We start from the raw sequence: 144,179 nt of genomic DNA on the forward strand, positions 1-144,179 counted from the left end.
GGAATCGCATTTTATTGTCCCTGTGCAACATTTCATAGGTTAATTTAGATAACTACTGTTTGTATTTGGTCTTTCTCCGTGTATTAATAAGTTTTTCCCCCTCAGTGTAACTCGAAACAAAATTAGTAAGTAAAAGATTCTTTAGTCCTAAATATTTGAAGAAGGATGAACAGTCTCAACTCAAGCTATCAGTGAATGAAGACTTTGTAGAGAGGGGGGGGGGAAGAGTATGGTAGACAGCTGTTGCAATTTTCTCATTGTCTTAAACCCAATTATCTGTAATAGTGTGAGTTCAACGGTCGATTATTTTAGATGTAAAGTTAAAACCTCGAGTTTCGATCGGATAAATTTTGATGAAACAGTCATTATGTTTATTGACTTTCTTCTTCATGTTTAGTTTTAGGTGTATTATTAAACTTTTCATTACATTATTAATTTTTAAGTTAAAACCCTAATAAAATAAAATAACATAAATTAATATCAAATATAAGCAAGGTGCAATGCATTTTTCATACCTGATCAGAAATGGTTATTTTAATACTTATTTTAAATGCAACAGCAACAGAATTTTTTGATGAACGTAGATTTAATTATAATTATTACTCTAAAATATCTGGCATTTATGATTAATTGGTGACTACTTGAAATCGTGTGGGGCTGCAACTTTTGAAATATACATACACCCTGTAAGTACAGTGTATATGTGTTTGGATAAAATATCAAAATTATGGTAAAAATTTAAAAAAAATTAACATGAAAAAATATTGTTTATTATCGATAAAATTATACAGTTTGGTGTAATTCAAAATTACTTAAAAATAAAATCCATTCCTTTAATTGTCATTAAAGGAACGGATTTACAATTTTTGGATATTACAATTAAATCCTTTAATTGTAATGTCCAAATATTTAAAGAGACGGAGTAAACACGATAAGCACTACGAACACTCTACTACTGGCGCAAACTGCATATAAACAACAGTCGAACTGCGCGACGGACAGTGTCGCATTACGCTAATAGCTCGCATCTCACTATGACGTGCATATGCTTGCGCGAGTAAGACATATGACACTGATGCACTGTGGTAAACACAGTGCTGCTAGCGCTCTCCTAAGTGCTGCAAGATGGATTTTTATTATTTTTTATACAAAATAAGACAATTGTATAGGATCGTTGATGATAAAATTAAATATCAGAAGCAAATATAAATAAATTAATAAATATATCGAGAAAAATTGGGAGTGCTGTAGTTCCGTTGTGCCTATGCAAGAGCCGTCCCTGGACTTGGGTATCCGAAAGGAGTTGGAGAAATAGGAGAAATACTTTTATTTTAATTTATTTCTTTTATAACGTTGTACAGTTTACAACTATGCATGAATAAAATGTTTTTCTTTCCTTCTTTTTACATGTTTTTAAAACTCCATTTCCCAAAATCAAATCAGTTGGTCAAAGGATATCGAGTTCTTTTTCTAAATTTTCATTGGTGAGAAAAGACAGGTAATTATGATCTCAACAGTTAAATATACATTGAAACCGGCGACAAGAGTGGATTTCGCTTATCACAGAAAATGCGTGATTCATAGTTTTTTTTTTTTTTTATCCCCTGCCGAGAGATTTATTCTCCAAACATTTTTCTTGTAGATAGCGTAATATGTTGCAAAAAAAAAAAAAAAAAAAAAAGAATACCTGATTCAGACAATGGCATAATAATAAAATAGTTGATAACATATACATATGGATTACTCCAAATCATAAAAAAATAAACTAAGGAAATTAAGTAAGGGATTTAATTACTCCTTTTTGGCAGTTATACGTTTGAAAAATGAACAAAAAATGAAATGAATTCTCAACAAACATCTAACATGATAAGAATTTGAAGAACTATATGATAAGCGGCAACTGTTATTTTAATTTTTTTGTACTATTTCACATATTTCGCTTCTTTATGATAACCCGATTGAAGTCCATACTTTTCAACTCACTTTATTTTCATGAAATTGAACGAGTTATCAACGGAGACATTCTTGCTTCATTCTACATTTGTAATCGAGTCATATTCAATCGATCAACTCCACGTGGATTGCCATAGATGGCTTTCCACGTGGAGTTGATCGAATATATGATCCATAGATGGCTATATATATATATATATATATATATATATATATATATATATATATATATATATATATATATATATATATATATATATATATATATAGTCCAAAGATTTCGTGGTATTAATAAAGAAATTTTTATTTGTGTGTAATGTCCGTACAAGCAGGAACATAGAAGAATAATAGGTGTATGTAAGTGTCTGTCAGTTTAGACGTGTTTCACTGATTTCCCATCACATCTCAGCGAAGAGTGATAAAGATTTTAATTTACAGCAGAGCACAACATTAAAAGAACTTAATGAGCAATGGAAGTTCATTGAAGAATGCAGTTGTGTTCTCTCTCTTTCCGATACGTGCAACCTAAACACAGAACTCTCTAGGACAGGAAGGACTTTGTGAGGAGGATGGATTGGAGGACGATGAAACGGGCTCAATCTTCGCCAAGGTGCTTATATTTTCTGAGATGACAACCACTGGAAGTGGCCGTCGAGATGCATGAAATGGACCCGGGTCAGAGAAGTGGGCGGAGTGTCGAGACGTTCGAGCTGGAGATGACTCTGGAAAACAAAAGAAAACATTATTATTATTATTTATAACTACACACAGTTAAAGCTCCAAATTTTGTCTTCGAAACTGTAGTGATATATATATATATATACAGCTCAATTCAACTACTACTATTTTAATGCATGCTAATGTAGACTGCAGCGACATTATGTGAGACTTAGCTGTGATTGTTATCCTGTCGACTGCATCACTGTAAAAATGATGTGTTGTTCTTGAAAAACACTCATGTAGTCTTCACCAATATAAATGTGTGTGTCTTAGCTGTGATAGTTGTCCAATCGACTATGAGTGGGATTAAATTTTTATACCAAAACCTAAGCGAGCAAGTTTGTTCCTTGGTGTATGCTGATGATAATGCTCTCATTTCTGTTATTTCAAAAACAATCTTATATGTCTAATAATTAAGAGAAATTGGTCTGACGCTTCTAAATACCCAAAGAAGATAATTTAATACATCTAAAATATCTTAATTAAAAGATAAATATAAATATACAAATGTTTAAATTTGTGATATATATATATATATATATATATATATATTTCTCAAACAATCCTCATGATGATCTACAGAGTCATTCAGTTTGCTGGGATAAATCCGATTTGAAAGAAAAATCGTGGAGTCCAGGGAAATCCTCCTTAATCCTGAACATTTGAACAGCAATTTGAGTTACAACATCCCTGATAGCCATACTGCAGTTGTTCAATACTGGCGTTCACGGGAATATGCAAGCACGCATGCAACAAACAATAGCGCGTTAGATAGAACAAATTGAAAAATACGTTTTCTGTGTCAATTATGTATTGCATTTTTTGCCTGTAATTCTCAGTTTTTTGTAACTTCAATTTTTATTACCGTGTTCTACCTTTAGTGGATACCTGAAGAAGGCTGAAACCAGTTGTATCATTTTCATTAAAACTTACTATTTTATCTCGGTTTAAAGTTATTAAATATTTATTTTTTAAAATGTACCATAACAACCGAGTAGAAGCTCAGGAATATATATACGTATATATTCAAACGCCAACTATCATTATGCCTGAAGAGAAAAGTTTTTAAGTGTATTCTTCCTATACTGACATATGGCTGTGAACACATGGACACTAAATGCAAAGGAAATACAAAAATTAAGAACAGCACAATTTAGTATGGAAAGAAGTATGCTTGGTATCACAAGATTGGATCACAAAAGGAACACATGGATAAGAAATCAAACCAAAGTCTCTGACATCATAGCAAGAGTGAAACATCTGAAGTGGGCAATGGCTGGGCATATTGCTCGAAGACAAGATCAACGAGGGACAAAAGAAGTATTGGATTGGATTCCATGAGAGGAAAAATGACCACAACGCCGACCTAAATCATGTTGGATGGATGATGATATTATCAGATATGCAGGAGTGACATGGAAAAGGAGAGCCATGGACAGAGAATTTTGGAGTAATCATGAAAAGGCCTTCATTCAGCAGTGGATCGACAATGGCTGATGATATATATATATATATATATATATATATAAATTATTTTAAATGACTGATACCGAGAGATAGAGATGACATGGTTTATTTAGAAATATACTACTAGTTTACTAGTTTCGTTGAATGGATCAACTTCTTCAGGAATCATAATCAAAGAAATATACAAAAAATAACAAAGACTTAAAAATTGCATTAACAGTACTAGTCCAAAAATACAGTAGTACATTTTGAAAACAGTAATGCGAGCTTGAGTTCCAAATAAAAGTTGACCACGTGCTGTCCGAGTGTGCCAGTATAGAACAGAGGTAATGTGTGCGTTAGAAAGTTTGAAACTTAAGGAGTTATTTATATGGGAAGAATCTAAGGCAATTTCTCCGGATTCGACAATCTTTCTTTCAAGTTCATCATAGCACACATGGATATTAGAAGTTTGTGCCCAGTCCACAATGTGTTGGCGGCCTTCATCTGAGTTAACGGAGAAAAGAACGTGGCTAGAGAGAGCGCTGGCTCTAGTCCTGTTGTAGGAAATATCTCTATGGTGTTCTTCCAAACGTAGAAGGATGGATTTAGCAGTTTAGCCGTAGTATGGCTTTCCACAATCACATAAGATCTTGTGGACTCCTGGAAACTGAATTGGAAGATGTTTCTCTTTAGGTTTACTAAGTATGGAGCGACGTTTTGGGAGCGTAGTGAAGCAAGTTCTGAAGTTAAATTTCTTGAGAATTTTAGGTAGTTTTGGTGAAAGAGAGCTGATGTAAAGCAAAGAAATAAAGGCTCTGGGGGAAGAGGGAGATCTTCAGAAGCAGTTGAGTGACGGAGAGAAAGAAATTTTTCAATCTTATTAGGAGAGAAACCATTATTGATAAAAGTTTTTTTAAGAAAAAGGAGTTCATTTTCATTTTCTGTTTCTCCTGTTGGTAAAGATTTGGCCCAGTGTGCTAAGGTAGAAATAATACCAAATTTTTGTGGAAGGTAGTGATGGGAAGAAGCATGAAGGTATCTGTCAGTATGAGTAGGCTTTCTAAAAATTGAGATTTTAATACTTTCAGAACATCTGGTAAGCTTCAGATCTAGAAAGGGGAGGAAGTCATCGGATTCCAGTTCGAAGGTAAAAGAGATTTTTTAATGAAACTTGTTTAGGTGGTCCAAAAATAAATTCAGGTTGTTGACACCGTCTTCCCAGATGAAATTTTGGTATCGTTATATAGACGATATATTCTTCATCTGAGAAGACGGTGTCAACAACCTGAATTTATTTTTGGACCGGTCTGGGTAGTGGTCGAAACCGGTCTGGGTAGTGACCCCTTGCCTTTAATGCATAGCATCATACATCTCCTCAAGGAGATGTGCTTTGCATTAAGGGTAAATATTAAGAATAGTGATCAGAGCTTATTCCACCTTTACCATGAGTTGCCTAGACTTGCACTACCTTGTGGGTCAATTAGACTCACACTATGCGCAGGCGCAAACTTGACTTATATTTGTCTGTTTGCTTAATTGGAAAATGGAGTAAAACCAGGTTTAAAATAGCTTGGTATCTTCAACATATATTATACCCAAGTAAAAAACTCTCTACATATATATATACATATTCATATATATATACATATTTGTTAAAGATACTAAGCTATTTTAAAACTGGTTTTACTCCATTTCCCGAGTAAGCAAACAGACAAACAAGTCAAGTTTGCGCCTGCAAGTGTAGCTGATCCTACACGTAGCGCAAGACCAAGGCAACTCATGGTAAAAGTAGAATAAGCCCTGATCACTAATCTTAATATTTACCCTTAATGCAAAGCGCATCTCCTGGAGGAGATATATGATGTTTTGTATTAAAGGCAAGGGGGCCACTACCGACCGGTTTCGACCTTTATTGAAGTGTATTTAAGTAAAGACCTCTCTAAAAATTAGGACGATCCCTAGACCACTCCATAGTGGCCGAAAGACCGTCCAACGCAGCGTCGTTCCACTCAGTGACAGGCTCACCCCATCACCGAGAAGAACTTCTCAGCGTTGGCTCTACCCAGTGGCAGGCTCACCCCACTACCAGCCAGAGCGATAATCTCAGCGGTGGCCCTACTCAGAGACAGGCAAAAAGCTATCCCCAAGCAGAGCCTCTCAAAGCCAGCCCAACCCACCAGTTTCGAACCCTATTGAGGTCTCATCAGTGGGAGCCAGGCTAGAAAAATAGAAAAATACCAAGATTTTAGTAATACAGAGCTTATAAGTATTTTACCAGAACAAGTTACCATAAGGTGTTTTAACATTAATAAATAAAAATCTCAGGAGGAGATATAAATGTAGAAAGTATTTTACCTTGGGTATAATAAAGGTTAAAGATACCAAGCTATTTTAAAATTGATTTTACTCCATTTCCCAAGTAAGCAAACAGACAAACAAATCAAGTTTGCGCCTGCAAGTGTTGAAAGTCTAGCTGATCTTACACGTAGTGCAATACCAAGACAACTCATGGTAAAAGTAGAATAAGCTCTGATCACTAATCTTAATATTTACTCTTAATGCAAAGCACATCACCTGGAGGAGATATATGATGTTTTGTATTAAAGGCAAGGGAGCCATTACCCTTGTTTGTCTGTTTACTCCATTTCCTTACTTGGGATATGGAGTAAAACCAGTTTTAAAATAGCTTGGTATCTTTAACATTTATTACACCCAAGACAAAATACTTTCTACATATATACATATACATATATACATATAAAAAAGGAAATTAAATGACTTTATACCGAGAATGACAAATTTATTAAGATACGACTAGTTTCGTTGAAATACAACTTCTTCAGGTATCATAGGCAAAGAAAAAAAAATAAAAAATAACAGACACATGAAAAAATACATTAACAGATCTAGTATAAAACACACAAGTACATTTAAAAAAGGAATGCGTGCTAGAGTTCCAACTGAAGTTGACTACGTGCGTGAGCTGGTATTAGTGCGCCAGTATTGGACAGTGGCAATGTGCGCATCAGAAATATTATAGCTAAGGCTGTTATTAATATGAGACGAATCAAGCGATATTTCTCTAGATTCAATTATTCTTCTTTCCAGTTCATCATAGCACACATGGATATTAGAGGTTTTTTGCCAGTCAACGATGTGTTGGCAGCCATCATCTGAGTTGATGGAGAAGAGAACGCAGCTAGAGAGAGCGCTCGCTCTGGTTCTGTGGTAAGAAAGGTCTCTTTGATGTTCTTCCATGCGTAAAAGGATGGATTTAGCAGTTTGACCGTAATATGGTTTGCCACAATCACACAAAATCTTATAGACTCCTGGATACTGAGTAGGAAGTTGCATTTCAACGAAACTAGTCGTATCTTAGAATTTGTCATTCTCGGTATAAAGTCATTTAATTTCCTTTTTTATATACAGTTCTACCGAGTAAATAATGAACATTAATATATATATATATATATATATATATATATATATATATATCATACATCTCCGCAAGGGAATGTGCTTTGCATTAGGGGAAAAATACTAAGGAAAGTGATCGGGGCTTAATCCACCTTTACCATGAGTTGCCTCAGTCTTGCACTACCTGCAAGAGTTGCCTCAGTCCTGCACTACGTGCAGGCGCAAACTTGACATATTTGTCTGTTTGCTTACTTGGGAAATAGGATTAAAAAACAAGTTTATATAAAATTACTTGGTATCTTGAATATATACAGTATATACTGCTCAAGACAATTACGGGATATTTTAGTTTCTGTCGGAGAATTATAAATTTCTGCGAATAATTATAACTATTGGATACTTTATACATGAATAAATATTTCTTACTTGTGGATAGGATATAAGTGATAAGATATTGTTTAAATAATATTACAAATTTAACAAATTATACATTTTAGCGTGAAATAATTTTAACAAGAATAGCCAAAAACACTTTTGTTAATTTTTAATAGGACGTATGGTCAAAATGTACCACTGTTTTGGCTTAAGCCAAAACAGCGCTAATGATTGCATGGACCAGATAAGATGATCAAACAGTTCTTGTGGGGAAATATCAAACAGATATTTCCCCATTCTTCTGTGAGAGCAATTTCGAGCTCTTGAAGTGATCGTGGTGGTACCGGTCAAGCAGAAACGTGCCTACCTAAAGCATCCTCGGAATGTTTCGATTGGATTACAATCCGGTGAACAGGCAGGCCAGCTTATTCGTTCAATACCTTCTTCCTCAAACCAATCTTGTGCCAAATTTGCACGGTGTGGACGAGCATTGTCATCCATAAAAATGAATTCTTAGCCAATTGCAGCAGCATATGGACGAGCTATAGGTTACAAAATCTCATCCCGATACCTTTGGGCTGTTAAGGAATCGTTTCTGATAAAATAGAGATCAATATGGCCACCTATACTTATTCCAGTCCATACCATCAAACTCTCACCTTGATGTTGGGGTCTTTCACGAACAAACTGTGGATTATTTCTTGTTCTATTTTTACTTACGCTATATCCAGATACGTCGGTTATCTGGTTGCTGACTGAACCTGGACTCGTCACTAAAACATACACGAGACCAATCCTCATTTGTCCAATTGTGGTGTTCTTCCTGTGCCCAAATTCTTCGGGCTCTTTTGTGATTTGCAGTAAGTGGAATGCAAACCATTGGTTTTCGAGCATATAAACCTATGGCATGAAGACGATTTCGAACATTTCCCGTCTCCAGAAAGCGATTTCAGAGTCGCGAAATTACTCTTTGAGATACACGATACGCTTGAGCAACAACTTGCTGCATTTGACCAGCTTCTAATCGACCAATGGCTCTTCAAGCGATGGATTCAGGGATATCATGTTGCTCTGCCAGTTTTAACAAAATAATGGGTGGTGAGTGACGCAAGTTGACAATTGAAGTGATAATTATTCACTGTGGAAGTGAGCGCAACAAGCCACGCTTTTATACCCCCCCACCTGCTACTATGCCTAAGACACGTTTCGACGTCTTAACATGCTTTTGTAAGCAGTTGCGTGTTCTACATTGTTGTATATTAAGAATATTTTAAAATAAATGTGTTACATTTTAAAATTATTTTTATAACTTTATAATTTACAAGAAAACCAAAATCCCCTAATTGTAACTAATGATCATATATATATATACATGATACAAATGTACAATGTACAATTACAAATGTACCTGCTCAAGAAGTCCTCGATCTTCTTAAGAACAAATTATCAAAAAAACTCTTTGCTCTTCTTTCCCATTGCATAAAGTCAGGATACTTCAAATATGACAATAAGATCTACTTACAAAACTCAGGTCTGGCCATGGGCAGCCCGCTCTCTCCGATTCTCGCGGATATATTTCTCAACGATTTTGAAGAAAAAGCTAATAACTCCTTCCACCTTAAACCAAAATTCTGGTATCGCTATATTGATGATATTTTCCTCATCTGGGAAGATGGTGTCAACAACCTCAATTTATTTTTAGACCACCTAAACAAGTGTCATGAAAAAATCTCTTTTACCTTCGAACTGGAATCCGATGACTGCCTTCCCTTTTTAGACCTGAAACTTACCAGATGTGCTGAGAGTATTAAAATCTCAATTTTTAGAAAGCCTACTCATACTGATAGATACCTTCATGCTTCCTCCCATTACTACCCTCCCCCACAAAAATTTGGTATTATTTCCACCTTAGCTCACCGAGCCAAATCTTTATTTACAGAAGAGACAGATATTGAAAATGAACTCCTTTTTCTTAAAAAAACTTTTATTAATAATGGTTTCTCTCCTAAGAAAATTGACAAATTTCTTTCCCCCAGTCACTCAACTACTTCTGAATATCCCTCTTCCGCAGAGCCTTCATCTCTTTGCCTTACATCAGCTCTCTTTCACCAAAACTGGCAAAAATTCTCAAAAAGTTTTTAACTTCAAAACTTGCTTCACTACGTTCCCAAAACTTCGTTCAATACTTAGTAAACCTAAAGAGAAACATCTTCCAACTCAGTTTCCAGGAGTGGCCATAGTATGGCTTTCCATAATCACATAAAATCTTGTACACTCCTGGAAAGTGAGTTGGAAGATGTTTCTCTTTAGGTTTACTAACACCCTAGAGATCTCTCCTATAACAGGACTAGAGCCAGCGCTCTCTCTAGCAACGTTCTCTTTTCAGTTAACTCAGACGAAGGCCGCCAACACATTGTGAACTGGACTCAAACTTCTAACATTCATGTGTGCTATGATGAACTCGAGAGAAAGATTGTCGAATCTAGAGAAATTTCTCTAGATTCCTCTCATATCAACAACAGTCTAAGTTTCAATCTCTCTGACGCACACGTTGCCTCTGTTCGGTATTGGCGCACTCGCGACAGCGCGTAGTATAGTATAAAGGAGAAAGAGTTGCAGAAATATATATATATATATATATATTTTTTTTTTTTTTTCTGAGTTACAGAAATATATATACAGATATATATATATTTTTTTTTTTTTTTTCTGTAACTCTTTCTCCTTTCTAAATGGAACCCGCACCATCTCTCTCTCTCTTCTTCGTTCTTGTCTCCACTACAACGTAAACAAACACCTGTTAGCAGTCCAAAAGCCTCTCAATCTACGCATGCGCACGCCAGCTCCAAACAGCCGATAAATTCCATTGGTAACTTCAACAAGTGACGGTATAACATCTACCGGTACAAGGAGAGAACTAAAGAATGTGTAAAATAAACTTTCCGCTAAGAAAAAGTTTTATGATAGTTTTTTCGCTCTGTTAAAATAAAACAATGATACTTTTTTTTGATATCTGCTGGCTGAAATTTGAAAATTGTTAACTCCATGCGTTGTCTTCGCCGCCATCGCGAAACGGTGCCGGAGTTTAGCGATACAGGTAACCCTCGTATAACGCGGTACTTATACAACGCGGTTTCGATATAACGCTGTGTATAAATTGCAGTAACCCTTGTTCAACGCGGTTTCGATAAAAACACGGTCTACACATTGTAGTAACCCTTAATCTTTTAATATATATTTCATCGCGCGACTTAAAAATCAAATTTTATCTTCGTTAAATTTGCGTCTGCCAGTAACGCGCATGTAGTTATAAGTAGCGAATTTATATTAGTGGAAATACCCTTCAGCACGCATGTGCGTCAATTGTTAACCATATAAAGTGTTTATTGTTGAAAATTGTCTTCGTTTTCTGCCAGGAAAGCGCATTAAACATTTCGAGTGTGTTAATCTCAAGCTGAGCACTTTATTTTCTGGTGAGTTACATACAATATGTAATGCTTTTTTATGTAAAAATTTTATTTTTATAGTAATGGCCACTTAGAGGGCTTTTTCGATATGGTTGTAAACAAAATTAGTGAATTAATTGAAGGGGAATTAAATTTAAATGAGGAGGAACTGGTACAATTAATAGATGACGTCGAACCAAAAGGCGCGGAAAATTCTGCCGAAGATTCTGATTGTGATGAATCCGTTAAAGAATTCAGTTTAAAGAAATTAGCAGAAGGATTGGACTTGGCAAGAAAGGAAATTATTTTTACGCATAATAATCCCGCAATGGAACGCTCTGAAAAATTCACAAGACAATTGGATATTTGTTTAGCTCCATATTATGAACTTAATAAAAAAATTGTAGCATAGGGGAAAGCAAGTTCTTATTACTGACTTCTTGATAACTAAACCAGCCGAAGTATGCAATGAGAATTATTATTATTATTATTATTATTATTATTATTATTATTATTACTACTACTACTACTACGGGCGACTCCAAGGAGTCCTTAGACTCATCGAGGGAGGGCCTAAACATCATGTCCACACAACTATTCGACATTTTCACAGTATCTATCATACCTTGCCCTGAACTCTTTCACTGTCGTAGCACCCACAACAGACTCTGGCAGCTTATTCCACTCATTTACCACTCTAAAAGTAAAGAACCCAGCTCTAACACCTTTACTAACCACACTCTTGCCCAACTTCCATAGATGTCCCCTAGTCCTCCCACCACCAGTGCTGATCTCAAAAATATCTTCTGAATTAATCCTATAGAATCCCTTTAGCAATTTGAATGTCTCAATCATATCTTCCCATTTCCGCCTATCGACCAATTTCTGCAACCCACAAATCTTCCTGCAAGATTTTGACATCTTTTGCATTCATCAGCGAACAAATGAACCGTTCTTCTCAGATCCTTCCCTATATCGTTAATGAACAAATTAAACAGCAGTGGTCCAAGAACAAACCCTGCGGCACCCCACTAGTCACAGGCCGTCTTTTGGACTCTACTCCTGAATAAACTACTCTCTGATATCTCTCCATCAACCACCCACCCATCCATCTCACCAACCTTATATCCATTCCCCATATGTTGCAGTTTACGGATTAGAATTCCATGTGGTGTTCTGTCAAATGCCTTAGCAAGGTCCAGTAGAATCACTGTAAACCCATTACCCTTATCAAGTTCAGCCATCACTGTGTTATAAAACTTGTGCAAGTTACTGAGGCATGATCTACCCTTCACAAAGCTATGCTGTCCTCCATACAGTATCTCATTTTCTCATCAATCCATTCCTGTATTTTTCCCTTGACTACTTTCTCCAAGACCTTGACAACGATTCCTGATATGCCGATCGGTCGGTAATTTGTAACGGTAGTCTTGGACCGGGTCGGCGGAAGCGGGCATGCGGTGCATGCGGGCGCCGCTACGATGGGGGCGCCGCTGCCAGGGAACGGTTCATAAGTTAATTTTTAAGACACAAAATTTTTATGATAAAAACAAAAAAACTCTTAGAATGATCAATATCCGTATACACATAATCCGTATACACCGAATAAAAATTGAAAAAAAAAAATGTATATTGCCGCCTCTTTGATCAGCCGGCTGTTTACAATTTTGCAGCTAGAGCAGGCTAAATGCTTGCCTGCAGAATGTTGTGTCTACTGCAGTCTATCTAAAGTGAAACGGTGCATAGTTTTTATGCGCAGAAACGACTTTTCGTAGAAAACATTTATTGCTAGTTAGGCAGTCATATGGTACGCATCTCAGTAGGCTACTGACAGTAACGCAGTGCGGACTATTATTTCGTCTCTGTGTCGAGTTGTGTAATAATTTCTTGTGGGTATAAAATAGAAATGGAATCAAAAATTAAAAAAATTAATTATTCAAATCAAAATTAATCAAAAATTAAAAAAAAAAGTTATCCGGTGCACAAAATCATAAGCGTCATGCTGCGAAAGAAGCAGATAGTAAGAAACAAACTGGGGCTCTTAATAAATTTGTTAAAATATTAAAATATTCTGATGCAGATTGTAACCAACTCGATACATCAGAAATCAGAGTTGAAGAACCGTGCACATCATCCAGTTTGCATGAAGGTACTATTGCAACTATTGAACAAGATAATTGAACATGATTTTAGTGAAAAATACTTAGAATTTAGTCAACTACAACAAGATTTAGTTGTAGTTGACCATGAAACTAACACATTATTAGTCTCTGTGAATTTAGAAGATCCAGGTGAACGGGGAAATATTGATGAAAAATTACGAGTTGTTTTAATTGTAATGGGGCCTGTTCAAAATAAAAATATAATATATCCCAGAGATACATATGGTCGTACATTTGGCGACACGTATTATAATAGAAAAATGGAAAACGGGAGCTCGTGCCAAGAACATGGCTCATTTATTCCGAAACTTTAAATTCTGTTTTTTGCTTTTGTTGCAAACTTGTCGCACCTACTGAATCAACTGAATCACCCTCTGAGTCTTGTAGAAGGTTTATAACGATTGGAGAAATGTAACTACAACTTTACATAGACATGAGACTAGTTTAACTCACATGAAAAATTCCTAAAAATGGAAGGAACTTGATAAAAATTTAAAAACAAAACAAAACTACTATTGATTTCCAGACTCAAAGCATGTGTGAAATGGAAAAGAAACATTGGACGAGTGTTTTAGAACGCTTGATTGAAATTATAAAATTCCTTGGTAGCCGAAATTTATCTTTTCGCGGATCATCTGATAAATTATATGAAAGAAATAACGGCAATTTTTGAAAATTAGTCGAACTGTTTGAAAAGTTTGATCCCGTTATGGAAAATAATGTTGAAAGGGCACTACAACGAAACAATAGAGTGCACTATTTGAGTAAAGACAGTCAAAATGAAATATTGGAAACTTTAAGTAACGCAACGAGGGATACAATTTTATTATAAATTCGAAAATCCAAATATTATTCCATAATTTTAGACTGCACACCTGATGCAAGTAAAACAGAACAAATGACCATTATTATTCTCTTTGTTTCCTGTGACAATGGAATTGTCAAGATCAGGGAAAACGTTTTAGGTTTTCAGATATATCAGATTCCACAGGACGTGGTTTATGTGCAACAATAATGGAACAACTGGAAAAATGGAACATCCCCATTGAAGACATGCGAGGTCAAGGGTATGACAATGGGGCAAATATGAGCTCCAAAATTTGCTTTTGAACATAAATCCTCTAGCTTTTTACGTGCCATGTGCTGCTCATACTCTAAATTTAATCATTAACGATGCAGCATCAAAGTGAATGCAGATAAAATTAGTTTCTTTGCAATTATTCAAAAAATATACAATTTCTTTTCATTCTCTTACAAACGTTGGGCAATCCTTTTAAAATTCGTAAAAAATTAACATTGAAACAGCCATCAGAAACGCGATGGGAAAGAAAAATTAATGCAATCCGCCCTCTACGATATCAGTTAGGAGAAATTTACGATGCACTTTTTGAAATTTTAAATAATTAAAATTTTAATAAAGAAACAGCATGAAGCACAAACATTATGTGCTAAAATAAAGGACTACAAATTTATTTGCTCTCTTATAACTTGGTATGATTTACTTAACAGAATAAACCCTGTGAGTAAAATACTTCAAGACAAAAATATGAACATTACACTTGCTTTAGAATCTATCGAAAACTTAAAAATATTCTTACAAGAGTATCGATCAGATACGAATTTTAAAGAAGTTCTAAAAATGGCAAAATAACTGAGTGAAGAGGTGGATGGAGAACAAGAATTTAAAACTGGTACGGAAGTTCGACGACGAAAGAAGACACGACAATTTGACTACGAGCATCATGACGAAACGCCATAATCGCCAGAAGATAAATTTAGAGTGAATGTTTTATACACTTCTAGACGTTGCAATGTGTTCGTTAATAGAACGTTTTGAACAACTAAAAACATATTATGATAATTTCAATTTCTTGTATAGATTACTACAAATTAATAACGAAGATTTACGAAAAATTTGTGACGATTTAGAGATTCTCTTGAAGGACTGCGAAAACGTAAATGCAATAGAACTATATGACGAGTTATGTGCTTTCCGGGATATTTTTCGGAAGGATAATATAAATATTCAAAAGCCCTTTCGATATTCTTAATTTTATTGTGTTCAATAATTTATCTTTCCCTAACTTTTCAATTGCTGTAAGAATACTATTTACCTTAACTGTTAGTGTAGCGAGCGGTGAACGTTCCTTTTCCAAGTTGAAATTGATTAAAACCTACTTAAGAACAAGTATGTCACAAAAAAGGCTTGTTAGTTTGGCGTTAATAGCTATTGAAAATGATATATGTGCGGAATTAGACGTTAAGACCATTATTTCTAATTTTGTGAATATGAAATCAAAAACCTTAAAATTTTAATTAAAAAAAAATTTCAAGCATATTTATGTAATTTAATTTATTTTCTGTTATTCTGTAAAGATGTCATTTTTTGAATACTTATATTAAATGTTCTAATTATTTCTGAATTCTTTTCTTATTTTCTCATCTATCTTGAGTTTCTTTTATTTTCCTAAAAGATAGTTCCACTTAAAAAATTATTAAGAATATTTTACAAGTAACTTGTAAAAATTTTAGTAACTTGTAAAATGAAGAATTTTTTAAACTTTAGTTCAAATATATTTTAACTTTAATTAAAATTAATTTTAATTTTGTTAGCGATTCGGGTCGGTGAGAAGGCTATAATCCCTGTATCATTATATTCAACGATTAAAGTGAAGTGGCTTTATCAAAATTTGCTTTAACTTTTGAGAATTTTTTGAATATTCGAGTTTTTAACGATTATCCTGCCTAGTCAACACTCCCGGTTCGTTACATTTAGCGAACTAACGTGTGGCTGTTCTGTCAAAATTTATTTAAGAAATTTCAAATAATTTAAATTTTTATTATCGTAAAAGAACTACACACTCCCGGATCGTTACAGGGGCGATTAGATAGAAATTGCATGCGGGCATCAAAGACCCTAACGCCGGTTCTGGTCTTGGATCCTCCTTTATGCAGTTCTTTCCACACCTTCGGGACTAAACCATACGCGAGACTCAGATTAAACAACATGGTCAAGGGCACTAATAATTATAGAAATGATGTCCAAGAGATTTCAAGTGTGACGACATCCGGCCACTCGTAAATAAAGAACATTTACGAAATGTTAGTTTTGAAGAAAGTGACGACGATTAAAATATGCACTTTATTTTGTTTCGCCTAAAACATTTATGCATTATGGGCAATGAAGTTTACGTATATTTTTGTATTTTTATAAGTTTATACTATGTAATATTTGTTTCATAGTTTATGTTTTCTTAACTTACATGAATTACCTGAATTAAATAAATTTTTTTTTTTTTGTTGGATATGTCATTATTGTTTATATAATGTAAAAAAAAAAAAAAAAACGATTTCGGGACATAACCCTACTTTTTCTATGTGATCTGAGTCTCGCATAACGCGTCATTTCTGAGCCTAACATCCGCATTATACGAGGGTTACCTCTACTGTACAACAAACTGGAGTTTCAAATTGTTTTAGTAAGAACATTTTATGAAATGATTTATTAACATAATTCTTTATTCTGTTTGAGAAGACGAAGACAAGTGAATTTAATTATAACAGTACGTTAAATTTCGCGACATTAAAAAACTTATATTATGGTAAACGACGAAGGAAAAGAATATATACGTTTAATTATTCCAATTTATTTTAAAGATTGCTTAATAAAAGTTACCTAATATAAAGAAATAAAATGTGGTGTATATAAATGCAAGTCATCAGAAAGGACTGATTTCAACAACAAGTATTTCATTAATGAATATAAAAATTTTAAAAAAAATCTTTAACTTGGCCAAAAAATCTCTATTTCTATTTTTATTTCAATTTAATTTTATTCATTAATGAAATACTTGTTGTTGAAATCAGTCCTTTCTGATGACTTGCATTTATATACACCACATTTTATTTCTTTATATTAGGTAACTTTTATTAAGCAATCTTTAAAATAAATTGGAATAATTAAACGTATATATTCTTTTCCTTCGTCGTTTACCATAATATAAGTTTTTTAATGTCGAAATTTAACGTACTGTTATAATTAAATTCACTTGTCTTCGTCTACTCAAACAGAATAAAGAACTATGTTAATAAATCATTTCATAAAATGTTCTTACTAAAACAATTTGAAACTCCAGTTTGTAGAGTTCTTTAATAGATTGATCGACAGCTATAAATAAAAATCGCAAATCCTCATACCTGATCTGTCGTCTCTTCCGAAATTTATCCTTCACTAAGTCAATTTTTAAATTAATTAAGACTGACTAGATAGTGTCAACTTCGTTTTCTGGTAATTCAAATGTGCAGACGTGAGGAAAGTCATAAAGAAACTCCAATAATAATAATAATAATAATAATAATAATAATAATAATAATAATAATAATAATAATAATTAATAAATAAATAAAATAAATAGCTGCAAATTTCTTACCCTTAATAAGAAAATGAAAAGTTCAACCCTGGATTTGTAAATCCTTAAATTAACATTCCAGTGTTCCATTTTAAATAATAATAAAAAAATAAAAAAAAAAACTAGAAATTTTAATTGCCGGTTTCTTCTAAAAGTCTCGTAAACTATTCATATTCACTTCCTTTAAAGTTTACAACTTTATTTTTTATTTTCTAGTAAAAACAAACAGCCATTAAAACTCAACTTGTCGCATCTTCTCCCCAGTAGCAAAATCGTAGTTGTATTCGTAGATAACAGTTGATGAATTTTAAAACGCATTTCTTTCGTATATATGAGACTTCAAACATAACTATCCGCTACCGAGTTCTAAAATTCCCTATATTTTTGCAACAAATATTATCCTAGTTACGTAGTAGTCGACAACTTTTTAAACTTTTTTTTTAGCATGAAAGATTTCAAACAGAATTATCTATTATTGTTCCTCCCAAAAATGTCTATATTTTTCCACCAGTGGTATCGTAATTCTTCCTATTCGCGCATGTTCCAACAAGCATGATGCTTCCTGTTTCCGTTACTGTCAAGAAGCTAAAGCAATGAGCCGCCATTACGTGTTATCGTGAGGACGCTTTACTTAAAAACAGGAAATTGACACATTTTGATCAAAACAAGTAAAAGTTTCTTATCGTCACTACTTATAAACAAATTCAGACTTAATAGTTAATATTTCAAATTATAATTATCAGACATAAAGTTACGATATCTGTTTCTGACAACAATCTTTACATTTATTTGTTTCAAAAGGCACATTATACATAAAGCGATATAAAACAATACACAATTTATTATTGTATAAAGCAATTGCATTTTTTTTCACGATATAATCACATTAACCAAAAAAAAAATCATAATTATAAAGAAAAAATTAGCGTTCACACAATTTAAATGAAGTGATACAGATGGTCTACAATAGTAAACTGCCAACATTTTATACTCAATTTTTTTCTCACATGGAGTCAAAAACTTGAGTTTCTTCGGGAAAAAATAAAAATGAAACAATTGTAATTGCTGTATAGTTTTGCGGCAATATTTCCTCTAATTTTTACCGCCCAGTCCATGTGCACATGAAAAACATTTTGTGCTTTTTTAAGCCTCAGATTCAATGTGTGTGTGTGTGGGGGGGGGGGGGGTAGCCTGTACCATATTGTTCGTTGAGGTCGCCGTTTCAACACTTTTGTCCACTTACTTTAAAGGAATTTGCAGTTCTTTTCCGCTTTAATTCCGACTGTGACATCTTGAGGGTTTATAAAGCTGTTAATGTAATTCTCATATTAATGTTGCCCATTTTTCGTTAATTCATAACCTATAAAATTAGGAGACCTACATTAATTCGCTTAAATTCGCGTAGCTAAAAATCTATAACCATTTGCAAGAGTTCAAGTGTACTGTCGAGACCAGCCCTTTCTTAATCATTTTACCCGGGAGGAACCCTTAAGTAATTTTCAGATCTTATGGAACCCTGCATAAAAATGATTGTATCTTTATATTTATTTATGTATATATTATATATTATTTCTACAATGTTAATTTTTTTTTTTTTTTAATCACGATCTCTCGTGGAATCCCGTTTTGGAAATCCTGGTCTAGACAGTAGACACTAAACAAATTTCTGCTACTTGCTGACGTCAGCGCCAGTTCGCCCATTCGGCGTAGGCTAAAATAACTAGTTATTATTATTGCTATTATTATTATTACATGACACCTCCAGGGAGTCCAAAGACTCATCGAGGGAGGGCACCTACTCTACAGATCTCTGTCTCCAGCAATGCACGCATACTTCACCATGGCAAATGTTCCTCCAACCATTCCGGATACAATACGCAATTCCCTTATACCCTTTCATCCGAAAGAGATCAGAAAAATATTGGCCAGATTAGATACAAAAAAAAAAAAAAAAAAAAAAAAAACTGGAGAAATGCCATCAAAACCATTTCTCCAGTTGTCCTAAAGGTTTGTGCAGCGGAACTGACTCCTATCCTATGTCACCTGTATATGCTCTCTTTCTCCACTGGTATCTATCCCACAACTTGGAAATTGACCTATGTTCAACCCATTCCCAAGAAGGGGGACAAGTCACTGCCGTCCAACTACCACTCTATCTCCCTCACCTCAGTTCTGTCTAAAGCCTGGGTTCCTAACCTGTGGGCCACGACCACAAGGGGGTAGCGGCCCAATACGGTTACACTGCAATGTTCTAGGGTTGTAAGAGTGATTTCTGATAAATGAAGGAATTTGAAACTGGTTGCCGAGATGCAAGTTCAGGCAGCGTATTAAATGTTCGGTTAAATTAATAAATAAATTATATTTATATTCTGAAAAATCTATTTTTAATGCCTTTTCTTTTCTCTATTAAAAATACCTTTTTATGCAAATGTGGTTGGTGTCGCAGATTACTTGGCTATTATGAAAGGGGATTCGCAACTTGAAAAAGATTGGAAAACAGTGATCTAAACTAATGGAGCGAACCATGAATTCCCAACTCCGACACTACCTCGAAGGCACCTAGCTAATAAATGACTACCAGTATGAATTCCGACGCTGCTGATCAACAGGAGATCTACTCACATATATCATTCATCTCTGGACACATGCTATGGAGAAGATTGATGAATCCCAAGTGGTTGAAGTTGAGATCTCCAAAGCTTTTGACTACGTTTGGCACAAAGGCTTACTAAACAAACTCCTATTATTTGGTCTGCCCAAGGACTTCTGTTGGATTGTCTGGACACACACCGTGTGATGTGAATGGTTCTTTTTCCTCTCACCATTCAACTAATGCCATTGCCTCCTCAGCTTCTAAAAAACTAGGATTTTTCTTTCGCTCAATCTGCCCAGCTATTGAATAGTGCTCTCACATTTGGAGCTCCCTCAAAATGCTTGACTCAATCCAAAGAAGAGCAATTTACCAACTCATTCCTCCTCGCACTTTCGCACAGACATTTGGTTTCTGCAATTTGAGTTTTCTATAAATATTCCCATGGCAAATGTTCATCTGAAATAGCATCAATAATTCTCCCACTCGGTATTGAGTCTGTGGGAACACAGACAACTGCCGTCCAGCATCTGTTCACGGTACATTTGAAACTCACAGAACAAGTTTCTTTTCTTCCTCCTTCATTCCCACTATTACTGTAACAGTCTTCCTCCTTATGTGTTTCCCAAGGAATACCGTACACAGGCTTTTAAATCAAAGGTGAACAAGTTTCTCCTTTCCCAATCCACTACCCATACAGGGTAGGTTGATTAACCAACCTCTGAACATTAAAAAAAAGTATTAGTAAAAAAAATTAAACCTATGTTAGCCGCATGCATTCTCTGACCGGTTAGCGTGTTTTGTGGGGGTGGGGGGGGGAGAAGCCACGTGTCCATGAGCGTTTACAATTTTCAAATAACTTTTCAACAGGTTTCTCAATACGTAGTATTATTGAGAAACGCGGTGTGTGCGTGTGTGTGTGTGTGAGTGTGTGTGTGTGCACTGTTTATCACCAGTTCAAATATTTAATTACAGACAATAGCACTTGTATAAGGCATGGAAATTACAGGCACTTATATCCCCACAATCATTTTTTCAATGTTTATTCCTGATGAAGCCACCAAATGATTACAGCCTACCAATGAATGAGATCCAACTGACGTCATCAAAACTCATTTTTACTCCCATGACCAGCGGTAGAATAATCTAAGTAATCAAGCTATTTAAGAGCGTAATACAAATACTGAATAATAGTAACTGTAAAGTCTTACACTATTTGCTTATTGACACTTACCTACGCTTCCACATGGGGGTGTACCAATGCGCCTGTCACGTGCTCTCCAAAGCAAGGAACGAACAAATCCTTTCGTTCCTATGTGCACAGCATCTACACTAAGACTGCGTGGCATCTGAAACTGCCACCACTCGAACGAATTTGCCTGTGGCATACTTCGACAGTCGACTTGATACAGTTCAGTAAGAGAGTACAATTTATAAGTAATGTCTTTGCCAACTAGGTTATGGAGAAGGACTTGCAAGTAGGGACTATTTTCGAGAGTTTCTTGTAGAATATTCCGTGGCCAACACAGATATAAGGAGGGTTCTGTAGCTGTTAGTGTCACCTAAAGAGAACAAATTCACAGGAAACAGTAAGATAGAAAAATCACCAGAATACTTGTCTATCTTAATTTTTAAAAACCGACATTCCTGATAGTCAGGAGTTGCTGGTTTAACTGTTTACAAACATGGTTTTAAAGTTTTAAAAGAATTAGAAGAATAAATTTCATTCATATATGATTTGTGGCAACTGAATACTTTATGAATTACGATAACAAAATAATAGGACTGCTTTTATTACAGTACACGTAGTAACATCACGATTAAGTTATGTTTTTATATATTTTTGATACATTCGTCGTAGAAATAACACGCAGAATATTCGTAACATTGAATAAATATCAGTTATTTAGTGACACTCTTAAAAATGGTTGCAAAATTACTGAAGTACTAAACCTTGTTTATGAAGATGACGCCAGTCCAAAATGTATTTTTGAATGAGTGAAGAGCTTTTCTCTAGCCAAAAAAAAAAAAAAAAAAAAAGTTAATACTGATAAGCGATCTGAACATCCAGCAACATCACAGTGTTGCTGGATGTTCAGCAACACTGTAAATGTTGCTGAACCGTGATGTTGCTGAACAACATCACGGTGTTGTTCAGCAACATAAAAACAACGTTAGTTATTAGAATTACATTTATATAACATTATCCAAATGTTTGTAAAATTAATTTTTTGTATTAATTTGTTTTTAAAAAAATTCCGTTCATATATACAAGCTCGGACCGCTAATTTTTTGCCTTCAATTACCAAGTGATTGTATTTTTTTTTGTTATTTTTGTATATATAATAAAACAGGCAACTTGTTATTTACAAAAGATTTTAAGACACGCATCTGGTGATCCTTTTTGTTCTTTTAAAATTTCATTGGCTAAAAAAGGAAGCTGCAAGAGGCAGCTGCACATACTTAGCGTACATGGAAGACAGAATTCCCATTATTACTTCTGCTATACAATCTTTCCTTCCACATAAATCTGTGACTAATTATTATTTCTATTTCTCTTCCTATTTTTAACATGACATGATGGAATTTCTCAGTTTGCTTGGATGTACTGTAAAATATCTTAGAAAATAAATTATCGCTCCAACTACCATAAATAATCCAAAAAACAAATAAAAGTTTTAGAGAAAAGGAACACTAAAAATGTGGAATGGTACAAATGACAGTGACAAAACATTCTATAAACTGAGCTTCTTTGCCAAATGAGTCAGGCCAGACAAACGGTTTCGCAAAACCTAAGAGACAACATTATGTGCTTGAACATAAACGAGAGATTCGCTTTTCCAACAAATGTAAATCATGAATGATGAACATAATGCACATTTCTGCATTCTCGGCAATAAACGTACCATCTGCTGTGTGGTATGGCGATACCCCAATAAATTCGTTAACTCACCTTCTGAACACACTGGCTGTTTTGTCACATGCCACTACAACTTTTCTTGTCAGACCTCAGTTTAGTGTATATGCTTACTCATAAGAAAAGAAAAACTAAACAAAAGAACTACATTTTTTATGGCTTCCAGCCATAAAAATTGTTAATTTTGATGGCTTGCCAACAATGCGCTTTTTGTATAAAACAGTAAAAGTGGGCATTATCCTATTTATCATGATTAAGCTTGCATTAACCACGATAAATCAGTATAAAGAGAGTGATAATCCTGATTTTAATGGTTTCGTTATCACGCAATAATATACAGTAGTATGCAGGAAAAGTACCTCAACAGTCAGCCATTTAAAGATACATATGTGAAAGAGGCATAAGAATCGTTTATTCTCCCTCGACATTTACTGTAGGAAAAAACCAGTGCCTCACTAAACGGAACACCAACAATCACAATAAACAGAAATATATTTAAGACAATATTCACAGATGAAAATCTTTATTCCTTTGAATGGTGCAGTACAAAAACTTTTTTTTTCATTCCTCTTCTTTTTACCTTTCTTTGACATGAGCATTATAAGACTGCTCATGTCTTCTTTTACCTCACTTATAAGATACGTCGTATTTTGTCATAAAATCCATTTTGCCGTATTTTCGATTAAACACTTCTATAGATAGGAAAGACTAGCTGCAATGTTCTTCGAATATCGTTAATATCTACAGGGTGTCCCAAAATTCACGCAAGAAGTAATTTTGATAGAAAACACAGGTTTTTAATTAAAAATTGTAATTTCTTATCGATTCATAAAGTATACAGTATAGGGTTATGCATGGAATAGCATATCGGGTAAATGGCCTCCACGGCTTTGCTGGCACATACGCACTCTTTTGTCGAAATTTTCCATGAACGTTTTGCATAAATGTGGCTGAATTTCGTTGATACAGCGCTGAATTTCCTCCTTCAAGGCGTGGGTGGTCGTGGGCTTATTGGCATAAACCTTAGACTGCAAAAAACCCCAAAGAAAAAAGTCCATCGGCGTTAAGCACATGATCTGGGCGGCCAATTCTGATCACCAAAACGGGAAATTACACGACCAGGAAATGACTCATGCAGTAATTGAATTGTTTCTCAGGCTGCATGGCATGTGGCACGGTGTTGTTGAAACCACATGTGGTCCATATCCACATCTTGCAATTTAGGCACAAACAACTGGATTATCATGTAGCGATAGTGAGCACCATTAACTGTTATTGCCGTACCATCCGCATTTTCGAAGAAGAATGGGCCGATGATGCCTCCAGCCCAAAATCCGCACCAAACAGTGACACGTTGTGGATGCATTTGTTTCTCAACAATCACTCGTGAATTTTCTGAACCCCAAATGCGACAGTTTTGTCGATTAACGAAGCCATCAAGATGAAAATGAGCCTCATCGCTGAAGATGATTTTGTTCGAAAAAAAAGCATCCACTTGTTGTTGTTCCATAATCCATTCAACGAACTCTCTTCGCTGTGTGTGTGGTCAGTAGGCTTCAGTTCTTGAGTCAATTGAACTTTGTAAGCATAAAGATGCAAAGCTTTCGTGAGAATACGCTGTAGAGAGCTTCTCGAAATGCCCAATTCAAGACCACGGTGCCGAATTGATGTTCCTGGACTCTCAGCAACACTCTCATGAACTGCTTCGATGTTTTCTGTTGAACGACTTGTTGAAGGACGGCCAGAGTGTATAAGATCACTAATTGATCCAGTTTCCTTGAATTTTACGCTCACTATTCCGACCATATTTTGTACGAAAATCGCGAACTGTAGCTGCCAAACCTTCATTATTTTTAAAATATTCCTCAACAATGAAAATGCGTTGTTCTTTCGTGTAGCGCTCCATTTTTAATAACCCTGAACTGTCAGCTGTCACGCTGTCTTTTTTTTTCTCGTTGGCAACACTTTACCGCACAAATGGCGCTTAATTTAAATCTTGCGTGAATTTTGGGACACCCTTTATTATATCCCTCTCAACTTGCATAAAACAAGAATAATGTAAAATATTTTCGAATGAGTTCTTTACTGTGCTTTGAAGCTTTAAACAATAAGGTTTTCTTGTATTATATGTTATAATAAGGTCAAAAAAGTAGCCAGACTATTATTATTCCTGACACCTCCAAGGGAGTCCGAAGACTCATTGTGGGAGGACACCTATTACTATACAACTGTCTCCACCACTACATTGAACCTTTACTACCAATCATCTACATCAACGCCATCTACCGCCCACCACCACCACAACTAGTATTTTTTGTCTGTAAATTGCGTGTGTTCTGAAGGGCCGATTTGTCTATATGCGGGATGAAAAACCCGAGTTTCCGGGAGAAAAAACCTTGCTACCTCCATATGAGATCGGCTAATTCACCTTCGATTGAAACTCGTCCAGATAAAGATTCCTCCCGTCGCGACGAGAATCGAACTTAGGCCTATACCGTCGTTTTTCCAATTGCGCTACAGAGGCTCTATTGTTCCAACAGCTATGAATAATACAAAAAAAAAAAAAGTTAAAGTATTTTCGAAAGAAAAAAAAGACAACCATCCTAACTACAAGCTATGCCTATTTATTTTGGAAAATTTACATTACAAGAAAAAAAATATTATGAAGTCACCAAGAATTTGAAGAGAATAGTAATAAATGGATTCAAAACATGTCTGCCATCAAACACTCGTATGTTCTTAAATATGATGACATGACGTCTGGACATGTCGCACACGCTTACAAACACTTAAGAACAAAAATGCTTAAGAATAAGATTCTCACTTTCACGCAATGTCAAAACAGTCCAAAGATATCAACAAGGAAGTTTTAATCACAGATAAGCCACTTGGGAAAAGTATCCCATGTTTAAAGTGGTACCCAGGAATTACTGCTGCTAAGCTACACGAAATTATCCGTCTCCAACATTACCAAGTGATAATCGAACGGTAGAACATAAATTAGCTTCAAATGGGCAGATAATAGAAAAATAAAGCATAAATGTCTGTATGTGTACTTCAATCAAATGATTTAAATAAAATAACATAAAAATAAAAAAAGAAATGGCGTTGAAGAAGATTTCTTGAAACTCATCAAGACATTGTAGTGCTAAAGGGGGAACTCAGTTCCCTTTATCTCCCCCCCCAAAGGAACGGCGTTTTTTTTTTACTTTTCCAGATTTATCCGTGGCCTTTTTAATCCGAGCACCAGGTAAGAGAACATTGTCTTTCCATAGATTAAGTGCTATTCTCGACTGCAAGTATTCGCAAATAATGTAGTGAATGTACAACCTAAATGTCAAAGAGAATGAGCAATGAATTTAGATGAATGAAATGAGTCTAAGAGGTCGGGGATGAGGAAGTATCATTGCCTAAATGCTTAGTCGATATTTAATAAATCATCCAGTCTCTTTTCCAGCCTAATGATGCAAAGAATTGTAATTGTTTCTTTAAAGACCTCTTACCTGAAAGCATTTGTCGTTGTTATTTGCAGAAGACTCCCATTCAGGTGAATCAATAAATTCATTGGGAAACAAGTAATGAAGAAGAACATCTTCGCACGTGGCTTTCATTCTGGAATGGATAAAAAAAAAAGAAGTATTAAAAAAAATTAGAGCCGATGTGCTATGTACATATACAAGGCATCATTAATAGTAGGGGGTGCCACTAATAACCAAATAGGGGTAGGATAAATGGTGGGGGATGTGACACAGGAAAAGTGACGTCATTAGTTGGACACTATGAACCAAACAGGGTAGGGTAAATGGGGGGAAGTGACGTCAGTGTCATGGGTGTGTGTTGTTATCAGATGTAGATAAGTGACGTAATTTGTTAGGTGTAAATAAGTGACGTCATTGAGGTGAAGGGGAAAAGGAGGTTATTGTAGTGGGGAGGTGTGACTTCCTGTGTGTCGTGGGTGGGAGATTTGTGTGAGTGTCTTGTTTTTCTTTGTTTTCAGTGGTGGCTTATGGGTAATGGTTTTAGTATGGAATTCTGGGTGATGATTAGAGTATCGAATGTTTGGAATTTCCATTTGGGAAGCATCTGTCATTGACGTCACGTTGTGTCTTTGGTTCGCATGTGGAATTGTGAGGAATGGTTTTAGAATGGAATTCTGGGTGATGGTTAGAGATAAGATAGAGTATGGAATGTTTGGAATTTTGCTGGGGGGGCACATCTGTCTGTGACGTCACATTGTGTCTTTTGGTTCGCGTATGGCATTCTGGGTAATTGTTCACATATGGAATTGTGGGTGATGGTTAGAGATAAGATAGAATAGAGTATGGAATGCTTGGAATTTCCCTGGGAGTTCATCCGTCATGCGTTGTGTCTTTGGTTCAAGTGTGGAATTATGGATAATGGTCAGAGCGTAGAATTCTGGGATGTGGTGGTTTTGTCAGTGACATGAGATGAGCTTTTTGTTCACGTGTAGCATTATGGGTAATGATTAAAGATTGGAATCCTGGGAGGATATTTGGTCAAGTACTGGGGATCATTGTGTGTGTGTGTGTGTGTGTGTGTGATGGGTATATCCCTCATCCCCCCCATCAAACACACACACGCACACTTTTTTCTTTCATATTCACATTTTCTAAAACAATTAATTACTGGATATCACTGGTATCCCCCCTCACCCCCATCAAACACACACACACACACACACACACACACACACACACGCTTTTTTTCTTTCATGTTCACATTTTCTAAAATAATTACTGGATTTCACTGGTAATCTCCTCACTCTCCCCATCAAACACATATCTGTTAGTGATGTCACTTACCTCAAACTGATGACACAGAGGTTATCAGTTTGGGTGTCATCACTAACAGATATCCCAAATGGGGGCTCTCATCTCCCCTTGACTGAGCAGATATCTTCTGGAGGAGAGGAGGGATCAATGTAGGGAAGACTGCCATCAACCTCTCAACTACCTTTTCACCCACCACCACCTAATGTTATATTTTTTCCCTCCCAACAATTTCGGACATATGAGTGACAGAACTAGTCACTTGCTCTTACATCGAAACGCTGTTTGAGCAAGGAAGATTAGTAATACTCGATGGTGTTTTCAAAAATAAAGAGAAGGTACATTTTCTTTTCTTTTCACACATTTGTGCATGATAAAAGTTTAAAATCATGTGGCTGACAGTCGAAACTTATTTCAAAACTTTATGACCCTACTGTTCTACAGGCAAAACAAGAAAGACAGAGCTAGCAAATAATGTAATTGTGGGTTTTTTAATGGATAAAGTACAAATGAATTAAATAGTTACAATTTTGTTATATATTAGATGTATCCAACAGATTAGAAAAGAAAAATCAAAAGAAATTTGCAAGTTTGTGAAATTTCTTGCCACAACTAAGAGTTTTTTTTAAAATCCACTCAGTGAATTATTAGTCTTATTTGTTCATGCCAATCTTCAAATATTTCAAGAAACTGTATCAACTTTTTTGGGAAAAAATCAGCTACAGAAGTAGCTTGTAAGCACAAGGAATCGGATGTTAAATTAATAGCTAGAATTTAACACGAAAAGTATAGTATCAGACCTAATGTTCAGTTGAAACAATAATAAATAATTACTTTATTTTTGTTAGAAAAAATACTTAACATAATAAGGATAAATAATATAGAAAACCATTCGAGCCACAGAGATAAGCTTTGCCCTATGATATCACAATGTAAGCTAAAATCACATCAACATTATATCCACCAGCATCCAAAAACATGTCCATGAGTCATCTGCACGAATGTTACATTTTTTGAAGAAACGGTCAGGGTAAACAGTACCATAAAGAATAACAATAGAGTCGAGTGCCTTTTCAGTTACTGCAATCGTTCATCCAGTGCAGCTATCGAATTGTATTGTGGTGTTTTGTGTCTTCTAAAGTAAAATAATGGGTGAGCAACAAAAGCTTTGAAATTTTCTTTCTTCGGGAAAATAGCACGAGACAAAATTCTTCACATAGCTCTAAAAGGATGGAAACCGGTTATTATTTTAAAAGATACATATGTTGTGTTGTGGTTATCGAGAAGCACATGGGGGAGGTTGCACTGCTGATGGAGTGATATCCTAGGATACTTGCAAAAAGGAGTAGAGTACGAATTGGACATTGGAGACTATTATATTCTCAAATGCCAAGATGGTGAACTGATGATAGAGGAAACAGGAAATGGTATAAGTAAACTTTTTTCTATTATCTGTGAAGAAGCTGAACAATCTTAACTATTTTTGGAAACTGAATTACCAGCTATTCATATCATGGGAAGAATTATCGCAGCCCATTTAAATTCATTGATGATTAAATCAGACCTTCAAGACTTTATTCAATTTGATAAAGATTCTTTATTTTGGGACATTTACGAACACTATACAAAGACTGCTTGTGTATATCTGATGACAAAATAATATGAGGAATCAATAAACACGCATGATGTCATTTTCAGACTAACGCCTTATCAATTGTACGAAGCTGTGCTTCCTATGGTGTCTGATCTTAAGACTTTTACGTGACCAGTTATTTTGATGTAATGTAATCAAGAAACAGTGAGTAATGAACATTTTCTTTATCAAACTCATTTGAAAATGTTAAGAGTGTAAACTAAATCTTGTGAAATATTTCTAGGTAAGCACGTGTGAATTTTTGTGAATATACTTGTAAATAATATTTCAGCAAAATAAAATGTGCATTTGTAAACTTAAATGAACAAAGATTTGCATTGTGTATATATATATATATATATATATATATATATATATATATATATATATATATATATATATATATATATATATATATATATATATATATATATATATATATATATATATATATATATACATAACTTTATACCTTAATGTAATTCTGTTTAATTATTGTAAAAAAAGTTAACATTTCTTTAGGGAAAAGTAATCGACTTTTAAGATCTAGAAAATTACAACTATATGAAGACAATATGTATAAAAACTGGTGACAAAGAAATCTGTAAGCAGAATCATTAACACAGATCATAATACAAGAAAACGTAAATATAAAAAAATCACAACTGTGAAATTAATGCTGGGAACAGAAAAAAAGTGGGGAAAACTGATATCCTGTAATTAATTATTTTATAAATGTCAATGCTACCTATTGACATTTTTTGAGTTATCAGCAAACATTGCATCCATATACGCGAAAACCAGAACTGATAATCTCAATTAGAATGTTGGTGTCATTAGTATCAGAGAAGGACCATGCACAAACATCAAAAAGGGAGGAATATGAGTCATGATTAGACACCATTGACTTTTACACTCACTCTAAAGTTTTAAATGTTTGGAACTTTATAACATATAAATTAACAAAGTATACTACAGAGCTAATATTTATTTGAAATAATAAGAAATAACTATTTATTTGCGCTGACAAAAGAAGTTTCTAATAAGAAGACACTAACACAGAGTTCAAACCCTTGTTAGTCCCATTTCCTTTAGTTAAAACTTACTAATGCTAAAGAAAAATACAATGTTTTGAAAAAAAAAATAAATAAATAAATAAACTTTCAGCTACAGAAGTAGCTTTGAAGCACAAGGAATCGAAGGTAAAATTAATAGCCAGAAGGGACAAGTTCATCCCCACTGTTTTGCAAACAAAAGCAGTTTCTGTATGTCAATGAAGGAGATATAAAAAGTAGATTTTGAGATGCATATTTTGAATTTTTAAAGTAAAATAGAGAAAAACAACCAAGCAGATTGAAAATATATATATATATATATAAGCATATCAAAAGCCCCTAATGAGTGATGCGAGCATTCGGGTTGAGGTATTCGAAATTATGAAAACAATATGGGTGTGAATGTCAAAACTTTGAAAAGCTGATAAATTTCTTGTTTGTGATGATCATAAATATTTATTTCAAGAAATATGGTAACCCTTCTTTCAGACACTTGTAAATTTAAAGTCTTACTTTCTGTTTAGTTACAAATGCAAAAAAAATAATAACGAGTGCTAATTGCCAAGTCTTTGTGCAATCTGTCACAATACAGTGTGAAATTAACAGAAGAGGATAGCGATGACTTTCCTTTACTTTACTTTGCATGATGTCACTAAGTAGAGAACATCCACACAACCATGGGAAAACATAGCCATGAGCCATATTGTGAATGATATTAAGGAAATGGACAGAAATCTATAAGGAACAAGAATCAACTGCATTTTCAGGTTATTTACTGCAATTCGTTCTTTCAGGTTGCAGATCATCTTTTGTGTGTGTGTATCATAAAGTAAAAAAAAATGAGTGAACCCAAAACCCTTTGAAATTTTTCTTTCTTCAGGAAAATAGCAGAAGAGACAAATCTTGTGAAATATTTCTAGGTAATTACATATTTGAATTTTCATTGTGAATATACTTGTAAAAAATATTTCAGTCAAATAAATGTGTATTTGTAAACTTAAATGAACAATTAAGGTGGCATCAATGTGTTCTCCATATTTAAGAATATTTATTCTGCTTAGAATTTGTAATAAAGTTAACATTTAATTAGAAAAGTAATGAAGTTTTTAAGATCTTAAACATGACAAAGAAGAGTAAAACTGAGATTCCAGTAATTAATTATTTTAGAAAATGTGAACATAAAAAGAAAAAAAAACGTGTGTGTGTGAGAGAGATCGGGAGATGAAGGGATACCATTGTACCCAGTAATTAATTATTTTAAAAAATGTCTACGGCAATCCATTGACAAATATTTTCCCATAGTTCCACACTCGAATCAATGACCACAACACTTGACCAAATATCCTCCCAGAATTCCAATCTTTAATCATTACCCATAATGCCACCATGAACAAAAAGCTCATCGTGCATCACTGACAAACCCACCAAATCCCAGAATTTCATGCTCTGACCATTACCCATAATTCCACACTCGAACCAAAAACACAACACGTGACTTCAATGACGGATGGTCCCCAAGGGAAATTCCAAGCATTTTATACTCTATCTTACCTTATCTCTAACCATCACCCACAATTCCATTCAATTACCCAGAACAATACACAAACAATTACCCAGAGTGCCATACACGAACCAAAAGACACAATTACGTCACAAACAGATATGTCCCCCCAGTGGAATTCTGAGCATTCCATACTCTATCTTATCTCTAACCATCCCCAGAAGTCTATACTAAAACCATTACCCACAATTCTACATGCAAAACAGACACAGTGTGACGTCAATGATGGATGGTCTCCCAGCGAAATTCCTAACATTCCATACTCTAACAATCACCGAGAATTCCATGCTCTGACCATTACCCACAATTCCACACGCGAACCAAAGACACGTGATCTCAATAACGGATGCTCCCCCTCAATGACATCACTTATTTACACCTAACAAATTACATCACTTATCTACATCTGATAACAACACACACCCATGACACTGACGTCACTTCTCACCATTTACCCTACCCCTATTTGGTGATTAGTGACACTCCTACTACTATCATCGAATATTCTACGCATTTAGACTAGACTAAACACATCTGAATGGAGGCAAACGACTACTTCTTGGGGCAAGCAATAGGTTTCTTTTCCTCCAAAAACAAACTAGTTAGAGAACAAATGCACCTAAGCACACAGAACTCAAATATCAAACATAAAAGGACAATGTAAAGTTCACTTAGGCTGATTTCTGTACGTAAGTGCGAAACAAGTATTCTGCTTTATAAACTAGACTGATGGGATAAACTACTTTGAATTCTATAAAGAAAATGTACCGAGCCTTGATAAGACTTCATCTACTGTGCCCAGATTTGGTCACCTAGGTTTCTTCTTGATGGGGAGGAGGTGGAGAGGATTCAGAGGCGAGTGACCAAGATGATAGTAGGTCTATGGAATGAACCATATGAGAACAGGTTGAAGATTTGTGGGTTGCAGAAATTAGTTGATAGGCAGAAAAGGGGAGATATGATTGAGACATTCAAATTACTGAAGGGTTTCTATAAAATATCAGAGGATATTTTTCAGATCAAGACTGGTGATGGGAGAACTAGGAGACATATATGGAAGCTGGGCAAGAGTGTGGTCAGCAAGGGTGTTAGAGCTGGGTTCTTTACTTTTAGAGTGGTGAAAGAGTGGAATAAGCTGCCAGAGTCTGTTGTGGGTGCTATGACGGTGAGTGAGTTCAAGGCAAGGTATGATAGATACTGTGAGAATGTCGTATAGTTGTGTGGACATGTTTAGGGCCTCCCTCGATGAGTCTAAGGACTCCCTGGAGTCGCCCGTAATAATAATAATAATAATAATAATAATAATAATAATAAAATTGTAATTACTAATTAAACACTTTATTGGTTCATCGTAATATCGACTAATCATTTAGAACTACCATTTAATCAAACTCAACCTCACCAAATCAGCATGCATTTCAGTTCACTTATTAAAAATAAACTAAACCTAAAACATAACCCTTTCTTTACTTTTTCTACACAACAGCGACAACAGAGATAACGGACTTCACCTGTTAATAAAGTACTTTGATCTTGCATCCCAGTAATCGTTCATACCCAACCAATATCCTGGCAGTTTTTGATAGCGTTTAGAATGAAATCGATATCTAGAGCTCTGGGACCAAAAAAGTTAGTATAGGCAATGAGAGATGAGACAAAAATATAAAAAAACATATTTTATAGATTTTAATTGGCTTATTATTCTATTTCTAGAAATCACACTAGCGATACAACGATTTTTTCACGACCTTCTGGTCGGAATGGTTCTTTTGCCAGACATCTTAACTTTTTTTTTTTTTAACGTAACTCTCACCTACAAAAGGCTGTAAACTTGTAGTGAATTAATACTGCGGGTTGGCAAAGTATTTATTATTATTATTTTTTATATTTTTGCATAATCCGGAAATCACGTTCCATAGAAACCAAGCATGGAACTTTTACAAGACACTCAATAAGACCAATAAGCAGGGCTGTGGGCTCACACCGGAAAAAAAAATTCATATTTCACATGAAGACAATGACAGCCATCCATGCCCATGGCGGATTCTAACCAGCTGGTTGTAGAGCTAGTATGTGAACCACTCAGCCAACCAGGCTGGAAACTGGAAATGGATTCTTTATATAAAAAAACAGAATGTGCAGATGATTCCCTACACTCGCTTTAATGTCCATAGATGCTATAAAACAATATGCTCGTTTTTCTTCTCATAAACATTAAAGCTCAACAACAGCCATAGACTGTTTCTCTGCCATGATTTTGGAGTTGAAATCGGTGTCTCAAATCATATGGTTAAGTTAATCGCCTGATTGTACCAGATTTTATATCCTTTCGCCGTTATTTCGTGGGTGTTCAACAACAACTTCGCGTATGGTGACATGGTTTAATCTATCTTTTTTTAATATTTCAAGGGTCTCATTTGTAGACTTCTCCAAATGCGCTCAAAAAATAATATTAAACCTTTATTCTAAGTAATAATCACTCACCCTTGAAACACAGTAGAACACGCACTCCATTGACAACGACTGATTCAAATTAACACGCGAGTATTTCTAGTGAAAATCGAAAATCTCATAACTTGTCTCAGCACGCAACATTCTGCCGATCAAAAAAAAAAAAAAAAGGACTACATTATTCTGTGCTGTACCTCGTAAGTCAGGCAGGGAAAGGGTAAAAGTATTTTCGATTTGGAACTGGAACCAATAGTCGTCATAAGGATCTGAAATAAAGTGATTCCACAGAAAAATGACAATTTTTAAGTAGTCTGCTTCTGCATTACTTGGTACACCTGCGTCGTAGAGCATGGGCTCTTCAGTTATTTTATTTTTGACGAAATTTTCCAGGCTCAGGTCAAGCTGTACTGTTCACACTTTTATAGCATATCCATACAATATGCTTGTTCATCACGGCTGCTGAACAGAATGATTAAGCTGAAAATCAAGATTCGATAAAAACACGATACGAATGATCTTCAAAATATGCATCTTAGTGATTGTGGGTATTATTATTCTGCAATGGTCGCTTAAAATGAGTTGTGTGCGCTCATTCGAAGAGAGTGCACCTGTGATTTACACATCAAGATGTGTCCAAGAAAACATAAAACTTCCCGTTAGGTTATACAAATGTTGGAACTTCGTTGGAATGATGATCAGATATTGATCATCATTCATTCACAAGTGTATACACTTTTCAAAAATGTTTGAAAAGTTCCATAAATTAGGCCGTAATTATTATTATGTGACACCTTCAAGAAGTCCAAGGCCTCATCGCGAGGCGGACATTCCACTCTACTCAACCCACTGTCTACACTACTTTAAGCCTCTATCTACACACAAAGTCACTATTGACACATTACACCACAATCCATCAGCTACTCACAACGCCATTTACTGCCGCTAATTGTATATTTCGTGTGCAAATTGCGTGTACTAAGGCCGGTTGCCTGTATGTGGATGAAAAACCCGATTTTCCGGGAGGGAAAAAACCTGCTTTGCTGTAAATGTTGCTCCTACATGTTAATTAATAGTGTAGCAAAATTTATTATGTAATCAGCATTCTTTAATTATAAGGTTACAACACTGATGCATTAAATCAACATTGAATTTTTAGGAAAATTTGTCGAGTGTTTTCCTTAAACAAGCGGTCATTTCAATATGTAGTCATGAGAAAATTAAACACCAGAGATTACTCTTTTAGTAAGAATACGTCTCGGCAAATTTTCTGACAGAAATACGTTTATAACACATATATACTTAGAACTCTCGATTTTCAATTGCATTCTCTACTTTTTATGAGGAAAAATTCTCATGAAACTCTGCTAAGTTGTTTGTTTTTAGATATATTAACTATGGGTTTTATCTCCATACTCACTAATGATTGTCAACCCTGCTTTCCTGTTTATATATTTTCATCTCACATTTTTTATTTGCTTTTTTTATTTTATGGGTGGATAGGAAAGAGCGGCGTACAACTGCTCAGATCAACGCAAGAACGTAGTTTGTTCGCCAAGATGGTCGCTGACCTCTGATAGAAGATGGCACCTTACGAAGAAGAATTTTATGGGTGGGATATCCGAGAAAGGCTGTAAGCTTTGAGCACACTAATATCGTGGAACAGTTAGATAAAACGGGATTCGGGGTAATGCTGTAAACCTAAGCATGTTGTTCAGAACAATGCCACTGCTATGAGATCTGTGTATTATTTCCTTTAATTGCATCTGTTCTTGTGGCAGTTTACCAGAAGACCACTTGCCTTCGCGGACTGAGTTTCTAAGAAAAATCCTGCTAATCACGTATGAGACCAGCTAATTAATCTTCAGAATTCTATAAACAGGATAATATTTGCATAACGGGAGAGAAAAAATCATCTATCACCCAAAGGATTCTAAAAAAATCATGTTTCTGCACAGATACTGCATTTCGTCTTGTGGCGCCCTCTAACAACATGACAGGAATTATCATATTAATATTATACCATAACCAAAAAGTGAAGTCACTGTCAAACGAAACGATAAACATTATGTTATGCAATCTAAGGATCAGAATTACATATTACATGCAAAATCTTAAAGTAACTTATGGAATATATCGAATATAACTAACTAACTCATCCAATCTGTAATTAACTACCTTACCAGAAACCTTTCAATTATTAATCTTTTATAAAGTACCATGAAAAAGTGTGGTCAGTTGGGTTTTGAAATTACAGAAATCATCTGATATCCAGATGATTTCTGTAATCATAATTTCAAGGACAGCAGCAGAAAGAAACATCCCCGGAAGTTTATAGCCAGTAAGGTAAACTGCAAGATGTATTTTTCTTGTCTAATTTCTTTCCTTTTATTTTTTTGCATGTAACCATTTGTAGGAAGTTTTAACAATAGCGAGCATTGCTTTAAATAATAACAAAAAAAATCAGCATTTAATTTTTAGGAAAAATTTTAAATCAAGAGCCTGTGTAGCTCAGTAGTGTATGCGGTGTTTGCATACCACAGCGCTTGACCGCATGAAGGAAGACTTGCTTTCGAGAGTTTAGTCGGCGACTAGAGGAAATTTTTCTAAGCCTTTTTTCGACCGGTTCCCGAGTTAGTCGATCTCTAGCAAAGGCAAGCGGGTTTTTTCTCCCAGAAACTCGGGTTTTTCGTCCCGTAAACTCAAGAAAATCGACAGTAGAACCCACATTATTTCAGACATTAAATATATTGTGTTAGGGTTAGGGACCACGAGATGGCGGCACTTGTTGAGCCGTCTCTCTTCACTGCGAGCCACTTAATTAGCGATAGCTATCTCTGATTGGCTACCAGTGGAGATTGACTGTCCACTCAGTCTCCAACAGTTAGATAGGGCTAAATTGTCTCGCTTACTCCCTATAAAAAGGCGTCAGCTGAATTTTTTTTGTTTGCTGAATTTTAAATCTACTTAAATGTTGAAGTGCGTGAGCAGCCACATAAAAACAACGTACAAAATTTAAAATTATTCTACTAAGCATAAATGGTTAATGTATATTAAACATCTGCATGTTCTTCATTTTATTCTCATGTTGCTTACCTTCGTTCCATGATCATAATAACCCCGTGCGCAGTTTTGCTTTAATTTGCTTATTTTGCGATTTTTCCCCTCTGGTAATCTTTTTCTAGTTAGAGCATAAACTTAAAGCAAAAGACTATTTTATTATTTTTCTCTAATTTCAAACAGCCTTTTTCTCTCACCCAGTCGTTTATACTTCTGACAGAAGTACGTCTGAAATGTGGAGAGAAATGAAAATGGTCATCTGGAACTTGGATTTCATAACCAGGATAAGGCGGTTAGACTTATGCCTATAAGTATCCTTTTTATATAACTTACGTGTGTTCTACTTGCCAAGTTCCTGGGAAGAAAAAAAAAAAACTTCTACCACTAACCCACCTTCAGTTCAAAAACCCTGATAAAAGTTCTTCGCGTCCTAGACGGGATGGAAACCAGGTATTTGGAACCAAAGTTTTGTCGTCTATAACTGCAGAGACTCAGAAAGTGTTTCAATTACTGCTAGCCAAAAAAAAGTAAATAAAATAGATTAGCTTTATTTCTTGATTGATCTCCAAGTATTTAATCTGAATCCTCAAAGAGTTAACCGACACCTTTTTAGACTCTGAGTGCCTAAAAATGATCCATTCAAAGTTTCCGACCTCCCAACCGTACCGATAGACATTGACTTGGGAAACCTCTCTCTCTCTCTTCTGATGATCCACTGATAACGTATTTAGTTGCGGGAACCTTCTCACCAAGGTAAAAAAATGTTCTCCTTTAGGAGAAGGGAAGGCACTTTACTCCACTATCTCATCATCTCCAATTCTCCAACTATAGACTCACCGTCTCCACTACTTAATTCTCCATTACGCACAATGCCATCTACCCATCAACAATAGTATTCCTTTCACTATAAATTATTTAGGAGAAGGGAAGGCACTTTACTCCACTATCTCATCATCTCCAATTCTCCAACTATAGACTCACCGTCTCCACTACTTAATTCTCCATTACGCACAATGCCATCTACCCATCAACAATAGCATTCCTTTCACTATAAATTATTTAGGAGAAGGGAAGGCACTTTACTCCACTATCTCATCATCTCCAATTCTCCAACTATAGACTCACCGTCTCCACTACTTAATTCTCCATTACGCACAATGCCATCTACCCATCAACAATAGTATTCCTTTCACTATAAATTACGCATGTTCTCTTGTCGATTTGCCTGTATAATATTACCTTTACGATTATCACGGACTGTTTTTACACTCTCAGTTAGTTATCGCATTTTGTGATTCAACAGGTGTTGAATACATGGAACATTAATGGCAAACCTGATTTATATTTCTGAACAGGAAGCCACCTACATGAGCTAATTTAACTCCAGGGACTGAAACAGGAGTCATGAAAACTTTTTTCCTCTGGCCTAGTTGGCCACGTGGATAGCGTCTCCTTTTTCCAACGAACAGCAGGTCCTACTGTGGTATGTATATCTGCGAATGTTTTTAAGCGACAGATGATTTTCACTGCACAGTGTAAGACTACCACATTCATTTTGGAGGCTCAAGGTGAGGCTTAACAAGTGCCATGTTTGGTTTCTAGAGCCCGCTTGGGTAATCTAACTCAAAGTCTGTTCAGCATGGTAATATATTGTAGGTGTTATGAGTGAAATGAATATAAAAATAAATAAAAAAAAACCGAGCGTCCGTTATTTTGCATGAAAGAGAATGAAACAGAATCACCCTAAATATCCGCAAACAACTGAAGGATTTTCAGAATTGTAAAATATAAGTATAACGTATAGTCTAATTTGAGAACTCACTCAAGAGTTCTGCAACCCCGGTTACCAATAAACAAGGGATTTCTCTTCTAGTGATATCAATAACTTTTCCTTGCATAAACGACATTCGAAAAACTAGGCTTCCACTACTACGCTACTTCACACCAAATTGTTTCCGATGTCAAAGGGCATTCCCGAAACAAAATGGTATAACAATTAGACTGATTAATGATCTCCCACTGCCTATTCAACTTGTTTTCTATTCTCTGGCACAAAAGAGAGTGTCTACTTTGTCTATTATTCTCCTAAAAAACCAAACAGCAATCAATCAACATCAATTTTCTGTTAAACTCCGGTAACACTATCTAGCTGCTCCTCCTGTCCATGCACCTATGCTACCTCCATCATGTAGAACACATTTCCTTCAGCAGTGCTTCCAAGAAACTACATTCTGTACGCGTTCCGAAAATGTCAATGACCTTCTTTCTTCCTGACTACTGGCTTACCTGTGATAATGCTCGAACCATTCATGTATAGGTCTGCTTAAAAAGAATCAAATGATCATGACCAGATGGTTATTTTTTTGTCTATTTGAATACGTTATTGTATTTGGATGTGCTACTTAACTTTTATTACGATTCCAAAAAAAATCGAAATAAATTCTTCAAAACATTTCAAAGTAACCTTAAGAAATAACCTAAAGTGTGATGCAAATAATGTAATATATCACATCATTAATAATTATCCACACCACTTTGATATGAAGCTACGGATTCGTACTTGCCACGCAAAAGAATAGAGAGTCTCTCATCGGTAGAACTGGCACCTTCTAAGGCATAGTGTTCTCCTTTTTGGAGCGAGAAGACTTGAGCTCCTGAAGTGAGTTCTTTAAAGTCCTTTTTGCTAACCCTCAAGGGCAAAAACATTTTCTTGTAAAGATCCTTCAGTTTAGAGTCTATTCGCGGGGGTAGATTTTTGTAACTGAGGTATAGAGAATGGCCACAGTTGGTGAGAAGAAAGGTAAAATTCCACCCTAGAATGTCGGGTGCGCATATCTCTACTCCAGCCCAGACTGTGATCATCAGGAAGCCTGCCACCAACAGACTACGAAGTAATAAGACGCTGAGATGAAATCTGTGAGGCACCAGAAAGGCAAGAGCAAAGCAAAGGTTGGCACTGTGGAAGAGCACACTGTGGGATCCTTCCCAGTCGGTGCAAAAACGACCGGTCCTGTTACGCATGACCATGGAAAGCTGTAAGGCAGGTCATGTGGTGCAGCCTCTCCTACTAGGTGACCAGCAGCTACCGCTGTGTCCATTTCGCTGTCATCTTACTGCCATCTACAGATATGGACGGCTGAAAGCAAACTTCTTCAAGACCCTATAAAAAAGGAAAAGAAGAATATTAAATATAGAATAGAAATATGTAAATAGTTCTCATTTATGCATGTTTTAGATAATAAAATGTTTGGATATTTTTCTTCTGCTCAATACAGCTAGGCGAGATGAAAACAAACCTCTATAAGTTGAAGTGATTGTATTTTATCATCGAAATTCTTCTCTCTCTCTCTCTCTCTCTCACACACACACACACACACACACACACACACACACACACACACACACACACACACACACACACACACACACACACACACACACACACACACACACACACATTATTTATTTTATGGCGATAACTCAAAGAAGATACAGAAACAAACGCCAATTACACTTTTCGCTTTGAGTCGAAGTCTGTAAGAAAACTCATACCATATTCTCTTTTCAAGTAACAAAAAAAGAACTGAAAGATGATTCGCACAAAGGCAACATAATTTCTATTTGTAAAGTTACTCGGACAGTTACAGCATATAATATATAGCAAAAAAAAAAGTATTCTAAATGAAATTTTGACCAGATTAATACTTTTAAAAAATAAAATATCACGTTTATTAATATTTCGAGAATAATATTCCCTAACTATTTAAGCAGAATTTGTAGATGATTTATTATCGACTCATTCACGTACATAATAGTTTATTATTACCAAAGCTCGCGTTTTTTTTTTATGCTGTTAAAGTATTGTCTGTGATTTCTACAGAACGCCCATAGAAGGAGTTTAAAATATGAATACTTTTTGATTATTAATGTTTTTTTCTGCTAATCTAAGGAACATTTGGAAAAATCATCATGGAAACGTTCACAGTCCAACAACGAACCAAAATCGTGCAATTTTATTTTTGAATATAAAAATATTTTTTTTTATTTTGAAAATAAAAAAAAATCAGCTAATGACTTTGGAGGAGGCCGTTTTAGCCCTATCTAACTTTTGGAGACTGAGTGGGCAGTTCAATCTCCACCGGTAGTCAATCAGAGATAGCTGGTGGTCCAAGACTGTCACTAATTATAAGCGACAACCGATGAAGAAACTGGCAAACAAGTGCTGCCTTCTCTTGATACCTAACCATAACAGGATATGTTGTTGTCTGAAATAGTGGATTCTACGGTAGATTTTCTTGAGTTTATGGGACGAAAACCCGAGTTTCCGAGGGAGAAAAAACTCTCATGTCTGTGCCGGTGATTGACTAAGTCGGGAAGGGCTCGAAGAAAGACTTAGAAAAAAAGTTCTCCTAGTCGGCAACTAGATTTGAACTTAAGTTTATCTTCAGGCAACCTAGCACAGCAAATGCGAACGTCCCTTCTACTGAGCATTCGATTATTATTAAGGGGTCATTATATAATTCAATATAATTAATTGGCAATCATGTTTTTCAGATCCGACGGATCCCAACTTCTTCTAAGTGGGGTTACCTGAAGGAAAAGGTGTATGTGAACAAGCCCTAGACAATCCAACAGTTCAAAGAGAGCATTCGTGCAAAAATTATGACGCTGCAGCCAGAACCACTAACAGCTGTCATTATAAAAAAAAAGAATATAAAAAAAAAATTAAAAAAGTTATTAAATGTTTAAACCCATTCATTACTTGATGGATCACCCTGTTAGTTCAGCTTTCCACTTTTACCTAGAAATGGGAATAAATATACGTTAACTGCTATTGGTTTTAAATATTTTGTATTTGAGAAAATGTATACCGCATTAATTGGATACAATATATCTTTAAAATTTTTATTGCTTTATTAGATATTATTCATTAAATAGCAATTCCTGGCTTTCTTTCCTTTCATATGAAAATAAAACTTGAGTATGTACATATTTTGAAAATATAAATACGGATCAAATTATAAAGATTCGACTGCACACGCATATTAATTAGATATATAAATCAAAACAGAATATACCGACATGATACGGCATCCATTATTTTAATCGTACACTTCCCAACAGTCGTATGGAAAATGACAGTATTCTTAAGAAAATTATCAATAGGAAAATTCTTGGTAAAAGCCCAACAGTAAAACCAAGATCATGATGAACAGATACCATAGCAACATCATATTGCAATGTCCAGTCCAAACTGGAGAAGTAAGAATTTAGACAGGTAGGTTTAGAGGCAACAATCCAGGAGGTCAATGCTCGATTTGGGCTGTAGAGGTAGAGGGAGAAAAAGAAGTTCCGTCCACTGCTTTTAGAAATTTGGAGACCATGAAAATATGAATTTTATATGAAAATAAGTTATGCAGTATTCACTTTGTTAAAGACCATCCGAACACTGGCATTTGCTGTCAGACATATACATTATTTTATATACATTAAAAAATTTCGTTTGGTGACTGAGACGATGAAACAATGTTTCCATGACTATCATAGGTTTTACTTTCAGTGTCTGAAAAGTAAGATGTGTACTAGTACTTCCAATTATCTTGTATTACAGTTCAACTTATGGCACGACGTGTTATTCCTTTGTCCAAACTAGATGGAAATGTGTATTTCATAGACGGGATTCAGGTTTGATGTTAAAAGTCACTCAATGTCAATAAAACACACTTAAGACTAATCACCATTCACTATACAATTAATCATTGATTGTACAGCTTTTCATTCGCATATTCTTTGAAAGTAATATTTTTAACTGAGTAGTTTTAGATTTTTACGACTGACTTAAAAGCTGGGCAAAATTTTCCAAGCAGAGTAGTCTCGGTAATACACTCTCACAATTAACTAAAGCATTGCTGTCGAATAAACAAACTCTTAACCATGATAATCAATGAAATGGAAATTCATTAAGTTTAATTCTAATTTAATTTAGTTTTCAATTCATTAACAGTTTAATTAAATGAAAGCCTACGGCCACTATAAAACGCTGTTTAATTTAAACAATATCAAAGACGAAGGTAATTTTTACTTAATACTTACTCATTAATAAGACAGTATCTGCTCTTCGCTGAATGGAAATTTATGAGAATTGGTTATTTCAGATATTCACTAAAATGTATCATCTCAACTCAGTTTTATTTCAATCGGACTCTTTTTATTTGTAAATGAATTCGAAATGATTTTGCACTGCTTTGGAATTTAATGAATCGGTAGTAAAATCTGTCCAGTCATTTCAATTTTGATTTTAAGTGATTTTCAGTGGAAAGAATCAGGCTAACAAAATTAATTACTTATATATATATATATATATATATAAGTCAAGTAAACGATTTCGGAGACAAGCAAAAAGTGAGTTTCGTAGTAGTAGGCTTACATAATAGATCCAAGTCCGTTTTCGGCACTTCATTAAAACACTGCAACAGCAATGGAACAGATAGGTTTTAAAGTTATGAAGAATCCTCCTTAGACCCTGAAGTCTTCTCCATCAGACTTTTGGTTGTTTCCTCAAGTTCTGAACACTTGTTACATTCCTTTTTTGGATCGTGGTGTTTTCACAGTAAGGACATAACTTTCTCTGCTTGTACATATCGAATCAAATGTCAGGATGGAATACGGGAAGAGGAGTCTGTGTTGAACATAGTTCATAGTCTTCGTATTTTCAAAATAAAACACTTTTCTTCTTTAAAACCATCAAAAGAAAATAATCGTGATTTTGTTTGCCGTCTACATTAAAAAAGAAAATCATGTACGCCGATGCAAATTGCAAGCATCCCAAAAATAAAAATAAAAATAAATAAATTAAATTAAATTAAAAACACCCAAGTTTGAATTTTCAGCTTGGAGCGTTCTAAAACTAACAACGCATAGTAAAGAATGCGCCGGCCACAACTTCAAGGCATAACAAATTCAGGGCCAACTGTAATATCCACTTCGTGGTCTTTCCGAGAGACAATATTGCCAAAATGCAATCATTTATTCATTACCAATTTTTATCAGCAAGAATCTAAGAACTAGTCAAGTATGATTGGTTTGCATAAAATATACACCGCGTGGCAATCAGTATTGGAACACTGCTACGGACAATTTCAGAGAATCCTAAATTCCACATATCTCAATATCCTATGGGACCCTACTTTGACCCTGAACACACTTTCCTTCCTTATAGGCATACTCGCAACTAGTTTGTGATCATATAATATTTTGGATCACTAGTTATTCAGTCTAATCCATGTACAGTTGCGGGATGAACTGTATTGGGATTACATTGGAGCTCTGTGCAAGTCATTCAAGTTCTGTCACATTATTTTCCTAAATCCATATCGCAATAGCATCTGCAGTATAACTTCGTACACTGTCATGTTAAAGAAAACATGGATTCCCCTCTGTAAAAGTGCCACGATGTAAGAAGCACTACATTATCCAGAAGTGTTGCATATCCAGTACCATTCCTCGCAAAGAACAGCCCAATGGTCAGCATCCAGGTCATTATACCCAACTCCAAAAAATTTGTATTGTAGCCAAAACCTTTAATAACCAACAGGACAGTTACCCCTACTATTCATGGAGTATAAATATTTCAGGTAATACCTTTAGTTTCAAGGAAAATTGCTTCCAAATGAATTGTTGATGAAGTGGCGAAGAAATGTGCATGATAAAAACTTTTAGCTTCTGAATCAAGACAAATTTGTTTCCATGGAAACTGTGACGTACTTTTTTCACTCAGTATTAAGCTGACATCCAATGATGGATTTATTTGGGGTTCTGCAAAGAAATATGACGCACGACGTGTTTTAGTGACAGTCGCACCTGCATAAAGTCCCACCTTCTGTTGAAGTGATGCGTGCCAACAGAATTAACGACTTGCACAACCAGCTGCCCTTTGTAGACCGCTGCTCTTTGAAGAAATGGTGTCGTGTACAGTATTTGGACAACGAATGTATATCTCTTAAGGTGAGTGGCCACTGTAATTAAATAACGTCGAAATGATCACCAGCTAAAAGCCCATTTAAGAAGCTTTAAAACTTTGTTGGTTGGTTGGTTCGGAGTAGTGCTGATATTCTTCCATGTTCCGACCAGATGCGTGGTTAATCAAATTTAAGTTGTGAACAATAGCTCTCTCTCTCTCTCACACACACACAATAGAGAGAGAGAAAGACAAAAACTAAGGTTATATATAAATTTTATATCACCCGCACACGCACGGAAGGTTGCAAGGCCTATAGCAAATAAATTCCGTGCGTGTGGGCTAAATTATTCCTTAATATATACTGAGTGGTCAGTTTATTAGGAACATCTCCCCATTTAGGAAAATAGAGCCTTCCTGAAGATGTTAAGTCACGTGTCTGAAGTTTGCTATATGAATCAGGCAAACAGTCATACGACGGTTCTATTTTTTGTGTTTGATGCATCATAATAGGTAAAAGGCGCTTAAGTGACTTTGAGCGTTGTACGATTGTTGGTGCCAGTATCTCACAAACGTCTATTCCTCTGGTCTTTTCACGCACAATAGTGTTTGGGGGGGGGGTCATAACCATGCAATTTCAAGCACGGTCATTCTTGTGGACAAAAAAACAGCTCACTGATACACGAGGTCAGGGAAGCATGGCAAGGATTGTAAAATAAAGATATACAAAAGAGGTGGTCAGAATATCATCTGGAAGCTCACGGTTCGTTGCATGCTATCACGGATTGGGCACATGTCGCCTGGTCTGGAACTGAACATGGTGGAACAACACGAGGCCGTGAACCTTTCTTGCCAAATAGCAACAGTTAAGGCTGGTGAAGGGGTGTAATGGCGTGAGAAATATTTTCTTGGTACATGTTAGGTTCCCTGATACTAGTTGAACACCGCCTGAATGCCACAGCCTATCTGAACGCCGTTGCTCATCATGTTCATCCATTCATGGCTGCAGTTTGCCAATTGTCAAATGAGCACTTCTCGCAAGACCATGCGCCATGACACAAAGCGCATAGCGTGTTGAAGTGGTTCGAGGAATATTATACTGAGTTTCCTTTACTTCAGTGGCCAGCTCAATCCACACCCCTCATTCCAATACAGCATCTTTGGAATGAAGTGGAACGAGCATTTGGCAGCAATAACGTGACACCTTCCAATCTGCAACAATTGGTCGATGGCATTTTAAACATTTAAATATATACACACCGGAATGAGATAACATTTATTTCAATTAATAACACGACGTTTCATCCTAATTGCACAGGATATCTTCAGATGAAAAACACACAGACTAGTAGACAAACCAGTAAGGACTATAAAAGTGACAGCTGTTATGTAGTTATAGAAGAGATTGATTTATTTGAAAATATTTCTAATTGTATGTTGCATTGTTCAGAACGTTGTGCGTGTGGACGCATTCACGCGCACTTGTTGATACAAGTTGATACTTGTTTTAATATTTAGTTGTTTAGGATCTAATGCCATTTCCAAAGACTTCCAGGGTTTTCTCTCCATTGTATCATAGGAACAGTTTAATAGTTCTGATTTATCCTATAACGCTTGGCGTCTCGTTTGTGAAACGTTTTGTGAGTTAGCTGAAGAGAACACGTATTGACAAAGCTGAGGCTTCACTCCTATGATTTTCAAGATCTCGAACGTGTTCTTCAATACGTTGTTCAATTGGTGTTTCTATCTGTCCATAGTAAGATGACCGGCAATCACACCATAGCCGGTGAACACCAGTATATTAAAATGGGTTATGTGAAGGTTTTGTGGATCACTGTAGTGTTCTCATCTTGATAAAAGGGATCAATACTACTTTGGTTTTATATTCCTTAAGTATTTTTGCTAGTATTATGGAAATAGAGCTAATATATGGGAGCGTGATGAATCCTCTGTTTTTCTTCTTCATTAGAAATTTCTCTGGTCTCGTGTCGGTTGAGCAGTGTGGAGATGATGTGGTCATTATAGCGATTTTGATTATAGCGATTTTATATACATATACAGGGCAATCAAAATTAAAGTATCCCTGTTTAAGGCCTTGTGGAGAGCCACCCGGTGATCCAAATGCTGCAGAACTTTCAGGAATACATTGTGTGTTATGCAGAAGCGATATCTGAGAGAAAAATGTAGTTCAAAAATTCACCACCAGGGGCGCTGTATGATGTACCGAATGTAGGTGTAGTAATTTTTCTGTGTGTATAAAGGAGAAAAGGGACACAAGCATAAATAACACATTTTTATTCACTTCTATTATGCATTCACGGGCTTCACTGTTCAATGTGCTGCCCTTCCCGGTTTGCCACAAACTGCATCCTTTGCAGTGTTCAACGACAGGACTGATGTTGCGCACATGTTGCATTATGCTGTCTTTCAGAGCTGGCAAGTTATCAGGATGATCTCGATAAACCCTGTCTTTGAGAAATCTCCAGATCCAGAATTCACAGGGGAGTTAGTTCAGATGAACGGCGGTCTTGCAGTAGAAAACGCACGGCTGATCACTCTAGCTTTCGTGTAATGTTCTCGAAGAACCTCCTATACAAATCGACCGATGTGTGAAGGAGCCCTATCCAGAATGAAAATGACCAAGTTCATGCATAGGCACTGCTGCAGCTGTGGCACAACAAAATTGTTTATCATATCGGGATATTTCTCTGTAGTAACTGAGCAGGTCACAGTACCCGGCTGGCGAATGTCCTCAAACAAAAATGGTCCAATGACAAACGAAGCTTTAAAACTAGACAGTGACTATGGGTGAATTCAAAGGAATTTGTTGAATTGCGTACGGGTTTTGCGTAGCGCATACCTCACAATTGCGAGTATTCACAGTATCTTCAAATTCCATGCATTTTGTTTTACAACGCAGCAGGAGCAACTTTATCCACTTATTGTAAACCGATTGGTTTGTGACCTCTGCCAGGTATGACTCCCAATGATCCCGTTTCTTCAAAACGACTAATCATTCGTCGCAGATCACACGGAGATAGTGGACTTCGTCGACATTTGTGTAGGCCACGAAATCCGCGGATTGCAGCAACGGCATTGCATTTGTTTAGGTAGCAGCTTTACGAACAAAGCACGTTGGAGCAAGATTAGTGACATCATTGTGGACGGTATTAACAATCAGATCGAAGGGGAAAATCCCGTATCCATCTTTTTAAAACCTTCCTGGTACTGCAAGTTGCATGATATGTAAATTTCAAGCATTTTGTTTTACAACGCCCCTGGTGGTGAATTTTGAAAAACTACTTTTTTTTTCTCTCTCATATATTGCTTCACATGATACAATGTATTTCTGCAAAGTTTCGCAGCATTTGAATCACTTTGAATCATTTGAATATATATATATATATATATATATATATTATTCCTAAATATATATATATATATATATTTAGGAAGATTTTAACTACTCAGTGCTTTTGACAAACTGGCTGTAACGGAATATTTTTTGTGACTTTTAGGAGTCCCATAAAAACTGAGGGAGACAGAAAGATAAAGAGATCTTAGAGCTAATCTCATGTCTCTAGTGAAGTCATACAGCCAATCTTTGATGGCGCTTAAAAGATCTAACAAGACAATCATCATCATCATCATTCATTAATAATAATAATATATTTTAGGACGCTACCTGACGGACTATTTTTAGATTCTTGGGCAGAATCTGAATTGCTCTGTATCACCAGTAAAACTGTTGTTTGAAAGTATCTTTTTTTGACTGTGTATTAGTTATGTGAATAAATTAATAATAATAATTTATTATCTGTCTAATAAATAAAATACGTGTACATACAATTTATGTAATAGATAAATACTCCTATTTATATAATACATATAACTTAATATAATTACATACAATTTAAGAGATAATACTACAATTTTTCACATGTCCGCAAAGTTAGCCTAGTGGTTTTTTGCTTCGCAACTATATGCCTGGGGAAGGAGTGTCCCAGGTTCGATTCCCGTCGAAGACGTGAGGAACTTGTGGATCCTCCTCAGGCATAGCCAAGTAAGTCGGTGTTGGGCGCGGGCAGTAGGGTTCATCCCGCAAGCAGACAAACCGGCTCCATGAATATACGCCTCTACAGTCAAAAATTCACCCCCCCCCCCAGCTACAGACCAGACGACAGGTCGGTTGGGAGTGGTACTACAAGTAGTCGCATCTAAGTAACCCGCGCACCCTGCATAGGAAGCGGGAATAACGCGTAGTGAATTTTTTCACATGTGGTTCAATTCAGATTCAATTACACAGGATAGATTACACGATTATCTATCTATTTATATATATATATATTTTTTTCTGTACAGAATGCTAGGAAAATATCTTATCTAAATTGCATAGATAATGATATTTATAATGCGTTTTACATCTTTTTCCACATTCATATCTGCAATGATTCATTTAAATTTACAATGATTCGTTTTTTATTAAATCGATTATAATATTTACTTGTTTCTTTGGGAGGGATTTCTGATTTCTTCCTCGAAGCTTTGCAGAACTTATCTAAGGAAGATAATAGATGGCAGTGGTTTCGTGGTTTTGTTTCTATACCCGTCGCAAGCTAGGTGTTGATTTTACTGTTTGCAGGTAAGTGCTTAAAGACTACTACTGCTTGTGCACGGTTTAAATTTTTTGCATCCTTTTTGTGTCCTTGTAATGGTGTTTTTTTGAGAGGAGTTTGCTAAGGTGGCTGAGAGACAGAGAGAGAGGAATTTCTATAACTTTCATTCTCGTTATAATATTTATGTAACGCCTGTTTCAGCTCCTTGTAGGTCCCTTGGTTTCTGTCGTCGAACGGCAGTTTGTTTATCATGTCAGGTACGTAGAAGTTTCAGGTGGCTTTTCCGTAGTGATTATTGTACTTATGTGTTATGTAGTTTATTGACTGTGGTCTTGTTATCTGATATGTTGTTTTGGTTACTCTGTAGGTTGGACTGAGGTAGTGTTTTAACATGACTGTGTAGTGGCATAAGTGTTTCACCTTTAATATTTTGTGTCCTGTCCATGCTGCGGATAAAACACATTTTACCTTGCAACCATTGTAACCTGTTAAGTTTGTAGTCTGCGCAGAATGCATATGATGTGATTGCGTATCTTAAAATATTTTCACATAATGCTTTATAGTTAGTATTTTTGTGTGTGTCGGGAAAATATCTTTCAATCGATATAGTTTGCTTGCTGTTACCCTAAGCTTGGTGTGTAGGTAGTTTGTATGGCTCTTCCAACTTTGATCAGCATCGAAGTAAAGTCCGAGATAGCGTGTTGTTTTCACCTGTGTGATGGTTGTGGTTTTAGGATCGGCGCTTTGTGTATAGGAGGATGGATGTCGCATAGTGAGGTATTTGGTTTCTATGGGTAGGGTTTGGGGGTTTTTGAATATCATTAACTTTGTTTTTCCAGGGTTTATATATATGCCGTTTTCGGTTAGCCAGTTAGTGATTTGATTGATGTCGTGTTGCATATTTTGTAAGCGATTTTTGCAGTGTTGTGAATGGATACTATGGCAGTGTCGTCTGCGTACTGGAAGATTTTATTTTTTAGGGGAAGGTGGCTTATGTCGTGTGTGCATTTGTTAAATAGAATAGGAGACAGGACAGCTCCTTGCGGTACTCCACAGGTTATCGGTACCTCTTTGCTGTATGCTGATCCTATACGTGTGGTGTGCTTCCTGGTTTTTATGCATGCTTTAAACCACTGGAGTAGGCGACCTCCGATTCCGGAATAATAATAATAATCCTTTCAAGGGATTTACGCCTGTTACGGTCTCTCTCTCCATCTTTTTCCTGGAAGTCCCTGACTTCTATATCCTCCAACTCAGTGGTATCGGAGTATTTACTTTTTTTTTTGGGGGGGGGGGGGTATCTTCAACTGTCCATTCTTTCGATATGTTCAATCCATTTCTTTTGGTATTCATGTACTTTGTCCAATACTGAGTCTATTTTTAGTTCTTTGCGCATTTCTGTGATTCTTTTGTCCTAGAGATACAGACTGCTGCCCTTCGCAGAAATTTCATATCTCCAGTTTCTAATAATAATAACAAGAATAAAAATAAAACCTGAACGCATCGTTAAATGCTGGCTTTAGTCACACAAACTTTTTCTCATATCTATCAGGCGACTAAATCTGCATTCAACCATTTATATATAAGAAGGGAGAGAGAGAGAGAGAGAGAGAGAGAGAGAGAGAGAATGTGTGCAAGATCCATCTGCAACCTTAAAATACAAACGGTAAATATTACTTAAATTTTTTTCTTCATTTTTAGACTTATAGACATTTCTAGGTATATATATAAATCTGCAAAGTTGGTAGAAGATATTTTTTTACACTTTCTCTCAGCTATTTTTTTAACTATTGAGTTGTTGTGATTGTATCCCATTAAGTTGTATTTATCTCTCAGAAGAGGAAATATCGTTTTTTTGCACAATTTTCCTAAAATCATAAACCATAACGGTATCTTTTAGCGCTGTTTATAATTTACACTATTTGAACGAGAACGTCATAATATTTTGCACGCTGATGGAATTCAATGAATTTTTTATATATTTTATTTACTTTTTCCTATATAATGACTGAACTAATTGTTGATTTAAGGGTTAGATGACTGGGATAAAAGTTCTTCTTTTCTGCTTGATGAGTTTTTTTTTTTTTTTATCCTAACAGAAATAATCTTCTAATGCCTTCCTCGAAGATTCAGAGGTTGTATTCATTGGAGAATAAGATATGGTGAAGACTATTACAAAGAACAGAAGTAGATAGAAAGAAGGGAGAAGTTGATGCAATGATTTGGAACTGAAATGTTTACGGATATTGACCAGAAGCTTCTCGTGTTCTCCCATGATTAGAGGAAAGCAGAGGAATGTTGGTGGCCTGTTCGGTGGAGCAATGCAGAAACAAATCGTCTATGAGAAAGCGAATGGATAAAATTTGTGTGTGTGAGAGAGAGGGGATCGTCTGTTAAGCAGGTAGTCCCCTTTGAATTGCATCGATTGCATCGAGTATTCTTGGATGGTGGGGGGGCACTACTCTAAATGTGAGGAGTGTTCTACGGTAGGAAGGATTTGGGATTTATAGAATGTTCGGAATTGAGTGGGCAAGAAGACTCGTGTTGAACAAAGGTTGAAGAGGTTATGAACGTGATGTGTGTACGCCATTCGATGTGAATGTAAATCCAGTAAGACAAAATTGATCATGACTCAGAATTAGAATATTATCAAAAGTAAGGAGAAGTAAAGTAGATGATTTTCTTCCGATAAATAAGACAGAATTGGCTTTTAGTAACAACGAAATACACTAAAAATTATTTTGACCCCACTTCAGAATGGTGATCAGTGTCTAAGAGACTATGGAAGTTTAAAAACGAATTATTTGAGTTGCAAGTTTCTTTGAATGAAGAGGACTTAGGGAGCACGTCAACATATTCGGGTTTGAGGTTACGGAGAGAAGGAATATATAGGAGGAAGAGTACGGACGAAAGCACATTGTTGTTGGATACCTCAGCATCGAGAGAGCAGTAGTAGTAGCTAGTTGAGAGAATTAAGGTAAGGACTAAGGAACGACAGCCAAGTGATATCCAGTACCCAGGTAATGCCACCATAGTACCGTGAAAGAAGCGAAAAAGGGTAGAAGTAACTCTCTATAATCTTAGCCAGAGGCCAGATAGCTCGATTTCTGCACGAACAGGAACCACTCTCTACATCTGGTTCAAAGTCCGTTTTGGACTGTTGATGACTTTTTACACATGATGCGGTTACACTGCAAGCTACGCTCAAAACAAGAGTTTCTGGCTCGAACCATTTATGCTAAATTCTTATCTTTGCTTTTTCATACTCGGGAGAACTAGGACTTGGATCTAAAGGATTTTGCATGGAGTAGAAATTGACGGCCCTCATTCCAGCAGAGATTATTTCAGTTATTCGAGAGGAGCAGGTGTTTGGATTAGGAAAACTGAAACAGCAATAAGACCATTGAAAAAAGGAGTAAAAGTCTAGGAGGTCATCCCAATTGGCATCGTTGTTCTGCAATAGGACACGACACTGAAGTGGATGAGAGAAATTGATCTGCAGAACAGGAAACATGAACAAGACTATGAACCCCCCCCCCCCCCGAGTTCCGGGCTGGTAAGCCGGTAAGACAAAAAACGTGATATAAAAACGTTTCGAATTTCGGTTTATCTTTTTATATATATAGAGTGGATAAATATGCATGGAGGTTCATCTACTCGGTTGTTAAACATATTTTTAAAAAGAATTGAATGACAAAAACCGAGAAAAAAGGTTTAATCGTATCACACGACTAGTTTCGGCTTTTTACAGCCTCCTTCAGGTGTTTTTATAAAAGAAAAATCCTTAAACATTGAAGATAAAAAAACTGTGAATAGCACAGGAAAGCCACTATACATATTTAATGTGAAAACGTTGTAGTTCACGTATTTTAGTTCATTTATTTTTTTCAATCTTTTTGTGATTTTTTGTTGTAATTTTCATACTCGTGATAAAACTCAATCACAAGGGTATCAGAATTACAACCAAAAATCAAAAAAGATATACATCATCATCACCAAAGTATATTTAAGTATATATATATGGAAAGGGGGATACCACAGAATTTCTGCTTTAGTTAGATGACGAATTTAATTTAAATTAACTTTTAACTAGTTTTTCATTGTTTTTATCTTTTCTTACTGTTACCTACTTTGTTTCAATAAATAATGACGTGTAGAAGGCCTAATAAAACTCTAACCACGTGCATGACGGTTCGTTTACACCGTATTATCGCTCACGACTCTTTCTGGCACTACCATTGCGTCAAATCGGGTAATTTTTTTATAATTAACGTAACCATTTTATTTTTTTATTTTCCTGTCTGTTTTAGGTCTTGTTTTGATAAATTATGTCTTATAAAAGGCTCCAGAAGCAAATATAAAACAAATTACGTGGTTGTCTCAGAAACGCGCCTCCGGTAAAAGGCCTAGCTGTCGCAGAAGTGCAATTCCGGTAAAATTAAAGTTAATTAAAGCACGAAAGCAAGATTCAGCTGTAAGCCGAAAATTAAATTGTTCGTATGATTTTGCCTGTGATATGTGTAACTGTGTTGATTGCCACCTAATATTCAACAAAATAATATTTTTATTTCTGTATTTAACAGATCCCAAGAACCAAGATGAAACGTGTTCAGTTCAGTGGTGTACAAAAGCGAAAACTATCAAAAAAGAAACAAGAGGAGACTTTGGAATTAGACTCCAAGGCTGCAAAGCTGACTGATTTCTTTACACAAGTTCCACAACATTATATACCAATTCCTGATCAAAGTCAATCTCCGTCATCAGAAGTGGACACAAATACCAAATTGATCACTTCAAAATCAAAATATGATGATAATGGAATCATCAAGGTGTCACAAGCAGGTTCATCTAGCACATGTCTCACTACTGACCTCACTTTGTCTGTAAATTCTCTTGATATCTCTACTGCAAATGTTCATGCAAGTTGCTTTACAAAACATTCTGAGGTTGAAATAATTTCTGAAAAGGAAAGTTTAGTGGGCCATGGTGATGGTGGTGAAATGATTCAGTCTGCAAAAGATGAAGTAAATATAGCAAAAGATCCAGGTTTGTGGCTTTATTTCTCTGCTGATGACATGGTTTATTGGACTATATGTACTTGTGGACCCAGTGACTGTCAACACCACAATGGGCCATTTGACAAGTCTAACCGACATTTCAGTAGTGGCAAACCAGTAAGATACTGTTCGCAGAAACTTTTTGTTGGGACAAAAGCCAATGGTGAGGAATACAAGTGAGAGTGATTATTGTATTCACCATCAACGGAATCAGTTTATTGTTTTGATTGCAAACTGTTTGCTCCTAAAAATTTCTCACATTTTGTTACAAGAGAAGGGTTCAGTGACTGGCGAAACACTATTGTAATTGATCAACATGAAAAAAGCACTACTCACCGAGACTCTATGCTAACATACTTAACTCGCAGACAAGGTGTATAGTTGGGACAACAGTTGGAAAAACAAATTCAGGAAGAGTGTGATTACTGGGAACATATCCTGAGGCGTGTCATAGCTGTTATTCGTACGTTAGCTGAACGTGGCTTGGCTTTTCGAGGAACAGAAGAAACATTTGGATCATTGCAAAATGGGAACTTTTTAGGGCTGCTTGAGCTCATAAGTCAGTTTGATCCATTTTTAGCAGGTCACATTGCGAAATATGGAAATTGTGGCAAAGGAAATCCTTATCTGTCCAAAGCCAAATAGGAAGGATTTGAGCCATCAGTTGAATGAGTTCCTCATTCAACTGATGGCTCAAAAGGTCCACGTGCTTATTGTTGATGAAGTAAAATCTTCTAGTTATTTTAGTATATCAGTTGATTCAACGCCATATCTGTCACATATCGACCAGTTAAGTGTTGTACTTAGGTACTTAAAAGATGAGCAGCCTATTGAACGCTTTTTAACCTTTCTGGACATGAAAAGCCATACCGGTGGGGAAATGGCAAATCAGGTGTTGCAGTACTGAGGTAAAGTTTGTCAGCTAAACTTTTCAAAATGTAGGAGTCAGTCTTATGACAAGGCTTCTAACATGTCTGGGCGTTATAAGGGGATGCAGCAAAAAATTTTAGAAACAAACAAGTTTGCTATATATGTGCCCTGTGCAGCTCATTCACTAAATTCGGTAGGCCGAAGTGCTGTTGACTGCTGTCAAGAGGCGGTTAATTTCTTCTCTACAGTGCGGTTGCTCTATACCTTTTTTTCAGCCTCAACCAGCCGGTGGACAATTCTTAAAGGTTGTATTGGATATGAAAATGTCTTAAAATCCCTCTCTGATACCAGATGGGAGTCACATGCTATGACAACAGCAGCAATTTTGAAATATTTCCTTCAAATTTTAGAAGCTTTAGACTGTATAGCCGAAGATCAGTCATAAAAGGGAGACACCAGAAGAGAAGCAGATAATATTGGAAATAAGATGTAAGAGCTAGAATTCGTTTTTATGTTGAATTTTTCGGATGAGATTTTGCAAAATTTTCATAGAGTAAGCCAAGTTCTACAGAATGAGGATGTTAACTTAAAAACATGTGCAGAACTGTGTGGATCATTAGCTGACCAATTGTGCACTTCACGAAATAAATTTGAAAGATATGAAGCAGCTACAAAGGAAGTGCTACCAGATGTTGATCACAAGGCAGCTCAAACTTGCAAACGTATCAGAAAGAAGGTACCCAATGACGGAGATGCTCCAGAAGTATATCTGAATGCCAGAGATAAATTTCGTATCACCACCTTTTACACAATTGTTGACAAACTTGAAACTGAGATGAGAAGAGGAGAGATATACAAAGAAATATCAGAGAGATTTTCTTTTCTAAGTGATGTGCCACATAATGCTACTTCAGTGACTTCATCATCTACTGAAATTGAAAGGTATTCTCAGTGTTGTCAAAAGCTGATTGATGCTTACCCAGAGGACTTGAACAGTAATTTCTCAGCTGAGCTTCAGCAGTTTCACTCATATGTGCGCCATAAGTTCAGTGCAACAAAAAATGCAAAAACAAGATTCAGTCATGCTGAACTTCATAAAATAATTGTAGAAGACAATATTGAGTGTGTGCCTTTCCAAATGTAGACATTGCCTTTCGTATATTTTTCACATTAATGGTCACAAATTGCTCATCTGAGCGTTCATTTTCTCAGTTGAAGTATATTAAAAATCCCATCACAGAACAACTATGCAACAAGGCAGGTTGAATGCCTTATCTCTACTAAGTATAGAAGCAGATGTTTTATGTAAGATTTTATGTAATTTTGAGGATCTGATCAAAGATTTTGCAATTAAAAAAGTAGGAGAAAACTTTTCAAATCTAAATAAAGTTGAAGTATACAAAAATAAACATTATTTTCCATCTTACTATAAGATTTGTTTCATTTTGAAAAATAAAAATTTATTTTATGGTTTATTGTTGTTTATATTTTGAATTACATATATATGGGGCACCAAAATCTTTTAAGTGTTTAGGGCTTCTACGGGTCTTAATCCGGCCCTGGCGATCTCATATATTGTCTAGCTGCAGATCAGCTTTACTGCTCTACCTTCGAATAGAAGAGTTGTAGGTACCCTAATAAATTGATATCATAATATAATATTATATTATATACGATATATATTATATTATAATATATATAATATTACTATAGGAACTAATTAGCATTTTTGAATAATTATAATTAATATTCAAGAAATAACAACTGAGGGCATTTCCAAAATATTGAAGGTCATAGGAAATACAATTAATGATTTGTAAAAAAACAGAAATATGATAAAGGAGAATGGAAATGGTCGAAGGCAATCGTAGAAAAATCTGTATTTCCTAATAGCATTGTTAGAGTGACGTCATTCAGAACAACTAAAACTGAATCTGCTTTTGTTTTATTTATTTGCCATTTACGTCGATATGAAAATAATAAAAACATGCAATTTCGTATCGCTTTAAATCTTTTTGTCCAATTTTAATAATGATCCCGCATACCAAATTTCAATAAAATGCATCCTGCTGGAGCAGAGCTTTTATATATAATGGATGGATAAAAAACGAATTTAATGGTGCTGTGCATTTTGCAAAATTATGTTACATGCCTATGAGCGTACTGAAGGTGACATTAATATGTAAGCTGCATGTTAACCATTATTAGTATAAGTCTTTTAGTATAAATATATTGATTATGGATATATAATTTTTATACATGTACGTATAACTGTCTATACATAACAATAGAGTTTTCTGCTTTAACATTTGATTATATTCAGAGAATCTCAGCTTCTCTCTCTCTATCTATCTTTCGAATTTTTAAAATGAAAATGGAAAAATAGTTGAAATTTTTAAAGTGAAACGCAGTTTAGGGATTTTAAAGAGATTTTGATCAATAAAATAGAGAAACGTTACGAAAAGCAAGTTGACATTTTAATATTCAATGAGGAATGTTTAATAACATTCATTCAAACAAAAGGTTGCGGGTTCGAGTCCCGTCGTGGGCATGGATGTTTGTGATTGTCTGTGGAAAAAATAGTGATGGTGGTCGGCGATAGATGGCCTTGGTGTAGTTGCGGTCGGTTGGTGGATTGAGTGATGGAGACAGAGCTGTAGAGCAGGTGCCCTCCCTCGATAAGTCCTTGGACTCCCTGGAGGTGTCAAATAATAATAAAAACCTAGAATACTACTGGTGAACTTATTCCATACTGGAGGAAGAAGGCAGTTTGCAAACCACTCACGTTGTTCAAGAAAATAAAGCTTTTTTAGTATGCCTCTCACGAAGTTTAGATTTGCAGTCATCAGCATTCATAGTTATTAATCTTTTTTGAAAATTTTCTGGTTGTTAGTAATCTCTGAAATGTTCAATTTCAATGGACTTAATGATCAGGTTATAGACTCCGAAAAATTGAGATTCTAAAGTCCTTTATTTGGAACAACTAAACAGGAGGAGAGTAGCCAATGAATGGCATCCACCGCTTAGAAAATAAGAGGTAGATTTCAATGACAGCGACTTTCGTAGCTGAATATTTGTCAGCCGTCTTACAACATAGCGTGTTTTCTTGTAATTGTTGATAAGGTTTAGTTGATAATTTCTCACTAATTTTCGGTAAGAAAAAGTTGGCAGAAACAAATTTTTCTTACCCAAAAAATCAACCCACACAGTCTCAACAGTCGCACTGGCTATTCTAACATCATGTTCCCCGTGACAGAATATTAAAGGTCCTCTGACTTCTCGGATGTTTCACTTCACTATATAACTGCAGCTGTGTTCATCCTATTCTTCTTACCAGCTTTGCTATTGAAAATAATTAATGGCAATAAGGTGGCGTTCCACCTAAGAAAAATGCATAGTAATTAACCGAGATACCCTCATTATTGCATAATACAGAGGTGGACGTTAAAACGTAATATTTAGAACCAGATGGTATAAACGGAATATAAATAGCCGGCAATTTCTAATTCGCTCATCAACACCATTAAGAGACGAGACAACAAACTCCAAGCCGTCTAGACAAACATCGTTAATGTCACAGTCTAAATTCTGAAGTTGTAAATACAAGAAATAAAAAGGCTGGAAAATGAGTAAATTATAACACGCAAATATGCGCAGTGGTGAAAAGGAGAAGGAGACGCAATTTCTTCGTTTGAAAAATTGAAAAGAAAAATCTTCAGTAGCATCACATTTTATTTTTGGGTAAGAAAAATTAATTTACTGCCAGGAACTTTCAGTAATAGGCTACTACTCGAGATTAATGAAACTATTAATTAATCTCGATTGATTAATTAAACCATTGAAACAGAGTGATGATGCAAGGCTTTCGAACTAGAATAAAATTGTGATAAATAATATGCGTAGCTGAGCTTTAAAACATAGCACTAGCGAGTAAAGAGGAATGCCCTTCTGATGTACACAGAGTGCACTCACTCAAATAGTAAATAATAATAATAATAATATGGAGGAGGAGGAGGACAGTTTTCTGATTTTGATTAACAAAGAAAAAAGGATCTGTTCCAAGTAATCACCTCCCAATAACTTGACTGCCAACAACAGTTAAATTTCTCATTGGACCACCTTCGATTAGGTTACCAACTGGACCAAGTTACCAACTTCGATTAGTCAATATTTATCACGGGACCAACTTCTTCCTAATGAACAAAAGAGGTGTTGTAGAAAATTCAGAGGAACAAAGACCAGTTGTTAATTGACAAAATGATTTTGAACAATTCGAAAAGCCAACTTATATATGACATGGATTGATTACCATAAAGCATTCGACTCTACTACCACATAGCTGAATTATAAAATGTTTAGAAATATTTGGAGTCAGTAAAAACACCAGAAAATTCCTAAAGGTTCTCATGCCTACTTGGAAAACTCAGTTAATGATCAATAGGGATAATCTGGGCACAGGGAATAACAAGAGAGGAATTTTTCAGGGTGATTCGCTATCACCTCTGTGGTTCATCCTAACACTGTTTCCTGTAATATTATAAAGCAATCTAACTTTGGATATCAAACACCAAGGCAGGCAGAAAACATATTTCATTTGTTATACTTGGATAATCCCAAGCTATATTGAAAATCATCCAGGGAAATTGAGTCACTGCTCAATACAGTCCGAATCTTCAGTGAAGACATTTGTATGGACTTTAGACTTGAGAAATGTGTAACACTCTCCATAGTTCGAGGGGAAATAACAGGCAACAAAGAAATCACATTTGCAGATAGAATGAAAATTAAAAACTTGCCACAGCACGAATCTTATAAATACGTAGGAATTCTTGAGGCAGACATAATTTAAGTTCAGAAGTCAAAAAGAAACAATGTGGCAAATATCTGAAAAGAGTTACAAAAGTTCTAAAGTCTAAGTAGAATGGAGGCAACACTGTAATATCAATTCATGGGCCATCCATCCCTGAAATCAGATACACAGCAGGGATAATTGACTGGACACGACACAAGCCTGTTTGTATACACTCGATCGTAAAAAACATGAAAGTTAATTTTAACGAATCATGCCTTGCACCCAAGCAGATGTGGATCGGTTATATATATCCAGGAAAAGTGGAGGATGTGGTCTTTTGCAAGTGAAGCAAACAGTAGAAGAAGAAAAGCGATCATTGAATGATTACATTAAGGAAAGCACAGAATAGATGTTAATTGAAGCTTACAAAGAAAAAGTAGTGAATGTAGTAGTTTCCAAAAAGCAGTACAAGGAGAAATAAATTGCAAAAAGATCAGGAGGTTGGAAAAATAAAGAGCTCCAATGGTCAATATTTTAAAAATATTGAAGGGAAAGTTGACAGTCACTTAACTTGGCAATGGCTTGAGTAGGGCAGCATCAATAGACAGAAGGTCTGATACTTGCTGCTCAAAAACAAGCACTACAAACGAATGCAGCAAAGGTGAAAATTAAAAAGATCTGTAACGATAGCAAATACCGACTATGCAGAGATAAAGAAGAGACAGTGGACCATCTAATTAGTTCTTGCAGCAAGATTGCATATAGAGACTATAAATAAAGGCATGATTGGGTAGCCAAAGCTGTACACTAGAGCTTGTGCAAGAAACATAGTTTCCCCCAACTTGCAAAATCCCTTGAGAACACACAATTGAAAACGTTATTGAAAATGAAAATGTCAAGGTATTATGGGACATTAACATTTAGACAGACATCTTAAACATAATATGCCATACATCACTGTAGTCGAACAACAACGTGAGGTTTATTAATGTGCCAATACCAGGAGATAGCAGAGTAGAAGAAAAAGTGCATGGAAAACTGAAGTATAGGGATCTGGAGATTAGAATGGGACGACATTGGAGCAAGAAAGCAACAACAGTTCCAATTGTCATAAGAGCGCAGGACATAAATATTCTCTATCAAGAACATTTACGAAACCTCTGGAAAAGTTGAGCCTCCCAGATATAACACCATCTCAGCTCCAAAAAACGCCACTTTTAGGGACATTATCACATTTTACGACGATATCTAGTCGATTATTAGGACTTTGGATAAGGCCAGAATTGGACGTATCCAATTCTGGCCTTATCCAAAGATTTAGTGTGTAAAGATTAGTGTGTAAAGATCTTTGCGAATGCCAGCTTTAATATTTAAAATTCTTCTTCATTTTCCTCCTTGTAAACATATATTCATGTGCTTAAAAGTCCTTTATATATATATTTTTAAATGAAAAATAATGTATAAAGGACTTTTAAAACAGTAATGTATATGCAATATATATTATACAATGTATGATATACACTGGTGTTATAAACCGAAAGACGGACACTATTTCTAAAGATTACAACCGCAAATTCAGACGAATCAACTTGCGGCAATTTGTATAACTGACGATTTCGAGTAGAAAGAGAGTACCCATTCAAATTTTCGAATCAGGCACAAAAGCTTCAGTGGTAGCACCCAAACAGGATAAAAGACAGAAGGCTGCGCTAAGCGAATTGTAATTGAAGGAAGATATTTTCGTGAAACAAAGTGGCGATCTTGGATGTCTTACATTGTTTCAAAGACATCACTGGTTGATTTCACCCAGGGAAGAATTATTGGAAGGCTCGAAGAAGGCCGCAGAATTACTGATATTGCCAGAGAGTGTCCCCAAATCTCAACCCCATAGAATAGGTTTGGGACGCAATAAGGAGACGTATTGCTGTTCGAAATTCTCCTTCAGAAAACAAACAAGGCCTTATCCTTGCCCTGAAGGAAGAGTGGGCCAGTTTTCCTCAAGAACTCCTGAATCACTCAGTGCTAAGCATGGTACGACGTTGTGGAAGCTGAATTTGTAACTTTTGTAATGTGAAAGCTGCATTTGTAACTTTTGCCAAACACGCATTGCAATTTAATTTGTACAAAATTTATAACACATTTTTGTGTAATATAATTTTTTATAATGATGGCAATAAATTTATGTCCACCTTTGGCTACAGCCATGTAAAGGTTTTCATATACAGGTAAAATGTAGTTCGTCCTTAGCTTTTAGACACTAGTATGTATTCTTGTTTATACATTGTATAATGTATAAACAAAGTCCACTTCCTAAACACGAGATCGTGTTTGTTTATCACGGATTCGGTCTCTAAAACATCATCCATTTTTCTTTACAGGGTAACACATGGTGACATGACATTCTAAATAATTAAGCAGCACAACAAAACGTACTGGCCGAAAAATCGTACTGTCACCAATTGTATTTATAGTATTTAATTTTTTCACTTATTTTTAATATACACAGTAGATATACATTACAGCATACCTGTGCTACGTGTAACATGCCTAACGAATTCAAATCTGTTAAGCATATTTATGTAGCACTTGTAATGTGTTACACGTGATTATTATTATTATATGTAATATGTCTGTTAGACTATTATTGTACTCGTAGTTGTGTGACATGCGATTCTACACTTACCTAACACACGTAATACACCTAAGAAAACATGTAATATATTCGTACCTACCGAGCTCAAACCTGTTAGGTATAGTATGCGTATTATGCATATTACGGCAGATACAAGTATATTATTCCTCAGTTTTTCAGGTATATTTATGGCGTAAGCTGAACTCGAACAAACAAACAAACACAGGATGTTTGGAAGCAGTGGCGTGGAAACCACTAAACCATAGACACTTCTCAATTACTAATATTGGCCTCTGCCACACAAGCGGAACCTATTTCGTCATGTAAACATAGCGGAATAGAGTATCGAGTTGATTTTTACTCCTAAACAACATTCGTTTTTCCAAAATAAAGGACTTACATTTTAGATTTATTTTCATTGTGAAAATAATTCAAAAAGGTTTTATTGTGAAATGAAACTTATAAGGTAGAATTTTACGATGCTTTGTAGAATTTATTACTTCTTTAAGTTATTCAGCAAACTTAAAAATATTTATTATTTTGCTCGTCAGTTTTCTAGAGGACACAAGCTAACGGATTTTTTTTAACTGAAAGACAAATGTTCTTCGATTTCTGAAGGGAAAACGAGTTGATTGTCAAACTAAAAAAATAAAAATGGCTTTGTGCTCTTCTACTTCAATACACTGAATATTCGTGTACAGGACGAAAAACTCTTACTTCCGACAATATTCAATGCAGCAGGAAGTCAAACTTAAAACTGTTTTCTAAACCTTGTAGTTTCCAATTCTGCAGTGTAGTAAATATGCAATCTGATATCGGTAGATCTCTGCAGCAATACCACCTGAATCATTCAATTTAGCATTTTGAAGCTCATAATGAGAGAAAAGGACATTTCCATCTTCATCAATCTATCTGGACGTCGAAGTACAAATAGAAATTATGGACATTTAATCATTAAGAACTTAAGACAAAATTTCGTGCGATTTGTGTACCTAACCTATCACTTTTAAACTTTTAAACGTGAGTTTGAAAACTTTTCTGGAAATTTGTTGCTAAAAGTTCGTGCTTTTTCTCGGCATTATACTGAAAAACATATCAGTGAGTAGACATTTTTCTACACGAACTGCACAGTACAGTCAAAATATTATGAATACTCTCAATATGTAAGTTCGGTTCATTCACTTAAAACCTTGATATTCCAGGTCTACCTACTCACTGATGAGACCTCAAAAAGGGTTGAAACCGGTCTGGGCAGTGACCTCTTCTCATAATGTAAAACAGTAATACATCTCCTAGGAGCTGCGTTTTACATTATGAGAGAATATTAAGGACAGTGACGGATCTTGCTCCACCTTTGCTCCGAGTTGCCCTGGTATTGGACTTCCCAAGTGATTACTTGCACTTGGGCTCGCCGATAGTTTTTTCGGCATGAAATTCGATGGATTTCGATCCGAGTTTCGTACCTGGCTGTACAATAATATGGGATTTACCATCTCCCTTAAACTTAACTTATGTCCCCGGTAAAATAGCCTTTTGGCTTGTTATATTTTGAATACTCTCGTTATATCACAAGCCATTCCACCCTCCCAGTTGGCATTTGTATTACGGGATACCTGATAATGTAAGTGTGTGATGTACTGTTCATTTGAAGGTGCTGATCGATATGGGCAATGGAAGTGATCTAATGGACTTCAAAAAAAAAAAAAAAACCGCATGGTTTTAAGGTACTAGTATCCAGGAGATTGCCAAGGTTGTAGGCTGTTCGCAGAGTGCTGCAGTTTAGATGTTCCAAGAGTAGAAGGATAACTGGGAAGAACAGCAGTCGTCGCGCCAATGATGGCCTCCACCACCAAATCTCATCAATGCTGGTGCTGAATGCAGGTTGTTCCACCTCGTGCAAGCCCATAGACGAAAAACTATGGAACAGTTGACTATTGAATTTAATCAAGGGACAAATGGCGTTGTTTTTTAGACTATAATCCAACAAACCCTTCTTATGGACAGTTGAAATAAGCACCCAGTCAAGGTCAAGTCATTCTTGAATCAGAAATCATCCACAATGTCATGATCGAGCAGAAGCAGGAAGCCTTGTGGTATGGGAGATGCTTTCATGGACTAATGCTACAAGGCCTGTCCACTGTGGCTGATCAGGCTCATCCCTTTGTGGTGATTGTCTTCCCAAATGGTACAGGTGCGTTCCAAAAATAATGCAGCGTGCCCCATTGCCAGTATTGTTCGACGGCAGTTCACCGAACGCGCCAACAGCTTCACGGTGTTACTCGGATCTCTCAATCCAAGTAACTTTCGGCAATCACTTGGATTGAGAGATCCGAGTATGAATCATGCACTCCGCTCGCAGATCTACGGGAAGCAATCCTGACGAATTGGTACAGTATATCCTCAAGGGTCTTATAGAATCGATGCATGACATCGATGCCGCGTAGGGGAAATTGTTGACATCAAGAGAAGATCTACGAACTGTTAGGACGATGGTCATAATATCGTTTACTGGATTGTGATAACAAACAGTAATACAAAGATCTGTGAGGTCAAATCTATCCTTGTTAAAAATTAAAAACAACTCTATGTTAACTAACAATCATTACATTTAGATAATTATTAGACTGTGTTAGCAATTCCGTTTGAATCTAGTGAAAATCATGGAAAATAAAATAGTATTAGAAACTTTTATATTTATCAAAGTATATTAATACGAGTTTTAAGCAATGTAACTTTAGGAACTTCTTACGGCGAGAATTTTTTTGCTGCATTTCTAACTTACAAAATAAATAAAAAAAAATAAGGGTAAACGTAATCTCACGATTAATCGATGTTTGTCTTCTAGATGATTCAGCCTCTTCTATATGTTAATTATTACCGTACTTCCGCATTGCATGACTGCAGAACTACTGCTTTTTCTCAGCGACAAGAAAGTGCCAGGCATACATATTTATTGATGAAAGGAAGAAGAGTTAATAATGCTGGACGAGAAGTGATTCTGAAAGTCATATATTGGGCACCACTACATAACCATCGGAATGTTGGCCCTCCGAGAGAAAATCAGCACATTAATCTAGCTGCAGTATACAAGATTGATTAAACTGCATCCACATAAGACAGACATAAAAATGAGGAATTAATTTAATATTTCATTACATAATATATGGCTTATATATTCTGAGAGAGGAGGAAAAATTTTAAATTTATCCATTCATAATTTTTTTCAAGCAAGGGCACACCATAACAGATTGAGGAGACAGTATAAAAATGGCTTACCATTTCTCTGCTATCCCCTAAGAGTGGAAATATTCTGTAAATATGTATTCAAGGATCGATTTGTCTGGTTGCTGGAGGGAAAACTCTAGTTACCTGGAGGTAACTTTCACCTCTCTATGAGACCGGATAGTTCACCTTCATTTGAAAAGTCCTCATAAAATGCTCATCGCGTTACAGACAGAATTCGAATTCAGGTCTTTCTAACAAAAAGCAAACAATATCCTTTTGAAAGGTAAAAGAGAGATCGGGGGAAGTGCTTAGAGACCCGAAAAAATCTTTCAAGGATGCTTTAAAGCACTAGAGAGGTTACTATAAATTTGTTGTGTGAAGAAGGATGAAATAGTTTAGTGGTGCCAGTGTTAATAGTAACAGTGATGTTACTGTTACCTAAAGTTGTCTTCAACTTGTCTAAATGGACGAATTGTCTATTTTTAGAAAAGAAGAAGATTCAAATAGAGCCACAGTGATTGCGAAAATAATAAGTGTATTCGACATTTGCACCACAGCCTTCAGTACATGGTTTGCGACCTTTGTGGTTAATGTTTAAATTATTCACTCGCGTTTTCCAGAAAGAAGTAAGAAAAGAAAGAATGGGCTTGTCCATGGGTAATACAATAAACCTTAATAAAGCCTTGAGTCTATAAACGCGTGCTATTGACAAAAATTGTTCCGTTAAATTAGGCCAAAAATGATTTTTCTGTGTTGCATTCTGAACTTTTTTTGTTTTTAGACACGTCTAGTGGTACGCAGAGAGTATTAAAATATACGGCAGAAATAGATAATAAATAGATGAAAAATAGACGAAACGGTCTAATTTTAAAATGCCAAATCTTGAGATCTTTCTGTATTGAATTTCTTATGTAAAATAATGCCTGTCACTATGGAGAAAACAGAGAAACTTTCTGCATTTTCCTTTTGCATTTTGAATTGCAAATATCAATCTAATTATAGTTTAAACTTCGTCACGCGTGTGAAGGTTCGGATTCTGTATTATCAAACGTGTTTCCATTCATTATATTCCCAACTTACTCCTGAAATCAATTTTAGAATGGCATATGATATCTTTAAATATCATTAATCTCCTGGAGAAATTTATCTGGTAATGAACAGCTTGGTAATTTCATTGCCTTTGGCTGCGCACTAAAATAATAGCTCGTGAAAATAGATCTTATATTCCAGTTCCACTGTGATATCAAATAGTGTAAATAAGTTATTACCTAAAGACGTATGTTAAATTTTAATTCGAAAAGAGGTGGGAATCGTTCAATCGAAATGATAAATGCATTTCACATTACATTAATGATACGAAACTAATGGGAAAACGGGTCGGTTTAAATGATAAGCGTATTTCATAATTTAAGAAGGAAGTCTGCAACTTGGGCAATGTAAAGGGAACAGCCAGAAATGGAAGAATATACGAAAATGCATGAAAATCTTATGAAAACGGAAATGTCAATACATTTCTTCTGTGCTCCTTTTCGACAGCTGGTCATAATATATTCCATATCATTAAATAATTTACGCGCGTTATAAAATTAGCATAGAACCTTGTATAATGAAGAAAAAAAGAATTGCTAATCATAAAATGCCACCACGTAAAATATTTTATTGCTTACTGGCATTCTTGATAGCAAAAGACTAACTCAGGGCCGGCCTAAACTGGGCTTCATCGGGCCTCGCACTGTGATGAAACAAAAAAACTTATAATCTTATAAATTTTGGAAGATTTTGCTAAACCAAAAGCAAGAAAAGTTTCTTTATGATTAGTTTCTTTTAATAAAAGTATAAACAGTAAATATATTATTTAATTTTTAATATTCTTAATGGCAGATATTCCCGATGCCTCATTACCTTAAATTAGGGACCCCACGAACATTATCAAAAATGAGCCAGGACTGTTTTCATTGGTTGCATTTTATGCTTTTTTCATTCTTGTCTTTCACTTTCGCTACTTCTTGCATATATTTCTTGTATATTTCCTTCCCCTTACTCTATTCTGTTCGCATTTTTGACACACACACACAAACACGAGTGTCAGCATCTGTCAACCCGCTTAATATGGGCAAGTGACACCGTTAGAACAGTGGAACACATTGGAGAAAAGGCGTAGATTATGTTCCTTCCTTGACCAAGGTCTAGGAAATAGTCTTTGGATGTGAAACCTAACTACGAAAGGTTATAAACCTATCCTGGTTTAGTACCGTGGATGGAATAAGGGTCAGCAGATAAGTCGGAAATCATGCTTGGATACCAAACATGAAACTTTTTTTTTTTTCAATCTTCTTATTCAGGTCCATCACCAATAAGTAGGAGAGTAGAAAATCTTCTAACTTTATGTGTCCACACATGGACTGATATATATATATATATATATATATATATATAAGTATTGAGAAGACTCTTCCAAAGAGCGCAGGTGCAGAAAAATGAAGGTAGAGGATGAACTGTTGGTTCAATGACTTTAGAGTTAAACTGTATATGGGTGTTGACTCAGCAGATGCTCGTTTCGTATGCGAATAGGAGAAAATGGAAGGACTGGAAGAGCCCGTTCAGTGGAGCTGCGCCCGTAGAAATACCTATAGAAGTAATACAATGCAACAAAAGCGTCTATGGGAAAGCGAATGGGATGATTCAGTGAGAGAGGAGTCATTAATTAAGTTAATTGCTCACTTCTGTATACAATCAAACATTCCGAGTGAAGTCTTACATGCACCATACTAAATGCGAGAACCCTATTCTAAGCTTTGACCTTCATAAAATGTGAAGAACTGAGTAGGAGGGTACTTTTTGAACGAAATAGAATACTTTTTAAAAAGCTAGTGTCTATGTGCCTGATGTGATTATGCCAGGATAGATTAAATGTGAGATTTTGCAATTTAACAAGATAATACAAGGAAAAGAGTAAATAATATATTTAATAGCCATATATTCCAACCGGAAAATTACAGATCATCAGTGGCAGTTGAATACAAAGTAGAACACGAACAATGGTTTATTTAAATCAATAAGTGTCGCGTGATGATAGAACAACACAAAGAAATAAACTGAGCAAACAGTAGTATTATTTTAAAAAATTAATGATGTGTTATTACAATAAGACTCTTACACATTTTCGATCGAAAATGTATAAGAGTTTGTTTTACTTTGTATTCAACTGCCTCATGCCAGTGATGATGACATAATTTTCAAGTTGAAATATATGGCTATTAAATATATTATTCGCTCTTTTCTTTATGTTATCGTAAATTGCGAATTCTTACGGCACAAGTATCGCTGAAATAACAATTAGATGTGAAAGTTAACTCATGAAGAGAAAACTGGTCCTGATTGGCGAGAGGACCAATATCGTCATAATGAAATTTGTGTGTGTGTGTGTGTGTGTGAGAGAGAGAGAGAGAGAGAGAGAGAGAGAGGCGTGGTTTTTTTGACTGGAAATAAGACAGGATTGCGCTTTTGTGATATTAAAATTGACCAGTTTGTCGTCTCCCCACTTGAGAAAGGCAAGGCGATCATTGGTTTAAGACACTTTTTAAAGGCGATCTTGAAGCGTCAGTTACCTGAGCACTATAAAGTTTTAAAAATATAAAAATATAAAAGAGGAATGAAGAGTACTGTCATTGGCAAAGTTATAAATAAGACTGGATATCATGTGGTACACCAGCATTAACTGAAAAAATCTGATGGAAGAACACTATCCGCTCTAACCGGCAATGAACGACTGAATAAGAAGCTGGCGATCCATTCACAAAGGGAAGTAGGAAGACCATAAGATGATAGATCGGTAAGAAGACCACGATGCCAGTCTCGTTCGAATCTCTTGGAAATATCAAGAGAGAAACCAATTCAGTTTCTCTTGACTTTTCTATAGCCTCTTTCCAGATGCGTGAAGTTGGCAAGATCTGTTGTGGAGCGAGAATGGCGGAATGTTCGTGGTCACTAAGGCAATTGGTGAGTAGTTCAGTAGTGAAGCAGCTGTCTATTGATAACCTTTTCCACTAATTATGACAGCACTGAGGTTAAAGCAATAGGCGATGGTTTGATGGTTGAATTTTGTCTCTTCTTTTTTTGGGGAACAGACCTCTAAATATTTGCTTCCAAGCCGTTGGGTAGATCATGGGAAAGGTTGTCAGTGTATTGCCGAGGTATGACAATGATGAATTGAGATGGAGAACAAGAATCATGAATAGTATTGTGGCAGAACCGTGAGAAGAAGGGGGGGGGGGACGTGCAGTTCGTCGATGTATGGCATGTATTGAAGGGAAGAATGGAATTATACAGATGTGACAGGTTTCATTTGTGAACTGGAGAAACAGTTGTTAGATGGAAGTACAGTGTGTGATGAAAGTAAGTTCTGAAGTGAAAGATCAGGAGAATGGTATTGAAGAGAATGAAGGGTTTGGTAATGAAAACAGTAGTAGTGTGAGAGATGAAGAGAGAACGGGGATGCAAGAAGGTGAAGGACTCGAATGTCATCACTCCTACCTTCTAATCACTTGCTTAGCTTGAGATTTATATCCTCGTTCAACTCCTGTTCACTTCTTCTGTCAGAATCTCTTCTTGATTTGTAATTACTATTTGATCCCACGAGTCATTCATTTCATCCAAGTTTAATTATCCGCTTCTTCCTAGGAATACACTTCATCACTGCTGTCATCAAAGTATTTTTAACAAAACCCATGCACTGCTGATCTTTTTTTTTTAGTTATCAGTCCATAGTAATACAGCTCCTAACTGGCTTTTAAATGTATCGTAATCACTTCCCTTATAAATCAATATAAATTCCTTTTTCCTCGAGACTACCACGTGACTGGTCAGTCTGCCTTTTACTAGTGCATTTGATAAAGGCTTTACTAGCCTGACAGCTGTTTCGAACTGGTTGGTTCTCTTCAGAAACCAGGCAGAAACCTTAAGAGAGTAAAAACTCTTGTTCATTGTTGCTACAACCAAATCCCAAACCCTCGATCTTTGTGTTTCTCAATCACATACTTCCTAAAATAACTGTCCTTCAGGAATTCCAAAAACACTGTTTCTAACTCATTGTTTTCCATGCACACTCTTTATTACCATAATTGAAAATACCCGATTGCCATGGTTGATTACGTACTTGGCACTCACTGAGCAATTTGCCTAAATTGCTCAGTGAGTGCCAAGAGTCCATATCGTCTTTTATTAGTGCATTTGATAAAGTTAAGGTTTCACTGGCCTGACAGCCAAGTATAATCAACCATGAAAATAGGGTGATTTGAATTATGACAATATAGATTGTGCAAAGAAAATAATACGAGTTAACAACACGGCAATCTCTCTAAATATGTTCTCCTCATTGTTCAGATGTAATTCATTGATTCATCGCTTGCATTGGACTGTTCTATCATCAAATGTTTGAGTGCATATTAAAAATGGATATTTACATATTAGACATCATATAGACATCTGTATTTAGATAGACATCTGCATATTAATTATTTCTCCTTTTGTCTACCTGCAGTATCATACTGCTATCATACTCTTCCAATAGCATACAAATTCTTCCTTGCATTTCCTGACTAAAAAGGGAAAAGAAACTGCTCAAAATTTAGAAAGTATTTTAAAGGAATTTCAAAATTATTAAACGTACATTATAAATAATGAAAATGACTCACGTTCAAGTCCCTTTTCACACTAAAATCTTTTATGAAAAAAGCAATATTGAACGACAATATTCATGTTTCAGAATTACATGTAAAATTAAATTATTTTCAGTAGTATTGTTGAATAATTATGTTTCACGTATAAGCAAATATTAGTATTGTATTCATACTGATATTCATACTTGAATATCAGTATGAATTAGTCTGTATACGAAAATATAAAGCTTTTATAATTTGTACATCAGAATTGAAACAAATTAGGTTAGATTAATATAATTTAAACAGTTTCTGATATTGTAGGGGGGGGGACTAAAAAATTGTCCCTTACGCTAAATGAGGCCATTTATCTTGATGGCCCAGACCCCACGTTAACAAGAGAAAGTTTTTTTCAACGTAACTCTGTCATGCGCCTATTATTTAACTGTGTTTTAATTAGTTTACTTAAAGAAATCTTTTTAACGGAACTGAAATTGTCAAGATCGATAAGAAAATAGAATACATAAGAGTGGCGATATGCACTTAAGTGCTGGTCGGATCTGGTGTGGAGAAGCACGTAGAAAATAGCTAGGAGGCCTGGAGAGAATAAGCAACAACTATTTGTCAAAGAAATATTGAATTAGGCGAATTTCTCTGGTTTCCCATTAATGGTCGGATTTGGCGTTGATTACTTATCTGGCAAATCGGCATCGAATAAATCAGTTAGCTGGGATAGAAAGGAAATCGATGCCCCCTTCCCCCTCGCTTACGAAGCGTTTTCCAACCTTACTATAAGTTATTCAGTATTTGAAGTAGAATCCTACTTTAAATCCGACTCGCTTGGTCATTTTGAAGACGACTTTCGACCAGTCGTGTCACTGGGGTATGACAAGTATATTTTTGGTTCATTCAAGTCTTGCGAAGATACTCTTCGCAAGACTTGAATTGTGTTCGTGCGTGAAGTATTCACGCACGAGCACGATACAAAGAACAAGCCAGATTAACAGTAAGTTGTTAATTCTGACTAGAATTATAGTTCGTTCTAGTTTGAGGAAAAATTACATTTTTGTTATTCTTGGGCTATGTGCGTTGATGCTGTTTTCTTCCACTTCGAAAAGCTTTTTTTCCCATTATACTCAGTTTTTAGTAATTATCCAATATAGTTATTATAAATTTATAGTGACTTTTTTTAGTGTACTGATTTTTATGTTTATTCCTCTTCATTTACATTTTATAATAGTTCTACATTACAATTTGATATGAACGTGTGTTTCTTACATAAAAACCTTTTCAGCAAAACTTGGAATTTCGTTGAATACCGTACCGTTTCTGTTTTTGTATTCCTAGAACTATTCTCTTTCCAGTCATTACTCGGTTATAACAATTTATACTAGAAGTACACTTTCACCACAAACGACACTCACTTTAATTTGGATGTCACAACTGATATATCATAACTTGTTTAATATCGCATGCACTGTGAATACTGAGATCTAATACGTTGCTGCTCGTCTTTTATAAGAAACTAAGAAGAGTGGCGAGTGAAATGCTTATCCTGTAATTTTTCTGACATTTGAAAAACATTTGACGGATTTTCCACAGGATAAATTGAACGTAAGGGTGTTAGATATCAAGATAATAGTGCATCGGCAATTGATTGTTTGATAGATATCAGATTTATGTATGGGAAGCAATAACAAGAAGAAAGAAAATCACACGTGAGGTTTTACCGGGCTCAGTACTGGGACCATTACTGTTCGGTCTTCGTGTCACCGATATGGCCAGGACAGATGACCCTATCGGTGATCCATCTTGGGGAGATGGACAGAAATTTGAAATTCGGAGGATATATATTTCAAAGATAACTCAGATAATTACTAATAAGGACATTGTTCAGAAGAGATTAAGTCGTAGTAATTGTATCGTGTTGGCTCTGATCAGACCATATCTCATCTACTATGCTCAAATTTGGTCACTAGGAGGGAATGGTAAAAAAAAAAAAAAAATTGAAGATGGTGTAGAAACTGATTACAAAATGATTTCAGAACTGCATGATGTCAACTATGAGGATGGATTAAAAAACCTAAGTATTTATGAATCATAGAACAAGGGGGAAAGGATAAGAACCAGGAGCCATCACAAAAAGTTGAGTAAGGGAGTGATTTTTTTTTTATCTAAAGGCGATGGGTCAGTAAGTACATTACTAGAATGTGTTGTGAATGCTGAAGGTGTGAATGAGCTCAACGTTCAGTATGATAATATATTTCTAGCGGAGTAGACTTTCTATGATGTGTTTTCGAACTCTGTTGAGCTTTATTGTAATAATTATTTATTGCAATGTTTGTTGTAGCATTTTCTACAACAAACAAGATATTTGTAATAATAATAATAAACATTCCTTGGCTGATTAAATATGCTTCATTTTATCTTGTAGAATTAACTTTACAGTAAATTACAATAAACAAATATAACTGCAATTAATTACTAATATTTGGATTTCTTTGTATTTCTTTCAGCATGAGATTAGCAGAGTAATAGACACAAATTATACAATGAAAGTTTTGCAAGGAATTTAATATGGTCCTAGATCTATTCTTATAGTTAATGATAATTCTTGGAAGTATTAAAAATAAATGGTAGAATGAAAAATCTACGGCACGGTGATTTTTACCATCTAAAAATTAATTGAAAGAGAGATGTTTCATGTCCTGTCCGTTCCGTCTATAAAGAAGCCATTTTGTAGGGGGGGTTGCATAGTAAGTTTTACTTATTTCTTTCCTAATAAAACTACTTTTCAATACTTTTCCCCTTCCATAAAACAGACAAACCGGTAAGTAAATATACAAGCATTTGATGGATAAGATTGTTAACCACAAGATAAAAATTAATTACTTATCCTTAACAGGTTCTAGGCATCATATGGGAATAACAATAACGAAAACATTTTTTCTGAAAAAATAAACTTTAATTTAACACTACGTTTAGAATATCTACAAGAATAGCTTTCCTAAAGTATTAATTTGTGGGTTATTGGGTTATTAATATTTCTTATATTATTCTATTGAACAAACGCAGGATTTAAACACATACAAATTTTAAAATGCATTTGGAAAAATTAAAAACGGTATCGATATAAAAATATGTGATTTCATCTGATGTTTAAGACTTCAAGTTTAACACGAATCTCTATCAAGTGCCTTTATTTAGGAGGATGACGCCCGTAAAAGTTCAGTACTTGTCATACTTTCTTCAGGAAATTCTTACTGACTAGAGAAATAGCCATCACAGTCCTGTCTGACGGTTTTCAAAAAGGAGTTAGAAGAGGTCAGACTGGAAAGCTAAATAACGGAAATCAAACCCATCGAACTGGAAATGCTTCGACGAGAAAAAGAAGTAAATACTGAAGGTTGTGCTTTTTTTTTTTCAAATGATATAACAAAAATGTGACATACTAAACAACAACTAAGAAACTTGGTATTGGCTTCCTGAATTTGCAAAATCAAGTATTTATGAACAACAAAGATGAATTTATACTACTGTAGTATATTTATGAGTATAACAAGGGCAACAGTATTAAAAGTGCCTTGAATCACGTGAACATGATTATATAAACCAACTCTGGAAAACATCAATTAGACATTAGTACAGAAGAAAAGAGACCTAAAAGGCTCTTTCAAACATCAAAAATATTAAAAGAAAGGGAAATAAATATCGTTTTATTAGCCTTTTTTTTTCTCTTTGAAACAAAATATTTCGAAAGTAATTTCTAATTTCTTCCTAGTGAATAAAACTCTAATAAAACGTATTAATAAAAGTTTAATATTCGGTTACCCGTTGTGCAATATTAAGGTAACTCATGCGACTATCACAGATACTCCTTTCACTTCAGGAACTTTGCGTTCTTATTCTTTTTCTAATAGTTGCGGGAAAGATTAACAGCATAAAAAGAATGCAACATGACAGATGCTTGTCATTGTACTACTTAAAAGAAGACAAACTTCACAGCCCACATATTCGGCCTTTATTGGGATATTTGATTGACTAATTGGTCTGAAACTAAGGAGAGGCATTAAGAGATAAAAATACTCTTTTCAACACACACACACACACACACACACACACACACACACACACACACACACACACACACACACACACACACACACACACACACTTATTTGTAATACTATAATCAACATAAATTCAATTATTTGAATTAATAATCTCGATTATAATTTGAATTTCAATCGTTCAATCATTATGTAAACGATTGTTTTTTTTTACCTTTTATAATAATTATTAATAACTGTTCTGTTTTAACTCCCAGTTACTCGTTGACAAACAAAAATGCCTCTTTTGAAACTATATTTAAAATTATGATTCTATAATACTTCCTTCGTCTGATATTGGCTTCAGTTAAAAAGCTAAAAAGGGACAGGAAATGTTCCTCGCGTCCTTAACGGAATTGGAATTAAGATTTTTTCAACCTGCAGGAATATGAATTCTTCGACTACGCTAAGGAGGGTATTTTCTTTAAAAGGAGATAACTAATCTTTGCGTGCAAAACTAAGGCGACTGGTGAAAGTGGTGCAAATGGAGATAGTGCCTTTCTGAGTATCAGCCATGTTACTAAAATTTAAATAAAAGAAAGGATTTTTATCTTCATCTTTTCCTACAAATAAGTTTTATATTTACATTGCATTTTGGATGCAAATAGCATATCACAGTTTAATGCTATTTATAAAAAATAAAAATAAAGTTTAAATATAAAGATCACCATGATTATTGCTTGTATGATAAAGTTGAATACATTCATTGATTCGTAAATGTTAATAGTGTCACGTTAGTTGTTTTATTTTCCTCGAGGATTCGTATGATGGCCATGTAACAAGATATGATGTGGACAATAAAGAATTGCGAAATGTGATAAGGATATTGCTATTAGCTTTAAAAATTTGCATACAAACATGTGAGGTTGCACGCTCAGTATATTCCTCCCAATTGACGAAGTGTGAATTTTCAGAATAACAAGATTTTGGAAATTCAAAAAAAGAGAAAAAGACATAAAATTAAAAACTTCAAAATGTTTACAAATTACAGGCCCGATAAAGAGAACACTCAATCCAAATATTGTTCAAAAAGAAACACGCTTGAAAATATACAATACTTTAGCGGCATCTTCATTATTATATGGCAGCAAAGTTTGGGCAATAAACAAACAAAATAAACAAAGAATAAAAAGAAGTGAAATGAGATTATGAGAAGAACTGCAAAATACACATTATTAGACAAAAAGAGGAATCAAGACATTTTAAAAGAACTAAAAATATAATCAATAGAAAACAAACTAAACAATTACAAACAAAATTGGATAGAACATGTAAACCGAATGGACAACACCCGACATCCTAAACGTTTAATAATAAAATATAAACCAACGGAAAGAGAAGGCCGGGTAGACCTCAAAGGAGGATATTAGATGAATAATGATACTGGAGCAGACCAATATGGTCTATATCCGTAAATAGCGTTATTATGATGATGAAAAAAAGGCAGAATAGTAAAGTTTCCATACACCAACATATAGAAATTGTTGGAAAGATTTGGAAAAAAAGGGGAAGCTAATAATAATGGTATCTGATAGATTTCTGTTCAGGACACGGAATAGCCATCGCTAACACCATGTTCCAGGGTAAAGAGGTGCGTAAATTTACATAGGAAGAAGATACAATGAATAAGAAAATTCTCACTGACTACGTTGTAGTAAACAGCGATATCTTTATGCGGACTCAGACACGAGAAGATACAGGGGATATGAAACAGGAAGTGATCACCATTTAATTTTGAGTAGAATGAAATTGAATATGATGCTGAAATGAAAACGATTTTAGAAAGATTTTAAAAAAAATAAAAGTTGAGTGGCTTTCAGAGGTGAATAGTAAGTAGACTTAAGTATATAAATACTATTGGAGGAAAATGGAGTTTGAAAACAAAAAGCAAACTAGTAGACTCAGTGGCAGACTGGAGAAAATATTGATTGATTCACAGATGAATGTGATGAAGTTGTCTGCAAGGATAGAAAAAAATTAGAACTATATGGTGAACTCAGGAAGTTAGAGGTATTCATAGAAAAGGAGAAAATGTATCGAAAGTGCCTAGGAAGTAAGTCAGCATGTGCTTTGAAAAAAATAAAGAGAAAATACAAGAAAGCAAAGCGGTGTGTAAAAGTAGATAAACGTTTTGGGAAGACGATTGGTAAGAATACCGAAGATAAATCTCAAGGAGGTGGCAAAATGTTCTGGAGGCAATTGAAAAGCTTAGAAATGGAGAGAGCAATATAAAAAGAATTAGAGATGATTAAAATGATATGAAAACCGAAGATTAAAAATATCCTATATGTGCAGCATAATTATTTTGAAACACTATTAAATGAAATGAAAAGTGACAGAACGGTGGTAGAAAAAGATTCAACAGGAATGAGATCAGAAGAACAAATCAATACTTGAGGTAGAAAATAATCCTCAGAAACCTGAAATGCGAGAAGACAGCTGGCTGATATGAAAACAGCCGGCCTGGTTGGGTGATTAGTGTTATCCGCTCTCCAGCCAAAAAGCTGCAGGTTCGAATCCCGCCGTGGACATGGATGTTTGTTATTGTCTGTGAAAATACTAGTGGTGGCCGGCGGTATATGACGTTGGTGTAGATGATGAAAGTAGAACGTTTTAGTGGGATTGAATGGTGGAGACGGAGAGTTATGAAGTAGATGCTCTCCCTCGATGAGTCTTTGAACTCCCTGGAGGTGTCATATAATAATAATATTCGACCAAACATTCTCAGGTATAAAGTTTTACAGTGGCTGCATTCTGCATAATTGAGAAAGCACGGTCAGAAGATCGAATCGAATTCCAGATGATGGCGTAGAGATCTCTTAGTATACGAATCTATAAAAAAGGGAAATAAAGTTGAGTTGACTAATTTCTCTGCTGAGGGTTCAAAATAAGATTTATTCAAGCATACTTAAGAGTCTAAGAAAAATTGTCGAGGAGAAACTTGGAGAAGTGCAAACTGGGTTCAGGTTAAAGGGGTTGTCAGAATCAGATTTTCACTTTAAGAAATACAGGTGAGAAACCATGAGAATGTAATAAATATCCGCCTTTATGCTTTATACATCTGGAAAAAGGCATATAACATGATGCCAAGTGAAAAGGTTTTCAAAGCACTACAATTAGATGGTGTACAGCGATCATTTAAAAGTTGCAAGTTAGTAGTTAGAATTGAAGAAAATATAGGAAGATGGTTTGATGTAAAATCAGGTGTGAGACAAGGATGCACACTATGGTCATTGTTATTCATCATCTCTGTATATGGATCATAATATGAAGAAAATTGAAATTAAATCTAATATAAAAATTGGAGTTGGTAATCTCAACTCTTAATGTAAAAACTCCTAAATAAATCCGGTTAAGAGTCTGCAGGATTCTTTGACTAAACTGAATGCAGTTGTAATAAATACGGCATGAAAATCAGCAATAAATGACCAGAACTATAAAAATGTGTAGGAACAAAGTAAACCTCAATTGTCTTCTGAATAGAGAAACATTTCAGCTATTTAGGCAAAATTTTTAGTGAAGGTGGCAAATTAAATATGGAAACAGATAATAGAATAAACAAAGATGATAAGTTGGGGGTCAACTGAATAAATTAATATGAAATAAGAGAGAAATTAGTCAAAACACTAAACTATCTGTATACAAGACAGTGTTCGAACCAATTTTAATTTATGGCTGTGATTGCCGAGTTAGAAACGAAACGGTCGATAAAAGAGACTAGAGATAAAACATATTAGAATCTGAGAAAAATTAGGTTTGCAAAGTAGATGCTTGTAAAATTGATATTTTCTTGGTTTATCTAGTTTAGTGTAACCTGCAGTTCTTCTTAAAAATTTTATTTCTGTTGGTTTTATTCTTCGTTGGTCTATTTTCCCATTGACCACGTTTCACTTCCATATAACAAGTTTAGCTAAAACATTGAATATTCTTCAAGAATAAATAATTTTTCATCATAAACAGATATTTTCCCAAGGGAACGGTTCAGGCTCTTGATTGAGAGCTTAACTTCGGGTTATAATTTCTATATTTCGACTACATCGATATTACAACATGACGAGCTGAGTGTCAAATGTTCTCAAATGGTAAAAAAAAAACTTGATTGCCACTCGTCTAGACCTAAATATATATACAAAACATCAGATGAAGAAATAAAATTAAAATTATTGGTGCTAAAAACCACTTAAGAACCATTTCGACGAAGACAAATGCTGCCATTAGACAAAAGTGGCAATAACTTGACACATGCGACTGACACTGCTACATTCGTCATAAATAAAATGATTAATGTTTTGCATGATAATTCTTTCAAATAACATAAAACACGAAAAAGGAATCATTTTGGCAAATTCTCAAAATAGTTTAATAGTCATAAGTTTCTCGAATGAAAGATGCATTCCTCGCATATTTCAAACACGCAAAAGAAGAGTTGGGATTCCCTGTACATTTGGGCTGATGCATGTCAGCTTTCCTAAAAACACACGATAGAAAAGGGGGAAATGGTTGTTAATTTAAAACAGACAGATAGCAGGACGCAAACTCATAGCGAGATGAAAAACAATATATATTTTGAATATGTGGAAAGCTTCTATTTCATATTTTTCTAGTATCAGAATACAGTATCAGTTATTCGTGCTGTCCTCTTTTCTGAGAAACAGGCAGGGCAACAGAAATATTTCCCAAATGAATAGCGATTTATTCATCACATTCACAGGACTATTAATAATGTCAATGCATCAAATTAAGACCACTTGGTGACTATAGAATTATCACCCAGTTAACTTACAGGGTGATAATTCTATAGTCATTTTATAGTCACAGAATGAAAGTGGAACAAAAAACACATTAACAGTTAATCCTATTTTCAGTTATACTGATATAGAAAGCTAAATATGGGTTGTAAAAGACAGTATTTTATGCATGAATTACACCCAGGTGATTCAGTCATCCCAAATCTGCTTCCGCATTTAAGATGATGTCGCTAAAAGTACTGAAAAAAAAATACTAACCCCGTTTGGAAAGGAGCAATTAGATTAATTGAATTATGATTTTTTCATGGCTTCTCTGAAATGGTATTTACAGTTATATTTATAAATCTGTTAAAATACTTGGGGGTACCATCAATTCACTGTTTACTTGCAAATTCACAGAATATTTCTGCCATTCCTTCATCTTATTATGGACGAGTTTATTCGCAAATGAATCAGAATTAGCAAAATGCAGGCTGTTCTTTAATTCGCTGGAATAATCTTACTTTATACCCACTTTCTGAAAATTACAGTCACCAGCACTGAAAGCTGAAACATCGCTACTCGAATTATCAAAAACAGGTGAAATTTCTGATTAGTCAGACCAAAAGGCAGCTGTTATCTTTAATTTTGTACAACGTATTACTCGCCTGAGAGCCTCCGTAGCTCAATTCGTATAAGCATCATCATCCGCTGTATATTTCCGACTCCTATATGATCGTATCCTCAGGAACAATGAAGCAGAGTGGGCTAATATTATTATCACGTGAGATTTCTTATTTGGAATCGGATCCATCTTCAACGAAGATTCAGAGAATCCGATTCTTAATATCTCTAAAGAGTCTGGAAATTTCGTTCTACGCAAACAAACTCAACATTACAACGATAAATTCAATAACCTACAGCAACGTTTGCCTAATACCAACAAGCTTCTTCACAATAAGTGGGTAGTTAATCTTTCCAATCGTCCACTAACAGAAAACGAACTGAAGATTCTCGCTGAAAAATTACCTTCATTCAGATTTTATGCCTAATATTGAATAACATCTCTCATTCGACATACGGGTATAGAAATCGATTACGTTTTGAAGTTGATAAAATTATTCCTAATCCTAAACTTCCACCTCTAAATATCCCATATGAAGAATTGAAAGCCACGTGATGATATTCGAAAAAATAAAAATCTTATAACCAATGCCGACAAAGGCAATATTACCGTTATTTCTGACTCTCTGATTATAAATGGAAAATGGATATATTGCTACGAGATCGTAAAACCTACTAGTAAGCTTTAATATAGATTCACTTTTTTTTACAAATAAATGTTTCTCTAGCTGACATCCTGGATTTTTTATCATCCAAGTTTTCATAGGACATTCTATACTACTTCAAGTTCATAAATAATTTTCAGCTGGAATGAAAAACTTTATAATCAAACTGAAGATACTGCGATGGACCAACATCTCCCATCCTTGCTAACTTCTGTTTAGAACTGGAAGAAAAAATTAATGATTAATTCAAAACCTTCGATGCCACTTCGCTAGATGGATGATGTCTTTGCTGTTTGGAATGATTCACGTGAACAACTAGACGTCTTCTTACAAAAAATCAATAACCTTCAACACCGAATCAATTTCACTATGGAACTTGAATCAAATGGAACTATATCTCTCCTTGATGTCCTTATAAAAAGAGAACTGAATGGTTTCTTATCAACATCTGTTTTTCGCAAACCTTCCTTTTCGGATCGATATATCTGTCAGACATCGGCTCACCATCCCTCACAAAAATATGACATTATTAAATGCCTTCTTTCAAGAGTTTATATTCCCTGTTCTTCTTCTAATCTACTTAAAAAAAAATCTACAATTAAAGACACTGTCGTTCTCAACAGTGACAACCCCAAATAGCAGAGAAGATTATCAAGAATTTTTCTCCACGCTATATTAGTATCACAGAGAATCGCCATACTGTACATTAAAAGGCATTTCATGGTGCATTTCTCGTACCATAAAGAAGTTTAATATTTCCACAACTTTCAAGCCTATAAATTCAACTAGCTTACTGATACTATCTCCTACAGATGGCATTTTATCTCTACTGCTACCTGGAGTCTATTCAGTCGCATGCAACTGTAAGTTAATTTACTTTGAACAAACAAGTCGATCTATATCTTACGCCTTTCTGAACATCAACCCTACATTATCTCCAAGAAACGCGACAAATCGGGTCTAGCAGAACATGAGATTACTAATACTAGTCAGAGGATGTTTTGGAATGATACCAAATTACTAAGATTCTCTCATGGATATGAGTATGTTTTTAAAAAAGCCCAAGTATGCCTGCATCGTCCAAATATCAACCTTAATGATGGACTAGCCAAAAATCTCAGAAATAATTGTTAAGAACTATATTGTTTAAGTGTATAATTTTTATTACATGAGCACATATGCTTCATTTTGTAAAACAGACACTTCAACTGATCCTAATAGTATTGGTTTTTACCTGGAGTCTGCTTATAAGGAGAGATTCGATTCTCCATATACCTTCTTTCTTTTTTTTTTTTTTATTTCCAGCTATATTACACTGATGATGATCCACAATACGTGAATCAAAATATCTGTAGTTAATCCCTCTTAATTAAATTATTTTTCAACTGTTTCTACGCTTAGATTACACGGAATGACGAACAACGCGCAGTTATTAGTATACGTACTGCCAAGAAAAAATTTAAATACAGCCAATGGAGTTCGTAGGTTGAGTTACATATAAAGACAAACTTAAACAACAACAACAAAAACTCACTCTATATATATATGTATGTAGTAACACCCTCCCCCCCACACTATTATTAAATGCAGGATCTGTTTGAAGGCTTTTTCTGAAATGCAGAATGACTTGCTCTCTGCTTACAAGAGTCCCATATATTTGAATAAATTTTGACTGAATCTAAGTGCTTTTCTAACAGATTCTTGAAATATATAGATGATGATAATAATCCTATCCATCGTTATTTCATAAACAATTCCAAACAACCAAACAGAAGCATGTGAAAGTTAAAAATTTTCGAAATTGACCAGACAGCATAAGAGAAATCAACTATAGGCAATATTATCGGCCAACAGAAATGTGAGGATGCCACTTCAGACAAGAAACGCACAGGAGGATTCAGGAACTAAAAGGTACTAGAAAATGATTAACTAGAATTCAATTCAAAGAGTATGTAGGGATTCATATGATGTTACTACTACTAACCGGGGTGCCACATCGAGAGCTTCTCAATCTCGTTTTCTATGAAAAGACAGATGTACATAAGAAAACAATCAATCATCGCCGTCAACAGTGAACTGCACTGTTGAGAAGAACACTCTGACTGGTCAGAAGAGCCCTGGAAATCCATGGAAGAATCACGCTATCCTTTGTTGATAGCAAAGGTTGGTCGATTGGTAGAGCCTCTGCTACTAATGACTCAGTTAAGTAAGTTTGAGCGCGGTTAGTAGTTGGAAGGGGGCCAATCGTTCGATGCTGTCAGCACACTCTCCCTCGATGAGTCTTTGGTCTCCCTGGAGGTGTCAAAATAATAATAATAATAATAATAATAATAATAATAATAATAATAATAATAATACCGGAGGAAAACTTCGTGCTTGAGTTCATCATCCCCACTGCGAGGTTTTGGCGATAGAGATACGAGTATAATAGCATGGGGTGTGGAGCTGTTTCTCTCGATATGGCTTCAGGCCTTTGAACGGACACGTGTGTCTTTCAGTACGGCAATACTCCATGTCATATTGTAGAAGATATTGCGACAACATAGCTTAAAGAAAACGATGCGAAAAAAACTTGACTGGCCTGAATAAAGTTAAAGTTTGAATCAACTAGGACACCTTTCGATAAGAAATGAAACTATGAATGCAGGCCAGAAGTATGTCCAGTGAGGGTAGAGGAACTGGCGGCCATGCGGGAGTAAGAATGGTTCAAATACGTGACTCATATTTTCACTAGCTGGTGGAAAGTATCCCAAAAGGGATTCAAAGCGTATCCCTTTTTGGATACAACTGAGGTGGAACAAGTTAGGTTGCATTCTCTGAAATGCAGTGTTCTCCCAGTAGTTATTCCAACATGGTATATTGTGTTTTGAGCATACGTTTTACAAACGAAATATTTGTCTTGCCATGTATATGACAAGGAAATTTTGCCTAAAATTTAGAACAGGATTGCCATTTCACTTTATTCGATAGAATATGCATATCCTAACGGTTGGCTGGTTTTTCTTAAAGCACATAATGCGTTTCCACTAAAGCCATTTGGTAAAAAAAATTAGAAACCAGTTAAAGTTTTGTTTCCTGTGAGTGATTACTGATAATGCGATAAGTAAGCGAAATATTGTTTCCATGCTTGTTAAGAACTCCTAGCGAAGTTTCCTTTGGTTGGCTGATGAGCAGAAAATACGAAAACTCCACTGCAGAGTCGTACTATTCCAAGCCACGTGAGGTCTTCAATTAGCTGAGCGATGTTTCCACATCGGACAATAAAAAAAATAATAAATAAAAATTAAAAAAAAAGCCACAATGGGATCTGAATATATATATATATATATATATATATATATATATATATATCAGCTGTAAGTATAGTGCACGCTGCTTGCAAATAAAACATATTCCTTTCACTCAATTAAATTACATGCATCACGGAGAGGGAATTAGGATGTAAACAGTAATCACTATTTCATTATGCTAGTCAGAAGAGTGATGTAGGTGGGTGAAAAGTGCCACTCGGCATCCTCTACCACCATTAGGACGCACTTAACTAAATCAAATTACTCGTGCGTTGACAGAACGAATTCACCCGCATGCAGTTTTACACAAAAACAAATATGCGAGAATCTAATTTCAATAACCCTGTTAATTCCTGAGCTACATATTTCATGAAACGATGCGTTCAAGTCGTGAGAGAATTTTCAAGGAACTGCGATATCAAAGAGAAGCTCTCCGTGCACAGAAAATTTACGACAAACTTTTCCCTTTTAAATATGGCTGGAAAGATTTAAAGCACACATTTATCACTCATTGAGCATCACATATCGCTAGGAACACCCGTCAAGGAATTTAACTATAAGATTTATTCTTACTTGTACTTTTGTGTAAGTAACCACTTTTCCTAGAGCAATAAACAACTGCAAACACTGGATCAGAAGCGAAAAAAAAAAAAAACGAGAATTAATATTCTGTAATAAGGATATTAGATATATATCTAATAACATACATTTGTGAAAGATTAAACAAAATAAAATCCTATCGCTTCAAGCAGTGGTAATGCAGTTTAAGATCCTTAAAAAAAGTATTGATCATAAACTGTAAGAAAGCTTTTTCTAGTGGTTACATCAAATTCACGTTCTAGTAGTTCATGAGCTTAAATTTTCAAACACGAACATCTAAAATGATCTTTGGAATACACTCTAAAAATCAGAAATTGTGTGTGTGTGTGTGTGTGTGTGTGTGTGTGTGTGTGTGTGTGTGTGTGTGTGTGTGTGTGTGTGTGTGTGTGTGTGTGTGTGTGTTTCGATGAAATAAATTTTATATAAGTGCGACGAAACATGTTCTATACAGATTTTAGTAAAATGATAATTATCCTGGAATTTATACTACAATATACTGAATCAAAATTTAAAATTCAAATTATTTTAAATTTTGGATTTAAAATTTTAGTGCATTTTAGTGCATTTTAGATCTAAAATCTTCAGGGCGTGAATTAAAACTTTCGCTGTAGTAAAACAGTTTTGCACTTTGTCTTCATTCAAAAATAAAGTAAAATACTTGAACATGCTTGATGCGTACTTGGAGAATAATGGCAGTCTCGATTCATGAGTATGCATTTTTTTTTTTTTTTTGAAGTACGCTAAACTTTTTTCAGAGAGGTATGATTGTATTATCTCACAATCTACTTTTATGATTATTACGCAATGCATGATAGTGAGGACCATGGCTGTCTTCTTTAAAATCTTCACAATGTGCCAAGCTTGCAAATTTAATTTTGTTTTCGTATTTTTGCAAGACATTCAAATATACAGGTTTTGCTATTACTAGAAACGATTAAAAAAAATTACGTAAACAAAGTTAATATATTTACATGCAGAAACAAAGAACAGCAGGAAAAATGGAACAATTTTACATAACGTCCATTGAAGAAGCAGGATGAGTTACTAATCTTTAGAAATAAAAATAAAGTGACAGCGAAGTGGTCACAAAGGCTGGTAAAGCTTGACTGCGTCGTGATTTCTTAAGTTTGGCTTAAGTCGATATTTACATGCACCGAAACTCAGGTAAATAAAAGTAAATAGTATAAAAATACAGATTACGTTTCCAATGTTTTAGTTTAACTACAACCCTTTCTTTTTTAGAAACAAAAAGTTTGTTTTCAAACAAGCGCTCTGTACTACTATGGACATGGATGTTTAAAACGTCTAATTTCATCGACAACCTTAAACACTAAGAATGATAACAATTTTACTTTATTACTTACCGATTGCCGATGACAACATAACCAAAGCATTGAAAAGAGGGAAAGTGTTATCACTCAATCACAACAGAAGTCTTTATAAAGATACACTCTTCACTTCGCATGTTAATACGCGCACGCACACCAAACGAAACTCTGTTTACTACTAGCAGATGACTAATGCTGCTATGGTGCCGCGCGCGCACGCTGTAAGCCGCTATGATTCGAGTGCTGTCGTCACTGGAATTGAGAGCCAGCTAGTTTCTTGATAACGCTGACTGCAGACTAAACAGCAACGTGATTCACGTAGAGTTGATTCTGTTCGGTGCCTCCCTTATCAATAAGCAGAAAATTTTCTTCTGAAAAGCATAAACACAACAATTTTGTTGTCATTCGGGCATCAAATATAAATTATTAATGGCGCGAAGATGACATATCAATAGAAAGCTAAATTTAGCCGTAGTATGTCACACGTGATCTTTCACGCAATACGTCTCTTAGCTATCCGACTTATTCGGAGATAGGTGAACAACACTTCAAGTTTATTTCACAAACAGTTCGCTACACGCAACAGGCTGTGAAATATTCAGCGAAATCGCTGGAAAACAAATATCTATCGGTGACAGGTGGCGCTACCTGATGGAGCAAATAAGCGAATGAATTATGAATTCAACGAGGTTTTGAATTTTTCAGTTCTCTTATATACATATAATAAGATTATTTAAATTTTCTTTTCAATAATGGAGAAAATTAATGGGATAAATAATATATTCTGAATTGCAGTTATTAGAAACAGGATGATACGGATCTACATCGTGTTTCTAATGACGAAATTTGATGATACCTTAGTTGGAGGTTTTTTTTTTCAAATTAAGTGGATATTGAATCGAACATTATTTCAAAGCCGAATAGAGACTCTGCCAGAGTTTTGTGCCGAATATAGAAACTATAAAAGTTTCGCCGCTGTCATGAAAAATCTTTCATGACAGGGGAAACTCGTAGTAAAGGTGGAGTAAGCGCTGATCACTATCCTTAGTATTTCCCATAATGTAAAACACATCTCCTAGCGGACACGTATGATGTTATACAGGGTGGTCATAAAATAACTTTCCCTCTTTGGAGGCATCTGTAGCTAAAACCAATAAACGGAATGAGATCAAATTTTATATTGAGACTTTTGAAGGCATGGGAAGATGATTTCCGCGAAAAAAAAAAATGTAGTACCAAAAGTCGCCGATAGAGGAAATTTTGGCGCTGGCGGAGCCAAAAATAAGCGGATAATTACATTAAAGGCAGCTAAAATGGAATAATAACATTTTCACGGTGTAAGCGACAGCACAGCCGCGTCACTCATTCCAGCTGGATATGTGGTGGGTTACAATGATAATAATAATAATAATAATTAAACTAAAACAACAACTTGCGAGAGACACAGAAATAAATGTAGTGATTGAACTCAGGAAATAATGTTTTATTCATCAGAATCAGGGACCCTGGATCACACAGAGAAGTAGCAACGTCTGTTACTGTCTCTTCTTGCACTGCTTTCCGTCCTCTGCCAGATCTAACTCCTAGTGATCCAGTTTCTTCAAACTTCTTAATCATAGATCTCAGCGCTACAGCTGACATAGGACCTGTACGCAGGTTATGAAGCCTTCTAAATTCCAGAAGGGCCGCTACGGCATTGCACTGTTTAAGGTAAAGCATGCTGAGGCAAGGTAGGACGCATATTGAGGACGCAATTCGTCAGTCATTCGAATAACTGCCTGAACGTTCCTAATCCCCTTTTTAAGTGGAATTGGTGGCGCTGATGTCACGTACGCACAGTAAAATTTGCGTAATCATTTTTACCTGCGTTTACTGCAAATATTTGACTGGTTTCGGCTTTGCCAGCGCCAAAATTTCCCCTATCGGTGACTTTTGGTACTACATCTTTTTTTTTCGAGGAATTCATCTCCCCATGCCTTCGAAAGTCTCAATATAAAATGTGGTCTCATTCCGTTTATTGGTTTTAGCTACAGATGCCTCCAAAGAGGGAAAGTTATTTTATGGCCACCCTGTACATTATGGGGGGGGTCACTATCCAGACCAGTTTCGACGTTCATTGAGGTCTCATCAGTGGGAACCAGACCCAAATGTAAATAAATACTGCGGTTGAAGTGATGCAGAACTTATACTTTACCATACAAGTCACTAAAAAAAAAGGTGTCACATCCTTCAGATGAATGCACAAGCATCAGAGAAGAATAAGATGAAGTGATTCGAATTTGATGCCCTTAAGGAGTATCAAGTGCAGAAATTCATAGCACTTTCATGACAACATGTTTTGTCGTAGCGAAAAATATGCGTGCTGATTCGTAATCAGTGGCAAATAAATGTTACTGATGAAAATCGAGATACTCTCAATGACTGATGAGGATATTGAAAAATTACACTCAATCTTGATAACTAGGAAAGTGACTTCGACGAAGTAGAAGACCACCTACAGATTAATCAGATTTCGGGTTTCACTCTGAACAATCAGGGATCAAGAGATGAAGCCGGTGTATTATATTGTACGTGGTTTGCTTTCTAGCTGATTAAAAAAAAAAAACTTACGCACTCATAGACCACGTATAACCAAATCCAGAGAGCTATGTTGATGAATGCCTACTTGAATTTTAAATACGTTGAGGATAATTTTTGACTTATCCTTGTATTCTCTATCTATCTTTTTGGGAAGAATATGTATCTCATTGAATGTTCCTGGATACACTCTCACAAATAACTCACTTGAGGTCACATAAAACAAGCATACTGACTGGAGAATGTGTGCTGTTAACAGACATAATATACGCTATATCTGTTAAAGTTGTCTTTGTTAACATTATCATCTATAGCCTTAATTGCTTCGGCACCAAATGCAGCCAAACTAAACCATAATTGACAACAAGTGGTTTTGGGTTGTTTGTTTGATAATTTTGTTTACTGATGACTATTTTCTTTTTTACTAATTATCATTGCGGGAAATAGATACACTCTGATATCTTTAATATTTTAAAGGAAACAGTAAGATTCATTAGATCATTAGCGAATAAAATATAACACAATTCATGTGTTATATTGCGCATACAAAGTGTGATGAAAGTGAACTTAATATTATTAACTATTCTTGGAATCACTGGGAAATAATAAATGAAGACCGAAACATTTCATATGACACGATTGATAAGCATTCATTTATCATACACAAATCGCCCGTTCATTTTAATTATATCACTCGGTTATAATGCTAATTGATAACTTATATGCCGTTGTTAAGATAAACCTCTTTCAGTATTCATATCGCTGATTAACGATGCCTTGCACATTAGCAACCCAGGGCGTTTGCAAAGGAATGGACATTCGAACTGATGCAGCATGTTTCAATAGGCTTTAGCATTCACACTCACCCTATTAAGAAACTAATACGAAGCGTACCATTATGATCTCAAAACACTATTGCCATGATCTTTATTGCTGATAACGTAGCTTTGAGTTTTTTTAAAAAAATTGGCGATTCATTCGCTTTTATTTGAATGTCTTTTTTTTTTTTTTAGAAAAAATTGCTTAACAAACCTTCGTTATAAAATAATAAATTAAACAAAATAAGTCAACTTTCTAAGTGTGGGCAGGCAATCTTCATATCTTTTTATGAATATGAATTCAAACTAAGGAAGGTGGAAAATAAATAATGAAAATAATCAATTTATCCTGATATTTTCATACAAGAAGTTTTAAAATATAATTTGTACAAATGAAATATTGGAACTTTCTGGGTAAAGGCGCAAATTTATTGCTTTATGATATTATGAAGACATTCAGTATATTCTTTCTTAATATCATAACAACTTATTTGAACAAGAGTGTTCAGTGGCAGCTCCCAATAAATATCGTGCGAGAAACACGAATAGGATCGGTCGCAAACAAAATCTTTGGAGAACGAATAACTAAAAAAAAAATATATATATATATATATATATATCAGGATGCAGAAAATTCGTCTCATTATACTTTTTTTATATAAAAATATTTTAGTTATTGCTAAATAATATCCAATTTGCACTTTATAATGAAAAATGTTTCCACCAAAACTGATGCTTTTCTTCATTTACTGATGACACCCTTTTTATTTTATATACCACTAATAAAGTCATGCAATAGTTATGAGATAACCTGCGACAGAATAAAAATCGGCGTCTTATTCCTCTTCTTCATCATTCTGGCCTTGCCTTAAGCTGGCTACTTTCATTTCAGGGAGTCTCGGAGCTGGAACTATTGTGTTTTATTGTAGCAACAAGCTGTTATTTTTATTAAGAATTGTACTGTCACCATAGCATCAGAATTCTTGTTTGTTCCTTGAGATACAACCAAGAAAGAACAACCTGTTTCGTGTTCTTTTCATTATCCTTCCTCGTCCTTGTTCTCTCTCGAGAGAGAGAGAGAGAGAGACAGACAGACAGAGAGAGAGAGAATATATGTATATACTTTTTTCTTCTTCTTCGATAAAAATAAAAATAAGTCATGCTCTATTCTTATTTTTTTACAATTTCGTTGTTGGAGTCGAAAATCAATGATAAATGTTGGAGATGAATTTTAAAACAACATTCGAAGTTAGCTTCTGAATTTATTTCTAACTCTATGCATTGTAAAGGAATGTGTGTAAAAATGGATTCTCTGCATGTGTTTAAAGATGTTCACGTCTCTGCAGACGTGACTTCGCTTCCCATTACTTATATATATATTTTTTTAAATAGTACACATTTAAAATTCTGACTCCTCGGAATTTTATCTACTTATTTAGAATTTATTTCCATAAAATTTAACGACTAATAAGTGTAAGTAAATAAAATACATTGTTGACATGGTGCAGCCATGAATGGGAGTCAGGATCGACAGTAATTATTCACACATAGAAAAGAGCAGGGACCAGAGGAGGGATGTATGGGATTGTGTTCTGCGTATTTATACCGTTCTTCTGACACTATCCGGACTAAAGTTAAGATAGAAAATGGAATATTCTTGAGATCTAATGTATCTTTTAGGCTTGAAAATGGCTTGTATCAAAACTAATATAATATTTTAAATGAATAGAGTTCTCCATATAAAAAAACGGGGGGGGGGCTTGTTTGTGAGACAAACAAGACCATTCCTGGCTAATTTTACAATTAATTTTTCGACAAGTTTATAAGGCCCAGAATCTGGAGTTATGATTTTTTAACCATAGAATACTTAAATAAAATTAAAAAAAAACACGAAATTCGATGGAAGAAAAAAAAATAATTTTTAATATGATTTACTGAAAGGGAGGAAATAATCAAGCAACTTGTTAATATTGAATCTGAATATCTGTAAGATATAATCTTTAGAAAATTGATTGTACATTCAAAAGGGATGAATAAAATAAAAAAACATGACTTCAACTTCACTGACTTTGGAGTTAGATTATAAATAAATAGCAACTGCTTGCCACTTGGTAACCCCCCGTTTCGCCGATTCCAACATAAATCACTGGTAATTTTAATCAGTACTTTTCCTTTCCAAGTTTCTTTTCTAATCAAAAAAACAATATTTTTATGATTAGATGGATTTAGAATTCCTTGAATCAATAGATTTCGTGTGAGTAGAAATAATAAGAGAAAGAGTTTTTCTTGAATGTTTATGGAGTGCAAGTTATTGGTGCTATACTTATGTTAAGAAAGATGATTAAATTTACTTTTTTTTAATAAGCGCTATTTCATTTTGTCTTGAGATATGTCGTCAATGATAAGAATATACGCAAACGAAATATTTTTCAATAAAAATAAGAGTTTGAATTTTATGAGAATTGAAATTTATCATGTTATCCACATGGAAAAAAGAGGTGTTGCGCAATTTTTGCCAACAGCAAATTTGCACAGCACCCCTTGCAAATTTCAAGCATAAATAGCGTTTATGCTTGACCGCATCAAAAACGTTAAAAATGTCAAGATTAACAGGCGAAAAATGTTACATTCTCAAGAACATGCTACTGGCTGATACATTTATTTAAATAAATCATTTATTTCTAACAGTTTGGTTTCGGATTGGGTATTTAATACTTAGTTTAGAAATGTAAAAACATGGAGTCGTTTGACTCGCGCCTTTTATCCATTCCAAAGAGCAGATAATGCTATTGTGTAGGTTCCATCTTGCTGGAGATCACTTCCCAGAGGAGTATGAATGCTATGGAAACTTTTTAGTACTGGTAAAGCCTATGCATAATTCACGGTGTTAATTACTTTATTGCTGAAAGAGCAAGTATTAGTTGGACTCATTATTTTTAGATTATATGGATTATTTTTCTATTGCTTGATTCCTGTTTTGCTGGGAAATATTCACTTCTTATTGTATACCTTAAAAGCAACTGTGTAGTATGCACTATCGTTTTTTTAACTACAGGCAACCTTAATTAATAAATTAAATGTACATAAATGCGCAGTTGTTAATTCATGTTCGAGTTTCCTACTGCGCAGTTGTTAATCCAACAAGAATCTTAAAAACTTAATGCACTGAAATTTAAAAAAAAACACCTAAATGGGCGTGTGGTAATTATAAAATGCGATTTCATTCTGTGCTAAATAATCAATGAACTACTTAACAACTTTTATCGTCATGAAAATAAAAAGTGGTAACACTTTATGCGGTCAATGACTGTAACTAAGCTATCAATTCTCTCTTTAAATTATGGCTCAATGTATCCCAATCCCTATGGAATATGAACAATGGTTTTAGTCATTTATACTGGTTAACATGAAAACATAAAAGTGAGGAACGAAACTCATGTAGAATTTGAGTACCAGAATTGAAGAGAGGTTTAAGTCACTTTTAGAAGACTTCATAAATGTTCCACGGAATAATCCTACTGTAAAAAGTGTCATGTAGAGAAGCCTTACATGGGCCTTTTGCCAGTAAACCCTTGGCTCGTTTAACTGTAAGTTTTCTATTGTCGGCATTACAATCTCCGAGGGTATATTTCAACATGATATTATCAGTCTCTCAAAGAACATCTCGCATTAAGAGAAATGTCACTGGAGATAAGGAATGATCATTATCTAGATTAATTAATAGCCTCATACCATTAAGCTCTGGATTACTATATATGTGTTCCTTTTAGATTGTAATGGTTACAGTGCAGCGATTCGGGACATTAAATCATATAAATAAATGTGCTGTTTGGGATTATGAAAAGTTATGTTCCAGTCGTTTCACATCGATTACATGTTACTAGAGAAGAAACTGTTTTGGTACACTCTGGGAGGTAAATGTGCCGGATAGTATTAGGCCACGAGGAGATTAATTCGTCTTTCGTAATGGGGGCTAGACACAACAAAATTCATCATTTGGCTTGGTTGCCATGGGGCGCTTTGTTAACAAATAAAAGACGTTTCTAAGTTTGTGTGCTACGTTTACGTTAAGTTCACTCTTAATTTCGATGAGTGCATTTGTCCTAAAACATTGCGACAAACTGGCAAGAACAAAAGCTAATCCCTCACTAGCAATTCCTGTCAGGTTTATGGAGTTATGTTCTTTTAAGAGAAACTTTTATGTGATGAATCAGTTTCTTCTTCTTGTTGTAATGAACTGTCCGATTCCATTTTTCCACAAAAGTTCTTATTTCATTCTGCAAGCATTGCATATAATGGAATCAATTGCATACAAAATACGTTACATATAAGAGATGAGTGTGAGTGATTTTTTATTATTTAGCTACATAAAATTGGCAAAAATAGAACCAAATTTTAAAGCACTTCAAACTGCACTGCGACTGTTCTTTGCAAACCCTAGTGATATGAAATAACATTGTTCGCATAACCAAATTACAACACCCTCTGTCCAAAAAGAAACCGAACTTTTGACAGAAAATAAAACACAAGCCAATTATAATTATTCAAATCATTTATTTCAATCCATATACTCTCCCTCAGCTTCTATACAGCGTTTGGCATGGTCAATTAATGCGTTAAATGAGTTTTTTATATCGGTTTTTGGGATAATGTTGAGGGTCGTGGTTACTGCCGCTTGAACGTTTTCAATGGTGTCGTATCACTTTCCTTTCATCGGCAAATGAAGTCGGGGGAAGAGAAAGAAGTCACAGGGTGCTAAATCAGGTGAATACTGCGAGTGATCCAACACACAAAATTGGTTTTTGCTCAAAAACCGTCTGACAATGTTCGAACGATGAGATGGTGCATTATCGTGTAAAAGTGACCAGCTGACTGCATCACGATATTCATGCCGTACGCGACGAATTCTCGCTATCAATCGTTTCAAAACTTCGAGATAAAACTCACAATTGACCCTTTGGCCAGGAGGAACGAATTCTTTGTGGATAATGCCCTTGGAATCGTAGAAACAAATCAGCATTGTCTTTACTTTTGACTTCTCCAAGCGACTTTTTTTCGGATGCCCTCTTCTGGTGGTCTCCACTCAGCACTCTGGCACTTTGTTTCGGGCTCTTACTCAAAACACCACGTTTCGTCACCAGTAACGATCGTTTCAAGGACGTTTGAGTCCTTATGAGCGGTTTTAATGAGGTCCTTGCAGTGTTCAATTCGATACATTTTTTGGTCGTCGGTCAACTTGTAGGGAACAAATCGCGAATTCAATTTACGAATTACGGTACATACGGTGTAAAAAGTAGAAAAAAAAATTGTATCTCTTTAATGTTTTAGTCTACTTTTACATTAATGCTGGTGACATGTAAAAACTCTTGACGTGTGATCTGCTTATTTCAGACAACTTAAGAGGACCTAAAAATTATGTTTGATAAGTGGATGTACTAAATACACTGAAAAATGTAAAACAAAAATGCTGTTTTCTTCATTTTCAAAAGGCTGCCTATGGTGAAGGATTAAAAAGTCATAGATGGATATCACAAGCATCTCTGATAAAAATTTCAAATTTTATTTGGTCCCTAGATAACATTTTTGGAGGGACTTCAAATTCAGCTGGTTTTTTTTTTTTTTTTTTTTTTTTTTTTTTTTTGAAATTTGGGATATTTTTTCACAGAAGATGGGATTCGATCAATCATGATTTTGGGCATATATATTCTACTACATGTATACATAAAAGAGTCAAAACAGCTGACTTGTGAAGAGCCTATAGGAATACAAATTGGAGAAAAAATAACATTCGGAACTGCTAAAACAAAAAAATATTATCTTGAAAATATTAGTTCATCTGAAAATGCAAATAAGAAATCACACGCGCGCGCACACACACACACACACACACACACACACACACACACACACACACACACACACACACACACACACACACACACACACACACACACACACCTTGATCTTTAAAATGGCGGATAAAAAATTAGAAATTGGACAGTCTGGAAATAAGGTACAATTAATTTTAAGACCCTACAAAACTCTGAAAATTCTATGCATGCGCTCAATAAAAATCACCACCAGAATTAGGATAATCAGAGAAAATCTAAAAAAAAATAAAAATAAATCCTTCATCTAAAGGATGGAGGAGTACTCACCAAAAGTACGCACTGTTTCTTTATAACTTTTAAAAAAAAAAAAATTTGAAATTCAAGACATTGAAATTCATTAACTACAATAACATACAACATATGCTATGATGCCTGTAGTAGCTATCCGTTCACAACAGATTTTACAGATATTCCATTCCGGTATACCTTTTGATAAGGAAGCCAGCAAAATATACAAATCAGATGGCTGAATTTGTATACCAGTCAATGAATTGATAAACTAACCATTATTTCCACATATTTAAACCAGAAATAAATATGTCAAGTTCTGCTGAATGAGCAGATATAATTTCGTATAAGTTAACAGCTGCAATGTAATCTACTTCCTATTCTTCTCAACCTAGCGAAAAGACAACAAATACAATTCAAACCGGGATATGGAGAAAAAATAACATTGATTTCTTTCCGGAGTATCCTATACAAATATTATGAGGAAAACTTGGTTTTTTCGTCATTATTTCTGATATATATTTTTCTGTCTTGCAATTCTTATTTTTAAATTCTTTCATTCTCTAGAATGGGATCTGCTCCTCCCAAAATGTATCCCGGTGTAAATACCACTGAAACCGAGGTGTTTTTAGTCTTATCACGTAGTACTTCCATTAACCGATGAGTCTTGCGAACTACGAACCAAATCCATATTACGTATGAGTAAACAGAAACGTATCCTAGCAACCACCTCATAGGAGTCAAATTCTATTCCATTTCCGGTTACCAAAATATTACAGAAATGAAACGAGATTTCAAATCATACTGCAGGAATACACCTTCGTCCGGTAATACACTAGAAAGTATCCCAAACGAAATCACTAGAGAGTAATGTCGGATAAGAAATTATATTAACCTACAAATAGCAGTCTTTGCGGTTGCATTTTCCTCAGATGGCAGAAGTTTCCTGATTGAGAAATATGTTTGACACAACTCAGAAAATCTCATTTAATTTCCAGAAGGCGCTGTGAGACAATAAATTGCATAGCAGTTGCGTGTACACACACACACACACACACACACACACACATGGGAATTTTATGAATACTCATTCCTAAAAATTGCGTACAAGTTATTAAGTGGTGTTCCAAGTGGATGCAAATGCGTTCTGTTAAAAAATTTCTGTAGTCGATAGCATCATTGGAAAAGTTTTAAGTATGAGAATGCCTAAAGTAGGTGGCGTTTAAGTTGAATCATTGACATTTTTATGACACCGTTTGCTGAATATCCAAAGTCAGCGCAGTTGGTAGTGACGATGCACTTTGGTTGAAAATATACCTCGGTTCAAATGTCGCCCAGAACGAGAAGAACCTTTCAGAGATTTTTAAATCGTAACGGAGTTGTTTAGCTGGTTTATCCCCTTTTGTAAAGTAGACAAATCAACCGGACGCACTGATAGTTAAATCAGACCATGTTGATAAAATTAACTGCCCTATCATTACTAAAATTAATTTTAGTCTTATAAATTTGATTCTTATTTGACCCAGTGACTGTAACGTCTTTTGGATCAAATACATTAAAAAACTTAGGAGTGTATCCGTAATTAATACCCGAAAGATATAAAGTTGTCTTCATTTCTAGTTTACTGTGGGACTTCAAACCTGGATACAGTTGTGGATTTCCTGTTGAGTTTGTTGTATTTAAAAATAATTCAATGTTTCTTACTTTTACAACATGTAAAAGTGAAGTTAAAGTGAAACTACTATTCGTAGCTTGAACGTTCAGTTTCATTAGAACGCATATCAGGCTATGATAGCCATTCCAGCCATTCTTCTACCCAAGAATTCTATTTGTACGGATATCCGTCATTCTTAATATGTATCGTTGACACTGTAACATTAGTATAATCAGTGTGTGCGCGCACTATCACACAACCAGTATACACACACACTAAAGAATACAGGTGGAGCTATACAGAAAACAAATACCATCTGGGTATCTTTATGAATTAAATTCCCATTGTTGATCTAACGTGGAATCGATATTCGAGGAGAACAGAGTGGCAATCAGAACTTTGACATGTAAATGGACAACTGGTTAACTCGGTGCCCAGTTTTTGTATGTATTTCTGCTGAATTCTCTTCTCTCCTTTGTTCTAAGAATGAAAGACTGTCGTGTAAAGAGAAAGCAGTCAAAAAAAACATAAAAAACACCCTCCTAGCATCGGAAATATTATCATTCTGTCTCGCACGCAGTTATATTGCATTCAGCACGCTAGGTGCTTCTAGATGGAAGGTCACTAACCTCAGCATTTCTAATAACGTTGCAACCCTCTCTCTCTCTTTCACACACACACACACACACACACACATATATACATACAGCTTTATTCCGTCGTGAAACTATATATGACTAGAATATTTCTGAGAAATAGAATGCAAACACGTTATGGCAACGTCAGAACTGTTTACCAGTGGAAACATTATAAGATTATCATTGCGACACGCAGAAGGACACACAACAAATGGATTCGAGGCGACAAATGGAAAGTACTAAGCAATGATTTATTGAAGTATTGAATAACAACAAAAAAGTACACAGTGAAGGAATTCTAGGGAAAAATGTGCGTATGAAACAGAAAACGTAACATAACTAATCATCAAGATTTAAACGTGGGATCTTAGCAAATTGATATTCTATGCGTAAGCAACAATGTATTATGATAGCAAAATAAAACTGAAAATACCAAATAAAATTTGAAATAACGAACTATAAAAAATTACTATGAGCAATATAAATCAGGATAATAATATTATTATTTATGATGTGCGGGATCTTCAATTTCTGAAGAGCATTTATTATCTATATACCCTTGAACATAATACAAAATAAACATTTGATCCGAAACTGTCCAACTGTATAAAACATTAATTGTAGAATAATGTATCTAGCTGTAAGTCAATGCCATGCGTCGCAAAAGTGTCCAAACAAATAATAATATATTGTCTTCGAAAGCACAGAATGCTATTTCTTGCACGGAGAGTGCATGTCCACGCAAGTATAAGCAATACCTCCAGCGGCATTGAACGAACTCACCTATGTGTGTTTTATATCCTCTAATATTGTCAACCTGTCATACTCATTGCAGTAAATATTTGTTTACGTGAATCCAGAGACAGAGAGTGGATGTTTATTACTTTTTTGTTTCCTGAAGTATTGTTCTGTTTTGCTGAAGTTATAAGTTCGTGATTTCAGACATTAGTTTTTCCCATAAGCGCAAGTGTCATGCGCAGATGGTGAATTTGAAGGGGTTCGTGCTCGGCTAAACATCCCATAAAATTTATTCAAGAATCGAAGCGTTTTTAAATGAAACATTCGGGATTTTTTTTTTTGTGTTTTTTTTTTAAACACATAAAACTTTCCTTTACCACTAACAGAAGAATATAATATGAAAACCCCTTAGCGAAATTTATTTAACGATCTTCGTACTAATGTGGTTAGATATTATTAAGGACTCAGCGAACGACAAAGCTATGCACTGTCGATCGCGGAATCATTTAAAATTCAATGGGCGCTCACCCTCAAGAATGCCTTCAAAGGGGGAAGTCACGCAACGTCGCAAAAGTCACCTGACTATCAGTGTACGGACTGGCAAAAAGCCAAATATTACTGACAAAGTTTTCTTGCAACTTATGACAGGAACAGGAATACTAAATGTACAGTACGGTCTTCTCCTAGTTTACTTTTTTTTTTTTTAAATGATATACAGACGTGCGATAAAGAGATCAAACTCGCTCATACAAATTCGGGAAATGAAAACCAAGGTTGAACTGTGGGCTCGTGTTGTGTTTACAGAGAACACAAAAACAAAAAAGTACATTATTCAAGTTGTTGTTATTAATCCCTTTTCCAGATTTTCTATAGTAGAGTGAAAAGAACAGCATTCCTTTTTAACTGGAACATGGGTTCGAACAGGTCCAGAATGCGAGGAGCATTTTATAAAGATTTTTTTTAAACTGAACTTAGTTAGCCGGCCTCACATGGAGGTATGGAGATATGATAACTGGCCATGAAGAATAACTTTGGAACGATGACTTTAAAAAATGTTGATGGTAATGAAATTACAGAAGCTAATCGAATAGTTGAGTTGCTTAGTGATCATTTTGCAAAAGTGGACCATCTGGATTGTGATATTGCAGTGCCGGACGTGTCATTGACTGATGAGAGTCTAGAGATAGACGAAATAGAGGTGCTTAGTATATTACAGAACCTTAATGCTAACACTGCCATTGGTTTAGATGGCATATAGGCCAATGTGTTATGAGAATGTACAAGAGAATTCACCTCCTCTAACTTGGCTGTTTAATTTAAGCCTCAGTTCTGGTAAAGTCCCAATTGAGTGGAAAGAGGGGATTATTATTCCACTACATAAGGGGGGGGGGGTCCAAGACTGAGGTAGCAAATTATAGACCAATCAGTATATCGGGAGTGGTGGTTAAGGTTCTGCAGAAATTAATAAAAATTAGAATTCAGGACTGGGTGGACAGCAGTATGATACTTTATAAGAGGCAACGTGGTTTTGTGAGATCTTGCCTTAGCAATTTGCTCACTTTCTGTAATAAAGTAACAATGGAGTCGGATAAAGGAAATCCTTTTTCAGTGGTCCTGCTGGACTTTGCAAAGGCATTTAACAAGATTCCGCATGGAACTCTGTTGCATAAATTGGAGCAAATGGGTATCGATCCGAGGCTAGTGATTTGGATTAGAGGATGGCTGGTGGATAGATATCAAAGAATGGTTTATGGTGGAGCGGAATCCAGTAGAAGACAGGTGACTAGCGGTGTGCCTCAAGGCTCAGTGCTTGGTCTTCTATTATTTAATTTGTACATCAATGATATTGGGAACACTTGGAAAAGAGATATCCACTTGTTTGCTGATGATGCAAAACTGGGAAGAGCGATAGTTAATTCAGATGATGTGGATATCTTGCAGGATGACTTAAATAGGCAGATGGTTTGGGCTTAACTGAATGGCTGCCAGTTTAATGTGGTCAAGTGTAAGGTGATGATACCCTTCGGAAGGGTGAGATCACATGCTGTTCACTATATTAATGGAACTGAACTGCAAGACGTTGACGAGGCAAGGGACTTGGGAGTCATTGTGGAAAGAGAACGTAAGTTTGGAGGGCATATTGCAAAGTTTCCAAAACTTCACATCAGATTACATGGTTATTGAGGAACACACTGACAAGCAAGGATGAGGAAGTGATTGTCTCACTTTATAAAGCATTAATAAGCCCTCATTTGGACTATTGTGCACAGATCTGATCACCTGGATTTCTTGGTGTTGTGAAAATGGTGTAGAGAATTCAGAGGCGGGTTACGAAAAGTGTTACAGTCCTGCGGGATGTCTCCTACGAGGACAGATTGAAGGTCTGTGGGCTTCAAAAACTAGTTGATAGACGTAGGATAGGAGATATGATAGAGGCATATAAATTATTAAAAGGGTTTTATAGGATTGATACTGATAACCTTTTTAAGACCAGTGAAGGAAGGGAGAGAACGAGGGGTCATCCCTGGAGATTGTAAGAGTGTGGTTAACAAGGGTGTTAGGACTAGATTTTTTGCTTGGAGGGTTGTAAATGGGTGGAATGCGTTGCCAGAGGTGGTTGTGAATGCTTCATCTGTGAATGAGTTTAAGGGGAAGTATGACAGGTATTGTGTGAATAACGTCTCCCGCGATGAGTCTTTTGACTCCATGGAGGCACCTTGTATATAATAATAATAATAATAGTATTAATAATATGTCCTTAGCTGATTCTTATTAATCTCAACTTATCAGTCTATTTTTTAATCTATTGTTATGCACAATTAATTCAACTTTTCTCAGTGACCTCACAGATACAAAAAAAAAAATCTAACAAAATTTATTGGACTTCTTAAAGAGTAAACAACATTTTATTAGCTATGTTGTCAAAAATATTGGCTTTATATTATGATTAAATATTTTGAATAGCAGACAGCGTCAAATTGACTACAGAATATTTTCTCCCGGAAACTCTTGTTTTTCATCCTGCATACAGACAAATCGGCCCTTCAGAACACGCAATTTACAGACAAAAAATACTAGTTGTGGTAGTGGTGGGCGGTGGATGGCGTTGATGTAGATGATTGGTAGTAGAGGTTCGGTGTAGTGGCGGAGACGGAGAATTGTACAGTGGGTGACCTCCCGCGATGAGTCTTCGGACTCCTTGGAGGTGTCACGAATAATAAGAATAAGAATACGCATACGATACATGAGATTTTAGCCAGAAGAAACATTGTTCCGATGAAAACTGAACATCGCTATTTAGAAGAATAGCCTACCCATCGAGAGAGATAGTGAATACCACTAGGGGATTTTTTGAGTAAGTAGGTAGAAGCTAAGTCCAACAACAAAAGGCTTTGGTGTTTTCGTCATTTAGGGCTACATTCAGTATGGAGTACGTCAACAGTTATTTTTGTTCTTATTGAAGACAGAGAATTTGATCTCTTAGCGGTTTCTCGCTGTTTAATATCTGAATAACATGCGTTTTTACTGCGTTGGCATCAAATATTTGGACTTTGAATTGAAGAATCTCCTTTAACATATTATTGAAGTTTAATAATCATTAACAAGTAGTTATTAATGGTCAGAAATAATGACTAGCTACTTAATCAGCAAGTTATTTAAAGTATTGTAAAATACGTTATTTCACCATTAACGTAATTTGTGTTGTCATAAGTAGCCTTAAATATTCTTACATTATAAAGAATATTTAAGGCTACTTATGATGTCACGTCTAGACACTTCCATGATGTCAGCAGTGTTAGGAAAAGAAATAAAAAAAGAAAGATTTATAACTACTTCCTTCTCTACTAAATGTAAAGTTCTATATTTAAAACAGGATGAAGTTTTATATTTTTTCTTAACATTATACGGTCTTAAAAAATTAAGAAAACGTTACGAAATTTGAATTTTTTGACAAATATTTTCCTCTTACCGACATCTTATCGAAACTTATCAAATCAATAATAGAGAAAATAAAATATATATAAAAAATAAACAATCCCCGTCCTCTAATACACGCCTGAAATTCTATCAGTAACCGTAAGCATAAATTCAGTAATAATAACTGGATATCAACTTCGTTATGCATTTTACATATCTTTTCAACACAAATACATCGGATTTCTTTTGTTAATCGAACGATGGATGTACAGGCGAGATCAAAAGTATCTGTTTTAGCTGACAGTAGACGAATCAATCATTACAATTCCAGACAGATAATAACGATCAATGTAGCCTCCAATGAAAGAGGCATTGCGGGTCCAGACAACTTATTTCGTGGCGCTTGAAACAAGGTTAATGCAGTTTTGGAAAGTCTGTAAAGATTTTGCTCATAGCGGGGAAAAAACGATCTTCGGTTAAAAACACGAAATGACACCAATACGCCTTTTAGAGTGCACACAAGATTAGATGTACTTTTCATATGGAGTGAAGATCGAGGGGAGAAAAACAAAGGCTCGTTGGTTTGCTGGTGTTATGTTTTAATCAGAGAAAGACCAGTATATTTGGCTCCTGTATCCGCATGATCCTCAATTAAGTAACAAAAAACTACGTTCGTTTTTTTCTTTTGTAATTAGAGTCTGCCATTTAGCTCCCTGCAGTTGACAATTCCTTTTGTAAAAAAAATACGCCTCATGAAGTCTACTTTAAAACTGAAGACGAAAAAAGGACATATAAATGAAAATAAGTAAACAACACAAAGGGAGGGGGGGGAACTGAATTATGAAGAACGTGTGTAAGACACTTTGGAAGAAATCCAACTTTAAATGATTCATAAAAATGTATTGTACAGATTTCTTTACATCTCATTTAATACTGGCTACTTGATAGCAGGCTATGAAGGCTATTGTATGTTAATGATATCAGTTGCACTTCTGAGATATCTTCTGTCCAAAAATAAGATGTGAGACACAACAAAATAGGAACTTTGTCATTTGTGCAAATTTGTTTTTGACGTGATTATTTCCATGCCAACGAATTCAATGGATCACTACATTAAGTGTATTTGAACAGCCTTTCATCGAGTTTTTTGTTTCAAAAGAATATTTTCTAACTGGGATAAAATAATCACTCCTGAATTAAACTTGCAAAACAAACCATAACTGGGCTACCGTTAATTCTACGAAAGTGTGAGTTTTGTTTTCTTAACAGCTACTGGGAGAATACCGCGTACTGAGTGACCGGAAAAGGGGACATCTTCACTCACGCGCGCGATCACATTGGCATGCGCGTCCTAAATACCCTACGATATTCCAACCAAAGCAAAACGGATGCCGACACCAGCAGGAGTAATGTGTTTCCTGACGTAATTATAGTACAACGCCCCCTACTTCTCCTGCAACTATTCATTACAGTAATTACTGCATAACTCGCGTCGTTCATAAATATTTGAGTACGTTTAGCTGTTCTAGCGATGTAATCCACGTCACTTCGTGGTGTGCTATACAAGAGTTTATCTAGCAATTTTGATCACTGAAAGGATTACCAGAGGTGACGAAGCATCGGTTGTGTTGACAGGAGGAGTCTGGGTGTCATCTGCTTGCATTGTGATATTTTATGGATGTAATAACCGGTGTTTGTGTGCCTACCTACCTTAAGAATACAGGAATTATCCATTAGTGTGGACAACTAGCACCGTAGTGCCCAAGTCATAATTTCAGCTACCTTGGAACTTTGGCTGATCTACTGTGACGAAGTCCAGGAATTTTACCACACACTGAACTTATCCTGTTTCTCTATTTCACAGAGATGCTACCACTGCAGCTTTATCGATAAATATTCCTTAGTAATGGTCTATTTTAATAGCAAAAAAAACTGTTTAAAGTAAAATAATAATGTTCGTAATGTTCGTTAAGTTTAGCATGGCGTATACAAATATTGATCCACTTTGTCATTTGACCTGTCAATTACGTTTCATCGACTCTCATAAATTTATGTGGTTTGGTTAACGTTATTCATACAATAATTTATATTCAATAAATTCAAAGCATGTTCTAATTAATATTCAGGAGACAGTTCGAATTACAATTTCGCTTCTCGTTGTATGGAAACTGTCATTCCTCACACACACACACACGCGCGCGCGCGCGTAAGCTGATGCCCGTGGATGTTGCGATAGTAATTTGTCATCTACGTTGTACTGGTAACTTGTAATATTGATAAGTAGTGTTTCTGTGCTCGAATTGGAGGCACGTTCATTGGACCGTAAACCCTAACGTTCATAATGAATGAACCTTGATCATAACTTCCATGTATTCTGCTATTAGGTATTGGTCAGAATTGATTACGTGATTAAAATGAAGACCTAAAGAAAAAAAAAATAACTGTCAGGAGTAATATGGTAATATTCTGATGTTGTATGAATTCTAGATTTGTATGATCTTGAGCTCATATAGAATTAGAAAATAGAGCAAATATTTCTAAATGTTAATTATAAAAAGATGGAATTAATACGTATTTTATTTATTCAATGTAGTGGAATACCTATATTTAGTATATTACTTTTTAAGAAATATAAGATGGGACTTTTGTAGCTTAGTATCTTCCAACGGATGCCCTTTGGCCTGAAAGACAGGTTCGAATGCCCTCCAGGACATGAACTGTCCTGGATGCTTCCCGATAACGCACATGCGATTAAAAGATATTATATGCAGGTCTCGTAAACTTGGTTACTTCGGCAATAATTCCAAGCAGTAACAACAAGTTCAAGAAATATAAACACATCTACTCCAGAAAAGATTAGGCGAGGAATGATAATCAAGAATGGAAACGTTAACCTTGATTACTGTTAACTGTTTTTGTGAAATACGTGGCAAGAGCGGGAATTTTTAACTCTTTAAGGATATTAATGAGTATGATGCTTTTATAATTATATAATACCTGTATATGGGTTCAGTGACTTCGTCAACACTTCAAGGTCTCATTTCTGGAGGCATTCCATTCACAATTATTAAATAAATAAGGGCCAGCGGACAGCCATTTTTATTGGTTGTGGAGTTTCTAGGTGGATATGCTGGGAAGTTAAATCAGTGCTCCAAGATATGCAGTTTAGCTAGCAAACATCTTATGAAGTGTGTTGGACCATAGTCATAGGCCTACAGTGACTTTCTTGGCCAAAACTGTTGCTCGGACAAAGTGTGCGTGGTTTATCACTATCCTGGTGAGACATCTAGTCTCGTGTTATCCACTTTCCTAGTAGCTCTCAGAGAATATCTTATCATAAACGCCAGAAATTACTGTTGATTGAATTGGTGTGCAGGAATGAATTCCTTATCCACAACCCCCTTCGCTCTTCTCAACTGATGACAGACGTTCGTCGATTTTTGAATCTCGAAATCCCAAAAGTTCTGTCCTTTTCATTTCCCACATCTTCCTGCACCATTCCAAACGTTTCTGAAGCAGTTTGACCAACTTTAAAACAAACCTTGGTGTAAATTGTTTGCTATTTCCTATCATTTGCTTTAATTTGATGGGTGGGATGTTTGTGTTGCGCAATTTTCAAAACCTTTTATCAATGGCCCACACTTGGGATTAAAAAAAGTAGAGTTTTAAACCGAATTAATCTTATATATGCAACTTATCTTAATGAAATACAATCGGAAGGAAATTCTGTAAATTTATAATATAAAACGTTTATATACATGCAAACGCTGTGCACCCGGATGATCTCAATAGAAAAAACAAACCTACTTTTCAAAAATCTTCACACTTTTGATCGGTGAACAATAAATATTACATCAAATTCTGGAGTCAGTAGTTTGATCCTAAACGGACAGTCTTAAATCAATATGCACGTGAGAATTCCTATCGCTTTTCTGCTTAATTCCCTTAATGTCTAGTAACTGATGGAAAGTTAACAAATTGAAGTCAATTATAAATTTCACCACCAGAATACATCCGTTCTCCGTTTCCACACTTTTTCATGCATTCGTTCCTCGCACAGTTCATTATTCCACTGGGATAAATAGGCCGTTAATAAACCAAAGCTTGTCACCACATTCTGTAGACTATAGGGCGTACTCAATTTCAAAAGAAATTCTCTGCCAACGTCTGTTGCTACCACTACTCTAACCTGTCAGCTCACACACATGCTCTTCACCACGTCCGTGCAACGCATGCAAACATACACACATACAAAAAAAAAAAAAAAAAAAAAAAAGCCCAGATCGATAGCCTCATCCTATTTCAGTAGAAAGTCACTCGCTGTAGATTAAATACCGTTTGCGGAAAGTCCCCGCAAGTTATAATCTCCCACAGATTAATTTGACATTTACGGTAAACTTTACGAGGTTTTTTTTTGTTATAGCTATTTATGTCTCTAAATCACGACAGATTTTCTGATAATGTTAAAAGGTTGCGTTCAATTTGATATTGGAAAACATTAATGAACAATAAGAATACCATTATTTTAGACTTAAGCAATAGAACACGCTTAAGATAGATAAATATCTTATAACTTCCTTGAGTTGACTTCTTTTGTTGTACTAAATTTAGACCTTATTGATGATTGTCGGTTTCCATAGAAACCGTTGGATAAGCTGATAAGTCATGAAATCGAATGATTTGTGGAAAAAACCAAATTATTTGAATAATTTGTAATAATTTCAAATGAAAATAGTAAACTACTTCGGCCTTGAGAAATTTCTTCCAGGGCGATTTTTGACTTATTTCGTCATAAACTTTAAAATAATGACCCAATAAGGAATCCAGCATCTTAGTCTGTTCAGAGTGAAAAAATTTAAATAATTTGGTTGGTTGGAATTTGTAACTCGGCCGAAGCGACTAAAGCTATGAGAACTAGTCTATTAAATTAAATAATAATAATAATCTTTAGTCCTTAAATTACAGTAATACTTCTTCGCTTGCCTCGATGCGGAACGAAAAACCTGAAGTGTGATGATAACAGGCTAACTCAGCTTCCCTGATTTGCAAGCGAATTGAGTTAGCCTGTTAACGCTCCTACGTTATAGGAATTCGAATCAAGATCTGTCCGGCCAGGAGAACAATTGTGCCGCCTATGAAAAGCAGCTAAATCTCTAATGTGCCTTTGAATGTCAGAAAGACAATCCTAATTTCTTAACTGTCATTAGGTTATTCTTCTCAGTCAGTAAAATCTATCAAAGTAGTCATGATCTCTTGTTTTGTTATTTAACCAACTCCAATCATAAAATTAAACATGAAAAGAAACAGAGTCATATGTACGTAATCGCGAAGGCCAAAGGTGGATCAATGGAGTGATGAAGTTCGCGAAGCACTCAAGTATCCACATAATGTTTTTTAACATAGTATATATAGTTTTATATTTTGTGTATCTTTGCAGCTAAAATGAGTTTATTTAAATCAAACTAATAACGCTAAAGAAAAAAAGGGCAGGGGAATTCAAAATACTAAAATTCATTCGGGGTAGAATAGCATCCAAAACTTTTTAAGAAATTTTAAGGAGTCCTTTGCTTGGTGTAGGGTGGAAAAGAATGAGATTTCTTTTAGGAAACTAGTTTAAGTAAATGTCATGATTAATATAAAACTTTAATTAATGAATGAAATGATAAAGAATAGAAGATTAAGATGAGGGGTTTTCTAGTTGGCATGTATAATAAAAAGTAGTATTAGTATATGTTGAATTACAGTGGTGTGCAGTTAATTCTGGTTAAATTAAAGTCTTTTGTTTCTGAACTGACTGTCAAAGTGGAAAGCTCGACTTAACTGTACCACTAAAAGAAATGTTCCAGTCTGACGCTTAGAGTCGAGAGAATTAACCATTCATTAGAGACCCGTGACACAAATGATCATTACGCAATGTCTTGCGACGCCATTCCGGTGAAAAAGCACGTGTCGAGAAAGCTACCAGCGTCACCACACCCTGTGAACTTGAAGAAACATTCTTCAAAACTGCTTGGCTTGAGAAATGGGTGGGGCTTAATTGTTGGATCAAGTTTCTTGAAATTAATTAAATGGACGGAGCTTTAGCTAGTGCAGTTGCACGAGGGGCACAAGTGAAGGTTTTTATTATCCACCGCAGAATCGTATCATGAGTGCAAGACAGCATGACAAGCTAATTCGGATTCTGAAGTGTGTGTTCTTCGTACGGAGAAAAGAAGCTTAAAGGTCGAGGTTAAGTGTAAGTAACAAGAAAAGGAAGTCTAAGAAACTGCTAACATTCAGCCACGCAGACAGTTCACAGTTCTTATTTGGCTTTCCTTCAACAGCAACAAAAATATCAAAAATCAAGCGATCACTGAATATACTAATATTAACTCAGTGCGATACATATGGGAATACAAACGTAATTAAATTTTTTCCTGGTAAATCTAAAATGAAGGCAATGTTCCATTCAGGGAAAGTTAATACTGTTATTAACTTTTAATAACAATTTATTACATATTAAACTCCATGTGAAGTAAATAATGAATTTTTAGATCTTCAGCAGAGCCTGTTCCTTTTCAAAGAACAAAACGTTGTTTTTGTTCAAAGTAAATTCAGAATTTTAAACTACGGTTTTCATTACCAACGTCCAAATCATTTTGTTTATTATTTCGGATTATTTTACATTCCAGCTTTAATGGGGTCTGAAAACTGAGACGTTTTTCAGAAGATCGAGAAATTCATTAGCCCAATATGTCACAGTTGATTCTCTTTTTTTAAGTCCAACAAATGGTAAAGAACTTATCTCATTAAACTTTGCCAAATTAAAAATAATTCTCGAATTAAAAGAAAAAGAGTGCTTTTGAAAAAAAAATTAAATGGAACTTAAACTAAAAAATTTTGTTTTCATTTTTGTCCCGTCAATGAGCACATCGAAGCCACTTCTGTGCAATACATAATATAACGTTGTCGATTTAAATTGCAAAAAAAAAAATCAATTTTTTATTCGTTATGAAAACTAGCTTATAACTAATTGAAATTTACGAAAAACCATTATTAAAATGAATAAAGAAAAATATTAAAAATAAAAAAATTAAATAAATTGTTTTCTTTAAAATAGAATTAACTTTGCATTTTCTTTCTTTCCTTCCTAAAGCAATATTATTATTATTATACAGGGTGGCCATAGGGGAAATTTTGGAGGTATCGGTAGCTAAAATTAATACACGGAATGAGACCAAATTTTATTGAGACTTTCGAAGGCATGGGGAGATGTATTCCGCAAAAAAAAAAAGATTTAGTACCAAAAGTCGCTGATAGGGGAAATTTTGGCGCTGACGGAGAAGAAAGCAGTCAAATATTTACAGTAAACGCAGGTAAAAAGGATTATGCAAATTTTACTGTGCGTACGTGACAGCAGCGCCACCAATTCCACTTAAAAAAGGGATTGGGAACGTTCAGGCAATTATTCGAATGAATAACGAATTGTGCTCAATATGCGTCCTACCTTGCCTCAGCGTGCTTTACTTGTTAAGTTGTTTCACCTTAAACAGTGCAATGCCGTAGCGTCCCTTCTGGAATTTAGAAGGCTTCATAACTTGCGTACAGGTCCTATGCTTAAGAAGTTTGAAGAAACTGGATCACTAGGAGTTAGACTGGCAGAGGACGGAAAGCAGTGCAAGAAGAGACAGTAACAGACGTTGCTACTGCGGTGTTCGACGACACAGGAACCAGTACTGGTCCAAGGCTCTGTCAAGCTCGCAAACTTGATATGGCTTATGGTACAGTCTGGAAAATCTTATGGAGAATGCTTCACTTCCATCCGTATAAGTTCACTCGTGTACAAGCACTAACTACCTCAGATTATGATAAGCGCTAACGTTTCTTGCCCAAATAGAGGTCGACAATGACTAACCTTGGAGAAGATTGTGGGGTGATGAGGCTCATTTTTATCTGAATGGGTCGGTCAACACTCACAACTGCAGAATTTGGGCATCTGAACATCCCCAAGCGATCCAGCAAGTACCACTGCATTCTCCAAAAGTAACCATTTGGTGTGGCTTCGCAGCTGATTTCATAATAGGACCATACTTTTTTGAGCGTATTACCCCAACAGATCCTATAACCTGCTCCATTACTGGAGAGATTTATCGACGAATGCTGGAAAATATTGTCATTCCTGCATTGCAGCAAAGACAATGTTTGGACTCCATAATTTTTATGCAGGATGGAGCATGGCCACACATTGAACGTTCAGTACAGCGCCTTTTACGCGAGCATTTCAGTAATAAGAGGGTTATCAGTCAATTCTTTCCGACGGCATGGCCGCCTCGATCCCCGGACATCACTCCATGTGATTTTTGGCTGTGGGGGTATTTGAAATCCGTTGTGTATGCTGGTGGCGTTCCCGACTTGCATGTTTTGAAAGAGAACATAAAACGGGCTGTTATGAACATCCAAATCCGACTCCTTGCGCTCATCTGTAGAGCATGTCGCACACCGGATGCAATTTGTTGTACACAAGAAAGTTCAACACATTGAAAATCGTGTATGTGGTCCAGGGGACCCTGATTCTGATGAATGAAACATTATTTCCTGCAAGTTCAATCACTACATTAATTTCTGTGTCTCTCGCAAGTTGTTGTTTTAGTTTAATTATTATTATTATTATCATTGTAACGCGCCACATATCCAGCTGGAATGAGTGACGCGGCTGTCGCTTACACCGTCGAAATGTTATTATTCCATTTTATCTGCCTTTAATGTAATTATCCACTTGTTTTCGGACCCTCCATCGCCAAAATTTCCCCTATCGACGACTTTTGGTATTAAATCTTTTTTTCGCGGAAATCATCTCCCCGTGCCTTCAACAGTCTCAATGTAAAATTTGGTCTCATTCCGTTTATGGGTTTTTAGCTACAGATGCCTCCAAAGAGGGAAAGTTATTTTATGGTCACCCTGTATTTTCGTCCTTTTATTATTATATTTATTTATATTTTGGCACAAAGTTAATATGCTAAACGGGCTTGAAGATATACACTTATGCAGCACCATTAACACTTTAACTTCAGGAGTAGAGTGAAGCAAGTTTATTGGCCGGCTGTTATATCCAAACCGAGGGGACTTACTAACTAAAGCTTTACTCAGATAAACTCTTCATCTCACTACAACCTTTTCCACCGCTATTTTTATTGTGTTTCTTGCGACTTTGTAAAGAGTAGATTTATCTCTCTCTCTCTATGGCATGAAGTTCTACTTCATGTAATACAGAGTATATGAGTTGTTCTCGTATGCATTCTTTTCCAAGGTAACGTTCCTCCCTTCCTCCACTTAAAAAAAAAAAAAAAAATCAGGCGAATTTGACGTATCAAGAACTACAATCCACACAGAGCAATTCGATTGTCAACGAACTTTGTCAGTAACTATTGGATTTACGGCAGGCAGTCAATTGATGGACAAATTTATCGAGCAAATGTGCATACTGGTTGGCTTGTATATAGAATCCATAATATGATTCTTTTATAACAAACATCGAAATGAACTTCTTGATAACGTTCTGACACATTCACCATTATTGAAAAAAAAAAAAATTCTGTTATCTTTTCGTGAGAAGTGAGTATCGCATCCCAATCTTGCTTGAAAGTTTTTTAATTTAATAATATTTATTTATAGCAATCCCATAAACGAAAGATTGTTCAACTATAGTACATTAGTACCGTAGATAAGTTAAAAAGTTTAGAAGAGAAAGAAAATGTTTTCCAAGATCGTTCTGATGAAATCAGGTTTCATCTGATTAAACCAATTTTTCCAGGGCGTCAATCTAAATTATCAAAACCATTAATTGAGTTCCAATAGGATGTGAAGAAATTTTCTAATTATTTTCTAATTTTTTCTCCTCCTGCAACATACATAAACCAGCAGAGAATGCACGAAATTAATAGACATAATACATTCCTTTGTGAATTAGCAATGAATGTGCATGAGCTTTAATTGTATATAATCTATTCCAGGACAACAGCTGCTTACAATAACGGAAAAACTCACGTAAAATATTATTTAATAGTAAAATTTTCGCCTGTGTTCCGCAGGCATCTTCGAAGATGCCTGAGATACACAGGCTACAATTTTACTATTAAATAATATTTCACGTGAGTTTTTCCGTTATTATAATTTTGAATTCATATGTCTGCTCACGGTATTTCCTTATTAAAACATAGCTGCTTTACTCAGGCATAATCTGAATCCCATTTGAATGATACAAAGTTTTACGACTCAGAGTGTGCTGCTCTATGACATGCCATATTATTGTCGTTGAAGATAAAAGTAAAACTGAACTAAAGTATGAAGTACAAGCGAAGCATGAAATACGGTATGAAGGACACAATTTCATTTGTATATTCAAAAACGAATATACTTATATTTACATTTAAATATACAAATTGTAAATCTAAATATACAATTTTAGGCCTTTATATGTACAGATGCATCCCTAACAGTAATTATGACAAATTTAATCTGTCTTTATAGATACAAATTCATCAAAATTATCAAAAATTAATATCGCCTTCTATTGAAAGAATGGCCGATTCTATGCAATACTTTACTAAATAATTTTTATTCTTTTTCTTTTGATTCTTTACAGGACTTCCAGATAAAGCCAGAAGGAAGTAATATATAAAATAATTTCCATGTTCGGATAATCCCTAAATTGGAATGTTATTCATATATTATTAGCAGTTAATGCCCACATCATTGAGCATTAACTGCTATACTTAGCTCAGAGAGGGAACATATCACCTGATTGATTAATAATAATCGTGTTTCATATTGTTAAGAGCGATTTACTCATATAATTCTGGACCAGTGGTAAAAATCAGTTATCTCGAATGCAAGTACTGTATTACCCTTCCAGTGGATGCTGTCCGGTCTTCTATGGATTGCACTTTGCTAAATACCATAATTTTCGCAATATATGATGTATATTAGGGAAATTTTTCGTTGAAAAATTATGGGTGTGGTCTGCAGATATCTGGAAGGCACGACATGTCGGTCTCGACTGATGTGATTTCGAGCTCACTTGCTGAAAGCAATTCGATTTCTCATTAAATTACCTAATCCAAAAGAGTGGATTATATATTAACATTTAAATAAAATAATGAGATCGAAAGTGGACCCAGTTTTCAAAACACAAAACGAATTGTGCTCTCAAATTTTTGATAATTAAATTATTCCTTGTTGAGAAAACGCATTTTCTTAGTGTATCAATTAAAAATGTTGATATTAAAAGAACCTTAAGGGGAGCTTAAAAAACAAACTGAGCTGAGAAGATTCACCGCTAAATTCCCAATCCGATTTGGACATTTCCTAGAATTTTAACTGTACGGGTGTTGACATTCAACAATTGAAGTACCTGTGTATGTGCTCCGTCTCACTAACATCCAAATCTCCAACATTATAGTATAATTATCTCGGCTATTTATGTTGAAAGAACGTGTTGGCTAGCTTCCACTCCTTAGCATTTGTATGGTAGACATTGTTTGGTGTGCAAGTGATTGGCTTCGTTCCTGTTTGTGACACCTCTGGCACTAATCGATGTTGGCATCTCATCAAAGCTACTTCATACCTCACACACTCTTCGTTTTTATGTGTTTCAGTAGTTTTAACAGAACTGTTAATAGAAGTTGTTATCAGCATTGAAACAAAGAAGATAAAAATTAAAACTAATGTTTGTTTTCGTAGAAATTGGATACCAAGTGTCAAAGAACTTGATGATTAGGAAACAAAAATATTCGATACAAACTATGGCATGTGAGCAGCACTACATTCTTGAAAAAATATAGACTCCTACGCTGAAAGAGGTCTCTCTCTCCCCCTCTCTCTCTCTCTCTAGTTTCTTTATAGAAGCTTCCTATGTCATTGTTCTCTTCGTGTCCATAATAGCAATATCATTTTCACATTGCTTCTCACTTAGGGATCAAATGCTTGAACATGTAATCTTCGTCTCAGAATATGTTTCTTATAGATTGCAGTCCATAAGAAACATATTGGCAATCCGCTTGCATTTCACCTAAGCTTCTATTTCTTGAATACGTACGATGTGGTCTTATGTTTCTGTCACTCAGTCATATTTCTTTTTATTAATCATTCTTCATAACTTTGCTTTTCTGTTTCCATGGTTTTCACATTATTCAACACTTCTTATTTGTCTTCCTAGCACCATAATTATATTTGTTTTAACTAAACAAACTCTCTTAGTTATATAACACAATTGCTTTATTGCTCTAATTTAGACAAGTTATAACAGAGGAAAAAATCCGCAATTAACAAATGGATTTTCCATAAAAAAAACTGCTTAATATCAATAGTATGCATGATCAAAAGAAACCTGTTAATTATGAAATACACACAACATGAACAAATGAAAAATCCCGAGTCAAACTGGAAGTCGGTTATAAAATAAAGTAGGTGTTGAAGGAGCCAATTATGAAGTACTCATGGCATCTCTCAGCATGTTCTAAGTGGGTGTTTATCGTTCAGTATATATCAATGGTCTTAAAATATATTATATGATTATACTTAAGTCATTCACTAGTGCCAAATCCTTCCAAAGAGCAAGGATTTAACACCGCCTGAGTGTGTTTAATAAGCATACATACCTCACCTTGTTAAAAGAGAAAAAGAGAAAGAGCGCAGAGCGTGACGGACGGAAATTTTCCGTCTGTTCTAGCGTCACTATTGCAGTAAACGTATTCAGGATCCCAGTAGGAGGGAGGGGGGGGGGGGGGAAACTGAAATGCGGCAAGTACTCCTAAGTGTTATAGCATCAGACGACAAATTGCGCGAGGAGGAGATCCCAAAATACTCTTCGCTCTCTAAACATACTCACATGCCAGGGATGGTGTGTCCTTGAACGTTTGCAATGTCAGCGACACCAGTGGCCAAGTGTTACGCCTTCATAACCTGTCATTCTGAAATGATATAATCTTTGTACGGATTACGGACACGAGAGGTCAAGGAAGGTGTTTGAGCCTTGTGCAATGGCATGCTGGAACATTTCATAGTGTATCTAGTGCATGCGGAAAAAGATTTGTCGTTAAGAGTAAGGATATTGAAATACTACTCTTATGGACGCCAGAGAAACCTCTTTAAATCAAACTATCGATCCCATTATTGTATGACCTCGAAAATTATCATTTTGTTGTTTCACTTTTCAATTCATTACAGATAGCTGGTGAGCCTCAATATGGACTCAAATAAAACACGATAGCTTGTCTCAGTTTCACATCTGAATGATCTCCGCATTACAGACATTTCTATGCCAGCCAGGTTGGTCGAATGGTTAGCGTATCCACTCTCCAACCAACAAGCTGTGGAATTCGAATCCTGCAGTGGACATAAATGTTTGGATGAATTTCAGAGCCGTCTTAAGACATGGGCACACTGGGCAGTTGCCCAGGGGTCCCCATGCTTATTTTTATTGAGCGTTTACATTTTTATTCACGTAGGTGGGTGGGTGGGTAGGGCCCCAGTGCATTGTTTTGCCCAGGGGCATACAATACTGTTAAGACGGTACTGATGAATTTCATCGCTCGGTGTGATACCACTGCCTTACTTATTACTAATTAAAGGCCTAAAGTGGGCTTGAAGAAGTTCCCTGTTTTTGTCTATAGAGCAGGGTTTTTAGATTATTTAGCCCTTAGGTCACACACTAATACTATAGGCCAGCAACATTTCGTAGGTTGGATTCACATTAAAAAAAAAGATATCATCCACTGCAAACACACATGAAAATACTAGTAGCTAAAGGGTTTCTATACGCTTACGAGATGAGAATCTCACCAAGAAAATCTGTCTCTTTTTAACTCTCTCTTCGTTGGAGAAACAATCGCTAGAAAACTTCCTCTCAAAGCTACTCCCATTAGATCTAATTGCAACGACCTTCTGCATATTTATGGAGAACACGCTCTGTACCAAGATCCTATATTTTTCATTCAAAAGTTACTGATACCTTTAAACGATTCCCGATATTTGCTTTTGATTTAAATTACTTTCATGTTATTTCGCTGGTATAAAAAGAGTCCTCGAAATCCGGAACCAATTCATAAGTTAATCTTTTCGTTTTACAAGCAGAACTTATTTATATAGTTTGCTTTGCTTTGTATTTCCCAAGGATCAATTCTGTTCTCTTTGTCCTTCGGAAAACAATAACGCATTTCAAAGTAGATGAAAAGATTCCAAAGGTCATCTCATACTCCGCCAACGTGTCATGTCCAGTAGCAAATCTCCAACTAACCGACTTGGTGCATCATAAATCCAACTTTTCCATAATAGAACAGCGAATCCCATGGCTCCAGAATGGGAGTGGGAAAATAGGAAACGTGTTTCCAGAAGGAAAGACCCTGTTGTTTCTGTATGAAACCGGTTAAATCATCTTTGGTTGAAAAGTCTCCCTCTGAATGTTCCTAGCGTCTTTCCAAGTTCCAAGTCTTCCAAACCAAAGAGCATTGTCGCTACAGAACTACTCTGAGAATAAATTCTAAGTTATAAATAACATATTTTTAAAGTAGATTCATTCTGCTTCAATAATCATGGTTTTATTTTTTTTTCTAATTATAAACAGTGATCTGAATGACTGACTGACTAGAATAGAATGATTGAAGACCGATCGATAGCCATTTAGGCATTTCTTACAATTGTCTTAATCTGAGCTAACATTTGTAAGTTTCCGTCCTTCGAAAAAGTGTGAAAAACCTGAATTTCAAAGTGTAGTCAGTCACAAGGAACGAAACTTGGCACTTAATTAAAACCATTACAGTGCTGATTCCAGATGATTCCAGTTTGACTGATATTGACGACAACAAGGTTTGTTTCCAATGGATTATCACGATAATTTATCGTGATAATCCATAGGTCGATGGCGATCAACATTTACGAGTCTTACCATTTCAACTTTCTGATAACTTAATCAAGTAATTGATAACTTAATTGTGGATTTGTAACTAAGTTATCATTGTGAGAAATTTCGCGTTTTCTCAAAGCATTATCTCCTTAACCACGAGCCCATCCCCCTCTCGGTAACTTCAATCTATAAGACTGATGGAAAGATCAGCAAATATATCTTCGCACACATTAAACACACCTAGATTTTAGAAAGAATATCCAGAACAAAAATAATGCATTTAACTGTGCAGGAACAAAAACGTGAACAGTATCAAGCCTAACTAATAAAATGGACTTTCTTTTCAAGATCATCTTCTACTACGTACGAGTAGTTTGATATTGAGATTAGGATGAATCACCAGGAAAAAGCAGCCTATCTCCTTAAAAGGGAGCAACATCTGCTCCCTTTTAAGTGACAATTTTAGAGAAAAGTGCCTCTTATTCCGGGATGTACGATAATAGTTGGGAAGTTTTAGAGGAGTTAATTCATTTTAAGAGGGATCTTTTGTTTTGTATTAATAAGAATCGCATGAGTGGTCTAGTGGTCTGTAATATCACAAAAAGGAAACACACTCGTGTTAATGTCACTGTTATTCTATTTTCTTATTTTCATTCTCTCTCTCTCTCTCTCTCTCTCTCTCTCTCTCTCTCTCTCTCTCTCTCTCCCTCCGCCTCCCTTATTTACCGCTCTCTTTCCGCACAAGAGTGATTAATAGCATCCAACTGCATTTAGCTTAGCATGATATCATCCTCAGTAGTCAAGGATTCGCGGTCATCCGTCATTTTACAGTAGAATCATCTATTCCCAGGCGGCTTGCGGTCTAACGTTGAAGTAGAGATAAAGAAAATATCCCACTTCGTAGTTTAGCATGCATGTGACCTTGAACTACTAAATATTTAGCGATTAACAATTTTATTTTTTTTTTCATTAATAACATTCTCATAAATAACTAATGACAGATGGTCGAAGTAGATATGAGGAAAAATACCGCGGGGTAGATATCAGCTTTACTTTTTTTTTTTTAATTATATGTAAAGCTTATTCCTATTATTCATCTAAAGGAATGCAAACCGAACCAAGCGATAATAAGAACTAGGACTAACTAAAATTCTTAAAATTAATCGTTCTGTTTAGCAACAGTTTGAGCAAGGGCACAAGAAACAACTAAATATCCTTGACGCTTCTTTGTGTCTTTGCTGCAGTTGATTTGAAAGCACTGCATTTTAAACCTATAATTTAAGATTAAAAAAAATAATGCTTAGTTTATCAGAAAAATCAGTTAAAGTTTACTGAAATTTGATTACCTTCTACATTTGCCAAATGACTATCTTTTAAGAAATCTCATTCAAATGTCTCGAACAATTCTGGGTTTCTTTTTGAAGACAATTGAAGACAATAGCCGTTTGTTCTAGAGATCGACCACTATTCGTTATTAGTTTCACCCGAGTTGCACAAAGAACTTAGGAGAAAACAAGTAAAAATAAATCTTGAATGAATGACAAGAAACCACTCTGACCAGAGGAATTACTTCTGCAATTATCTCCCCTAAAAGAGGCGAGTATACTAGCAAATTACCAATTACCATTCCAGTATGCCGCAGTAAAACACTGTCGTCTGTTAAAACAAGTTGTCGTTATTGGCAAATTCCCAACTTTCTGGATCTCGAGACTGCGTTGATATAATTGCAGAACAAATGCTTATTATTTATTTATAAACAAAAAAATATTTTAAAAATGTTCATTTTTCTGTACTTGAAAGGGTTTGCACGCACACAAAACGTGAATTAGTTTTTAGTGAATTCCAAATGTGGAATTCGTAAATTGATAATCTTATACAAACAGCAGACGATAAATTAAAAAAAATAACTGAAATACCCTCTAGCGGATAGTAACTTTGATATTAAATTAGCTGTGTGCGAAAATAAAGTACAATACAGTTGAAAATAACTGTTTGCTATGTGAAATCATAGATTTCATATATTTATACAGTTACCGAGACAGTTACTATCGATTTGCAGTGAAAAAAGAAGAAAAAAAAGAATTGATTCCATATTTCCAAATATGGAAACTGGAAAACCAATAATAGGTGATTGAAAACGCACAATGTCTTTTAGTAAATTTTAGAAGGTTTAGTAAATATGCTAAATTCATCAAAATCATTCCAGTCAGAGAATCATGTGTTAGAGAATCATGTTAAGTCGGATGAAAACAAAGTCGCAGTAATAAGTTCGAACAAATCCTGCAAAGCCACCATAAGTTCGAACGAATTCAGCTAGAACTACTTGTTCTAGACGCTACCCGCTTGGCCAACCAAGTAGGTGCAAGAATAACCATCTGACCTCACAGGACGTTGTATGGTTATTCTTGTACCTCATAGAATTTCGGGGGTGAAGCCTTCTGCTAGAACAAGTAGTTTCCCTTTCCATACAAAGTCACTAGGGCAATCACAAATGTCCATGCCCATAGCAGCTTCTTCGCTGGAAAGCAGATACGCTAACCACTCGGCCAACCAGGCCAAGTGGTTAGGCTCATCGGCTAACTCATCTTCAAATGAAAAGTTCTTATATAAGGGTTCACATATCGTGGGTAAGGTTACAAATTTTCATGAGCACACCGAAGGAAGTTAAATATTTGGTTGACACGTATTTTTCTGGAAACGAACAAGCAATCATTGACAAAAACAGATTGCCAGCCAAGCCAGAGATCTTTACCTTTTCAGCATGTCTACAGATGAATTTTTATTTAATGTTATCATAAATTAAAAGATGATGGTCGTTCATAATCGTATCATAAATTAAAAGGTGTCAATTTGTTCTTTTTTCGTTTTAAAATTTAAAAAATTTTAAAAAATGTAAATTTTATTATTGAAGAAGACATGTCCGATACCTCAATTCCTTCATGGTGATTATCACAACTTTTCAACACACCCTTGTATATACTCCATAAATGATTAAGCAGACTGGTCCTTTTTGAAAAACTTTTAAATTCCTCTAATAAAATTTAGTCAAAGATTATACAGTATATATATTCATAGGTTCTCGGGCGAGTTTCCTGAATTTGAAAAGCTACGAAATTCCAGGGTGGCTGTTTTTTTTTTTGTGTGTGTGTGTTTTTTTAGTGATAGTAAAATAAATAGAAAATAACAAGAATCAAATGCTAAGGATCGGGAGATAGTTGTTTCAACCTCAGAGTAATTAAAAAAGACTGTTGTTGTTTGTTGTTTAGAATTACAGCGAAAGCAAATAAAGCCCTCAGAGACTGTTGTATTATTATTATGTTAACTGAGTATGTTCCACCTGCTTCTGGTGGAAAATTCCTGCCATCTTCGTATGAGATCATTAAAAAAAGCTGTAAGTTCAACAAAAAGCCGCAATATAATAATAATAATAATAATAATAATAACTTAAAACAAATTAGTGAAAGAAGAACAAATCCAATCCCAAATGAAAAACAATGAAAGAATTAAAAGGCGTTGAGTAAAACCTTCAGCTAAATGATTTTCATAGCCCAGTATGAGATCACCACTTTGTTTATTGAATGTTTGAAGTGACATGAACAGCACTTTGCTTGGCAGAGTTTCCATTTCCAGGAAACACTCTGTAGAGTAATTATTTAAGTCTTGATTAGTGGTATGTTTGAAATTTTCATAAAAACAAAGGAAATATGATTAAAGTACAGGGTGGCCATAAAATAACTTTCCCTCTTTGGAAGCATCTGTAGCCAAAACACCAATAAACGGAATGAGACTAAATTTTATATTGAGACTTTTGAAAGCATGGGGAGATGATTTCCATGAAAAAAAAAAAAAAAAAAAATTAGTACCAAAAATCGCCGATAGGGTAAATTTTGGCGCTGGAGGAGCCGAAAACAAGCGGATTAATTTAATAAATGTAATAAATAATTAAAGGTAGATAAATGTAATTTATATGCCTTTAATGCAATTAAATGTAGATAAAAATGGAATAATAACATTTCGACGGTGTAAGCGACAACCGCGTCACTCATTCCAGCTGGATATGTGGCGCGTTACAATATTATCATTGTAACGCGCCATAATGATCATTGAAATGCTAGCCTTTTACGCCAGCATTTCAGTTTATTTATTTATTTATTCATATGAAGTTTCCTCCCTTTTTCTCCCCCGTCCCTATTGGGGCGAGTTGAGCCCCTCATGGGAGATTAAGTATTTATGGCTGTAGATCCGTGTGTGTTCACGGGGTCGGTTTGCCTGCTTGCGGGATGAAAAACGCCAGATAAACTGGCGGAAAAAACCCTACTGCCCGCGCCCAAGGCTGACTAACTTCGCTATGGCTGAGGAAGATCCTCAAATTCCTCACGTCTTCGACGGGAATCGAACCTGGGACACTCCTTCCCTAGTCATATGGTTGCGAAGCACACAGCCACTAAGCTAACCGCGCGGACAGCATTTCAGTAATGAGAAGGTTATCAGTCAGTTCTTTCCGACGGCATGGCCGCCTCGATCCCTTGATCTCATTCCGTTTATTGGTTTTGGCTAAAGATGCCTCCAAAGAGGGAAAGTTATTTTATGGCCACCATGTATGTTTGATGAGCAGACCTTCGTCACTTTCTTGATACAAGTTTCAATAAATACTGCTATTATTATTATTATTATTATTATTTTGCACATAGTATTTCCTATCACTTGTAGCAAAGAATACTAATATAGCTGCATATGGAAGACTTCTCACAGGACAAACTTTGAACGCCTGCATGCAAATATCGTTGTATTGAAACGAATGCTGAAAGATAACCCGCGAAGTATCGTTGCTATCGTGTATATTAATCCGTTTCCAAGACCATCTGACACCCACACCACTCGGGAAATGCGAGTGAAGATTTCAAAACGGAAGTTGAACTTTAAATTCGTTCCGTAATTTGAATAATTCACGCTCCAGAAAGCCATAGCCATTGTTGATGTTGCACTTATCAAACAATGAGCTATTACTTTTCAGGGTCGAGAGTACTCTAGTATCGAACCCTTGTTGTTATGGCCTATGTTTAAAGAGAGACATTTAAATACAGAAGGTTTAATGAGCAGCATCTTGTAGCTTACAAAGGAAGCCATAAATCTCACACGTACCGTAATTGGGCTTAAAAAGAACAAACACGCTCCATCTCATCATTCGTGCTGTGTGTTAAATTACCGTCAAGAGCCGGAGCAAGTAGAAAGATTTCCCCGCTTATCGTTGAAAAGCTCCGACAGAGGTGCCGCTCTGTCGCTCTATGCTGTCAAATGCTGAGGAGACTTGGATGGTTTAAAGGAGACACAACACCAGCTATCCTCGGCGTTATATATTTTTTTCTTTTTTAATTTCCTACTGACTTGATCTGTGTCGATTGGGTATATTAACTTAAATGCTCTTGGGAAGAATAAAAAAAAAATTTCGTCGGTACACTTGCCTGGTAAAAAAATTCATACATTTTGACTTTGGAATGTGTGCACACAGTGGAAATAATAACCTTGGAATTAAGGAGGATTATTCCCAGAAAAAACACAATAAGACCTCCAGAAATTTCCTCAAATATCATTTCCTATCAGTAAAAGAAGCAAGCCAAAAGGTCTTTTTCGATAGAGACGTATTTCTTTGAATTTCTGTCTATTTCTCTTTTTCTTTCGCTTTCTATCTACCAAGAAGTGTAGTGAAAATCCTTTCTAGGAATATGCACACGTACTCATTTATCAAATAAATGTCAATTCTATCGTCAGTACGAATTCTTAATTTCTTCCTTTCGATAAATTCTTAACGAGTTGTTAGGCAGTAATCGACTGGGAACATTCATCCACTGCACTGACGCCTTTAATGCTATTAAACGGTCGAAAACTGCTTGGGTGAAAATTCGCAGTAAAAGAAAAAGTAGAAGCGTAAGAAGAATTTAGATGTTTAATATTTGAAATGTAGAACGAATGCCAGAGGAAGGAAAGAATGGGGAAAAGGAAAGATGAAAGTTGCGCAAAATACAGGAGAAGACAAAGAATAAAACTAGAACATATTGCGCACCGAAATAAAATTAGGCAAATAAGTTTGACTTTATTTTGATGACGTAATTGACAATTAAAAGTCACAATTTTATCATTTTTTTAACTGGAAGCTCTTTCAAATCGTTTAGCCACACTACGAGGGGACTTATTGACCTTGGGACATGAAAATGTGTCTCACAATAAAAATTCTTAGCGAATTGAAACTATTATTATTATTATTATTATTATTATTATTATTATTATTATTATTATTATTATTCCAAAGCGGCTTCCTTTATCATACTCATTTGCTTGAATCTCTGCAGCGGAGTCGCATACATGACGCGACATTTTCCCTTTGGTCAGTAATGGTAAATGTATCGCCGAATCAAAATAGGATTCAAGGAACCCTTATAAGGAATTTTCATCCGAAGGTGAGTTAGCTGGTCTCATATACGGGGGTGGAAGGATTTTTCATCCCGTTAAGGAAATGAACCAGCAGGAGAATATTCACATTTAAACGCAATATTAGTGTCGTAGCTTTAGTAGTTTGGCAGTAATCGTAGTCAGAGACAATCAAAATGAAAAATATAGCACATAATACTTTTAAATACAGGAAAGCCTCGCTTAACGCGATTAATTAATCCACCAATTAATGCGAACTAAGCGAAATCGCGTTAAGCGAATACAATAAACAATAGGAATAATTATAATTCATCCATCAGTTAGCGTAAATTTGAAAAAAAATTATAAGCTATATTAGAGGATAAAATCATCAAAGTTAATAAAAAGCAATTGTTTAAATTTTTATTTCATGTCTAAACATTTCATTCAGCTACTTTTTTTACAAAATAAAAAAAAAGTAAAGATGCTTGAATAGTGCTAACTTTTTCATCTTTTCATGCAATAGCTGGCGATCTCTTTATCAAGATTTCAGCGGACTTCGAAGCTTCGTTCTATGTCAGGATCAGCATCAAACAAAATTTCCTTGTATATTCAATGTGATTGAAAACTAGCTCAAGTTCTTTTGCAAAGCTTCTTAGTCGTAAGATTTTCTTCTTGTTCACGCTTCTTATATTCTTCTTCATATGCACGCTGTTCTTCTAGTTGAAGGAGATCATTCTCGCTTAACTGTTCTGAATGGGAATCGAGCAAGTTTCTCACATCTTCATTATCCAGTTCATTAAATGCACGTTCTTTTCCAATTGTGCTGATTTTTTCAATAATGTTAGATCTTGGATTTTGAGCACCATAAACTAACATAGACTTGAGTTTAGAGTCGTTTTCTGAATTGCCACCTAATAAAAGCGTAAGTCGATCTTTAGATACTTTGAATCCTGGTTGAGACGCTTCAGTTTTAGCTAGGAAAATTTTTGTTGGCATACGCTTCCTAAAGAGACCAATTTCGTCGACGTTGAATATTTGCCGATCATCATAATCACCCTCCTGAATTATCCTTTGCAACGTTGAGAAGTGCCCCCGCTCGCTGCAGATTGGTGACAAAAAAATTTCGCATAACGTAAAAAAATCAAGTTAACTGATTAATCACTCGCGTCAAGCAGGAAATAGTATCATTTCACTGAATTGCACTAACTGAACATCGCGCATATCGAATTCGCGTTAAGCGAGGTTTTCCTGTATTACACAAAACAGATGACTAGAAATACAAAAATCAGAATCAAATCCAGAACTTTGATTAAATTTGATTACTGTCACATTAAAAAATATATAAAATATATTCCACCGCATCTACGCTTATGTCTTAGGCACAGCCGTGTATTACAGTGGTTTGGCAATGGTGGGATTAATTCTACCTTCCTGAATATTAAAAAACAGCGGGTTCATAGGGTTTGAGACAGGTGAATCCCAATTTACGGGCTTCTTTATTCCTCCTCCCACATACTACAAGATATCTCACGTGATCTGATTGCTTCCCTTTCAGTCTCATATTTTCTGTCATTTAAGTGTTTGTATATTTTTGAGTTGTTGACCCGAGTGATGACATCCTATGGACCGACTCACAAACTCGGTAGCTATGGAGAAAATTTATGTCTCCATTAACTCATATAAGACATTACGAGCAGCTATCTCAAGCGCCTACCAGGAGACAATTAGATACAATGACTTCCGCTTTTATACACAAAGAGAAAATTAGGGGCTATCATTCAATGTTTGGCTCTTAGAGCACAATGTACTGCGTAACCCAAATTATTTCTGAATTGCCATGGACTGCATCTTATAGCGATGAAAGAAAAAATGTAGAATGATATAAACAAATTGCAGTCTCCGGCCTTAAAATTGCTATTAAGCTTTGTGGCATATAGCTGGAGGTAGTCACCATTCATCAAAGCAAATTCGGGACTAGCCTTCCAACAATACCTTTCAAAGCAGAGATTGAGGTGGGTTGATGCTCTGCTCTGTCATGTGCTTCTCCTTAATAACCATCACACATTCGATAGGATGGAATAGGTTGAATAAAAGTTGCAAGTATGCTTGCTTAGTTGTTCAACAACCAAGAGAGAGACACACCTGAACTCATCTCCATTCCTGAACAAAAGGCTTGATCATTACAGAAGCATTTCAGCCATTAGCTTGACATTAAGAGGATACCCTCGTAAATTTCAAACCCTGGTTCTATAATCACTAGGAATTAGTAGGAATATTTATTCATCAGGTAATAAAACCTTCTTCCACTAGGAAGAAAATTTTCTGGTTGCACTGTTCTCTTTGGTGTACCTTTTGTAATCCTAGATGATAAAATCTTGTCGTAAACAATACATTTCCTCCTTTTATAAGTTATTTTTATTCGCGTTCAGAGTGTGACGACAATAGCTGTTTTCCCGATAGGAGTGGGTATGGATGGAAGACTGGAGTAGGTGCCTAATTTAGGACGCAGCATCAAACCATGAGTGACTCCATTGTACATATCTGGGAAGTAATTATGAGTCGTAGTATTCTATAGCAGGTTTATCCATCTTGGGGGGAAAATATGAATTTCTGAGATCTGCTCTCCATGTAAAATCGGCAAGTTGACCTTCAGGAAAAAAAATCTATCGCATCTTACATGGGATTCGAATGCAGCTCTTTCAAGTCGAAAGGCGTCATCTCCTCCCACACTTCATGGAGATGTTCGCGAAAGATTATCTTGCATTTTAGATGACATTTCTTTTCTTCTTTGTCATGTACCCTATATATGAAAATGTTCGTTTGTTCATGGTTTGTTACTTAGAACAATATAACAAAAAAAAAAAAATTACCGTTCCCATAATTAAGATAATTACATTAGTAGTACAACATAATGTAAACTATAGATGTCTTCGGGATCATCTACAAGGAAAAGATAGCGTTCTAAAAACCGATCAGAAGCTGTTCTTCATCATTTTACATCATACTTCATCTCTGTTTCAATGGATTGATCATCAGGTAAGATGTACATTAAAAGTCTTACATATCAGATCTCTAACTCTCTGGTAATCAGTGGAGGCTCGTGGCTTGAAATCGTGGGGGTGCTGCAACTTTCGAAATATACATACGCACTGTAAGTACAGTGTATATGTGTTTGGATAAAATATCAAAATTACGATAAAAGTTTAAAAAAAAATAAACATGAAAAAATATTGTTTATTATCGATAAATATACAGTCTAGTATAATTCAAAATTACTTCAAAATAAAATCCATTATCATAACCCCAATAATGTTTAAAATAAAATCTATAAAAAATGTTATGTCTTTAATTGTAATGTCCAAATATTTAAAGAAACGGAGTAAACACGATAAGCACTACGAACACTCTACTACTGGCGCAAACTTCATATAAACAACAATGGAACTGCGCGACGGACAGTGCCGCATTACGCTAATAGCTCGCATCTCACTATGACGTACATATGCTTGCTGGGAGGGACAGGGTGATTTCTGGAGTGGAGAATTTCGGATAATATATTCAGGACATATGAAGGGTGAGTCAGGTGTTGCAATAATGCTTCATAAAAAAGTTGGAAAGTTAATCACTACAATAATTAACCATAGTGACAGAATCATGGCGATAAGCATTCAAAACGAACCAGTAAACCTCAATATTATAATGGTCTACATGCCAACATCATAACATAGCGATGAAGAAATAGAAGAAATTTATGAACAAAGAGAAGAAATCTGGAGCAGCTTTAAAGACAGAGACAATACAATAATAATGGGAGATTGGAATGCTATAGTGGGAGAAGAGAGCAATGATAATGTTTCACGAAGATTTGGCCTTGGACGTAGGAATGAAAGAGGAAAGCAATTAATAGAAGTCTGTACGCAAAAACAGTTAGTTATAGCAAATACACTATTTCAAGTTCCAAAAAGAAGATACATCTGGAAAGCACCTGGGGATTCAAATAGATATCAAATAGATTATATATTGGTCAAGAAAAGATACAGGAACCAAATAAAAAATTGCAAAAGCTATCCAGGTGCCGACATTAGTAATGAAAACAAAACTTAATGAAAACAGAACTGAAACATAGGAAACAAATCCAAAGATACAAACCAATAAGATGGAACCTTGAAAAATTAAAGAGTAAAGAAGTAAAGAGAGGATACCAAGAGGCAACTGATCATAACATTCCAGAAAACATAAATAGTCAGAATAATATTGAAAACCAATGGAATATGATTAAAGAGTTAATTACAAATTCAACAAATCAATTATTGAAAAATGCAGAAAAAGAAAAAAGAAAACATTGGATAACAGATGAAATACTTGGCCTTATGGATGAAAGAAGAAAATATAAAAATGCAGTTAAAGAAGAAGATGTGGTCAAATACAAATATTTTAAAAATCAAATTACAAGAAAATGTAGACAAGCCAAAAAAGAATACCTAGAAGAACAGTGTAATAACATAGATGAATTATTTAAAAAAGAAAACATAGAGAAAGCCTATAAAGAAATTAACAAACTGACTTTCAAATTTAATAACAGCAAAAACAATGCCATCAAAGATGATAATGGAAAATTACTAATAGAATCTGAGGATATATTAATGGAATGGAAGAATTGTCTTGAAAATCTCTATAATGGCGACGAATTGATGTTTATATCAGCATAGAAAATCAAAATGAAGATAATCTAGGACCCCCAATAATGCGAGAAGAATTTGATAAAGCACTGTCCGAAATGAGTAAGGGAAAAAGTCCACGTGTGGACAATATTCCTATAGAACTGCTACAAAATCTAAGTGATGAGACAAAAACTTTACTCTATCAATTAATAGCCTAAATCTATGATAGAGGAGAAATATCAAAGGAGTTTATGAAATCAACCATAATACCAATACCAAAAAAGAATAATGCAAACAAATGCAGCCAATTTAGAACAATAGCTTTAATCCTACATGTTAGCAAAATTCTGCTAAAAATTATTCAAAATAAAATTTATTCAAAAATAGATTGTCTGTTGGATGAAGACCAATTTGGATTCAGAAAGAATAAAGGAACAAGAGAGGCAATACTCTGTTTAAGAACAATAATAGAGAGAAGATTAGACCTTAATCAAAATACTTACATTTGCTTCCTTGATTTAGAGAGAGCGTTTGATAAAGTAAACCAGCAAATACTCCTAAATTGTCTAACTAATATCGGCATAGATTTGATAGGAAAATAATTTATCAAATTTACAAAAATCAAAATGGACGGATTAAAATCAATGATAAGGAGAAAATAATAAATATAAGGAGTGGAGTAAGACAAGGATGTATACTTTCACCACTGTTATTTAATTTATATATTGAAAAGGCCATTCAGGAAACTAAAGATAAAATAAATAGTAGCATAAAGATAAATGATGAGCAAGTCATGTGTATGAGATTTGCTGATGACATAGCCCTTGTAGCAGAAAACAGAAGAACGTTAAAAACAATGCTAAAATTACTAAATAATAACCTTAAAAAATATAAAATGAAAATCAACACAGATAAGAACTAAAATCATTGTTACAGGCAAAATCCCTATCAATACAGAGCATATAGACATCAGCGGGAAACAAATAAAACAAGTGAAAAGCTTTAAATATTTAGGAAGCCTAATAACAGAAGATGGCAGAACAAGAGAAGACATAAGATCAACAATAAACAATGCAAAAGCCCAATTCTCTAAGATGAAAAGCATTTTAACAGGAAACCTCAACGTACAATTGAAAAAAAAAATTAGTAAAGACATTGATATGGAGCATTGCACTGTATGGATGTGAAACCTGGATTCTAGGCAGAGAAGATGTAAGATTGGAGGCTTTTGAAATGTGGTGTGGGCGCCGCATGAACAAAATAAAATGGACAGAAAAAAAATCAAACGAACAAGTCCTGAGAGAGATAAACGAAACAAGAACTCTAATTAAATCGATCAGAATTTGAAGGGATAGGTGGTTTGGACATACACTTCGACATGATGGACTTGTGAAAAGAATAACTGAAGGTAAAATTGAGGGGGAAAGAAGAAGAGGCAGACCAAGGAAAAGCCTTCTTGACCAAGTCAAAGACAGCACGGTTTGAGGAGTTACCAGGAGGTTAAGAAGAAAGCCAATGACAGAGCGGAATGGAGGAAATTGCTGCTGAGCTCCCAGTTCCAAGACTGATGCACCTGATGATGCTTGCTCGCGTAGCAATATGACACTGTGGTAAACACAGTGCTGCTAGCGTCCTTCGCCTTCCTAAGTGCAGCAAGATGGATTTTTTTTAATTTTTTATACAAAATAGGAGAATTGTATAGGAGTGTTGATGATAAAATTAAATATTACAAGCAAATATAAATTAATTAATAAATATATTTATATATCGAGAAAAATTGGGGGCGCTGCAGTTCCGCAGTGCTTATGCACGAGCCACCCCTGCTAATAAGATAGAGGGATAGCGATCTGAAGAAAATTTCAAGAGGAAAAAAATAAGAAATGAAATTCAACGTAACACTTAAAAATACTACAGGCTAAAAAAACCTACCAAAAAGAAGACTGCCACTGCACAAAAGAAAACTAAAACATCACATATTCTCCACCATGAAAAACGAACTCTGATACACTTCAACACAAAAACAATAAACTCCAATTCCTAACCATCCAAATTATCCCGGAAATCAGTTCAGTGAAGGAAATGAGTTTTAGGAACTGTGTCACGCCTGGGAGACGATTTACAATCAGCAACGATCAACAAACAAACGGAAATATTTAAAAGACTTTTACCGAAGAGATAATAAATAGATGGCAGATTATTTTGAAACGTTGGAACCTAAAATTAGATACACGCCATAAATGGCACTACACGTATCTATTTTGTACTTCATTTACATCACTGTTCGAGATAGCAGAATATTTAAGATGCTGTCTTTGAAAACGCTAGCTGCTTTTTTTTTCATTTATAGGTCGATATAAGGTAAAGAAGAAAAATAAACGAAAGAAAATAGTAGAAACCTACTGTTTTCAGCTGATTTTTTGTGTTCAATGATAGATGGAATTGCCATCTGTAGTTTAAAAAGTTCGTTTTTTGTAAAATAATCTACAAATATTTATGATTGAAGATGATGTTGGAAGTTTGCCCAATGATTTTCTTTTTCTCAAAAAAGTCTAGGATCTCTGAGTTTTTTTAGTTTTTTTTTTTTTTAATCACGTACAGAACTTATCAGATGCCCTTAGTTATAGAAGAAAGAAATGATTCAATATTAATTTTTACGTTCCTTTAGGCAGATAACTTTTGGTAAGATTTTTGACGTTCTTTGTTCTTCCCTTTACAGGTTATTAATCCTCTGTGCAGCAAAAGCGACTGAGCAAGAAGGAATGACTCACATCTCGATAGAAGATGGAATTGATATTCCTTCATGCGTATGCGCCGAAAAAGTCATCAAGAAGCTTAAGAGGAATTTCAGAGACTGAATTTCACGACGAGCAAAAGCTATGTTAAAATACAAGTCAGTAACATCCTGTGGACGCACATCAGATCATTTTGTGCACGAAAATGCCCAATATGAATATTATGTAGAGTTCATCACGTAATGATCTGACAAACTTCGACAATCATTCAGATATTAAACAACTAATTAAAAGCTCCGCGATGCATGATAGGAAGAAACTCATCGATCTCAAATGATCTAGTTTACTGTGGCAGAATCCCAGGAGCTGATTGATGACTAATATGATAGCATCTTGCTATAAATTGTTAACTCTAAACCCCCACTTCATTTCAAGTATTGCATACAATTCCAGTCATTAGTGTATAACTTCTTTGCCCAGTATGTAGTATCCAAGAAAAATGGTGTTGTTTTATAAAAATGGATGATTTAATTTGAATTCTTTGTTGTCTAATCTTTCCTTTAATGTGTTTGGCCCACTAGCTTATCTCAGTCCGTATCATTTGTAAACATTGTTAATTTTGATTAGAGAAATTTTGACTTTGTTAAATTTTAGCTTTCAATGTGCTTATGTGCAATATCTTTCAAATTTCAATGTGCAATATCTTGTGAGCTGTGAGGTGCTTGTGATTCTCCTAGACGTTTACAGATACGGTAAACTTCGTATATATATATAAAGAATAACTGCACTTCACGAAGAAGTTTGAGTTTAATAAAAAGCTTTGCTTTTTCTGTAAGAATCCCTTTGGTCTGGTGGTTTACTTTCAAAGTCCTCTAAACAACCTCTCTCTATTAAAAAAAAAATCAACCAGTGAGAATAAACGTCGTTTATTATAGAAATCTATCTGTACTCAGAATTCATTAGCTTTTAGCACTAGGGTTAAAATTACCCAAATCACAATCACCTTAGCGTGTTCATAAGGTATTATTAGACTTTATTGATAAAAAAAATCTTCCTGAAATCAATATTTTCGGAGTTATTACTTCCAAGCACGAAATTCAGATATGGCTTCATATATCAGAACGGAAAATAAAAAAGAAAAATTCTATAGACGAGAGCAAAGAATGGTAGTTAGGAAAAACGTGCAAGTTCATGTTAGGGAAGAAAAATTATCATTAAACTAAGATGGCCTTGGAAGAGCACTCGATCTTATAGTGTAGCAGGATAACAAATTTAAAACTCTACGAACGTTTTAGTCTCATATGAAAATAAATGGTTATTCTGAATATAAAACTTAGAGGTTTCGGATATGGCAAAATCCTATCTGATAAACCAGCAATCATTAAATTCTAGGATAGTACTAATGTGTGAGATCAAAAAATCGATAAACGTGAAGGAACGTATTCGACACTTTCCTAAACAGTTTCTGGTAGAAGACTTAAATTTAAATGCATTACTAAGATGCTAGAGTCGATGAAACGAAATAGGGTTTTTTTCATCTTTAAATGAGTTTGTTTGGTTTGTTTATGCTTTGTTAAACATACGGGTGTTCAAATTCCTGAACATCTTAAAGTCAAAGTGTTATCGTTCTTGTTTCCAACTTCGCACTCAACTTATACTGCAGCTTACAACAGCTGTAAAATATCATCAACAAATCTCAATCAGATTTTGAAAGATACAAATAAAAAAAAAAAACTGTTACCCTGCTCAAGCGACAGTTGAGCTTTATGGTCCATCACTAAGACGATTGTGCACAACTTCTGTTATTCCATACATGGAGTAGTACAAAAATACAATAAATAATTATCCTCATTTCTTGTCATTTAGTACACAGACCTTTTCATCATAACAGTGAATCTTCTTGATATATCGAGTAAAAATTCATGCCAATGTTGCCAAGTTTACAACTGATGTTGCCACTCTTTAAATCAATAGTAAACTTGGCATTTGCTATGCGTTTTGTTCCGTGTGCTGTCAAATAACTGTATGGCTTGAAGGTATGGAACACCCTGTACAGCATTTTCATGTTCTGAATACATTTGTTTAGCAAAAAACTTTCAAATGGTTCGTTTTCACCAAAATTTCGTATTTATCTTCTGTCTGTAGACGTTTCTTCCTAAAAGGTTAACTGTGGACTTATCTTATTTACACTTCCCACGTCATCAATTACCTTAATTACGTTCTTCTTTCTTTAACGCCAAATTCCAGATTTTAATCTTATCTTCTCGCTGCACTCTCCGCTAGTCTTCCCACATCCTTCTGCATTCCATCTCTGTAAACTTACAATATTAGATCATTATATTTTGTTTCAATAACTTGCCATTGCTTCCATTAGTAAACCGACATTACAAATCGTTTTATTTTTGTAAATATCCTTTTCTGTTTTCTATGCATTAGCAGATGATTTAATTATTCCAATTTAAGGCATTGAAAAATTGTAGTCCAAAAGAATCTATTCTGTTCTCCATTATCGCGTATCATCAATAGTTTGCTGGATGTAAATGCGTTGCTTTCTACTTGCTATTCTCTCACTATTAATAAGGCATGGGAATGAAACGGAATTCAGTACTTTGTCCTCCCATCACCACTAGCTACTTTACGTAGAAGTATCTATTTAATACTATACGTTTTATTACTATTAGTACTAAAACATATATTTAGCACTAAAATTTAAATTAAGAAGGAAAGTAAAAATGTTCATAGTAGTGTAAAACAAAAGCTACAGTAATATGAATAATATCATTAGAACCATTTGCTAGGCTTTTTCCTATGACAATTTTTTTTCAATCGAAAAAAAAAAAAAAAAAAGAAGCTAAAACATAACCCTTATTGTATCGCAATATGTAATTGGTTCCTGGAAAATCATCGTTAACCGAGCTGTCCTAAAACGAACCCTAATTTTCCATAGGTTCAGTGTTGTTTGTGAATTGGGGTTACGTTCTTGGAAATACAGTTTTGAACTCTATAATAATATAATACAATAAGCATTTTATGTATTCTTTAAGATAATGTTTATTGTCGTAGAATTGCACAGAAATCTGACACTTGGAGCAAGTTCCATCAATTTCATTACAGGCATAACTCACCAGAGGAAGCAAAATTGTGCTCTCACTTTGTGGTTATATCATAGTCTGAAGTATGCAGATATCCATGGATACAATTCATAGGATCATCCAGCAAGATAAGCAACAACAACTGAGATATAAGGAATGGGATACTTATATTATAAACTCTCAACATTTTATTGAAAAATTCAAAAACGTCCCTATCTGTGAAGATGATATACTTACTAGCCTTGATGTCACTTCGCTTTTTACCAACATTCCAGTAGTTGAAGTCATCAACATCTTAGACAATTTGTTCCCACAAGACATTACTTCGTTGTCTAGTCACTGTTTAATTTCTAACTATTTCGTATGGAAGAAAACCATTTACAAACAATTAACCGGATTGGCCATGGATAGTCCCCTCTCACCCTTTTGTGCTGACCTATTTATGGAAGATCTTGAAACTAAAATTTTATCTCAGATTAACCCAAAACCCACAGCATGGTTTAGATATGTAGATGACTTCTTTATCATATGGAACCACAAAAAGGAAGAGCTATTGGATTACCCAAACAAAATCAATTCGTTCCACCATACTATCAAATTCACACTAGAACTTGAAAAGGACAAAGAACTACCATTCCTGGACATCATAATAAAGAAACAAGATAATAAAAGTGTCAACTTATCTGTTTATAGAAAATCTACAAATACTGGACGTTATCTACACTTCAACTCATCACACCACATCTCAGAAAAGAGCTATACAGTTTACTACGGACCAAAATGATCTACAAGAAGAATTGACTACAATATCCAACGACCTATCCTTAAATGGCTACCCTAGAAGACTCGTCAACAAGATTCTCTTCTCTGACATACCACAAAGACAACGTGATGTCACCCAATATATCACCACTATAACTATTCCATACGTTGGTACCATTTCCAAAAAACTGGCTCTCCTCCTAAAACCACACAATATTAGAGTGACCTTCAAGCCAGTTGAAACTATTCAAAAATTTCCAAGATCACCGAAAGACTTCCATCCTTTCTACAAGTATGCTGGAGTTTACAACACCCCTTGTTCCGGTGGTCTTAGTTACATTAGTTAGACGTCTAGAAGCTTCGAAACAAGACAAAGGGAACACATCGGTTATGTAAGAAATAACAAACAATATATATCTGGCCTTTCTTCCCTCTTCTCTACAACCAACCACATTATTGAATGGAATAAAAGTTACATGTTATATAGAAGAAAACTACCGTTCCAGAATCTTCAAACAAGTTCGCCCGTTCCACAAAAAACCTCAACAGGAATCAAGGTTTAATCCTACCTGATATATGGAAGACCTTAATCAGATCACTAAACACACGGTTGAAATGAATTTCAGCGCCAACTACAAAATGTTTCTCAACAAGTAAATCATGTATCCGCGACACGTGTATTGTTTCACGCTCAGTACTATTTTGTTATTGAATTAGAATTGTCAGTTAACATCTAGCTTGTAATTTACTTTGCCGACCTTATTTGTACCCTGAAGATGCCGACAGCAATAGCCGGCGAAACTAGTTGGTTATTAAATAGTTTATTAACACTTGACCAATACTTCTAAATAAGAGTTAGTTATTCACTGAGATATAAATTGCGCTGTTGTGAACAGCATAGCATTAATTAATAGATGCTTGAAACGCGAATATAATTTTAGCCACCCAATCAAATTAATTACTTCATTCATCTGATTGGTATATTACTGACACCGTTGGTCTTGATTATTCTTTTCTTATTTTTAGAATCCTAGTTTATTTATAGAGCTTGCTTTGCTGTTTTAAATAATTAGAAAACAAATCAAAAAGAAATCAAATAAAAAAATTTAAAAGGAACTTTGTACGTCTTGATTAGAAATATGGACTGTCACTTGCTTGTATTTAATTAAGAATCTTTCGGCAAAACAGTTTTATTTGTTTATCCAAATGATATACTGATCTGGATAAGTTTGGTAAGACTTCGGCTAATAATAAACTTAACTAAATCTTTTGAAAATACTAACTTAATTAATTTCAACTGTTCATCTCTCTCTCTCTCTCAGCGATGATTAGTGACAGTGGGATGGACCGTTATGTGTTCGTATTGTTATAACCATATTCATCAGAGAAAGTGAATATTTTTCGTAGTTAATGAAAGGGAATAAGCAAGACGAAAATACAGTTAACTTGATTAATTCCATTCTCGGTAATTGGTTTATTTTTATAGTTGAAAAGATCCTCTGAAAGTTAAACAAAAACAAATTCGCATTATGATCGGTGTAAGTTGTACTGTCATACCTATAAACGGCTTTGACGCAAAGTGCATTATTACAACATAAATATGAATGTAACCATGGCAACAAAATTCAAAATCGCCTATAGAAAGACCAACTAACCTAATGCACGAGTTTAGGATTTGGAACTTTTTTTAATGAACAATCATTCAATACAAAGTCTACTCCTAAACAACTTCGGTGCATAAGAATACTATTATAATTGTTTAAACTTCTCCAGATACTAACTGCTCCAGAACGAACTGCTAGAGCACTGAAATAAAGTAACACTATAACTTTTTTTCATTATGATTAACACTTTTTAAAACAGAAAAACAAATGTTAAACATATCTCTCACGTATGACACAACATAACTTCAGCAAGCCCTTCCTGGGTGTGCTTACTGAAGTTATGTTGTGTCATACGTGAGAGATATGTAAAAAATTCGTTTTCCATTTTAATAAGAGTTAATAAAGATGATTACACGTACAACATCAGAGATATTCTACTTTGTTTTCATATTTTGATTTCTGAAACGTTTACCAAGAATAAAATGGCTTTTAATAGGTGCACATTCTATTTTACAGAATGTAGTTTACTCACTTTCCAAGTATTTTGTAGCTCAGAACTTTATGTTTCTCTCTCTCTCTGTGTATATTTACATACAAGGTGATTATAATTAAAGTTCACATTTCGAAAGGTTGTAACTGGGTAACTACTCAATGGAACGATTTTATATTTTAAATGATAATGTGTACGGCAATAGAATTTTATTTTGCGCAATAACTAACGTTAGTTTTAAAAGTTGTCACTAGGGCTATACATGGCGCTGCAATACATGAAAATTAGGTATTATACACCTGACATGCAGTGAAACGCTGTGACTACGATTTATGCAAGTGACAAATGTCCCCAATGACGTATGCTTCGAAAGAAGCTTCTATAAATGCAGTTGTGGAATGCGTCCGTTCATTGTCTGTGAGCAGACAACGTGTTAAAGCACAACTCACCATTACCGAAGGATAGCGCACTGCTCGTGAAGTTGTTTTACCAAAATAGCAGCTGTGCCTTGACAGCATTGCGAAAGTTCAGAACATTAAAGGGGTTAAAAGTGGGTTCTATGACTGCAAATGTTTATGTTTAATGTTTATGCAAAATGATTATGCAAAATTTTGCAAAAGTTTTTGCAAAATGATCCGAAAATTTGACGACAAGTTCTTTAGATGTCAAACCTGGCGGAGGACGGAAGCCCATCGAAATGCAGACGGTGGAGGAAGTAGCCACAGCAGTGGAGGAAGAAAGGATGGCAAATGTTGTAAGAAGCAGTAGAACACTGCATATTGCACGGTCTTTAGACAAACCCGTAAGCGCGGTTCACAAAGTCGTAAGGCAAATTCTGCGCTGTGATCCTTACAAGATTTCTCACGTTCAGCAATTGCGTAATCCTGACATGGGTACATGAGAAACATTTGCTCTGCAGTTTCTTGCTCGGACTGAACTACAACGACTGGCCACGGAACATTTTCTGGACTGACGAAGCTCACTTCAATCTGGACGGTGCTGTGAATAAGCACTTGCAGAATTTGGGCAACCGCAAACCCACACATCGTACGACAGATTCCGCTTCATTCTCCGTTGTGTGTGGTTTTACAGCGGAATTCATTATTGGACCTTTTTTTTTCGAGGAGCTCGGTCCTGCTTGACTGAGACCAACAATGTATGTTGCTGGTTTCGTTACATGCACTGTTAATGGCCAGCGATATGCATCTCTCTTAGCCAATCAGGTGATTCCTACACTTCATCAGCGTTAGTGCCTGGATTGAACACTTTTTATGCAGGATGGTTCCCCGCCTCACATCTCTATCCCTGTCAAGCGGTTGCTTTAGACACATTTTGCCGAGGAGAGAATCATCAGCCACAGTTTTCGTACAACGTGTTCAGCGCGCTCACCGGACATGAACCCCCTGCGACTTTTGGCTGTAGGGAGATCGGAAAGACGTTGTCTATTGTGGACACGTAACCAACTTAGTAGACCTCAAGACCAGCATTACATTTAGAATGAATTCTACGTTCTGTGGCTGAGCATGCGATTTTGCAATTTCAGCACGTTGCCACACACACACGCACACACGTACGAACACACGTGTGTGTGTGTGTGTGTGTAGATAGGGAAGAACCTAGGTCTACACTAGGTTTACAAACCCCTAGTACATGGTTTTGTAACTGCACTGCTCACAATGGCAACCGATTGGAACTGACTGATGGACTTGAAGTTGGACTTTTATTTCGTCCACCTCTGTCCTCTGGAACAGCCTTCCTGATGAAGGATTCGCAAACAATTACTATCTGCAACTCTTCAATAAATAAATAAAGAAAGAAATTTCTATCCCAGTCCTTATATGCACCCCGCACACGGCACTGATGCACTTATAGACATAGGTCTGTCGACCTCTCGTGTAGGATCAATATAAAAATAAATAAATAAAAATGATGCACTAACAAGTTACAATATTCATCTTTTAACTATACAAGAAACGAGACGACCAGGTCATAGAGAACTACAAAAAAAAAAAAAAAAATAACAATTTCTGCAGTGGGACATATAATGATAAGCGTGAAAATTGTGTAAGTTTTATAATGCATGACATCTTGATATGTGCAAAAACTTTCACACCAGTCCATGATGGGCTTGGTTATATCTGTGTTCCTGGTCATCTGTTTGATGTTGATGTAGTAAGTACAAATGATTTTTACCGGGTCATTATATAAAATTAGTTTTGGGTTACTTTTACGTTGGAAAAGAATAAAAGATATATACATAATTAGTCCAGATAGTCGGTACGGCATTAGTTTGCCAATAGGATTAGAGCTAGTAACTTTGCATTTTCCCGAGGGTTATAGTTTCCTTAGATGGAACAGTAAGCAATGAAACAGAAATACAGTGAAAACAATAGAAACGAAACATATCCTACCTACAGAGGAGCTGATGCAGATAATAATCACCATCTGATCATAGCACATTTCAAACTGACTTTTTCAAATGGATGTTAACAGAAATAGAAATGTTAATCGATATAACATCGAAAAGTGTGTGGGTGTAAACATACTAAAACAATATGCAGAAAATATGGAGCGGGAAATATAATATTTAGTGCCTTCAACAGCTGAGAGAAACTTAGAAAAACAAATGGATTGAGATCAAAAATATTGCACGTTGTGTAGAAGAGTCTTTAATTCATAAATAACAGGGGGAAAATCAAACTTGTTCAATAATGCGCATAAAGAAGCTATAATGAAATGTTACAGATCCATCAGCAGAGAATACTGAAAACTATGGGAGCTGCAGAAATTCAGCTAGTAAAATACGGCGTCGAGTGAAAAGGGTGGAAGAGAAAAAATTAATTGAAGAAATTCAAAAGAATACAAAATACAAATAAAAAGAGTATATAAACCACAAACTCGAAGACTGACGAACAACCAATGAGAATTGAATTGAAGAAAAAGAAATTGTTGAGGAATTCATCTAGTGTTTGGAGAGACTACGAAACAAATCACCACCACCACTAGATGGAAACCTGAGGTGCAAGGCTGAGGAATCCTACCTTACTGGAATCGAGAATGTTATTAAAATCCTAAAAAATAACAAGGAAGCTGACGAAAACTTAAATTTATGAACTTACCAAGCTAATATATCAAGAAGAAATCCAGTAGATTGAATGCAGTCCGTTATTCTATATTTTTTAAAAAAGGAAACCATACGATTACCGGTAACTAAAGAGGTATCTTTCTCTTGGGCACTTGCTACAAAATACTATCTACACTGATCTGGAAAATAATCAACGTCTATGCATCAAACATCATCGAGAATTATCACTGGAATTCTGTAAAGGGAACTAGAAGGTTGATCATAATTTCAACACTCCGACATTTGTTAGAAAAATACTATAAATTTGACAACAGATTGCATCAAGTATTTGTGCATGATAAACGGGCATATGACAATAACATTGAAACGCACTATAGGATGCAATGAGACTTTTTAGCTATGCTCTTTGCAAGAGCAAATTTATTGCAAATTTTGAAATAAAATCTGGATTTTACCAAGGAGATGTTCCTTTACCTACCCTAAGTATTGGAAAGCATCATTAAAGATCTAAATGAACAAAGGAAAATTGAAATACATTCTGTTGGCCTGTGCTGATGACATCCATGGAGAATCTCGTCAGGATGTTATGCGAACTACTTCTCATTTAATTAAGGAAAATGAGCGTATGGTTTCGTGTCATAAAATAGGAAAAGGCTAGGATGTGATTCAAGGACCCATCATGACTAATCGAATGTCATTGATGCATGTATAATTATATCTTTGAACCAGTGGATAATTTTAAATATTTAGAAGTCAGAATTAACTGCCACAGTAATATGAGTCAGCAGAGAAAACTGAGAATGAAAATCGTGGATATTTCGCAGTCTTACAACTCCTAAAATTCACAATATAATCAAGCACATTCAAAAAGAAAAATAATCTATATTAATCTATGATTGTAAAACATGGTCAACAACATATGAGAATAAAAATAAAAAAAGCTTACTAAAGCCTCTGTAGCTCAATCGGTATCGACAGTGTCTTCAGCTGAAATAACTGTATTCGAATCCCGTTTATGATAAGGAGAATGTTTGTTAAGATTTTCAACTGAAGATCAGTTAGCTTTTCTCATACGATTGAAGATCGCAAAGTTTTTCCAACCGAAAACTCGGGTTTTTCGAACGTAAAACAGGCAAACTGGCAAGAAGAACACACGCAATTTACAGACAGCAAATTTATTACAGTTTAAAGAATGTATTGAGAAGAGATTTGGGGACCATGTTACAGTCAGTATACTGAACTGCATGATCCAATTAGAAGGTCGTATGGGCATCATAGCTACTGTATCATCCTAAACAATAATGCCCTAATGCCACTCAAAAATCTTCAGACTACCAAATTTTTCTTAGTATTTAATGATGCTAAAATGTAGATAATTTTTAGACGATTTTAACTTAGTTTTTTTTTTAATTTGAGATTTTAGTGGAGGATTCAACTATTGTATATAATTGCAGTCTTAGGGAAAATCCCGTATTTGCTTTACGTACAAATGATTCATACTATGGAGGAAATTATATGTGTCGCATAATTTGATGCCAATGGATACGCATTAAAAACTAGATTTGGCCATTTATGTTCTGTTCAAAAAAGAAAAAAAAATGTATCATCACGGAGCACATATCTACCTAGGAGTGGTTTCCAGTCTATGGTTGACAGTTCTCAATAGATACAAAATATCGAGAATGGAACTTCAGTCGAAATGTTATTCCTTCCATTCTTCCTGCGAATGACATTCACGTGGGCTCTCGTTCTTGATCCACTATTAAAATTTCGACTAAAATGATTAATGATGTTTAGGGCATTGCTTGAGTCAGCACTACACGTGTTTTGTTCCTTCCTTTTGGTACACAGCTTGGCTCATTCCCTCCTCA

The 144,179-nt window shown here is 35.2% G+C and overlaps 1 protein-coding gene across 1 annotated transcript; it reads right to left on the reverse strand.

Annotated features, from left to right (window-relative positions):
* Positions 1-2,260: 2,260 nt before the first annotated feature.
* LOC150094199 (popeye domain-containing protein 1-like) lies at positions 2,261-88,497 on the reverse strand. Its single transcript, XM_090412276.1, has 5 exons — positions 88,171-88,497; positions 40,546-41,145; positions 26,942-27,050; positions 21,756-22,083; positions 2,261-2,675 (listed from the first exon to the last, which is right to left on the reverse strand). The coding sequence occupies exons 2-5, from the start codon at positions 41,010-41,012 to the stop codon at positions 2,479-2,481; spliced, it is 1,101 nt and encodes a 366-aa protein (XP_090268402.1). The 5' UTR covers positions 41,013-41,145; positions 88,171-88,497; the 3' UTR covers positions 2,261-2,478.
* Positions 88,498-144,179: the final 55,682 nt, after the last annotated feature.

The sequence above is a fragment of the Typopeltis vanoorti genome, chromosome 22 (genome assembly GCF_054136105.1).
Source record: "Typopeltis vanoorti isolate ZY-2024b chromosome 22, IOZ_Tvanoo_1.0, whole genome shotgun sequence".
Lineage (NCBI taxonomy): Eukaryota > Metazoa > Arthropoda > Arachnida > Uropygi > Thelyphonidae > Typopeltis > Typopeltis vanoorti.

Excerpts from the sequence above, each read along its gene's own strand:
- LOC150094199 (XM_090412276.1), bottom strand. The coding sequence starts at position 41,012 with ATGGTCATGCGTAACAGGACCGGTCGTTTTTGCACCGACTGGGAAGGA. Across the intron at positions 27,051-40,545 it reads TCTATTCTTTTGCGTGGCAA|AATGAAAGCCACGTGCGAAG; the intron begins GTACGAATCCGT and ends TATCCATTCCAG. Across the intron at positions 22,084-26,941 it reads ACAACGACAAATGCTTTCAG|GTGACACTAACAGCTACAGA; the intron begins GTAAGAGGTCTT and ends TGTTCTCTTTAG.